The sequence below is a fragment of the Salvia hispanica genome, chromosome 1 (assembly GCF_029641045.1).
Source record: "Salvia hispanica isolate PSC_SH4W2 chromosome 1, Shi_PSC_v1, whole genome shotgun sequence".
NCBI classification, from domain to species: Eukaryota; Viridiplantae; Streptophyta; class Magnoliopsida; order Lamiales; family Lamiaceae; genus Salvia; species Salvia hispanica.
In genome coordinates, this window is record NC_142692.1 from 1,975,899 (window position 1) to 2,112,443 (window position 136,545).

Sequence of the window (136,545 nt, forward strand, 5' to 3'; positions counted from 1 at the left end):
AAACAAGTCTTAAAAAAAAAGGTAAAGCTAGGCGGCCATAATAGTAAATATATCAATTATGGATAATATTCATTTTATTATCTCAGCTCAAATATTTTTACATTATTAACCTTTCTTTTTCAAAGCAAACGCTTTATTGTTTCGGAAATATCTGATAAAGAAAACAAGTCTATAAAAAAAAGGGTAAAGCTATGCTGCTATAATGTGGCTGGCAAAAAAAAGGCATTTTAGTAAATATATCTAGATACTATTCATTTAATTATCTCATTTAATGCTCAAATATTTTTACATTACTTACCCTTTCTTTTTTCAAAGCAAACGCTTTTTTTTCGCATTATAATTTCAGTAACAATTTATATAATTAAAAGTGTGAGAATATAGATAAGAATGAAATATAATACTATTATCTTATTTTTTAAATAAACTGATTAAACATTCACTTTTCCGTACTTAATAAATACTACTCCCTCCGTCCCAGAAAGATTGTCCTAGTTTATTTTTTGCACTCATTTTGCAAAAATAATAATAAATAGTTAAAGTAGAGAGAAAGTAAAGTAAAAGAGAGAATAATGTAGAGAATAGTCTTACCTACATTATTCTCTCTCTTATTTTACTCTCTTTCAACTTTACCTATTTATTATTATTTTTATATAACGAGTGTAAAAAATGAACTGGGACAATCTTTCTGGGACGGAGGGAGTACTACTTTAGTTGAGATTGATCAAATTTCCGAGTCATCCATTGGATTCATATTTATTCCCTTATACAATTAATCGATTGAATTGAACATCAAATACTCTTTAATTAATCAAATGAACCTACATTTGATAATTAGGAATTCGATTCAATTAATCACGAGCAAATGCAAAATGAATAATAACGTAATAGAAATTTTGATAATTAAAAATATTTGCAAATGCAAAATGAATAATAACGTAATAGAAATTTTGATAATTAAAAATATTTAGTTTCTAAACTCTTTTGATTTGGAGTAAGTAGTAGGAGTATATATCTGATCGGGCAATAGTATCAATATCACGATTGCTTCTTTTTTTTGGGAAAATAGGAAAAAATTGATACTCATAGTCTAGGGATGTTAATCGGGTCAGTCCATCGGATTTCGGGCCAATCCTATTCGGGTTGCGGATCAATTGGGTGCGGGCTAATCGGATTGTGATTTTTTCGGGTTATAAAAGTTCAACCATAATCCTAAAAACTCGGGTTTAAGACTAGCCCAGCGGATTAATCGGGTTGCTACCGATAAAATTAACATGCGATCAATCCAATAAATAATGGAACTAAGGAAAATCCAAATTGCATCAGTTTTAGACTCATGGAGTATATATTTTGCAATTAGTACTATTAAATAAAAACAAAATTAGAAATAATTGTACTACTCTCTTAATAACTTATTACCCAAATTAATGGCTACCAATTCTCTATGTTAAGTCCTCTCCTTCCTAAAAAACACACACTATCTTCTGGAGATTCTCTTCCCTTGATTTCTTGCTACATCTCCAACGATAAACGAAATCTTAGAGAGAGAGAGAGAGAGTGAGAGAGAGTTGAGGCAGGTAAATCCCATTCAATTTCTTGCTTTTTTTTCATGTTGGTTTTAGTATACACTTTATCACATTCCTCGCTCTTAATTTTAGGTAAATGTGGGTTCTTTTTTCCCCCAATTAGACGAAGGAAAATCGTAGATAATTCCCGTGAGCTTGAAAAATATGTTTTTTTTAAAAAATTTCCCAGTTTCTTGGGGAATATAGGTTGTGGGGTGTTTGACTAGGTTAAAGCCACAATCTTTTGGCATATAACTGAGCATGAAGAGGATCTCTATTGACTGTGATCTGGGTTTGGTTATAATTTTTTATTGCACTTGATTTTCTCTGTTGTGAAAAAAGATGCTGTCATATCTGATTATTGAGTTTGTGTACTTGGCTGCTATACTTTTATCTCAGTACCAACATCAGGGATTTCTTATTTTTGTTGTTTGTGGTCCTTTTTGGGTGTACAGTATATTACAATGGCAAGGAAGATGCTTGTTGATGGGGAGTTGGAAAAAACCAATGACGCCGAGAGTCACTATGACTTCGATTTGTTTGTCATCGGGGCAGGCAGTGGTGGGGTTCGTGCATCGCGTTTTTCAGCCCAGAATGGAGCCAAGGTACAATTTCTGGAAGATGATTTGCTGAGCTAACTTGAAAAAAATGTGTGTTGTTTGGTTGTGAAGTTTCGTTTCTCTTTCGTAGTATCTGTTTGTCTTGATAAATTCATGATTATTGTACCCGAATACCTGAGTGTCTAACACTGATAATTTCTTATGTTATTAGTACTAGGAAGTAGTATTTGCGGTTCCTTATGAATTCGTTGCATAATGTTTGAGAATGGATGTCTGGCAGTGCTAGTAGCAATCTCGAACTTGGTCTTTCTAATTGAACGCTGAGACTTAGATAGGACATTCACCCCCTAGTTCATGATATACTTGTCAAATTTCATTTTCCTGTTTTGAACGATGTTGAGTTCACCTGGCTATAATGAAGCTCCTTTTTTCGTAATTAGTTGTATTCCTCAGATTATGGTAGGTTACTTTAATGATTTAACCGGATTTCATTTTGTTAACAGGTAGCTATCTGTGAGCTTCCGTTTCATCCTATCAGCTCTGAAGTTATTGGAGGAGTTGGTGGAACGTAAGTATATAAATTATTGGACACCTTTGCTTCATAGTTATGCTTCTCCTCTTTCAGTCATGTGACTTGTTTTCTGGATTTTTGTGACATCTGATGGATTTTTTACTAGTTTGTGCTACACATCCTTCATTATCTCTAGTCACCTTTTGTTTTTCCTCCCGGAGAACAACATATTATTGGTTAGACTTAATGAATTGATGTATTACGACTCTTACCTTACTGTGAACATGGTATCTGGTGGTTGGCTGGGATTCATGGCACTGGCTATGAGCCTATGACTCATGTTCTTTTAAAACCTCCTCATTTATATAAATTCCCAAGGAGTGAAACTTCATTTGAATGATAATCTATTTCAGCAAAATGATTGCTGTTAGCAGACTCTAAAACGGATGCAATTTGAATTTTTCCTTCATTCCAGCAGTGTAACTTTTCGTTGTATATCTTTTGAACTCGCGACAGATCTAGTTTTTTGTTACTACTTGAATTATGAGGTCACTATCCATTATCCAGTGTTCTTGTCGTCATGAGGAACCTGGATTAGATTGGCTTCTGCATATTACTTTCTGAATTTTTAGTTTTCCACTATTCACTTCGTAATTAGTACTGTAATAGCCAATACATTTTTTAATGAAGTAAACTTAAGCAGTAAATAATTGTTTCCTGTTAGTTTACTCTGTACTTTATAATGGTATGTTTGGAATAATGGGCTTGGAGTAAAGCTTAATAACCAACACTTTTATGTACGACAGGTGTGTGATTCGTGGTTGTGTTCCTAAAAAGATATTGGTGTATGGTGCTTCTTTTGGGCCTGAACTGGAGGTGAGATTTTCATTTAATGATATGATGAGATAATCAAAAGCTATACTGTGTTTCTGCAAATATTTGTTGGGCTGTTGCTTTTATTCTGTCTGTTAGCTTGGCTAGTTTTTCATGATCAGTAATTTAGCTGGTAGTCAATGCATACATTTGTGGTCTTCAATAGTTTTTCATATCACTCTGATTGTTTGGAAGTAGTATTGAAATGGATATCTTTGCTTCTTTTCTACCAAGTATTGCTTTGGATTTTGCAGGATGCTCGGAATTATGGATGGGATGTGAATGAGAAAATTGATTTCAACTGGAAAAAACTTTTACAAAAGAAGGTAAGTGAAGTATATGAAATATTTTCTTATAAGATATACTTCATAGTTCAATTAAGTGTTGCTAGGACTCGTACTATGAATTAAATAATTACTGGAGAAGAGCCTATGGTTAAAACATTTGCTAAGATTGTTTGTGGCTAAGATTAGGATTCTTATAGTTAGCTTTCATTTTATTCTCTTTCAGACTGATGAAATAAATAGACTAAATGGGATCTACAAGCGGTTACTTTCCGGTGCTGGAGTTAAGCTATTTGAAGGAGAGGGAAGAGTTATTGGCCCCAATGAGGTTGAAGTTATTCAATTGGACGGCACAAAAATCAGTTATTCAGCAAAACATATTCTGATTGCAACTGGAAGCCGGGCTCAGCGTCTACCTATACCAGGCCAGGTATGAGTTGCTGTGTTCAATATGATCTAATTATAATTATCTTTTGACTTTATTTGGGTGTATAGAATTGATCCTAATGTCTGCTGTATTTGGATTTCTCTCCATGTCAAAATCTTTCTCTTTCACTGTACCTAACTAATGTTTATCTCTGGTTCTGCTTTCCTTTTAGGAATTAGGCATCACATCAGATGAGGCATTGAGCTTGGAAGAGCTACCTAAGCATGCTGTCATACTTGGTGGAGGGTATTATTCTACCTCACTGTGCCTTTTAATCCATCTATATAGGATGCTTAGATATTTACGTCAATGCTCATTCTTTAATGTAGGTATATTGCAGTTGAGTTTGCCTCAATATGGCGAGGAATGGGCGCGAAAGTGGATTTGTTTTATAGAAAAGATCTTCCTTTAAGGTCATAAGATTTCTGTGACTTCCATCGTCTACCTTGGTTTTCAGCCGCCTGCTGTTGCTATCAAGCTTTCGTATTATTCACATGCTTATTTTGCTTCATCTGCATTTTGTCTCGTAAGCTAAGCTAACTGCTTTGCTTGCTGGTGTGGTATTTATATCTATATTGTCTCATCCCACGGTGTATGACGTTTTAGGTAGCACATTTTATACCACGTTCTTCATAGTTTCCAAGTGGACCTAGGACTCAATGGATGTGCCATGTCAATAAAGTGAAGTAACAAGGATAGCATATAGGATTCAAAGGATTAGAACCTTTTTCAGATGGATAGCACAAACTTTGATTGAAAAAATTGTGATGTAGTAATGCACAGGTGGTGTTGTATTTGTAATGTTTTAATTCATGCTAAATGCTAAAATTGCAACTCGAGGTAAACATTGTGTTGCTTTAACTAATCTACCCCTTTATAGACTTAGCTTTGCCTTCCCTTTTAGCCTGTTCCTGTTATGTTGTTGATTAAACTGGACCTCTAATTTTTCACATAAAATCTTACAACAGAGGGTTTGACGATGAGATGAGAGAAGTGGTTGCGAAAAATCTGGAAGGCAGGGGTATTAAGCTTCATCCCGGTACAAACTTAAAGGAGGTGCTTGCTGCTTTCTCTATCTTTTTTATTCTTTACTTTGTTTCCTGCTTGAAAACACAATAATTTACTGAACGGAGAAACAAGGCTGATAACAGAAACAAAGTTCTGCTGCGTTGTGTGTCAGTGCGCTAGATCTTTGGATCTTGTATTCTTTTAGGAATATCGTGTATCCATTTATGCAAATGTTAATTGTATTTACTTTATGATGCAGCTGTCTAAAACAGAAGGCGGTGTAAAAGTTCTCACTGACCATGGTGAAGAAATTGTTGCTGATGTTGTGCTGTTTGCCACTGGTAATTCTAGAGTCACTGCCATGAATACATTTAAGTTTTGTCTTGCAGGAAATGCTGTCTTTTCATATTCGGTTTATTAGGTTGATTGTAATTCGGTCATGACTCATAATTATTCAAATGCTGGCCTTGTGTTTATATTTAGCGCTGTAGTTCATCAGTACACGGTTCTCTGGAGCATGTTTCATATGCCAAAGTCGTAAAACCTGTACCTCATCTTGCAATGTTTAGATGTAATCCGATTATTCATTTCTAATGGCCAACCTGTTTTCTCCTCTAGTCAGAAACTGTAAATGATCGTCTCCTTGGTTACAGGTAGGACTCCCAACTCAAAAAGGCTGAATCTGGAAGCCGTAGGTGTTGAGGTCGATAAGGCTGGAGCTATAAAGGTGAGTTCTTATTTATGCAATTTTTTAGAATTTTGTCCCAAATTACTCCTTTTTCCTAGAATTCTTAGATCTGAGTGAAGAATCGGATGAACTTGGATAATTCCCTTTTAAGCATTCAATATTACTGACATGATTGATTGTCAAAATTTCACATCTTGCATTCTATGAAGTTCGCCTTCGAAGTCTGGTTTTTTCTCGGTGATCATAACTTATTTTATCTCTGGAATGTCAGGTTAATCAGTACTCTCAAACCAACGTGCCTAGCATATGGGCAATAGGTGATGTTACAAACCGAATGAATCTTACCCCGGTAGCTCTAATGGAAGGCACCTGCTTTGCAGTACGTTACCCTGAAATTCTCGCTCTTCATGTTTGTTTCAGTAATCATATCCGACTATGTATTTGGACATACTTCGATTCTCTCACGCTTCGATATTGTTTATTAAAACCTCTTTTATGTTGTCTGCAGAACACTGTATTTGGAGGAAAGCCAATGGCACCCGATTACAGTAACATTGCTTGTGCCGTGTTTTGGTATTACCACCCTTTTCCTTAGCAATCCTTATAATGTTTCAGCAATTTGTATAATCGTAGTTTCTTTTGCCAATATGAGCTTAATTTTTTTAGTGAATTCAGCAATTTCTTTAGACTAGTATACTTTTTCCAGAGCCTTAATTGAAACATGTATGATGTTTTACTCGGCAGCATTCCACCGCTCTCTGTTGTTGGTCTCAGCGAGCAAGAGGCTGTAGAGAAAGCAAAGGGCGACATTTTGATTTTCACATCTACGTTCAATCCCATGAAGAACACCATTTCCGGGTATGCTTTAATAGCTTAATATTCCGGTTCAATGCTCACAATATTCATGCATGATGGTTCATTTAATGTTTCGTCTCTGTTACATGATGATGATATAGGCGTCAAGAGAAAACTATGATGAAGCTTGTTGTTGACGCTGAGACGGATAAAGTACTCGGAGCATCCATGTGTGGGCCAGACGCAGCTGAGATCATGCAGGTCCGTATCAATTCTTCCCCGTTTTAGTTTGTTGTCTTGTCTATGTTCATACAAAGTAAAAAATTGAAATCTGTATCATCTGTGACAGGGCATTGCCATTGCTCTAAAATGTGGAGCTACCAAAGCACAATTTGATAGCACTGTGAGTTTCACAAACTCTGTTTTGTCTTCTCCCCTCTCTCCCTCTCATCAATTTTCATGTACTTGATGCTGTATGTTAGGTTGGGATTCACCCTTCTGCTGCTGAGGAATTTGTGACAATGCGGTCAGTGACGAGGCGAGTCTCGGCTGGCACTGCCAAGCCTAGGACCAATCTGTGAGACATGGATCATAGGATTGAATGATTGATCATAGTTTATCTATTTAGACACAATATTTGGTCATACAGCTGCAAATGTTGAATAAAGCTAGTTTGATAGCTAGTTAGTTGATAGAGTAAATTTCCCCTTTTTTAGGTTTTGTCATTATTTGTTTGCTATACTACTTTTATTGGGTATTCGAGCATCTCCAATCATTTGCACTAAACCTAAATTCATTTCAGTGTAAATGTCACATCAAATATGATTTTATTCCAATCATTTACACTAAACTCAAACTCAAAAGAATATTCTCTATATTATGCCTTTTTTATTCACAAAATTTGAAAAACTTTTAAGTTTTGGTTTAGTGTAAACCTAAAGATGGGTATTTTTTTTCTCAAAAATAAAAAATGAGATTGGTTTTTGAGTATTATTGAAGCTAAATACAAATCCTAATTTAGGTTTTGGTGTATCATTGGAGATGGCCTTACTGCGTTCAAAATTTTACAGAGTTTGGGCTTCGTTTTTGCCCTTTATTTATTTTTCATTTTAAAAGCGTCACCTACCTATAAATATTTTTAGTTGTTTTGATATAAAATATTTTTATTTAGTATTTTCTTAATTAAAGTTAAAATTGTTTTTTATGATTATGGTAATATTGTTTTAATTTTTTGTTTTAGTTATGCAATCTTAGTATTTTAATTCTGTAATTTTCAATTTTAAACATACAAATTATACAATCTTAATATTTTAACTATCAATTTTTTGTTTTATTGAAATCTGTATTATTTAGTATTAATTAATTTAATTACGATTGTATTTAATAGCTCATGTTAAATAAACGCTTGTGCAAAAGCTTTAACTGCATAATCTTTGTCGCAATTCTTCGAGAGTTGTGTTCCATCTATTCATAATTAATTGTTTTATTATTTCATTAAGATTGTTTATAAAAATTAATCACATTCTATTTTAAATAGCTTTTTAAATTAGGTAAGTTCTCATCTTTCCTAATCACTAATACTTATATTCTAAATACTCCCTCCGTCCGCGAATAAGAGTCTCGGTTCACTTTTGCCATAAATGGTAATAGGGTCTCACCTTCCTCTAACTCATTCCACTCACATTTCATTTAAAATTAATATATACAAGTGGGACCCCTATTCCACTAACTTTTTTCTACCCACTTTTCTTAGCATTTCTTAAAACCCGTGTCGCCCATGAATGAGACTCCAAATGGCGGACGGAGGGAGTATCACTTTTTTTCCCTTTTTTAGTTTTTCAATTTTTATATAAAAATTCAATTGCATAGAGAAAGTATAGTTTTTATCTTCTGACTAATTATAATTTAATTATAATTATTAATTGATTATTGATTTATTAATTCGCTTTAAACTGTTTCTCCTTTCTTCAAAGTTCAAACTCAATCACACCGAAGAAGATGAGCAGAAGAAGGGTTTCTGTTTCTGCATTCGATCTGATTCACAGAAGCGTTGCTGTTTCAGCTTCATGGTCGCATAAATTGGGTAATCATCTCACTCCTCTCTTCAATTTTTTCTCTTCCCATTTCCACAGTGATAGCCCCTTTCCACCTAAGCAGCAGCCCAGAATAGATCCTAGCTGTGTTAAACAATTAGGCGATGCAATTCACTTGCTCCACAAAATGCTGAGAATGCAGCCACAACCTTCAGCTTCAGACTTCACGAAATTGTTAAATACTGTTGCTAAGATGAGACAATACTCCGTTGCCCTCAACATGTTCGATGAAATGCGTCAAAGAGGCGCCCCTTTGAGTAATTACACGATTAATGCCGTGATCAATTGCTATTGCCTTATCAAACGAGTAGACTTCGGTATTGCTACATTAGGCATCTTCTTCAAGAGCGGCTACGAGCCAAACGTCGCGACGTTCAGCATTCTCATCAAATGGATGTTTTTAGATGATAGGGCCGTCGACGCCATGGAATTGTTCGAAAAGGTTTTGGGTTTGGAACTATGCGAGCCCGACGATGTCATGATTTTGACCGCGATAGATGGGCTTCGCAAAGCTGGCCAGATCGTTGCAGCTTATGATTTAGTTCGTAGATTGGAAAGAAGCGGGTGGAGACCGAGCGTTAAAGCTTATAGCGCGTTGCTTGATGGATTGTGCAAGGTTGGAATGGTGGATGATGCTTTCCGCCTACTATCCGGGATGGTTGACGAGGGTGTTCCACCGGATGTTTACACGTATAATTCGATGATTCAGGGCTTGTGCGATGTTGGGAGACTGAAGGATGTTAAAGACCTGTTGAGAAAAATGGCTAGTTCTTATATACCTTTCAATGTCGTTACTTTCAGTATATTCATTGATGCACTTTGCAAGGAAGGAAATGTGAGAGAGGCCGAGGATGTTTTGCGACTTATGAAGCAGCGAAACGTTTGTCCTGATGTTGTCACTTATAGTGCACTGATGGATGGGTATTGTTTGCGAGGAGAAATCAATAAAGCGAAACGAGTGCTTGATTCCTTCGCGGAGTTGGGGCTTAAGCCTAATATTAACATCTATGGCAGCTTAATGAATGGATACTGCAAGAAGGGACGAGTTGACGAAGCTTGGCTTCTTTTTTGCCAAGTTCCCCATAAAGGTTTGGTGCATAATACATGCACTTATACTACCATGATACATGGATTATTTAGTAAGAATAGATTTGCAGACGGGTGGAAGCTTTTCAAGGATATGGAAGCTCGACGAATAAACCCCGACTCTTATACTTATAGTACATTGTTGGATGGGCTGTGCAAGAATGGGGAGGCTGAAAAAGCTCTGTCGTTTCTGCGTTTGCTTGAACGAAAAGGAGTCAATCCTAATATAGTCATGTACAATACTCTCATCAACGGATTGTGCAAAAATGGAAAACTCAGTGTTGCTAGAGATCTTTTCGACCAACTTGCTTCTCGAGGTTTGGTGCCTCATGTTAGAACATATACAGTGATCATTGGTGCACTTTTCCGAGAAGGGTACGTGGATGAGGCAAAATGTTTACTTAATGAGATGGAGAAATGCGGATGTGCACCTAATAGCGTGACATACAACGTCATTGTGCAGAGTTTGCTAGTTAAAAATGAACTACGTGAGGCTATACCATTCTTGGAAGAAATGCCCCGAAGGGGATTCTCAGCAGATCAAGTTACCTTTTCCATGCTAATTGATCGACTGCAGGGACGGACTAAAGACGATTTTCTTATCAAATTGATGAAGAAAGTTTTGCCCAAGGAAATTGTGTCATAGGGTGGAAATGATAGTCTATTGATCAAGGACAAGGACATATGGATGAAGGATGATCTTTTTATCAAATTGATGAAGGATGTTTTGCCCAAGAAATTTCATCGTAGTGCATCTTGCTGTCTATTATCCCATAAAATTTTAAATCCCACAATTTTATTATTATTATTATTATTATTATTATTATTAACTTTGACTCATTCATAAAATATTTAGTTGACAATGTTAGCTTTGAATCGTTCATAAAATATTTAGTTAACTTTGAATCATTCGTAAAATATTTAGTTATCTTTGACAAAAATTCTCAATATTCAAGGGATGGACATAGTACAAACAACGATATATATAGATATTTTGATAACTATGACAAAAATTCTCAATATTCAAGGGATAGACGTAGTGTAAAACAAAGATATAGATAATATCCTAACTCTTTGACTCATTCATAAAATGTTTAGTTAACTTTGTTTTAATACTTCAATGCAGTCTTATTAAACCTAGTCAATTCCAATTTAGTAGGGGCGTGATTTTAAAAGAGCTGTATATGGAATTTGAGTTTTGGGGAGATGACTTTTAAGTACTCCCTCCGTCCCAAGGAAGATGACCTCTTTCTTGGGTGGCACAAGATTTTATGCATTTTTATTTTGTGTATAAAGTAGAGAGAGGAAAGTAGGAGAGAGGAAATAAAGTAGAGATAAATGTGTTTTCAATTTTAGTAATGGGTTATCTTGATTGAGACAAACCAAAAAGGAAAGTGAGTCATCTTTAGTGAGACGGAGGGAGTATAAATTAGGAACTATGAAATTTAAAATTTTTGATGGGGTTTTTAATTTGGTCAACTCGCTCAGCGTCAATCGACAAGGACAAGGTGACAAGTAATCTGATGTCATATCTCATATACTGAATAACTAAGGATTTGTTTGGTTTGTAGGTTAGTGTTTCTTAAGAAAATATGGTGAGTATGAAATGATAAACTTTATCTTAGGTTACACTAAAGGAAAATTCTCGGGCCAACTAGAAATCATGTGTGTCGGACCAAACATATGATTACTACAAATAGGGATGTCAATCGGGTTAACCCGTTTGGATACGGGCTATTTGGGTTATGGATTTTTGGGGTTATAAATTTTCAATCATAATTCTAACCATTCGAACCTAAAAACTTTTGAAAATAATCTCTTGTATCAAAATTTTCCTCTATAAAATAATTTTAAAATTTAAATTCTTTTTAGAATCGTATAAAATCTTCAAAGTTTCATTTTTTTTAATAATAGTTGGAGAGAAGCATTTCATCTCGATCAACTATAACATAAACAAAGATAAATCAAAACTAAATCAATCAATTTGAATTAAAACTTGTGTTCATGTTATAATTTTTTATGAAAACTAAAAATCATATCTTACATAAATCATTATTAAAATGATAAATATATTGAGATTTTGATGGGTTAGTTTTTAATTTTGTCTTGGTTGACTTTGGTGGTGGTAAAAGACCGTAGTGGCAGATGATGGGATGGGACGATGGAATAATGAGTCGAGGTGGAACTTGAAAGTTGATAGTGTGAAATCTAGTGGAAAAGTGTAGAATGAATATTGAAGTAGACTTAATAATTGTGCCACATATTCAGAAATACAAAAAACCCTAAAACTTAATACTCCCTCCGTGCCATTAGAAATGAAACATTTGCTTTTTGCCACTAGATATTATGTAGTACTCCATCCGTCCCACTTTAGCAGTCCCAGTTACTTTTGAGCATTAGTTTTGTAAAAATTACAATCTAACCCACTAATTTTATCGGACTATTCAAGTCAATCTAGCTACAGATGAGGATCGGAGACTTAAAAATGACATTCTAATATTTACACCAAATATGGTGTCACAAAATTGAATCAGCATGAGTTTTGTTTATGCCAAAAGTCAAAATGTGAAGGCGAAAATGCCGTCGAGAGTCATTTTCTTAACAACTCCAATGTTATAAATACCATACATTAATCAATAACAAATATATACTTAGCATACATAAAGAAGTAGAATAGTGTGTATCCAAACATGAAGATCAACATAGTAAGAAGAAATTTCATAAAACCAAGCACTCCAACTCCCCAAAACCTCAAAAACTACAAACTCTCATTCATAGACGAGCTCAGCCCGCCGTCAAACTTCGGCGTCGTCCTCTTCTACCAATCCAAGCCGACGACAAAACCAGCCAACGTGCTCCTCGAAGAGTCCTTGTCGGGGATCCTACCGCGGTTCTATCCTCTCGCGGGAAGATACATCGACGAGGACTTCAGCGTTGACTGCGTTGACCAGGGCGCCGAGTTTGTCGAAGCGGTAGCTGAGGGCGACGATGTGGAGGTGGACGATCTTCTTCCGCGACGAGGGGACCAGTTCACGGGCCCCACCGATCCGCTGCTGTCGGTTCAGGTCACTGAGTTAGTGAAATGTGGGACCTTGGCTGTTGGTGTTAGTGTTTCGCATAAGGTTTTCGATGCTTCTTCGATTGGGACGTTTATTGCGGCTTGGTCGAATGCTAGCAAGAATTTTGGGGGAGAAGAAGGGATCGGTGTTGTTCCCAACTTTGATCCTCATTTGTTGTTTCCTGGTAAGGAATTTTGTTCTTGTTTTAGCTAGGGTTAGGGTTCATGAAAAGTAATGTGTTGGAAGCAATTATGTGTTTATCTTTTTAATTACACTTTTGATCTTCTATCATAAAAATTTAATGATTCGGACATGTCCCTAGCTAATCATAAATTTTCTTGACTTTTAGTTTTTTTATTTGAATTTATTTAAAAATTACTCCCAGTCTCTTTTCCATAAATTTTCTTGACTTTTACTTTTTTTATTTGAATTTATTTAAAAATTACTCCCGGCCTCTTTTCCATTTTTGGTTGTCCAACAAAATTAGTCACCTTCTAATTTTGGTAAGTTTTTTCTACTAACAACACTTTAATCACTTTTTCTTGTTATCTATCTTATACTTTATAAATTTTTTATTAAAACTCGTGTCGTTCACAAAGTACTATGATTGACTGGACATATTGAAAAATAATGTGAATTGTTTTACAAATTACTCTATTTGTCAACGATTTAATAAAGATCTGTTTTGACTTGGTGTACTAGATTTAAAAAATTGTTTAATTTCATGCAAGAAAATACATATTAGTTGTGACAACCTAGTATTAATTTTATAATGATACATGCGTGACTGTAATAATTTAATAGAGTACATGGTTCACTTATTACAAAAATGTTTTGGAATCGCGGATGTCACAAAATGATAAAATAAGCCATTAATTTGTGTACAAACTATTTTTTTCTTTAATTTCAATGTTTGTGAGTCCTATATTTCAAATAATTTTGGCTTAATTTTTGTAATTAAGGTTAATAATTAGTAAAACTTATATAGGGGAGTGTTAGGGTGCCATCACCTCTCAAAATAACGCCACATCTAGCCAATCATTTGTACACGTGAACGAATAATAAGCTGCCACGTGGCAAAAAAAATCCAAAAAAAGACGGCCAGCAATATGGCATACACTATACAACAATTTTTCTTGGCCAGCAATCTATAGATTGCTGTGTAGCGTTTATAATATTGCTGTATATGTGGTGTCACGGTGTCACTTTAAGAGGTGCTGTCATTTTAACACAGACCAACTTATATATATTTACATTTATCCAGGTAAGAAACGAAGTTACTTTGGTGAAATGATGCCATCAGAAACCAATGGTGAAATGAAGCCATCGGAAACCAATCATCAAACCACCACCATCGTTTCAAAGCTTTTCTCATTCAAGAAGGAATCAATCACAAATCTGAGATCAAAACTAAACCCAAAACAAGCCTTCAACAACACCATCTTCTCGAAGGTTCGCCTCGTCTCCGCTGTCATAGCCAAAGCCATGATCCGCATCGACGGGCGGCCTTCCCTCATCCTTCAGGCCGTCAACGTGCGGCCGCGAACCGCCCCTCCTCTCCCCGTCCACTCATGCGGAAACCTCGCTTTGCATTCCGTCGCAAAGTGTCCGCACGGTGCGGACGGTTTGGGACTTGAGGAAATTGCGTGTGTGATGAGCGAAGCCATCGAGAAGACCGTCTCCGACTGCGTTAAATTGGAGTCGCGTGGATACGAGGAGGTGGTTATCGGGGCGGAGGCGGGTCTGATCGAGGGGATGATGAGCTCGGGGATGAGTTATTTGAGTTTTAGTGATTGGAGTAGGTTCGGGTTGTACGATGCGGACTTCGGGTGGGGGAAGCCGTCGTCGGTGGGGATAGCGCGGGTGCCGTATGAGAGGGCGACGGTGCTCGTGAATGATGGAGATGGGGGTGGGATTGAGGCGTGGGTTCATTTGAGCTTAGATGATATGGTTTGCTTTGAGGAAGATGATGAAATTAAATTGTATGCTAGTGGAAAAATGTAAGAGTGGTATATGGAATAGTATGTGTTATTGGTTTTTTTTTTTAATAAAATAATTGGTGGAAGTGTTTTAATTTGGTTAGAAAAAATAACTAAATAAATCTTTTTACATCTTCACAAGTATAATCGGTAAAATAAGTTGAGATGTATGGTATACATAAATAAATGTTTGCCATCATAAAATTTACAGATAATAAATTGTACTATATGAGAAATTATCCGAAAAATTAAAATTGCACACAAAATATATATGGCATGCCCACATCTATATTAAAAATTAGTGAAAATAAAATTATAAAAATGAAAAAAAAACTAGTATTTGCTTGATTCCACATATTATATCAAAATTGTATGTCCAATATATTTTTAACGAACCGAAATGAAATTAAAATACACCTGAATAACATGAAAATATACCAATGACGAACCCAGAAAATTGTAATCATGGGGTCGGATAAAGAATTAGTATGAGTAATATATATAATATTTAAATTATTATTATTTAATAAAATATATTTAAATTATTATTATAAAAAATATGCATTACAATTTAAAATTTACTTTTGTTTTAGTATTATTTAGGGTAGTAGTTGATTTCTATGAGAGTATTCATATCTTAAATATTTAATATTTCAATTTATTTTTAATTTGTGATGCTGTGTACTTATTTTATTGTTTTAGTGTTCTAATCATGCTTTTGTTTATGTTATTTTACAAATATTATTATTGATTTTAACTACAACTAAAAATTAAATTAATCTATTTACCATACTAATTAATACTAGTTTTTTAAAATAATTTACACGGAATCTACTAAAGCTAAATCAATTGCATATAAATTAAACTAGTTATTATACTTAAATATATTAATTAGTTAGTGTATAACATAAATTAAATAAAATAATAAATTGTAGTATTGAAATTCCATGGTTACTAACGCAAAACAACAGCTTCTCTCTTCTCCCACATTTCTCTTTTCTCTACGTCTGCAAATCTTTCCCATCAAGCTCAGTTCTTGAATTTAACTTTCTCCTCAAGTTAGATTCTTTTTCTTTATTTTTACAACAATATTTTCTCTTATTTCTCTCCTTTCCTTTCTATTTTTCTCTAAATTTTTAGTTACTGTCTTCCACATTTCTCTGAAATAGAAATGAAGCTGCCTTTCGTGGGGTCGGGGGGCGGAGTTGCCCTCAGTTGGCCGCCGATTATTGAGCTTCAAGCCAGCACTCATGGACCTGCGGTAGGGTCGGATGACCCTGCGCGACCCTGCCTAGGTCCGTCATTGATATATACTGAAATTTGGTTCGTTACTTTGTAGATCTATATTTATTTGGCATTATTATGCCAAATTCTTTTCACTTATAACAATTTAATTATTAATAATATAGTAATTCATAAACAGTGGAGGAGTATTCCATAGAGATGGAGAAATTGTGCACCTGATAGCGTTACGTACAACATTATCACCGAAGTTTGCTAGAGAAACATGAGCTTTATGAGGCTCTATACGCATCTTGCAATAAATGCGCCAAAAGGTATTGAATAAAAGCGAGAATAATATAGATAAGAGTTTCATGTGCATTATTTTCGCTTTTATTTTGTTATTTATTCACTCTAATTATTTATTATTTCCTCCGTTTTTGATTAATTATCACTCTTTGACCGGGCACGGGTATTAAGAAATGTAAAGAAAAGTTGGTTAAAAAAGTTAGTGAAATGTGAAACCCACTTTTTTATATTGGTTTTATAATAAAATGTGAGTGAAGTGAGTTAGTGGAATGTGGAACCTATTTATCATTTATGGTAAAATGAAGTGTTACAATTATTGAGGGACGGACCGAAATGAAAAATAGGGACAATTAATAGGGGATGGAGGGAGTACCATTTTTTCAAAACGAGTGCAAAAGAGAAGTGACTTAACTTTCTTGGAACAGGGAATACTGGAGTCCCATTTTATGGCAGCACGAGTTTTAAGAAATGTTAAGAAAAGTGAGTGGAAAAAAATTAGTGGAATAAGGATCCTACTTATATATGTTAGTTTTAAATAAATGTGAGTGGAATGAGTTAGTGGAATATGGGACCCTATAATCATTTATGGTAAAAGTGAACCGAGATTCTTATTCGCATGCGGATTATAATGGAAAAACATTAGCGGACGGAGGCAGTAATATTTAAGGCCCAAATTGGAATTTATTCGCACGTTTCGTCATTAGAATGTATTTAACTCTAGAAAAGTGATTATATATTCAATAATCTGCCACATTAAATTAATCAAACCCTGCTTTCATCATTATGAAACCCTATGGCAAGGCTGGCCACACATCGTATTGGGAAAAGCAATCACTTTACTCTCTATCGCTTCGAGACTAGATCTACTCATCATTGCACATAAATTAGTTCATTCAGCTACTAAAGAATCGTATTGGGAAAAGCAATCACTTTTCTCTCTAGCATTTGAGTTTGCCAATTCATCGTCTCATTATTTACTTATAAATTTAGTACTGTATTTATTTTTTTCTAATACAGTTTCATATTTATATAAATTATAATAATAATTATAATGTTTAAATAATTAATTAAAATAATTCACTTTTTCCATTTTGGCCTATCCCTAATATTAGTATGTATTCATTTTTTTGGTAAATTTTCATTTCTAATGACATACTAAGTCATATTCTCTTAAAACAAATACTCCCTCCATCCATAAAATATTGTCCAAGTTTGACTCAGCACGATTTTAAGAAATATGAACAAAATTAGTTGGAAAAGTTAGTGGAATGTGGTTCCTAGTACATCTTTATAGTATTAATTAGTTTTATAATAGAATGTGAGGTGTAGATAGTTGATCGAAAGTATGATCCATTTACCAAAAATAGAAAAAAGAAAAAAGAAAAAAACAAAGTTAGACAACTTTTCACGGACGGAGCAAAATAGTAAAACTGTACAATATTTCACGGACGAAGGGAGTACTTTAATTTTACTTTCTATCTTTTTCATACTTACAGAGTTTGCATTAAAACTTGTAGTACATGTCATTCGCAAATTCTCAATATATAAGGGATGGATGGAGCTGTATAACGAGGATATAGATATTTAATTTATAAAAAAAAAAGAACATATCCTAACTCTTTCGTTAAGCATGAGTTTCATTCATAAATATTTAGTTAACTTTGTTTTAACACTTAAATGGAGTGTTATTAAAGTTAGTGTAGATATTAGTTATATTAGTAAGTATAGTAGCTAGAGAGTCATTTCTTTAACAACTCCAATGCTATAAATACCATACATGAATCAATAAAAAAGATGTCATAACAACTTGAAGAATTAGCAAAAAAAATTTGTGTGTCCTAACATGAAGAAGATCAACATAGTAAGAAGAAAGTTGATAAAACCAAGCACTCCAACTCCCCAAAACCTCAAAAACTACAAACTCTCATTCAAAGACGAGCTCAGCCCTCCATCAAACGTCGGCGTCGTCCTCTTCTACCGGTCGAATCCGAAACAAGCCAACGTGCTCGAAGAATCCTTGTCGGGAATCTTGCCGCGATTCTACCCTCTCGCGGGAAGATACATCAAGGAGGACTTCAGCGTTGACTGCGTTGACCAGGGCGCCGAGTTTGTGGAAGCGGTAGCTGATGCGGACGATGTGGAGGCAGACGATCTTCTTCCGCGACAAGGGGACCGGTTCGCGGGCCCCACCGATGCGCTGCTGTCGGTTCAGATCACTGAGTTGGTGAAATGCGGGGGCTTGGCTGTGGGCGTTAGTGTTTCCCATAGGATTTTCGACGCTTCTTCGATTGGGACGTTTATTGCGGCTTGGTCGAATGCTAGCAAGATTCTAAGGGGAGAAGAGGGGATCATTGTTGTTCCCACCTTTGATCCTCATTTGTTGTTTCCTGGTAAGAAATTTCGTTCAAGTTTTAGGGTCATGAAAAGTAACTAATGTGTTGGAGAGATACGCTTTTGATCTTCTATCACTAACTAAAAATTTGATGGTTTGGACATATTGGCACTAGTGTCACATTTTTTTAAAAAATTGTGATTGATTAGGCACGTCGAATGACAATGTGTCTGGATCACCAATTTTTTACAAATTACTATACATTTTTGTCCACGATTTAAGGATTTGTTTTGATTCGGTGTAGTTAAAGAAATTGTTTAATTTTGTGAAAGAAAACAATTTGGAAATAATTAGTGGGATATGAACTCTTCTTTTATATACTCCATCCGTCCAACAAAAGATGTCATACTTTCCTTTTTAGTTTGTCCCACAAAAGATGTCACATTTCCCTTTTTGGAAAAAGTTCTCTCTCACATGAATATAAAAATTATATTTTCTCTCTCCATTTAACACACAAAATAAAACCTCATAAAATCTCGTGCCCTCCCACAAGTGTGACATCTTTTATGGGACGGAAGAAGTATTAGTTTTATAATCAAATGTGAGTTTGCTGATTTAATAGAGTATATGGTTCACTTATTAAAAAAATGGATCTTCAAAACATGGATGTCACGAAATGATAATAAGTCATTATTTTTTGGACAACACGCTTTACTTTACTCTCGGTCACATTATTGTTTTTTATTTCATTTCAATATGTTATACTCCCCACGTCCGTGAAATGTTGTCCAGTTTTGTCATTTCAGTCCGTCCATGAAATATTGTCCATTTTGTTTTTTCCTATTTTTGGTAAATGAACTCCACTTTCCATTAACTTATTATAAAACTAATATATTTATAAATATTGGATACACATTCTACTAACTTTTTCTATTCAATTTTTTTATATATTTCTTAAACCCCGTGGCAAGTCAAACTTAGACAACATTAATTTCACAGGCGGATGGAGTATACTTTAAGAGAGTTAAATACTCCTTTTAATTAATGTGTTTGTGAGCCCTTCTGTATTCTAATAGTACCTTTTTCAACGTACATTTTACAATTATTAACAAGATCTCATTACTCATTAGGGCTTAATTTTTGCAATAAAGGAAAATAATAAGGATTTATATTTCTATATTTCCAGGTAAGAAACGAAGTTACTTTTCTGAAACGAAGCCATCAGAAACCACCACCACCATCGTTTCAAAGCGTTTCTCATTCAAAAAGGAATCAATAAAAAACCTGAGATCAAAACTGAACCCAAAAGAAACCTTCTCGAAGGTTCGTCTCGTCTCCGCCGTCATCGCCAAGGCCTTAATCCGCATCGACGCAACGAAACACAGCCGCCCGAGGCCTTCCCTCATCATTCAGGCCGTAGACATGCGGCCGAGAACCGCCCCTCCTCTCCCCAAACACTCATGCGGAAACCTCGCTTTGCACGCCGTGGCAAAGTGTCCGCACGGTGCGGCCGGTTTGGGACTCGAAGAAATCGCATGCGTGATGAGCGACGCCATCGAAAAGACTGCTTCCGACTGCGATAAATTGGCGTCTCGTGGATACGAGGAGGTGGTTATCGAGGCGGAGGCGGGTCTGATCGAAGGGCTGAAGAGCTCGGAGGTGAATGATTTGTGGTTTAGTGATTGGAGTAGGTTCGGGTTGTACGATGCGGATTTCGGGTGGGGGAAGCCGGTGTCGGTGGGGATGGCGCGGGTGCCGTATGAGAGGGTGACGGTGCTCGTGAATGATAGAGATGGTGGTGGGATTGAGGCGTGGGTTCATTTGAGTTTAGATGATATGGTTTGCTTCGAGGAAGATGATGAAATTAAATTTTATAGTACTCCTAATATATAATATCTCATCTGTCCCAATTAAGTTGAGTCATAATCCTACTTGAAATGTCTCAACTAAGTTGAGTTATTTTCCTTTTTAACAAAAAAAACAAAACATCCATTGACTCTTATTTTATTCTATTATCTACTTTACAATATCTTTATCTTTCTTACTTTATTCTTCTCTCCTACTTTTCAATCCAATTTATTAATCTTCGTGCCCAAAATTTTGTCTCAACTTAATTGTGACAGAAGGAGTACGACGTTTGGATTTTAGTAGAATAGTTGGTGGAAGTGTTTTAGTTTGCTAGTTTATATGTAATGTTAGCCAGTACTCTCTCTGTCCCTCTGTAGCTGAGTCGTATTCTTTTTAGGTTGTCTTACTGTAGTTGAGTCATTTCCTATTTTGGTTAAAAGCACCAACTTTTCTTCTCTTTTACTTTACTTCTGTTGCTTTATTCTCTCTTCATCTCTCTACCTTTTTCTTTCCTACTTTATTCTTCCTTCACTCAATTCACTTTTAACACAATTTCTTAAATCTCGTGCTGAAAAGAAACGCTTCTACTACAGAGGGACGAAGGGACTAATAACCTTGTTTTATTAATGATTCTTATGAAAAATACAATCGAACTTGACAAGTGTGTGCAGTCACGTGCTCTGGTGATATCGGTTTGGTCTAAGTCCTTCTACATTAAAAGATATTCCCTCCGTTTCCAGCTAAGTTGAGGCAAAAAATTTAGGTGTGAGATTAAGAAACTATGTTGAATTGATTAAATGAAATAAATAAAATAGGAGATATGAATAAAGTGACGATGAAATAAAGTAAAAGTGATTCAATGTTTTATTTTTAATATAAATAAATAACTCAATTTTGTTAGGACATCTCAAAAATTGAATGTGACTCAATTTAGTTGGAACTAATTTATTAAAATAATTTTTTTTTCATCTCTTTGTAATTGAGGCATTCTTTAGAAATATATAGATTATTAAAATAAATTGAAAATCTGGAGTTATACCGATGGCTCAACAAGAATTTTCATTTGGGCCGTATTTTCTATAATTAATTGATTTTGGGATGAAACCTTAATACGATTTGGTTGATTTTTAAGGCCAAAATTGGAATTTATTCACACGTTTCGTTATTAGAATGTAGTGATTATATTCAATAATCTGCCACATAAATTAATCAAACCCTGCTTTCATGCTGACGGAAGAATCGCAATCACTTTAGTCAACTTTGACTCATTCATAAAATATTTTCGTTGGAGTGCTTGGGGTTGGCCCCACCAAGTTGAAATAATTTAACATCATTTGTTGTATTTAGGCTCACTTATTTGATGTGACGCCTATGGTTGACTTGGACAATAATGTCCCTACTTTTTCAATAAAATTCCTTAACACATGAGAAGAAAATATAATTTTTCAGGGAGATTTTGGTAATCTCACTAGCATATCTTGATCAACAGTAGCATACCATACATGAATCAATAACAAAGATGTAGCAAAACAATTCCCTCAAACTTAAAGAAGAAATAGTAGTAGCAGTTTTTTTTTTTTTTTTGTCCAAACATGAAGAAGATCAACATAGTAAGAAGAAAGTTGATAAAACCAAGCACTCCAACTCCCCAAAACCTCCACAACTACAAACTCTCATTCATAGACGAGCTCAACCCGCCGTCAAACAACGGCGTCGTCCTCTTCTACCACGCAAACCCGACAACGAAACCAGCCAACGTGCTCGAAGAGTCCTTGTCGAGGATCCTGCCGCGATTCTACCCTCTCGCGGGAAGATACATCGACGAGGACTTCAGCTTTGACTGCGTTGACCAGGGCGCCGAGTTTGTCGAAGCGGTAGCTGAGGGCGACGATGTGGAGGTGGACGATCTTCTTCCGCGACGAGGGGACCAGTTCACGGGCCCCACTGATCCGCTGCTATCGGTTCAGGTCACTGAGTTAGTGAAATGTGGGGCCTTGGCTGTCGGTGTTAGTGTTTCGCATAAGGTTTTCGATGCTTCTTCGATTGGGACGTTTATTGCGGCTTGGTCGAATGCTAGCAAGAATTTTTTGGGAGAAGAAGGGATCGGTGTTGTTCCCAACTTTGATTCTCATTTGTTGTTTCCTGGTAACAAATTTTATTCTTTTTAATTATACTTTTGACCTTCTATCATAAAAATTTGATGGTTCGGACGTAACTGTCACGTAGTTGTGTCTAGCTAATCACAAATTTTGTTTATTTTTCTATTTGAATTTATTTAAAAATTACTTCATCCATTCCTTAAAAATAGTTTTCCTTTTTTTATTTTGGGATGTCCATCAAAATTAATTACCTTCGGGTCTCAATATCTGCTAATAATACTCCACTTTTTTTTTTTATTTATTTCTTTCATATTTTACCAATTTTGTGGAGTATAAAACTAACTGTCCCCAAAGTACTATGATTGACTAGACATATTGAAAAATAATGTGAATTGTATTACAAATTACTCTATTTGTCCACGTTTTAAAGATCTATTTTGACTTAGTGTAAATTTAAGAAATTCTTTAATTTCATGAAAGAAAATAAATAGTAGTTGAGAAAAAGTATGAATTTCTTTTTTGTATATTAGTTTTATAATGATACGTGCATGAGTATGAGTGTAATGATTTAATAGAATACAAGGTTCACTTATTTAAAAAAAATGAATTTTTAAACAGTGGACGTCACAAAATGATAAGAATAAGTCATTATTTTGTCGACAAACTATTTTTTTCTTTAATTCCAATATGTTATTTAGCACACTCCTTACCATTAATCTAGAAGAATTAATGTGTTTGTGAGTCCTTCTGTATTTCAAATAGTTTTGGCTTAATTTTTGTAATTAAGGTTAATAATTAGTAAAACTTATATAGGGGAGTGTTAGGGTGCCATCACCTCTTAAAATAACATCATACCTAGCCAATCATTTGTACACGTGGACGAATAATAAGCTGCCACGTGGCAAAAAAAAATCTAAAAAAGACGGCCAACAATATGGTATACATTATACAACAATTTTTCTTGGTCAGCAATATTATAAACGCTACACAAGATTGCTGTGTAGCGTTTATAATATTGTTGTATATATGATGTCACGGTGTCACTTTAAGAGGTGTTGTCATTTTAATACAAACCGACTTATATATATTTACATTTATCCAGGTAGGAAACGAAGTTACTATGGTGAAATGAAGCCATCAGAAACCAATCATCAAACCACCACCATCGTTTCAAAGCGTTTCTCATTCAAGAAAGAATCAATAACAAATCTGAGATCAAAACTAAACCCAAAACAAGCCTTCAACAACACCATCTTCTCCAAGGTTCGTCTCGTCTCCGCGGTCATAGCCAAAGCCATGATCCGCATCGACACAACGAAACACGGCCGCCCGAGGCCTTCCGTCATCATTCAGGCCGTCAACATGCGGCCGAGAACCGCCCCTCCTCTCCCCATCCACTCATGCGGAAACCTCGCTTTGAACGCCGTGGCAAAGTGTTCGCACGGTGCGGACGGTTTGGGACTTGAGGAAATCGCGTGTGCGATGAGCGAAGCCATCGAGAAGACCGTCTCCGACTGCGCTAGGCTGCTGTCGGGTGGGTACGAGGACGTCGTTATCGGGGCGGAGGCGGGCCTGATCGAAGGGGCGATGAGCTCGGAGTCGGAGATGAGTTACTTGAGTTTTAGTGATTGGGGTAAGTTCGGGTTGTACGATGCGGACTTCGGGTGGGGGAAGCCGGCGTCGGTGGGGATAGCGCGGGTGCCGTATGAGAGGGCGACGGTGCTCGTGAATGATAAAGATGGTGGTGGGATTGAGGCGTGGGTTCATTTGAGTTTAGATGAGATGGTTTGCTTTGAAGAAGATGATGAAATTAAATTATATAGTACTACCATGTGAGAGTGGTATATGTAATATGTGTCATTGGGTTTGTTTTTTAATAAAATAATTGGTGGAAGTGTTTTACTAATTTGCTAGTAGGTTTGTTTTATGACTTTATGTCGAACAATTTCTTAAAATTCATGTCGATCGATTATGAAACATTTAATCATGGATGGAGAGAGTACAATTGAATTTGACAAGTGTGTGTGCGCAGTGTGCTCTAGTAAAATCAGCTCGTTCTAAGTCCTTTTACATTAAAAGGTATTCTTTTGGTCCAATTAGGTTGAGGCAAAAATTTTCAATACGGGATAAGAAACTTAGTTGGGATATTATACGACTCAACTTAGTTGGGACCGAGGAAATAATACTTTTTATTTTTTAAAATATTATTTTTTAGATAGTATTATCTCTTTATAATTGAGGTATTTTTTTGAAAATCTGAAAATTAATAAAAATAAATTGAAAATCTGGATTTTTACCGAAGGCCCAACAAGAATTTTCAGTTGGGCCGTATTTCTATTTATACTCAAAGGCGGCCCTGTTTGGGAAATTATCCATCGTTACTTAGTTTAAAATGGTAACACTCTTGAATTTGGGCCATTACAACATATTGATATGTTATGATTTATTACTCGACGAAAAAATTATAGTCAAATATTACTCCTACAGTCCTAAATCATGCAGGATATACTTCGTTGTAAATAAGTAAATAACAATAAATTTTATTTAGCTAGTGAGAGACGATCACGGTTCAAATAATATAAATATAATGAACATAGAAAAAGTTTACATAATATAAGCTCATACGTATATAAATATAAGTAGAGTATCAATAAACCTTATTCAAAGTCTTTGCGATACATAAACAAAGATTATTGTGCACGCTTTCATGGTGCATGTTTATATGATTATATTGGTTTTGAAACATATAATAAAAAGAAATAATCTTTTTTATTTCTTCATCATCTCCTCCTCTTCATCTTCATCCTCATCCTCGTCCTCCTCCTCTTCAAAAAACGGAGGGTTGGATGTGTTCATCCTTAGAGCAGTGTATCGTCCTTTACCCTTACTGCGACCTCTTGGGGGCGTGATGATTGCCCCCTTCGTTCTACGATGACCTCGTGATGGAGCCTCTCTGGGCGCGAACGAACCAAATCTCTTATTTTTGCTGAAGTTTATGCATCAAACATTATGTTAATTATATAAAGAGCTTAATTAATGATGTGATTAATATCAAATCAAAATTATTTCCTACCTATCTTCACCATCAAAGATAGTTCGAGTGGTGTTATCCCATTCGACAAGGTTTTCATTTACGATTTTCTTAATCTGTGGAGGATGAAAAAGCTAATTAGTCGATAATCTTTAGAATAAAGATAATTTTATCTCTACATAAACATAATATCTCTAGAAATAAATTGATGTGAAAAATTTATGACAACGTTACACATTATTCGAACTTGATTTGAAGTTATTATACAATAATCAATAAAATAATAAGTTTTTTTTAATGTATAGATATTTATTTTAAAATTAATATTCTCTGAATTGTTGCAAAAATGATTAATAATTTATTTTAAACTAATTAATGTTTAATCAATTTTTAATATAAAATACTTAAAAAATTCAATCATACATGTACAATTTATGCACTGACAATTTATTTATAAATAATGTAAGCCATGTATTACCTCATTGTCATAGTCAGTTTGATTCTTCTGTGGTGTACCTGTGACATTATATATGCCAGCAATATAACAAACATACATGCACACATAATAGAAAAGAAAATAGTTGTGCAAATAATCGTTTTCTTTTCATTCTATTTTTATCATTTTCTTATTAATAAATATTTTATAGACATGATAATAATTTATCACAAGTCTATACCAAAAAAATTATTGAAAGACGATTATTATCTTACCAAATGAAAATGATGTGCTCTATTATTCATTACCTTTCTTTCTGTCGCTCATGTTCAAACTGCAAATTCGAAATAAACACCAAATTAATAACAATATAGATTTAAAAAAATCAATAGCACTATTGTTATAATAAATCGATGATTTACTCCATCATAAGTATAATGCAAACCATATATATACTTAGCTGAAACCTACCAAGATTGATCAGTCTCTCTTTCTTAATTTCTTCTATTTTGTGTTTTTTGGGGAAGTTGAGTTAGTCTATTTATGCATATACATTTATACATATTTATTTCATATTGGATTTTGTGTATATTAGCAATTCTTGTTATTATCAACAAAAAACATTAAATGATAGTTTCCACTTCACAAAATGAGGTATAGTCATCCGTTAAAGTTTGGATACATAATGAAATCTCAAATGATGGATGGAATTTCATGGGTCTTTATAATTTTAAAAAGATCTAAAAGTAAGATGTTTTTGCTACAAAATATAAACCAGCCTATACAATTATATCGACTTTATCTATGGAAATATCAACCCATTAAAAAACTACAGTAGCTAGTTAAAGAAAATTAAAATAATACACTTCATCTATCCCTCTTCTTTATTACTCCTACAAGAAAAGAGTATGATTTATATAAATTTAAACAATGGAACATAGCTTCAGTAGGTATAACATTAATGTTAATTAAATGAGAGTATGATTTACATGTATAATGAATCATCAAGTGGAGGTTTTCCCCTGACAAAGCTCACAGACTGTGTATCCAAGTCCTTCACAATATGGACACTTTGCCTCTCCTTCATCAACCCATTCTATAAACTGCACCACACAGCTCCCCATCATGTTATATTCATTCAAATCCAAAATATGAACATTAATTACTTATAATTACTAAATCAATCTCATCTAACCTGTGGCTCAATATTTGGCTCCCCAGTTCCATCACATTCTGCAACAAAACCCCTTATATATTAGCACAAAAAATGTTATGCATACTAAAACTATAATCTCTGTTTACTTGATTATAGGCGACTTAGCACGAACGTGTTGCTTACACGAAGGGCTATTCTGTGTAGTCAATCCGTTGAGGCCTACTTGGTCCGCCAGTTTTATTCTTTTTTGGCCTTTGTAAATTATGTGGTTTGTTGTAGCAAACTTTTACAAATGTAAAGAAAATATTCCAAGACAGATTAAAGATATATAGAGAGAGAGATTGAGTAAAATTTTACCCATGCACAATAAACGGCCTTCTCCTCGACAGGTAAGACAATTGGTAGTTGAGTTTACTTTCGTATTTTTTACTATTCGTTTGCTTCCTCCAGAGAGCCTTGAAGAGTCTTCCCACCGATTCTCTCCAAGAAGAAAAACTCTAGCTCGAGGCACCCCAGCTTCTGTTGTACTTTCGTCTGTTTCAACTTCATTTATATCTGTCGAAGCAACTGGGGCTCCATTAGCTCCCTATGAGAAAAAAGTTGCAGAAACTGGTTCAGACTTTGTATCAATATTTCATTTCATTGCAGAAAAGAAAGTTTAAACATCGAGTATTATCTAAGTTTAAGCATCCATTTCCCTACATTGAACTAAAATTTAGATGAACGAAGCAGTAATTATCACAGAAAGAAATGCAAATCGGACGACAAAAATCTTTGCAATCAAGAAAGGAAGTGGAATGGCATAGTATTATGGAATAGTAATTTTCTCAGACTAGCTGCCTAGAAGTGGCGAACAAAAAGGTTCAATGAGAGAAGTACTTTCTCTGGATCAGTTGATTCAGGTTCTTCATTTTTGGTGACTCCCGACTCAGAACCTCCAAATAACCGGTGCAGAAGCTCTGCAGTCATAATGCCATCTTCACGCAATCCTAACGTGGCCTGCCAAAAACAGAGAAAAGTCATCAATTTTACGTCAGTGCTTTACTTCTTACTTGTATGATGTATCCAATGAATTCAGTTAAAGAGTCTTAATATGTTACATACTTGCCAGGTTTTTACAGCACGCTCCGTTCCACTTGAGAAGCTAGAAAATTCCATGTCCTCTTCCCCAGAGTAGAACCCGAGTTTCTGCAAGGCTTCCTATCAAAGACAACATGAATAGGAATAAACAGTGGTGAGTATAACCAGAAACTTTAGATCAACGATCAACAAGATATTTCAGTCACACAACACAAGTTATAACAAACAACAGAGCCTCGAGCCTATTCTTGTATCTTAGCCATTAAATAAGTTGTAGTAGTGCTCCAGGTAAATCTCAAAACTAATGTTGGAGAATAAGTAATGCAGCGTACTTTTGATTCTACAAAGTTCCAGTGGAAAGTTTCCCGGAGGGGAAAGGTGGGGATTAAACGAGCCATCTCTCCCACAAGAGAGTTTCTCAAAGGAAAAGTTCCAGTCATCCTACCAAAGCCATGTTTTACTATTCCCTTCTCCGAAAACAGTAAATCAAGATACTTCAAAATTGAACAATTTAAGTTTCCTATAAAAGTGTAGCTTAAGGTGATACCGGTGTAACATTAACAGAAGGATCAGAATATCAAACTGTAACCAGAGCTCCTCACCCCAAATTTAGCAATACGTAAGGGGGGCTGCCGGCTGGGGATACGAATCATACAACTAGTTTCCAATCATAGCTACAAAACAACCATACCTGCATTGCCCCGACTTCATCTCCTTCTGATCCTATTCTCAATGTTGCACTTCTTAACACCTTTTCCTTCTTTTCAGGAACACTGATCACTTCCTTTACGACAATTTCTTCCTCCGCCTCCTCCTTGATCACTTCCTTTACGACAATTTCTTCCTCCGCCTCCTCCTTTTTCGCTGCCTCAACCACTAACCGCACAGCGCTAGTTCCGGCCTCAGCAATTCGGTTCACACTCTTCGTTACATCTCCCTCCTTGAGAGCCTAAAATGAAAACTGGACATCTATAATCATCAAAGTTACTCTTTGGAACAAAACTTATAGGATTGATGGGTACAGAAACATCACACCTACTGACCTACATGAACTGTCACAAATCTAACAAAAAACCCCCAAAATTCAATTTCCAGCCACGAAGGGGAAAAAGGCAAAAAAATTAAACTTGAAATCCACCAATTAACCCAATCAAAATCACTGACAGCAAAATCAAGATGTTGAATTATGATTAGAAATTAGGAACATCCTCTTGCCATTATATACCTGCAACAATTTGGCGATATTTCCGACGGTTTCGGAAACGGAGGCGCCCTGGATAGAATTGAGGCGCTCAAGGTCTTGAATTCTGAGCTTAAGGCTGTTTATCTCTTGCAGCAGAGCTTGGCGCTCGGCGTTCCACCGGGATTCTTCTCTCAGCCAGCGGCGCTCCTCCCTCAGCCAGCGCTGCTCCTCTCTCTGCCAGCGGGCCTCCTCGTCGACGGGGTCGTGATTGGGGGGGAATGCGAAGCACGCGTGGGATTTGGATGGGGATTTGAAGTAAAGTGCATTGGAATTGGGTTTGGGAATGAGGGAAAGGGTGGGGTTTGGAGTTAGGAGGAGTGTGGAGGGAAACATTTGTTATGATGGGTGGGAATTTGGGGAGACTGGAGATTTTTGTGGGAAATATGGTTGAGGTAGATGATGCTGACGTGGCGGTGGTGGATATTTGTGAAGCTGTTATTTTGAATAATCAGTTTATTTTTAATTTATCTAATCATATATATTATTCACTCATACTCTTCAACTAATTCAAGCTTCTACTTTATCTAAAAACTTTATTATGTACTCCTTCCGTCCGCAAATAGGAGTCCCATTTTTCTATTTTAGTTTGTTCGCAAATAAGAGTCCCGATTCACTTTTACTATAAATGGTAACAAGGTCTCACCTTCCACTAACTCATTCCACTCACATTTCATTTAAAACTAATATATACAAGTGGGACTCCTATTTCACTAACTTTTTTCTTCCCACTTTTCTTAACATTTCTTAAAATCCGTGTCGCTCATGAATGAGACTCCTAATTACGGAAGGAAGGAGTAATTGACTGAGACTATGTATACCTATTTATACAATTGTCAATAGATTGATTTTAATTTATTATGCATAAGTAAATGATGTATAAGTTCTCGTGCTTATTTTACCCATTATCATTTAACACATACAATAATGCATCTTTAATATTTCCTAGCTTTATCACGATCTATAAATTTCTTCTCCTATTTTTGAAGTAATTGTTATGAACGAATGCTAAAGGTATTTGTATCGATATTGTTGTAATTGTTTTTGGAAGTCCAATATAGAAAAATATGGGAAAAATTAGAAAAAAGGTATAGGGAAATTTAGAAGATAAATTGAAAAAAAAGAAAGAATTCGATGAATTTGAGGATTGAATAAAGTTAAGGCAAAAGTGAGAAATTCAATTTCACAAAGAATATATTTAGCCAAACGACAGCTTCCCTGCCACGCGTGACCCTGCCACGCGTGACCGAGAGTCCAGCTTGCGTTGCATGCACGCGCGTTAACCATGGTCGGGCATCAAGCTGCGTTCGCAGTAGTACTACAAATGTAGAAATCTCCATTTCCAGAATAGGTTTTCTTTTAAATTGAAAAATCAAACATAGAAGGGGAGCACACAAGAATATCCAAGTAGAGCATGAGATTCATGCCTTTATTGGCTACAGGCACAATACAAATATAATTACAAAACCAAAACATAATAAATAGACTTCCTCTCCGATTTCTCAATAACTCCCAAGGACAGATACATTTATGAGCTACCCACTAAATAATCAATCAAAAAAGAAGCTTCTGAAGCTGCATAACAACAAAATAAATCACAAGCAAAACGACTGATCCGCACAGACAGCATCGTGTTTCATAGCAGACAGCGAGCGCCTCCCAGATTTCAGTGATAAATGTAAATCATTACTTTGCTGATATTAGTCGAGCTTGACATTCGAATATAAAAGGGTGTCCTTGGTGATTGACATGTTGAGAAGAAAGTAGATCTGCAACCGACAAAAAGACATTATCGGCTAAGAGGTCGAACTCTCTGTTATTTATATAGTGGATAAAATCCCAGTTTCTTATCCTTGATGCAAGTAGAGTGGATTAATTGAACAAAACACATAGTGCATGCATTTAAAAAGAAATCTTACCCCCAAAATAGTGGCAATAAGAAGAATGATCCCTGTTATCCAGGCCAAGGTAAGTCTAACAAACGCTATTTCTGCAATTATGATCTTCCCAGGTGAGAGTTTTGTTTGCTGCAGCGAACGTGCAGATGATCGAGTATTTACTGTGAAATGGAACATATTCTCTTGCTCTGCATCAACCCAGCCCCTGTGGGCAATGACTCCAACAATTTTCCCTGCCAAAGGGCTAATATCAGTTTCTAAGATCAACACCAAAAAGAAGACACGAACATATATAATCAGGCAATATTCATTTTCAGACGGCTGAATAACAAGCCCAACATTCAACTTTATTCAAGAATAATATAGCTATACAGGCAGATAAAAAAATTGTAAAAACTGATTATGCTCTTCAAGATGACAAGATCATCAGAGATATTAGTAACACAACAAAAACTTAGGTTAGCTAGTAGTTCGTGCCAATAATTCAAAAATGGGGATACCTTGGTATGCTTCCTGCAAAGAGTCAAGCATCTTCGATATGGAATTGACAAATACTTCCATTCCATTTTGAGCAATTTCGTCCCTTCCATAGCGATCTTGTAAAGCCTGCCAAAATAAAGCATCGAACAAGACTTGGAATCATGAACTGCCACAAGATGTTTATGTTTGGCCACTCAAAGATATCTCAATCAGCACTTTAAATCAGACGAAATAAGTAGTTTCTAGAAAAGCTTCATTGTTTTGCAATCAAAAAGATGCAATTAGCTATATCTGGAGATCTTACTAATCTTGTCCATTACATAACATCTGCCTAAGCAGAATACTAAGCACTCCCTCCGTCTACCATTAGGAGTCCCGGTTCACTTTTACTGTAAATGGTAGGTAGACCTCACATTCCACTAACTCATTCCACTCTCACATTCCACTATCTTTTCCACCCACTTTCTTTAATGTTTCTCAAATCCCGTCCCGAACTCAAATGAGATGTCCTAATGGCGGAATATTTGAAACAAGACATTTCAGGTTATAGTTTTCTGCATATTATACTCATTCTACTCAAGAAAATAAAAGAGATGGAGTCATCAGACTAAACCAACCCCTATGCAGCACAAAATGGTGTCAAAGTTCCAGGAGTTTATTGTTTGGGCCAACTTATACATAATGTGGCAGTATTAAACCAATCAGAAGAAACAAATGGTTTCAGTAAATTATGGATGACCTTGATTCCATCAAATCTGCCTGTCATAAGCTCTGCAGGATTGCGTTCACTTTTTGTCAATACTCGATGCAACTCCATAGCCTTCTTCATATTACTAATAAGCATTACGAGACTTGTTGCGAATTCTCTGTCAGCTCTCTGCCGAATTCAAAACAGATTATTTGAGCTATTTGCAGAAAGAAAGTAACTAGTAACCACCGGAAAACCTAAAATCAATAACCTCTGACATATCAAGTCTCATAAAGGCACCATTAGAAATGGGAATGAGTAGCTCCCCGCTCAGTGATTGGGATGCATCTTCAACATATGATCCACCCAACCAGGATGCCTGATTACAAGAAAACCAAAAATCCTCATATATTAAGTTCACAAAAAGTGTAGGATTTGGTGGGTGGGAAAAGAGAGAACTAACATAATCACTCAGTTCTTTGTCTGAACATTCAGCATTGCTTGAGACTTCGTTCAGGGACACCATTGAAAATTCATCTTCACCTGCTCAAAAAATACAGTACATCCATAAAATATTCAAAGAAGATAACTGTTGAGGTATGTGAAATCACAAAGACCCATTACCTGGAAGCTGAATGTCCACTCTTTCTGTACCTTCAACCTTGATCTTCAGGGTGCTACTAGATGGAGATTTATCTGAGCGGCCAACAAGCTGGGAATCTGTATGCATTACAACATGGGGCGTGCTTTACCACACGGCAAAAAAATAGGACAGCTGAACATAGAAACCAACTTTGAGAAGCATACCTTCAGCTCCTGTAACCTCAACCATCAACAAGGCGCCGGGCCTATCAAATGGGTTGGGCGCAAGAACCTCATTCAGCTACAAAATAAAAGTAGGTAAACATTGACAGCATAGACACAGCTAGTATATGCACAAGATTAAGTATAAATCATACTAGAATGTACCTTGGATGAGCTATCAGCAGAGAGTGTAGAAGGGGGTGCAAAACCAAGCAACACTGATGCAGTAGCACCAATTTCGGATGGAGAAAGAGAAACAGTCTGCAAAGAATCAAAGATTTTATTTCTCATAGTGATTCAGTGAAGCATGAAATTTAAATAGGCTGTCAAATTATTTACATTCAGTGTCAGAGATACAAGACGAGAGTTTAAACTATATAAAATATAAATATGATAGCATATTTTATTGAGAGCTAAACTCTCTATGAAAGACTAGGAAATACTATTTGACTTAAATTTCAACAGAGGAATTCAAGATATTAACAGATCCACTAACAAAATCAATTTGGTTCGTGCAGCATTGCAAAACCATAAAGCAGATAAGCATTGGAAGTCTTGAAGAATCAAGTATTCAAACTAATGATTTAGAACATGATACACCTAACTGCAGTGTACATGAAGCTGCGGGTATTGTATATCACCCTACAAGGTTTGGCATGGTTACAGCCTTTAAATGCTACTCAAGAAACTTCAAAATACTTCAATTCCTTTCAACCAAAGAGATTAGCATAATACTGTAATGGTAACCTGACCTCTCAAGTGGTATCATTTTTTCTAATCAGACCTCCTAGATGAGATAAACAAGAGACTGAGACACTGTAGAGTAAACTGAGGGAATACAAGTCTCACAAGATGTGATCCAGGTGTTCAGGGAGGTTCTTGAGGGAACAGAGACATGTGACATCCATCTCCGTAATCCACCACACAAGTGAGCTAGTCAGCCAGTATCACCAACCACAAAAGTCAAAAAGAGATGGAACTTTCTAGGCATAGGAACCATCAAACTGGATTTGAAAAGGATTTGGGGTAGGTGGATTTAAGGAGAATATAAACCATGGGGAAAGAAAGACTTGAGAAAATAATTTCAGAAGTTTATGCATCAATCCAAATCCGCCTTCTGACAAACGCCTACAAGCCTAATACCTTCTAATTGCATCAATAGATAACACAGCTCTTGCACTTCATCCCCTCAAAGGAATGTAAGATAAGGTCCTAAGGGTCTTATTGAGAAAGCAGCAGAATACCCCGAACTTCACATTTCTACCTCTGGCTTTCTTATACTACTTTGTTTGTCCATCAAAACTATGTTCCTTTCAATAAGCTTGTAGCAATTCAATAACCCTTGGACATGCAAACATCTAAAACAATTCCCCTATACTTTTCAGATCCCGGTTTTCTTTATAAACACATTATTATTTCAATCTAAAACAAGGTCACGAAAAAAGTACTTTTCCTAAGCCGTGTTAGGAATTTCTCACAAACTGCATTCATAGTACAGCAAGTACAGTCATTCTCTTCTGCAGTAATGCATCAGAATGAAACCTAAGCGTGGCCTGAGATTTAGTAGTATCACTTTTCATCTTAATGATTCACATACTAATCCAGAAAGATAAAAGGTAAATACTATTAAAGGGGGAAACTTATCCAGATCCATTATTTTAACAATAAAGCCACAATTTGGGACCCTTTCCACGGTCAATGACTCAACTTAACATCACAGCAGAACTGAATTCATCCATCAAACAATCGCCAGGAAAGTAAAACATTCCAGATTCAAATACATATATTCACAAACTTGGTAACGATCATCACATTGGAACTCTAAAAATTCTCGCCAGACTTCGAACGCCACATCAGATACTTAGCATACAGACTCAATAACGCACTCAAACATTATGCGCAAAAGGAAATCAAGAGTTCACTCCATAATCAGAAAACCTACCTGATCTGATGAAAGGCGAAGATATTGGCGAGTAGGACTATCGAGGAAAAGAACCGAGGAATCACCATAAATCACCTGAAATAAATCAAAGCAATTCAAATTCGACTTCAATACATAGACATTCAGCATTTACGATCCAGAAATTGATTAAACACGCGTGAGTGCGTGCATATTGTAGCGAGAAAGGATGAGACGGCAGACCTTGGAGTGTAGAGAGAGAAGAGAGAGGATGAACAGGAAGGAAAGAGAGTAAGCTCTCTGAGGATCCATGATCGAGAGAGAGAGAGAGAGAGATGCGCAATTGATCTGTGTGGTGTGCAAACACGAAGATCTGAAAGATGAAGACGAATACAGCTGAAACGACTGCGTTTCGTTGAATTCCTTCGATTTTTTTATCTATTTTTTCACGTCCATATCTGTTTAACATTAATAATTTGGTATAATACTTTTTTATTTGATAAATTAGATCGCAGATATTTAATATAAAGGGGCCCAAGCCCATGTAGATGACTAGAACAATAAGTATTAAATACTTAGGGAAGCCAAGCCCAAGCCAAATTAGATCATTTTGATCCATTAGGAAACTTGGATATTTTTAAAGGATTAATAAAAAAAATTCATTATTAAAATAAAATTGCATGTACCAACGGGTTGCAGCGCAGTTAGTAACGCGGAGTTGTGGTGACCATGAGGTCACGGGTTCAAACCCCGCCGCCCGCTGGAAAACTTTCGGCCTTAATCTGCAAGCCCGGTCGAGCAGGATTAGTCGGATTCCGCTAAAAATGCGGGTTCGGTACACCTGTGGTTAAACCAAAATAATAATAATAATAATAAAATAAAATAAAATTGTATGTGCTAATGTGGATAAGTGCATGATCTTTGTAGCAGCTGATCAAAATAGTTAGGAGCGTCGATAGAAGACAGAAGCAATGTGGTGACCGTCACTAACAATGAATGACGCATGCACGAAATGCAAGTGAACCTTGACGAACAAAAAATCAAAGTGAACCAGAATAAATGATAAAAATCACATTCAAATTTAATTTTTACATGAAAAAAGCGCATTCAAATTAATTTCAAGTGCATGCATGGTGATTGGCCAAGTGAAAGAGCACAAATTTTTAGCAGTATCAAATTGAATATTAGTAAGAATTAAAGATGAAAATCACAACAGAAAAAGATACCAATCAGCTAGCTTTGTCACTTTATTAATTGCTTACTTTACTTTCTATCTTCTTTTATCAAGTTGACCATTTAGTTATGCATAACGAGGCTAACACTACATTATATGCATGGCAGAATTCTATGATAATTATTTTTTCCTCAAAGAAAACATATTGATAACAAATTAATGCAATAAGAGCATTCATATCATATTTTCAAGAAAATATATCGCACAAATAAATAGAGAAAAGGGCAGAAAAAGTAGGATTCACTCTCCACTAACTTTTTCAATTCACTTTTCATTACATTTCTTAAAACCCGTGTCCAGTCAAAATTTGAGGGACGGAGGGAGTTTCAAATTTTCAATTATGGTATATCTATGTAGTCAATAGTTATGTTTAATGTAAGGTCTCAATCCTTCACCAATTAGCAAACGTGCTCCTAAAACCAAACCAAAATTACATGGTCCACCATACAAGTACCAAATGAAAAATTAATCAAAAGCTGAGTAGAAAATAAATCTAATTGCTCCAAACAATGACTTTATACACGTACATATTACTCAAAATAACTTTAAGGGTGTGAATATGCAATTATTAAATACTCCAAGGACAACCATGATAAAAGCTGAAAAGCACTGGTCACACATGATGCTCATATATTTATCCTAATTAATACTCCCTCCCTCTGTCCCACTCAAGATGACCACATTCTTGAAGGGCACGGGTTTTTTGAAAGTATTATTAGGTAGAATACAGTAGAGAAAAAAAAGGTTGTTAAATATTTTAATGAGGAGAGATGAGAGAGGAGGTTATTTCCAAAATTGGAAAGTGGTCATCTTAATTGGGACAAACAAAAAATGAAATGTGGTCATCTTGAATGGGTCGGAGGGAGTAAATCATTTAAAACCCTTACACACCATGTGGTTTTAAAAAACCCCCATTTCTTCCTCCCTACCTTTTCTTCAATACCCTAAAAACAAGTAAAAGTTTATCTTGTATTTTCCACACACACTGAGGTCCACTTGGTGGTTCATGGATATTGAATTCTTGAGTACTAATATTGGGGGGTGTTGGTGGGATTTCTCTTGCTCATATCTTCATGGCAAAAATCAGCACAAGTTTCCATTCTTTCTCACTCATCCTCTTCCTATTCTTGACCATTAATTTCCCAAATTCATCAAAAGGGAGAATGTTATTGCAACAACCATCTTCTTACAAGATGAGGCAAAATGAAACTAGTACCGGTTTCAAGAATAGGGCATCTCATCACCACGCTTCCGTTGCTACCACTAGAAAACCGTTTCGCGCAGCTGCTCATGAAGTTCCTAGCGGTCCGAATCCGGAATCCAATTGAATATATGTTCGAGTTTGCATCGATTTCTTGGCATATATTTTGAGAAGAATTAGGGTTTTGAAGAAGTTGCTGATTTCTAAGGTATTGCTAGTTAATTAATTAAGTGTTTTTTTAGTATTTTTTTTCCTTTCTCAAAACATAAATCTATGTAAAGTGCAGCATTATAATCAATTTTTTTTTATTTGGTCAAGGGTGGTTCATTCTTAATTACACAAGAATTTGTTCTTTATTTCCCTTGCTATGTTGGTGCATAATTTTAATATTCCACATTGATAAACAAATCTTCTTAGTTCAAAGAATAGGTGCAATTTTTTTTTTTTTTGTGTGTGTAATATTTTTTACCGTTTAATGCCAAACAATGCTATAAATTACTACTTTATAATACCCTTTTCACATTTGGTGAATTTCATGTGATCAAACTATGAGAAGGCTATTTCAAGAATCTTTGGTGGCAGTGATTCAGAGATGTAAAAAGATGAGAAGTCAATAGTGAAGTGTTGTCTTCATGCAAACTCATTTTGTGTTTGATAAAATCTTCTGAGTTTTTCTTTTGGCATTGTTGAAAATTATTATGAGTATGGTGCTATGAGCTATGGAATTTTGTGTTTGTCCTGTAAAAAGGTGGCCCAGGAGCCTATGGGGGCTCCAGACAAAAAAGAAAGTGATTTGATATGATGATTTGCATAAATATAACAGTCCAAGATTCGAATTATTGATGCTTTTTATGTCACGTAAGCTAATTCCTAGGTGTTTCAACTATATCTGCAATGATGACTTTGCCTTTTGTTAATTTTAATACCCACTTTAAAAATCACAAAAAATCAATGTGTAATTTTAATTGGATCCTAGTTTGTTACTTAATTTGTTATGTTTTGGGAATTTTTGTGTTAATAATTAACTTAGAGCATCTCCGGTGGCGTCTTTTCCACTAGGACTTTCACTAGAACTTCCCACACAAAATTCATGCCACGTCATTACTAGGACTTCTCATTGCACTAGGACTTCCCACTAGAACTTCCCGCAATAAAATTAATAAATTCACAATTAAAATTAAAATTTAAGGAATTAAAATTTACGGAATTAAAATTTCGACACGAGCCATATTTATAGAGTTTTTTTTATAAAAAAAAAATTAATTTTCGGTCAGACGTCTGAGTGGGACGTCCTACCCACGCCACAGTGGCGGACATCAGGTAGGACGTGGGGCGGACGGGCGAGCCCATCCGGCGGGCATATGGGACGGGCGTGGGCGCCCTTCCCCTTCACAGCGGCGGACGTCCGGTCGGACGTCGGCGACGTCCTACCGCGACGTCCGCCGTAGGAGACGCTCTTAACTATTACTCTATTACTCCCTCCGTCCCGCTTAAGATGGCACATTTTCCTTTTTAGTTTATCCCAACTAAGATGACACATTTCCTTTTTTGGAAACAATATCTCTCCAATTAATACACTCAACCACTTTTTCTCACTCCTATTAAAATATCCATCTTTCTTTATCTCTCTACTTTAATACTTACACCCACCTTCTCTCTCCAATTAAACACTTTAACCAATAACTCCTAAAACCCCGTGCCGGCTAAGCAATGTGTCATCTTAGCCGGGACCGGGACGGAGGGAGTAGTACATTATTCCTTCTGTTTTTGTTTTTGCTTATTTTTTTATATACACGTTCTTTCCTTTTGTTACGTAAATGGCTTACATAATTACTATACTCCATGAAACATCAAATATATTCTCTATATGACTCGTGCTAGTAAGCTATAATAGTATAAATTAAAACAAAAAGGTCTAATGAAATATGACTCGAACATGATAATTTGAACGCCAGCTCTCTTTGCATAAATCACTCAAGAAAAACAATACACCAACCATTCATTTGAAGTTTAATTGTTAAATCACAGAAAAGTACCATTATCTCCTGAATTTTATGTAATTACTCTGTTTAAGGAGTAGGTAGATATGTAGATCATCTAATTAGACCCAAGTGACTATGTCTTTGTATCATTTTGACATTATTGTTAAAATTATGGGAGCTCTCTAGCCAACCTACCTTCCTCCCTAGCTATATGAAAGGATGACCTTATCTACAATGCCCCATACACATAGCCAATTCCTTTAAGTATTTAATAAATTTAATGTGTCCCAAAATTAAATCAAGAGGCATGTCAACTTTAACGTATTAATGTCTGGTCCCTTACACATTAATTTCATTGCTTTTTTGCTGTTTTTTAAAAATAGATTATGTACTACTACTACTACTTTGGTATTCACTCTCTTTTACTACGCGTTTCGTAATACATTAATATAGGTTGTGCGAATTTATTCGCGCATATATATTATTGTTTGGAAGGAAATTAATCAAACTTGAAACAAATTAAGTACTCCACCGTCCGTGAAATGTGTCTAGTTTTTTGGTCAGTCCACAAAATGTTATCCACTTCGCTTTTTTTCCATTTCTTATATATGGTCCTCAATTTGCACTAACTCATTACACTCACATTCTATTATAAAACCAATATATAAATGTAGAACCTACAATCCATTAACTTTTTCCGGTCACTTTTCTTCACATTTCTTAAAACCCATACCGAACTAAACATGGACAACATTTTGCGGACGAAAGAAGTAGTATTCGTGATTACAAGAAAAAAACATGAAAAGAAAAAATTATACAACGAAAATATTAAATTTATTACAAACAAACATCACATATCTCATGGAAACACAAACACTTCCATCACCAATCACTACAACAAATAAATAAAAACACCACAAACACAATTACCTACCAATATTCAACACTCCCAACTACTTCAACATAAATGAAAATTATGAAATATAACAAAGAGTTAAAGACCAATTCAATTGCCACCACCACCACCTCCACCACCACCAAAGCCACCACCTCCACCACCACCAAGACCACCCCCACCTCCAAGCCCACCACCCCCTCCGAAGCCGCTTCCACCGCCGCCTCCAAGCCCTCCACCATTCCCAAGACCACCCCCACCTCCTAGCCCTCCTCCACCACCCCCTCCGCCACCAAATCCTCCCCCACCTCCGCCTCCCAAACCACCACCACCGCCACTCCCTCCCCCCAATCCACCACCACCCCCTAACCCTCCACCACCACTACCTATCCCCCCACCCAACCCCCCACCACCACCAAGCCCACCTCCTCCACCCAAACCCCCACCGCCGCCAAACCCTCCTCCACCACCAATCCCACCGCCGCCAAATCTACGCTTGAACCCCTTCCTGTGGCCGCGCCCTACGCCTCCACCGAAGCCGAAGCCCTTCCGCAGAAACGGCTTCGGCTTCCTCAGAAACGGCTTCCCCAACAGCTTCTTCTCATCATCCACAACATGATCATCTGCACAAACCAAACAATCCACAAACAAAATCACCAAAACTAAACCAACAAGAAATCGAGAAGCTGAGCCCATCTTCATCACACGGCATGCAAGAATTGCGTGACTATACACTATATTTATACTACAAAAAAGTTACTTATCTCTAAAATTAATAGTATAAAGCACATTGTATAGTTGGTCCCCTACAACCCAACTGCCAACTTATTTTGGAGTAAATGTGTGTCCAATTTAATAACTAGATTGGTAGTCATTTAAATTTCACCTCTCCATAATATTTGAAAACTTGTACTATAAAACTAAGAAATTCTAATTTTTTTCAGTTATCTCATCCGTGTATCAAACGATTGTACATGGATATTTCAAATGATTTAATATTTCAAATTTGAATCTTGTGAGATTTGAACAAGATTTAACCAAATTTTGTTAGTTAAAGTTGCTATTATCATTTACGTAAGTAATTTTGTAGCCCAACTAGTGGAAATAAAACGATTTTTTCCCTCTCTTTCCCTCTTCAACTGTAATCCAACACTTTAAATTCAAGTACTTATCCAGATTGGGCAGAAATAGTTGTGATTTTGAGTGGTTGGATTTTACTTTTTAGTGAGTAGAGTGTACACATGCACAATACTCATATTCGAGTTCAATTTCTGATCTACTCCTACTAAATTTAATGCAGTCAGGTGTTCATTTATTCATTTAAGTACTACTAGTATTATTTAATGTACTACTCCCTCCGTTCTAAAAAAATATGCAATTTGAGTTGAGTACGAGTTTTAATGTTAAATTGGTAAAGTAAAAGAGAGGTAGAGAGAAAAAATAATTTAAGTATTGTTAGTGGGAAATGGATCTCACCTTATTAGAGAGAAAAGGGTTTCCGAAATTGGAAAGTCTATATTCTTGTGGGTCGGAGGAAGTAGTATATATACTCTCTCCATCCATGTCCCATTTTTGACATGCTCGAATTTAAAATATTGTTAGACTTTATAAAATGAAGTGGTAAAAGAAGTTAATGGAATGTGAGTCTTACTTTTATATATTAATTTTATTATAAAATGTAAGTGGAGTGATAAGTTAGTGAAACGTGGATTCTCCTTGCCAACTATAGTAAAAGTAAAATGAGATATTTATTGGTGGAAAAAAAGAAAAGAAATATGAGATATTTAATGACAAAAATGACTAGAATATTATTGAATAGAGCTCGTATTATAAAACCATAGCACGGCGTTTTAATGAAAGAGTGAGATTAAGAATAAACCATAGAACTTAATTGCACTAGAAAAAGTGAGAGCATAGAGTTAATTAAACGGTTGAGCATAAAGCTGCCATTACTTCCATTTAAGATAATTTAGAATAACTTAATTAAATATGGCAAAAACTTTTTAAATTTTACTAGTTTGCACAAAAAAGGTATCATTTTGACATTTTTCATAATAATCATCATAAATACGTAAATTAATAATCACCATATACTTAAAATATACATGAATAAATTTATTTTTGAAATAAAAAACAAAATACCACGTGATTCGCATCCATTAGCTTCTTGCATGCTTTTGCGCACATCCACGTATAAGTCATCGTGCTTAGTGGCCACGTGCTTATCCGGGTACGTGTTTTGGGCGGTCACTAAGGTCATCTCCAACCATTTACACCAAATTTAAATTCATTTTTGAGTATATGTCTTATCGAAAATTAATTTTATTCCAAGCATTTACACCATATTTAATTGGTGTATGATTGAAAATAATCTTAGATACTAACCTTCAAAACCGCATAACCACCAATAATAAACCAACAACACAACGAGAAGACGAAACCCATCATATCGTCCACACATAATCATCCACACTATCTTCTCCAACTGCCTTAAAACTACATACATGCATTTCATCAATTAAATCCACACAACTGCCGATATTACTTTAGGCCTTATTAATGAGTCCTCTTCGTTTAATTATGACATGTTTGGTAGGGATGATAACTCACATTTTTTTTCATAAAATTTCATCCCTAGATAGTTATCATTCCTACCAAACATGCGTCATTTTTATTTATAAAATTTCATCTCAAGATGAGTTATTACCCCTACCAAACATGCCATAAATGTTTATAAGATGACTCATAAGTTCGGCGTGACTATTAATAAAAAAAAGTTGATGCATTAGAAATAAGATTATTGTGTGTGATTTTTTTCTTATATGTAATGTACAAGATGTGCTTTTCATAAATTGTGATATATACTTCGTGACTCGTGTTCATCCATTATCAATGCCTTACTAATCGATATAATGACATGAATTTTATTGTAAAACTGATAATTAAAATATGAGAGATGTGGAGAAAAACATAGTTGTTGATTTGTTATTAGTGGAGGGGAATAATAAGACCAAACTTATTAAATAGATAAAATTATCAAAATAGAAAGTGACAACTTTTATGGATGACTGAAAATGAAAATACATGACTATTAATTGGAGACGAATGAAGTGTATTATGTTCGTTGAAGAATGGTATATCACTTTTCAATTTAAAGTGCATCTTCATCCATTAGAAATGGTCTTACTTTTTATCATTTTTGTCCGTATATAAAATTTAATCTCTTTCTATTTTTAGCAATACGGCTAATTAACCACTTTTTTTCCTTCCTCTCTTCGCTTTAATCATCTTTTCACTCTCCAATTAAACACTTTAACCAATAACTCCTAAAATCCTGTGCCGGCTATGCAATGTGTCATCTTAGCCGGGACGGAGGGAGTATCATTTTTCTTGTCTGTCAACTATCAGAATTATTGAAAAGTGGAGGGACCGATTAATAAATAAATAAGTAAAGAGGAAAATTTGAAATTATAAAAAACAATTTAAAAGGCGGGGAAAAGCTCAACTGCTTCACTATTCATTCAGGTGGAAACTTTGCCCCTTTTTCCAAGAAAAGAAACCGCCAACACTTCAACAGAATTTCTCGTAATCAGCTTCAATTTTGCGATCATCTTCAAGCCCTAGCCCCAATCTGTCTACAATGGATGCAGAGCACCCGGCGCTGAGGGCGAGTTCTGCCGGTGGACTTCTGGCTATGCTGAAGGAAACTCACCCGAAGCTGAAATTGCACGCTCTCACCCATCTCAACACCTTTGTCGACTACTTCTGGCCGGAGATCGCTGATTCCATCCCGCTTATGTAAGAACTTAACGTTAATTTGAATTATGAACGGGAATTTTGTGCATTGTTGGGTTATTGTTATCAAGTTATGGTTTCTTGTTGATTTGGATTTTGATGGAATGAATGGTTGATTTTGTGGCGCGTTTGGATTGAATTAGGGTAATATTGTGGTTATATACGAAAAACTTGAGGAATTTAGCATTTAGGTATTTTCTGTAGTGTTAATACCATTAAGTGGCGGGAAATGTAGGTTGTTCTTTTAGGGTGGTTATTGTTATTGAACACTGAATCATGCGAACAGAGCTAAGATTTGGTGTTGAATGGACTATGGCATTCAGTTTTAGATTATTGAATGTTTGCATTATACATTTGCCTGTTTCTTGTATAGGCTTAGTCTCTCATGATAATTATTGTGCATATCGTTGGTTGGGTTATAGCTTGCCTGTTCTGACTTGCTAATGTTTTGATTTTTCTTTCCAGTTCTTTTTGGCTATATGTGTCCTGTGAAATATTAACTCGCCATCCTGAGATCTTCTGTGATATATCTCTTGATTTTGATGACTGCAAGTCCGCTACATGGTGATGAGGTTTTTATAAATTTTACCAAGCATTCTATGGGCCATTACTCTCATATTCAGTCAATCGAAACTGTTTTTTCATGAGAGAAGAATCTTCTCCTTTTGCTTTTGGTTGCAGAAAAAGTTTGTATGAAGAAGAAGAGTATGGCCAAAAGGAGCTAGCTGCCTTGTTGCTATCAAAGGTGAAATATCTCCTTCTTAAAAAAAATTCAGTTTCTGTTTTTATATATTCAGCCCATCAGAAATTATATACGTGTGTCATTTTATTTGTCAGGTGTTGTTATGCAGACAAGCCATGAAATGTTTCTCGGATTTTTATTCGTCAGAAACTATAAGTAACTTGCTTAAAATGACTTCAAATTGGCTGCACATGACTTACTTTATTTTTGTTATATGTTAGTATTTGTTTTTAATCTAGTTCTATTTGACTGTGCAAAAAAAAGTGTGAGTGGTATACATATTTGTTTACTTTGTTTCTTTGTAAAATTGTCTTTTTAGTTCTACTGTGTCTATGTTTCAGTTCTTGAAAATAATGTCAGAGCTTAGAGTGTCAAACTTAGTTATGGGGATTGCTTTATTATGTAATTTTAGCGTGTATATATGTACTAGACATATGTAAGTCCAATCTTAAGCTTTCCAATGCTGGAACATGTTTGATATTTAACTTCATTATCCCATGTTGAGTATAAAAGCCGCCAATGTTACCTGGGGGTAAAAAATCATACAAGGACAAAAACACCAGTGCTGCCAGTAGGAACATTGTGAACACAAAGATAGTTGAGGATCATTAAAAATACACAAGATATGCTGAGAGCATGATCCAAACTGTTGTGGCTTTGGATGGCAGAAGTGCTGCTATTGTTGAATAAGGTTGTTTTGGTATAACTTGTAAGTTTCTGTTTATTATAAATGAGCATGTATAGGTTATTTAGCGGATACAAGGCAGCTAATATTATCATACATGTGTTGGTATCTGGATAAGTGCATCACAATCATCATAAACAATACTGCAACTAGGTCCTGAAGAAGTTTCACACTTGCATGAAAGAAGCATACAATCTGAATTTGAATAGGAGCTATTTTTAGTTAGGAATATATTTAGTAGTATCAACTATGTAAAAAGAATAGCTTCAAACAATTCAGACATATGTTAAGTTATTTTCTCTAAAAAATTATTGTGTATTCTATCATTAGGTTTTCCTTTATTTGGATGAGCTGAATGATTCATTGTCCTATGCTCTGGAAGCTGGCCCTCTTTTTGATGTATCTGAGGACTCAGACTACGTCCGTGCTCTACTTGGTGAGAAATTTTTGGTTACCACCCCTTTGAAAATTTTTCACTAATATTCCACTCTCTTTTTCATTGAGATGACATTGGCCACTTTATAGTTTTTGTATCCGTGCTGATGTCCTACTCCTACGGATGTGCTTCATGCTTTACTGTTTTTAATAGTTTATGTTGTATTCTTGTCTCACACAGCTAAAGCAATAGACAAATATGCAAAGCTTAAGACCAAAGCAGCTGACACGAACGATAAATCAACGGTGATTGACCCTAGGATGGAAGCGATTGTTGAGAGAATGCTGGATAAGTATGTCTAGTAAGCTTGCTGTTACAAAACATAATTATGTGGTTTCCTGACATGTGTATTCCCTCTGGCTGTTCTCCATTTTTTACAGATGTACAACAGATGGAGAATATCGACAAATGATAGGGATGGCAATTGAATGTAGAAGATTGGATAAGCTTGAGGAAGCAGTTGTAAGAAGTGACAATGTTCATTCGACAATTGACTATTGCATAGATGTCTGCCATTCCTTTGTCAAACAGAGGGAGTATCGACGTGAGGTAACCTACTTTATAGTATATTATTTCTGTGCTAGTTGTGTTGTAGACATTCATATCCGAGGTTTCTAAATTAAGTCTGCATTAGGTCTGTCGGACTCTAATTACAACCAGACGATGATTAGTTTCAGATTGGAATGATTGAATTGCATTTTGATCCATAGTTCCGAGTGATTTAAGATTTTTTTTGCTAAATGCATGCATTTCTGACATGTGGTTCTACAGATACTCTGCCTTATGGTCAAAATATATCAGCAGCTGCCATCTCCTGATTATTTGAGCATGTGTCAGCACCTAATGTTCCTAGATGAGCCCAATGGCGTTGCTACCATATTGCGAGAACTCTTAATAACAGAAAATGTCGTGGATGCACTATTGGCATTTCAGATTGCATTTGATCTTGTGGAAAATGAGAATCCAGCTTTCCTTTTGAAGGTAAGTGATCTGCTTCCCAGTCCCAAGTCACAGCCTTCAGAGCCTGCTCAGGTGTTGGAGTCAGCTCAGCCAGATTCTGCAGTAACTGAAAATGCTCTGACAATGGAGGATGCTCAAATAACAGATGTACTTGACAACAGAGGATGCTCATATCAAGCAAACACAATAGTATATACTGATCCAGTTGAAGCAGTTTATGCCCAAGGGTTGCCGATAATCAGAGGAATTCTGGATGGAGAAACTTCCATACGGTTGGCGCTGCAATTCTTACACAGCCATAACAAGTAAGGCTATATTATTTTTGTCTTGAATCTCTATTGGACTAAATTAAAACCATAATGCATTTCTTTCCCGTCTGCTTACAGATCAGATCTCCTTATTCTTAAGACAATAAAGCGGTGTGTTTTGATGAGAGATAAAGTCTGCCATACTGCAATTGTATATGCTAATGCTATTATGCATGCTGGAACATCTGTTGATACATATCTGAGGGAAAATATGGTAAGCACATATTTCTTTGTTAACATCATTTTTTTCATCAGATTCTGTTCCATCCGTTTTTTAGTGTTATTTCAGCCAATACTTCAATTAAATGTCAGGACTGGGTGACGAGGGCCACACATTGGGCGAAATTCAGTACAATCGCAGGACTTGGCGTCATCCATCGTGGTCAACTATATCAAGGAAGGTCCTTCATGGCACCTTACTTGACGAAGGATGGGGGAGTTGGTGGCTGTCCGTACTCGGAAAGTGGAGCATTATATGCTCTTGGTTTAATTCATGCAAATCATGGAAAAGGCATAACACGCTTTTTGCTGGAAAACCTAAGGAGCACTAAAACAGAGGTCCGGCCATTCTTTAAACCTGTTTTTCTTTCCTCCTTTTCCCCCAAGCAGTGATTGATAACATATTGCTATGATAAAATGCTACAGATCATTCAGCATGGTGCCTGCCTGGGCCTTGGTTTGGCAGCATTAGGCACTGCTGATGAAAAGGTCTTTGAGGAATTAAATAATGTGTTGTATACTGACAGTGCTGTTGCTAGTCAGGCTGCTGGTATTAGTTTGGGTTTAGTGATGGTTGGAACTGCTACTGAGCAGGCTGGGTCTATGCTTGCATACGCAAAAGAAACACAACATGAAAAGATTATTAGGTGATTAGTCATGAATCTGAGGTTGAGAGACTTTTTAACCACTTTTTATATCACTTTATATTTTACTGTGACATGATAACAGGGGTTTGGCCTTCGGAGTAGCACTTACAGTCTATGGAAGAGAGGAAGAAGCTGATACACTCATTGAGCAAATGACTAGTGATCAAGACCCTGTATTGCGTTATGGAGGCATGTATGCACTAGCCTTGGCATACAGAGGAACATCAAACAATAAGGCCATTCGTAAGTTGCTGCATTTTGCTGTATCAGATTCAAGTGATGATGTCAAACGAACTGCTGTTCTTGCCCTTGGATTTGTAATGTACTCTGATCCTGAACAGGTTGTGTATTTGGTTTTCCATTTTGATTCCTACTTTGTTGCTGTCTGTCTATTGATGGACTCTGAGACTTTTAAGAAGTCAACTTGCATTTATTTGATGTAGTATTAACTTCTTTAATATGTAGTGCACTAAAACTGTCTCCCTGTTATCGACGTCCTACAATTCACACATGCGTTATGGTGCTGCACTGGCGCTTGGGATTGCTTGTGCGGGTACCGGGCTTCCTGAGGCCATATCGTTGCTAGAGCCACTAACCTCGGACATTGACGACTTTGTCTGTCAAGGCGCTCTTATTGCAATGGCAATGGTGATGGTTCAGATCAGTGAAGCTAGTGACGCTCGTGCTGGTGCTTTCAGGTATTGTATCTGCTTTTCATGTTCACCTTATCTATGCTATATCTTTTCTCATTCCACCCTTTTGCTAAATACTTAGGAGAAAACTGCAAAAGATAATCACGGATAAGCTTGAAGATAACACCAATGTGATGGGTGCTATATTAGCTTCAGGGATTATAGATGCTGGTGGACGGAATGTGACCATCAAGTTACTTTCAAAGACAAAACATGATAAAAGGACTGACGTTGTAGGTCTTGCTGTTTTCACTCAGTACTGGTACTGGCACCCATTCATCTATTTCATCAGTTTGGCATTCTCTCCGACTGCCTTAATTGGTCTGAACTATGACCTGAATATACCCAAGTTTAATTTCCTATCGCAAGCCAAGCCGTCATTGTTTGAATACCCTAAGCCTACTACTGTCCCCATGACTGATATAACTTTTGAGCCCACTGCAATCTTATCAACATCATTAAGAGACAAAATCAGGGCTCTTAGGATAGAGGGTGATAGGCAGGCCGAGGAAATGGTTTCTACGAAGACTGATATAACTTTTGAGCCCACTGCAATCTCATCAACATCATTAAGAGACGTAATCAGGGCTCTTGGGATAGAGGATGATAGGCAGTCCGAGGAAATGGAACCTACAAAGAGGCAGATCATGAAGCTGGTTGAGATGCTGGTCGACGCAATCAGGGATCGTAATAAAGAGGATGAGAAGCAGGCCGAGAGAAACAGGGCTAGGAAGAGTCTGGCCGAGGCCGAGAAGGCAGAAACAAGTCCTAGAAAGGGTAAATCAATCAACAAGGATGGGGATTCTGTGCAGGTAAATATTTGTATGATGCCACTGTTTATAATATTGACACTTCTCTCTATCCCTCCACTTTGTTTATGATTCATTTGCTTTCCTTTTCTGGGTTCTCATTCATGAAGCATTTCCTAGAGGTTTGATTGATTACATTGCTTCTCTTTGCTTCCTTTGTCAGGTCGATAGCAATGCGGAGGAGAAAACAGAACCTGAGCCATCGTTCGAAATTTTAACTAATCCTGCAAGGGTAGTTCCTTCTCAAGAGAAATATATCGAATTTTACGATGGCAGCAGATACAAGCCAGTTAAGAAAGCCTCTTCAGGATTTGTGGTATTCCTAGATCTACGACCAGATGAGCCCGCAGAATTTTCTATCTTTGATCCTCCCTTTTTATCGCCATTGTCATTGTTATTGCCTTCAGCCCCTGTGCAGCAGGAACCGGCCACAGCAATGCCACCCCAACCACCCTTTGACTTCAGCTCGTAATCCATTAGCGTTGTTGGTAACTTTCTGTGGCTCGTTCTGCATATTTCGATGGAGAATGTTGATATGTTGTAGCTGGTCAGGAGGTGTTCAGTAGTCAAGTGCCATTCTTCTGCTCTAGCTGGAGTTCCCCTCAATATAGAAAAATGTACAGAGGCATAGGTGTAAAAACGCACCTTATATTTCTTAGTTTCACAAATATTCTTTGAAGTATGTTTTGGTACAATAAAATGATGCAATTTCACCAGTTAGTAAATAAATATCCACAATTTACTCATTTTTTAGGTTATTTTTAGCGAGTTTAACGCATAATCATTTTTTATGTTAAAAGATAAACCACACTTTGAAAAACTAAGTGTGACAGGCTTGGCCTAAAAAGAATATGGTGCGATTCAAACTTGATTTTAAAAAATACTCATTCCATCCCTGAAAAGTATGAACATTTGATTTGACACGAGTTTTAATGTATAATTGATAAAGTAAAAAGATAGATAGAAAAAGTTTATAAAGTATTTTAAGAGGAAAATGGATCTCACCTCGTTATAGAAAAAAAGTTTCTAAAATTAGAATGTTCATACATTTCAAGGACGGACTAAGAATGAAAGAGCTACCAATTTAGAATATTTTTATAAGTTTTTCTTCCCCGTGCATTTTACACGAGGCAAATCAAATAGTTAATTTTGAATATTTTTGTTTAGAAATTTCAATACTACTATTATAATTACAATCTTAACTAATTTCTAACTAATTTAACATTAGTTAAGGATGTCTGCGGCAAAGATTTTTGTACTACTCATTTACCCATTTTATACACTTAAATTCTCTGAATTCTATAATTCATCATAATTACAAAATAAAATTTGAAATATATGCTGTGGTACTGGTAACAATATTTACTACCCCTCCGTCCACGAAAAATAGGCCATATTTTGAATGACACAAGTTTTTAAATATGGAATTGGTAAAATAAGTATAAAAGAGAAAAAAGTAAGAGAGAAGTGGAATATGAGATCTATGTTATTAGTAGTGTTTAATTGATTTAATTGTGTTAGATAGCAAAAGAAATCCTAAAATGAAAAATGCATGTCAAATAAACTCATGAGCATAGTCACATAATCATCCACATTATCTTTAATGAGTACTTTTAATAAGTACTTAATCGCTTACATGTTTATAAGATGACAGAGTTCTTTAATGAAATGTTGGTGCATTAGAAATAAGATTATTATGTGTGATTTTTTTCTTATATGTAATGTACAAGATGTGCTTTTCAAAATGTGTGATCCATATTTCGTGTTCGTCCATTATCAATATCTTACGATGATATAAATTTTATTGTAAAACTGATAAAATATGAGATGCGGAGAAAAAACATAGTTTGTTGATTTATCATAAGTGGAGGAGAATAAGACCAAACGTATTAAATAGATAAAATACCAGAAATAGAAGTATATTATGTTTATCGACGAATGTGAAAATATATGACTATTAATTGCATATGAATGAAGTATATTATGTTTATCGACGAATGTGAAAATATATGACTATTAATTGCATATGAATTGAAGTATATTATGTTTGTCGACAAATGGTATATCACTTTTCATTTTAAAGTACTATCTTCAATTCTTCCTCTATTAGAAATTGTCGACTTTTTATATTTTATCTGTACACAAAAATTATTCTCTTTCTATTTTTAGCAATACGACTAGCCACTTTTTTTTGGTTTTCTCTTCTACTTCCTCTCTTTAGTATTTATTCACATTAAACTAATAATACGACTAGTAGTAGTGGAGTATATTTTTCTTCTCACATTTGATCAATTTTTTAGTTAAAATATTTCTATCAATTATCAGAATTATTGAAAAGTAGAGGGACCTATTAATAAATAAAGTAAGTTAAAGAGGAAATTTGAAATAATAAAAAAACCATTTAAAAGGCGGGGAAAAGCTTAACTGCTTCACTATTCATTCAGGTGGAAAAGAAATCGCGAACACTTCAACAGAATTTCTCGTAATCAGCTTCAATTTTCCGATCATCTTCAAGCCCTAGCCCAAATCTGTCTACAATGGATGCAGAGCACCCGGCGCTGAGGGCGAGTTCTGCCGGTGGACTTCTGGCTATGCTGAAGGAAACTCACCCGACGCTGAAGTTGCACGCTCTCACCCATCTCAACGCCTTTGTCGACTACTTCTGGCATGAGATCGCCGATTCCATCCCGCTTATGTGAGAATTTAACGTTAATTTGAATTTTGAACTGGAATTTTGTGCATAGTCGTGATTGATGGAATGGATGGTTTATTTTGTGGCTCGTTTGGATTGAATTAGGGTAATATTGTGGTTATATACGCAAAACTTGAGCAATTTAGCATTTAGGTGTTTTCTGCAGTGTTAATGCCATTAAGTGGCAGGAAATTTAGGTTGTTCCTTTACGGTAGATATTGTTATTGAACACTGAATCAAGCGAACAGAGGTATGATTTGGTGTTGATTGGACTATGGCATTCAGTTTTAGATTATTGAATGTTTGTATTATACATTTGCCTTTTTGTTGTTTAGGCTTAGTCTCTCATGATAATTATTACTCTGTAACATTTCTGTTGGTGTACTTTTGACTATATGCTTCGTGTATTGTGCATATCGTTGGATGAGTTATACGGCTGTTCTGACTTGTTAATGTTTTGATTTTGCTTTCCAGTTCTTTTTGGCTGTATGTGTTCTGTGAAATATTAACTCGCCATCCTGAGATCTTCTGTGATACGTATATCTCTTGATTTTGATGACTGCAAGTCCGCTACATGGTGATGAGGTTTTTATAAATTTTACCAAGCATTCTATGGGCCATTACTCTCATATTCAGTCAATCGAAACTGTTTTTTCATGAGAGAAGAATCTTCTCCATTTGCTTTTGGTTGCAGAAAAAGTTTGTATGAAGATGAAGAGTATGGCCAAAAGGAGCTAGCTGCCTTGTTGCTATCAAAGGTGAAATATCTCCTTCTTTGAAAAAATTCAGTTTTTGTTTTTATATATTTGATTTGGTTGGCCCATCAGAAATTATATACGTGTGTCATTTTATTTGTCAGGTGTTGTTATGCAGACGAGCCATGAAATATTTCTCGGATTTTAATTTGTCAGAAACTATAAGTAACTTGCTTAAAATGACTTCAAATTGACTGCACATGACTTATTTTATTTTTGTTTTATGTTAGTACTTGTTTTTAATCTAGTATTTGACTGTGCAAAAAAAAAAAAGTGGTATATATATTTATTTACTTTGTTTCTACGTAAAATTGTCTTTTTAGTAAGTTATACTCCTATTCTACCGAGTCTATGTTTCAGTTCATGAAAATAATATCAGAGCTTAGTGTGTCAAACTTAGTTATGGGGAATGCTTTGTTATGTAATTTTAGCGTGTATATATGTACTATACATATGTAAGTCCAATCTTAAGCTTTCCAATGTTGGAATATGTTTGATATTTAACTTCAATATGTAATTTTAGCATGTATATATGTTTAATATTTAGCGTGTATATATGTACTAGACATATGTAGTTCAGTATAAAAACTGCCAATGTTACCTGGGGGTGAAAAAATCATATAAGAACATAAACACCAATGCTGCCAGTAGGAACATTGTGAACACAAAGATAGTTGAGGAACATTAGTCAATATCCACATTAAAAATGCACAGGATATTCTGTATTAGATTCACATAATGTTTGTTATGGTATAAGTAGTTGTGATATAGAATCTTGGGTCAATTATGTTTGTGAGAGATAAACTGAGAGCACGACTCCAAACTGTTGTGGCTATTGTTAAATAAGGTTGTTTAGTATAACTTGTAAGTTTCTGTTTATTTTAGAAGAGCATGTATAGGTTGTTTAGCGGATACAAGGCAGATAATATTATCATTCCAATCATAAATAATACTACAACTGCTGCTGGTAGGTCCTGAAGAAGTTTCACACTTGCATGAAAGGGTATCATCTTGCATGTGCTAACTTGTATATTTCATTATTTTGTGAAGAAGCATACGATCTGAATATGAATAGGAGCTATTTTAAGTAAGCATGTATTTAGTAGTATCAACTATGTAAAAAGAATAGCTTCAACTCAGACATATTATTTTCTCTAAAAAATTATTGTGCATTCCATAATTAGGTTTTCCTTTATTTGGGTGAGCTGAATTATTCATTGTCCTATGCTCTGGGAGCTGGCCCTCTTTTTGATGTATCTGAGGACTCAGACTACGTCCGTGCTCTACTTGGTGAGAAATTTTTGGCTACCACCCCTTTTGAAAAATTTTCTCCTATATTCTACTCTCTTTTTCTTTAAGATGACAGTGGCCACTTGATAGTTTTTGTATCCGTTGTTAGTGGTGCTGATGTCCTACTCCTACGGATGTGCTTTAATGCTTTATTGTTTTTGATAGTTTATGTTGTATTCATGTCTCACTCAGCTAAAGCAATAGACAAATATGCAAAGCTTAAGACCAAAGCAGCTGAGACGAACGATAAATCAACGGTGATTGACCCTAGGATGGAAGCGATTGTTGAGAGAATGCTGGATAAGTATGTCTAGTAAGCTTGCTGTTACAAAACATAATTATGTGGTTTCCTGACATGTGTATTCCTTCTGGATGTTCTCCATTTTTTACAGATCCACAGCAGATGGAGAATATCGACAAACGATAGGGATGGCAATTGAATGTAGAAGATTGGATAAGCTTGAGGAAGCAGTTGTAAGAAGTGACAATGTTCATTCGACAGTTAACTATTGCATAGATGTCTGCCATTCCTTTGTCAAACAGAGGGAGTATCGACTTAAGGTAACCTACTTTAGCATATATTATTTCTGTGCTAGTTGTGTTGTATACAGAGACTGGAGTAGACCTTCATATCCGAGGTTTCTAAATTAAGTCTGTATTAGGTCTTTTGGCCTCTAAATTACAACCAGACGATGATTGATTTCAGATTGGAATGATTGAATTGCATTTTGATCCATAGTTTCGAGTGATTTAAGATTTTTTTTGCTAAATGCATGCATTTCTGACATGTGGTTGTACAGATACTCTGCCTTATGGTCAAAATACATCACCAGCTGCCATCTCATGATTATTTGAGCATGTGCCAGCAACTAATGTTCCTAGATGCGCCCATTTGCGTTGCAATCATATTGCGAGTACTCTTAACAACAAAAAATTTCGAGGATGCACTATTGGCATTTCAGATTGCATTTGATCTTGTGGAAAATGAGAATCCAGCTTTCCTTTCGAATGTGAGTGATCTGCTTCCCAGTCCCAAGTCACAGCCTTCAGAGCCTGCTCAGATGTTGGAGTCAGCTCAGCCAGATTCTGCAGTAACTGAAAATGCTCTGACAATGGAGGATGCTCAAATAACAGATGTACTTGACAATGGAGGATGCTCATATCAAGCAAACACAGTATATACTGATCCAGTTGAAGCAGTTTATGCCCAAGATTTGCCAACAATCAGAGGAATTCTGGATGGAGAAACTTCCACACGGTTGGCGCTGCAATTCTTACACAGCCATAACAAGTAAGGCTATATTATTTTTGTCTTGAATCTCTATAATCTATTATCAAGTCTGAAAAAATTCAGTCCACATATTGGACTAAATTAGAACCATGATGCATTTCTTTACCGTCTGCTTACAGATCAGATCTCCTTATTCTTAAGACAATAAAGCGGTGTGTTTTGATGAGAGATAAAGTCTGCCATACTGCAATTGTATATGCTAATGCTATTATGCATGCGGGAACATCTGTTGATACATATCTGAGGGAAAATATGGTAAGCACGTATTTCTTTGTTAACATCATATTTTTCAGCAGATGCTGTTCCATCGTTTTTTGGTGTTATTTCTGCCAATACTTCAATTAAATGTCAGGACTGTGTGACGAGGGCCACACATTGGGCGAAATTCAGTACAATCGCAGGACTTGGCGTCATTCATCGTGGTCAACTACAGCAAGGAAGGTCCTTCATGGCACCTTACTTGCCGCAGGATGGGGGTGATGGTGGCTGTCCATACTCGGGAAGTGGAGCATTGTATGCTCTTGGTTTAATTCATGCAAATCATGGAAAAGGCATAACACCCTTTTTGCTGGAAAACCTAAGGCGCACTAAAACAGAGGTCCGGCCATTCTTTAAACCTGTTTTTCTTTCCTCCTTTTCCCCCAAGCAGTGATTGGTAACATATTGCTATGATAAAATGCTACAGATCATTCAGCATGGTGCCTGCCTGGGCCTTGGTTTGGCAGCATTAGGAACTGCTGATGAAGAGGTCTTTAAGGAAGTAAATAATGTGTTGTATACTGACAGTGCTGTTGCTAGTCAGGCTGCTGGTATTAGTTTGGGTTTAGTGATGGTTGGAACTGCTACTGAGCAGGCTGGGTCTATGCTTGCATATGCACAAGAAACCCAACATGAAAAGATTATTAGGTGACTAGTCATGAATATGAGGTTGAGAGAGTTTTTAACCAATTTTTTATATCACTTTATATTTGACTGTGACATGATAACAGGGGTTTGGCCTTCGGAGTAGCACTTACAGTCTACGGAAGAGAGGAAGAGGCTGATACACTCATTGAGCAAATGATTAGTGATCAAGACCCTGTATTGCGTTATGGAGGCATGTATGCACTAGCCTTGGCATACAGAGGAACATCAAACAATAAGGCCATTCGTAAGTTGCTGCATTTTGCTGTATCAGATGCAAGCGATGATGTCAGACGAACTGCTGTTCTTGCCCTTGGATTTGTAATGTACTCTGATCCTGAACAGGTTGTGTATTTGGTTTTCCATTTTGATTCCTACTTTCAGTCTATTGATGGACTCTGAGACTTTTAAGAAGTCAACTTGCATTTATTTGATGTAGTATTTTCTTTAATATGTAGTGCACTGAAACTGTCTCCCTGTTATCGACGTCCTATAATCCACACACGCGTTATGGTGCTGCACTGGCGGTTGGGATTGCTTGTGCAGGTACCGGGCTTTCTGAGGCCATATCGTTGCTAGAGCCACTAACCTCGGATGTTGTCGGCTTTGTCCGTCAAGGCGCTCTAATTGCAATGGCAATGGTGATGGTTCAGATCAGTGAAGCTAGTGACGCTCGTGCTGGTGCTTTCAGGTATTGTATCTGAATTTCATGTTCACCTTATCTATGCTTTATCTTTTCTCATTCCACCCTTTTGCCTAAATACTTAGGAGAAAACTGCAAAAGATCATCATGGATAAGCATGAAGATAACATGAGCGTGATGGGTGCTATATTAGCTTCAGGGATTATAGATGCTGGCGGACGGAATGTGACCATCAAGTTACTTTCAAAGGCAAAACATGATAGAATGACTGCCGTTGTTGGTCTTGCTGTTTTCAGTCAATACTGGTTCTGGCACCCATTCATCTATTGCATCAGTTTGGCTTTCTCACCGACTGCCTTAATTGGTGTGAACTATGACCTGACTATACCCAAGTTTACTTTCCTATCCCAAGCTAAGCCGTCATTGTTTGCATACCCTAAGCCTACTACTGTCCCCATGATTAGTATAACTTCTAATAAGCTCAGTGTGATCTTATCAACATTAGTAAGAGACAAAATCAGGGCTCTTAAGAAAGAGTCCGAGAGGCAGGCCGAGGAAATGAAAGCTAAGAAGAAGCAGTCCAAGAAGCTGGCCGATAAGCTGGCAGAGGCAATCAGGGATCCTAATAAAGAGGCCGAGAGAAGCAGGGCTAGGAAGAGTCTGGTCGAGAACATCATGGCCGAGAAGGCAGAAACAAGTCCTGTAAAGGGTAAATCAATCAACCAGGATGGGGATTCTATGCAGGTAAATATTTGTACGATGCCATTGTTTATAATATTGACACTTTGTTTATGATTCATATGCTTTCCTTTTCTGGGTTCTCATTCATGAAGCATTTCTTAGAGGGTGAATTGACTACATTGCCTTTGCTGTTCAGCAAGTGTTAACTGAATATTTGCTTAACCCGGGCTTCTCTTTGCTTCCCATGTCAGGTCGATAGCAATGCGGAGGAGAATACAGAACCTGAGCCATCGTTTGAAATTTTAACTAATCCTGCAAGGGTAGTTCCTTCTCAAGAGAAATATATCGAATTTTACGATGACAGCAGATACATGCCAGTTAAGAAAGCCTCTTCAGGATTTGTGGTACTCCTAGATCTAGACCCAGATGATCCCGCAGAATATTCTATATCTGATCCTCCCTTGTTATCACCATTGCCATTGTTATTCACTGACATGTCTGGTGGATCAGCCCCTGGGCAGCAGGAACCGGCCTCAGGCACAGCAATGCCACCCCCACCACCCTTTGACTTCAGCTCGTAATCCATTAGCATTGTCGGTAACTTTCTGTGGCTCGTTCTGCATATTTCGGTGGAGAATGTTGATATGTTGTAGCTGGTCAGGAGGTGTTCAGTAGTCAAGTGCCATTCATCTCAATATAGATAAATGTACAGAGGCAAAGGTGTAAAACCGCACCTTATAATTCTTAGTTTCACCAATATTCTTTTAGGTATATTTTGGTACAAAAAGATGATGCAATTTCACCGGTTAGTAAATATCCACAATTTACTCATTTTAGGTTATTTTCTGGCGAGTTGAACGCATTGTCATTTTTTATGCTCTGAGTAATTAACTTGCAATTGCCTAGACAAGAAATATAAGACTATAAAAAAATGAACAAGAGATCAACCATACTTTGAAAAACTAAGTGTGAGAGGCTTAGCCTAAAAAAATATGGTGTGATTCAAACTTGTTTAAAAAAAATACTTCCTCCATCCTTGATATGTATAAACATTAGGTTTAGCAGAAGTTTTAATACATAATTGGTAAAATAAGAAAGAGATAAACAAAAACTTTTTTAAAAGTATTGTTAGTAGAGAACTAGTTTGACTAGACCTAGAGATATGTACAATTCCGTCGATAATCAACCATTATCAACATCTTATAATCGATATGATGATATAAATTTTATTGTAAAACTGATAAAATATTAGAGATGTAGGGAAAAAAACATAATTGTTGATTTATAAGTAGTGGAGGAGAATAAGATCAAACTTATTAGATAGATAAAATTATCAGAAATAGAAGATTGCAACTTATGGATGACCGAAAATGACAATTAATTACATACGAATGAAGTATATTATGTTTGTCGACGAATGATATATCATTTTTCAATTTAAAGTACTATCTTCATTCATTAGAAACGGTCAACTTATTTTATTTTGTCTGTGCACAAAAATTAATCTCTTTCTATTTTTAGCAACACGACCAACCACTTTTTTCAGTTCTAGCTTCTACTTTTTCTCTTTAGTATTTATTCACATTAAGAGCATCCGCAATGGTGCATAGGCCAGCCATTCTCTCCTCTGCCACGTCAGCAACACTAAAAAAACACCTGCCATGTCAGATTTAGGCCAGCCATAGGCCAGCCGCAATAAAAACAATTCAAAATATACTACATTTACGGAATTAAAATTACGATTAAAATACGGAATTAAATTTAGACACGTGTACGGGAAAATTCATTAATTGCATTTAAAAAAGTTACATAGATAAAAAAAAAGTACATGCATAATAAAGAAAAAAAACTATCGTCGTGCAGTCCTTCGTGCCCACAACTCTTCAATTATATCCTTTTGGAGTTGAATATGAGCATCCACTTGGCGCATGCTAGCAAATTCCTTGAGTCGGCCGGCTTCATCGAGGGGTACCCCCTGTCGTACATTAGGGGTGGCCGTTCCGTGGCTTGGACCGGCTTCATCGTCACTGACCCAACTAGTCAGTTGTACGCCTTCGTCTTCGACGATCATGTTGTGCAGGATAATGCAGGCGTACATTATCTCGGAAATGCATCCGACATCCCACAAACGCGTTGGGCCCTTGATTGCCGCCCATCGAGACTGGAGCACACCAAATGCGCGCTCCACGTCCTTGCGCGCCGACTCCTGTCGTTGCGCAAAGTAGGCCTTCTTTTCATCACTTGTTTGTCGGATCGTCTTCACAAAGACCGGCCACCGAGGGTATATCCCATCCGCCAAGTAGTAGCCCATATTATGCCGGTTGCCGTTGGCCATGAATGAGACGGCTGGACCGACGCCCTGGCACTTCTCGTTGAAGAGGGGAGACCAGTTCAGGACGTTGAGGTCGTTGTTCGACCCGGCTACCCCAAAATACGCATGCCAGATCCACAGCCGGTAATCAGCTACGGCCTCGAGGATTATCGTGGGGTTCTTTGACTTGTAGCCGGTCGTGTAGGCCCCCTTCCAGGCAGTCGGACAGTTCTTCCACTCCCAATGCATACAGTCTATGCTGCCTAACATCCCGGGGAACCCATGCTTCTCCCCGTGCATCTGCATCAAATTCTGACAATCTTCGGGAGTAGGGCTTCGAAGGTACTGCTCACCGAAAATGCTGATCACGCCCCCACAGAACTCCTTCAGACATTTCAGGGCTGACGACTCACCGATGTGGAGGTACTCATCCCACATGTCTGCCGCGCCTCCGTAGGCCAACTGCCTGATTGCCGCCGTGCACTTTTGGATAGGGGTGTGGCCGGGTCTGCCAGCCGCATCGTGCCTGAAGCGGAAACACATATATTGACGCTCCAATGCCCTAACGATGCGCATAAATAACTCCCTGCGCATTCTGAAACGCCGCCGGAACATGTTGGCGGGAAACCGCGGGTACTCTGCAAAGTAGTCCTCGTACAGCCGCTGATGTGCAGCTACGTGATCCCGATCAATCACTGCTCGGTGGTGGACAACTCGTGGAGGGCGAGGTATCGCCTGCTGTTCCACCATACGCATGTACCGCTCCATCCCGCGGTTCATGTAGGCCTCCATAGCCTCGTTCATCCTCCGTTCGTACTCCTCAGGATCCCCACCACTACCGCTACCGCTACCACCCGCGTGATCCATCGCTCGATGATGCTCTTGAACAGAAAGTTAGAGAGAGAGAAAACTCGTTAAAACAAGTGGTGCAAATGAAAATGAAACGAAAATCGCGTTTATATATGATTTAAAAAAAAAAAAAAAAAAAATCTGAAAATCGGCGCTGGCCGATCGGGCCTCCACAATGGCGGCTAGCCGTTCGGCGAGCCCACGCCGATCCGCTCGCCGATTTTGCGCTGGCCGACTGCAATGGTTCGGCTAGCCGATCGGCCAGCGCGACGAATCGGCTAGCCGCTCGCTCGCCGACCATTGCGGATGCTCTAAACTAATAATACTACTAGTATCAATTTTATTCTATCACATTTGATCAATTTTTGAATTAAAAAATTGTCTGTCAAGTATCAGAATTATTGAAAAGCAGAGGGACCTATTAATAAATAAAGTAAGACGAAATTTGAAATAATAAAAAAAAAACCATTTAAAAGGCGGGAAAAGCTTAACTGCTTCACTATTCATTTCAGGTGGAAACTTTGCCCCTTTTTCCAAGAAAAGAAATCGCCAACACTTCAACAGAATTTCTCGTAATCAGCTTCAATTTTGCGATCATCTTCAAGCCCTAGCCCCAATCTGTCTACAATGGATGCAGAGCACCCGGCGCTGAGGGCGAGTTCTGCCGGTGGACTTCTGGCAATGCTGAAGGAAACTCACCCGAAGCTGAAATTGCACGCTCTCACCCATCTCAACGCCTTTGTCGACTACTTCTGGCCTGAGATCGCCGATTCCATCCCGCTTATGTGAGAATTAAGTTAATTTGAATTTTGAACTGGAATTTTGTGCATTGTCGTGATTGCGGGGTTATTGCTATCAAGTTATTGCTTCTCTGCGATGTGGATTTTGATGGAATGAATTGGATGAATTTGTGCCGAATTTGGATTGAATTAGGGTTACATTGTGGTTATATACGCAAAACTTGAGGAATTTAGCATTTAGGTGTTTTGTGTAGTGTTAATGCCATTAAATGGCGGGATATTTAGGTTGTTCTTTTAGGGTAGTTATTGTCATGGAACACTGAATCACACGAACAGAGCTAAGATTTGGTGTTGATTGGGCTATGGCATTCAGTTTTAGATCATTGAATGTTTGTATCTATACATTTGCCTGTTTCTTATATTGGCTTAGTCTCTCATGATAATTATTAGTACCCTGTAACATTTCTGTTGGCGTTCTTTTAAATAGATGCTTCTTGCATTGTGCATAAATTTTGGCAAATTTTATATCATTGGTTGAGTTATAGCTTGCCCATTCTGAGTTGTTAATGTTTTGATTTTGCTTTCCAGTTCTTTTTGGCGATTTGTGCTCTGTGAGATATTAACTAGCCATCCTGAGATCTTCTATGATATATCTCTTGATTTTGATGACCGCAAGTCCGCTACATGGTGATAAGCTTTTTATAAATGTTATCAAACATTCTATGAGCCATTTCTCTCATATTTAGTCAATCTGAAGCTTTTTTTCATGAGAGAAGAATCGTCTCCTTTTGCTTTTGGTTGCAGAAAAAGTTTGTATGAAGATGAAGAGTATGGCCAAAAGGAGCTAGCTGCCTTGTTGCTATCGAAGGTGAACTATATCATTCTTTAAAAAAATTCAGTTTCTGTTTTGATATATGATTTGGTTGGTCCATCAGAAAATTACATACGTGTGTCATTTTATTTGTCAGGTATTGTTATGCAGACGAGTCATGAAATATTTCTCTGATTTTAATTCTTCAGAATCTATAACTTATTTTATTTTTGTTTTATTCTAGTACTATTTGACTGTGCAGAAGAAAGTGTGACTGGTATATATATTTATTTACTTTTATTTCTTTTAAACGGTCTTTTTAGTAAGTTATAATTCTATTCTACTGAGTCTATGTTTCAATTAATGAAAATAATGTCAGAGCTTAGCGTGTCAAACTTAGTTATGCAATGCTCTACTATGTAACTTTAGCGTGTATTTATGTACTAGACATATGTAAGTCCAATCTTAAGCTTTCCAATGCTGGAACATGTTTGATGTTTAACTTCATTATCCCATGTTGAGTATATAATCTGCCAATGTTACCTGGGGGTAAAAAAATCATATAAGAACATAAACACCAGTGCTGCCAGTAGGAACATTGTCAACACAAAGATAGTTGAGGAACATTAGTCAATATCCACATTAGAAATACACATGATATGCTGTATTAGATTCACATAAAGTTTATTATGGTATAAGTAGCTGTAAATAGAATCTTAAGTCAATTATGTTTGTGAGAGAGAAACTAAGAGCATGAGTCCAAACTGTTGTGGCTTTGGAGACGGAAGTGCTGCTATTGTTAAATAAGTTTGTTTAGTATTACTTGTAAATTTTATTTTATTTTGGAAGAGCATGTATAGGTTATTTTGCGCATACAAGGCAGATAATATTATCATACATGTCTAGCTATCTGGATAAGTGCATTCCAATCATCATAAAAATACTACAACTGCTGCTGATAGGTCCTGAAGAAGTTGCACAGTTGCATGAAAAGGTATCATCTTGCCTGTGCTAACTTGTATATTTCATCATTTTGTGAAGAAGCATACGATATGAATTTGAATAGGAGCTATTTTAAGTTAGGAATATATTTAGTAGTATCAACTATGCGAGAAGAATTTAGCTTCAATTCAGACATATGTTAAGTTATTTTCTCTTAAAATTATTGTGCATTCTATCATTAGGTTTTCCTTTATATGGGTAAGCTGAATGATTCATTGTCCTATGCTCTGGGAGCTGGCCCTCTTTTTGATATATCTGAGGACTCAGACTATGTCCGTGCTCTACTCGGTGAGAAATTTTTGGTTACCACCCCTTTGCAATTTTTTCACTAAAATTCTACTCTCTTTTTCAATAAGATGACAGTGGCCACTTGATAGTTTTTGTAGGAGTATTTAGTGGTGCTGATGTCCTACCCCTATGGATGTGCTTTAATGCTTTACTGTTTTTAATAGTATATGTTGTATTCTTGTCTCACTCAGCTAAAGCAATAGACAAATATGCAAAGCTGAAGACCAAAGCAGCTGAGATGAATGATAAATCACCGGTGATTGACCCTAGGATGGAAGCGATTGTTGAGAGAATGCTGGATACGTATGTCTAGTAAGCTTGCTGTTACAAAACATAATTATGTGGTTTCCTGACATGTGTATTCCCGCCGGCTGTTCTCCATTTTTTACAGATGTACAACAGATGGAGAATATCGACAAACGATAGGGATGGCAATTGAATGTAGAAGATTGGATAAGCTTGAGGAAGCAGTTGTAAGAAGTGACAATGTTCATTCAACAATTAACTATTGCATAGATGTCTGCCATTCCTTTGTCAAACAGCTGGAGTATCGACGTGAGGTAACCTACTTTAGCATATATATTTCTGTGCTAGTTGAGTTGTATACAGAGACTGGAGTAGACCTTCATCTCTGAGGTTTCAAAACTAAGTCTGTATTATGTCAGTCGGCCTCTAAATTATAACCAGACGATGATTAATTTGATTTTGGAATGATTGAATTGCATTTTGATCCATAGTTTCGAGTGATTTTTTTTTTTGCTATATGCATGCATTCTGACATGTGGTTCTACAGATACTCCTCCTTATGGTCAAAATACATCAGCAGCTGCCATCTCCTGATTATTTGAGCATGTGTCAGCACCTAATGTTTCTAGATGAGCCCGATGGTGTTGCAACCATATTGTATGAACTCTTAAGATCAGACAATGTCGATGATGCACTATTGGCATTTCAGATTGCATTTGATCTTGTGGAAAATGAGAATCCAGATTTCCTTTTGAAGGTGAGAGATCTACTTCCCAGTCCCAAGTCACAGCCTGCAGAGTCTGCTCAGGTGTCGGAGTCAGCTCAGCCAGATTCTGCTGAAACTGAAATTGCTCTGACAACGGAGGATGCTCAAATAACAGGTGTAAATCAAGCAGGCACAGTATATACTGATCCAGTTGAAGCAGTTTATGCCAAAGGGTTGCCAAAAATCATAGGAATTCTGGATGGAGAAACTTCCATACAGTTGATGCTGTATTTCTTGCAGAGCCATAACAAGTAAGGCTATATTATTTTTTGTCTTTAATATCTATAATTCATGATGCATTTATTTCCCGTCTGCTTACAGATCAGATCTCCTTATTCTTAAGACAATAAAGCAGTCTGTTGTGACGAGAAATAGAGTCTGCCGTACTGCAATTGTATATGCTAATGCTATTATGCATGCTGGAACATCTGTTGTGACATTTCTGAGTGAAAATATGGTAAGCACCTATTTCTTTGTTAACATCATTTTTTTGTCAGATTCTGTTCCATCCGTTTTTTGGTGTTATTTCAGCCAATACTTCAATTAAATGTCAGGACTGGGTGGCGAGGGCCACACATTGGGCAAAATTCAGTACAACCGCAGGTCTTGGCGTCATCTATCGTGGTCAACTACAACAAGGAAGGTCCCTCTTGGCACCTTACTTGCCGCAGGATGGGGGTGATGGTGGCTGTCCATACTCGCAAAGTGGAGCATTGTATGCTCTTGGTTTAATTCATGCAAATCATGGGAAAGGCGTAACACCCTTTTTGCTGGAAACCCTAAGGCGCACTAAAACAGAGGTCCAGCCATTCTTTAAAACTTGTTTTTCTTTCCTCCTTTTCCCCCAAGCAATAATTAGTAACATATTGCGATGATAAAATGCTACAGGTCATTCAGCTTGGTGCCTGCCTGGCTCTTGGTTTGGTAGCATTAGGAACTACTGATGAAGATGTCTATGAGGAAGTAAATGAAGTGTTCTATACTGACAGTGCTGTTGCTAGTCAGGCTGCTGCTATTAGTTTGGGTTTAGTGATGGCTGGAACTGCTACTGTTTTGGCTTTGTTTATGCTTAGAGAAACACGTGAAACCCAACATGAGAAGATTATTAGGTGGCTATTCGTGAATCTGAGGGTGAAAGACTTTTTAACCACTTTTTATATCACTTTATATTTGACTGTGACATGATAACAGGGGTTTGGCCTTCGGAATGGCACTTACAGTCTATGGAAGAGAGGAAGAAGCTGATACACTCATTGAGAAAATGACTAGTGATCAAGACCCTGTATTGCGTTATGGAGGCATGTATGCATTAGCCTTGGCATACAGAGGAACATCAAACAATAAGGCCATTCGTAAGTTGCTGCGTTTTTCCGTATCAGATGCAAGCGATGATGTCAAACGAACTGCTGTTCTTGCCCTTGGATTTGTATTGTACTCTGATCCTGAACAGGTTGTGTATTTGGGTTTCCATTTTATATTCCTACTTTGGTGCTGTCTATTGATGGTCTCTGAGACTTTTGAGAAATCAACTTGCATTTATATTGATGCTGTATTAACTTCTTTAATATGTAGTGCCTTCGAACTGTCTCCCTGTCATCGACGTCCTACAATCCACACATACGTTATGGTGCTGCACTGGCGGTTGGGATTGCTTGTGCAGGTACCGGGCTTTCTGAGGCCATATCGTTGCTAGAACCACTAACATCGGACGTTGTCGACTTTGTCCGTCAAGGCTCTCTAATTGCAATGGCAATGGTGATGGTTCAGATCAGTGAATCTAGTGACGCTCGTGCTGGTGCTTTCAGGTATTGTATCTGAATTTCATGTTCACCTTATCTATGCTTTATCTTTTCTCATTTCACCCTTTTTGCTAAATATTTAGGCGACAATTGAGAGAGATAATCATGAATGAGCACGAAGATAACATGAGCGTGATGGGTGCTATATTAGCTTCAGGGATTATAGATGCTGGCGGACGGAATGTGACCATCAAGTTACTTTCAAAGACAAAACATGATAGAATGACTGCCGTTGTTGGTCTTGCTATTTTCAGTCAATACTGGTTCTGGCACCCATTCATCTATTGCATCAGTCTGGCTTTCTCACCAACTGCCTTAATTGGTGTGAACTATGACTTGAATATACCCAAGTTTAATTTCCTATCGCAAGCTAAGCCGTCATTGTTTGCATACCCTAAGCCTACTACTGTCCCCATGGTTGGTATAACTTCTAGTATGCACATTGCAAACTTTTTAACATCATTAAGAGTTAAAATCAGGGCTCTTAAGAAAGAGTCCGAGAGGCGGGCCGAGGCAATGAAATCTAAGAAGAAGCAGTCCGAGAAGTTGGCAGAGGCATGCAGGGATTGTAAAAAAGAGGCCTTGAGAAGCAGGGCTAGGAAGAGTCTGTTCGAGAAGGCAGAAATAAGTCCTGTAAAGGGTAAATCAATCAACCAGGATGGGGATTCAATGCAGGTAAATATTTGTACGATGCCATTGTTTATAATATTGACACTTCGTTTATGATTCATATGCTTTCCCTTTCTGGGTTCTCATTCATGAAGCATTTCTTAGAGGGTGAATTGATTCTAACATGCTTATTTGCAATGACATTTCATTGCCTTTGCTGTTCAGTAAGTGTGAACTTAATATTTGCTTAACCCGGGGTTCTCTTCGCTTCTCTTGCCAGGCTGATAGCAACGCGGAGGAGAAAACAGAACCTGAGCCATCGTATGAAGTTTTAACCAACCCTGCAAGGGTAGTGCTTTCTCAAGAGAAATTCATCAAATTTTTGGATAATAGCAGATACATGCCAGTTAAGAAAGCATCTTCAGGAATCGTGGTATTCAAAGATCTACGACCAGATGAGCCCGATGAATTTTCTATCACTGGTACTCCCTCGTCAGTGTTTGATGTGTTTGGTAGATCAGCCCCTGGGCAGCAGGGACCGGCCACAACAATGCCTGTCGATGAAGGGCCTGCACCCCCACCACCCTTTGAATTCAGCTCGTAATCCATTATCGTTGTAGATAACATTTTGTGGTTCGTTCTGCGTGTTTCCATGGTCTGTTCTAGCTGGTCAGGAGTTGTTCAGTAGTCAAGTGCCATTCATCTGCAGTATCTCAGTCAATCAAGAGGAGCTAACAAATTTGGGTTTCTCTCCATGTAGATATCTTAGTTTCACAAATTATTTGAAGTATGTTTCGGTACAAAAACAATATACACGATGTTAAAAAAATGATGCAATTTCACTGGCTAGTAAATATCCACAATTTACTCATTTTAGTTTATTTTTTGTTGAGTTTAACGCATTGTCATTTTTCATGTTCTGAGTTACTTGCAATAACAGACATACAAGAGAGATAAGACTACTATACTTGAAAAAATAAACGAGATATAAACTACACTTTGAAAAAATAAACGAGATATAAACTACACTTTGAAAAAATAAACGAGATGTAACAATACTTTCAAATTAATACCAATTTAGAATATTTTTATAAGTTATTCTTCCCCGTGCATTTTACACGAGGCTTATCATGTAAGTTAATTTTGAACATTCTTTTATTACAAATTTCAGTATTATAATTATAATCCTAACTAATTCCTAACTAATTTAATGTTAGTTACGGATGTCTGCGCCAAAGGTTTCGGTACTCATTTGAAACACTTCAATTCTCTGCATGCTACTCCATCCGTCCCCGATTAAAAGTCACATTTTTTCATTTTAGTCCGTCCCCAATTAAAAGTCACATTTCATTTTTACCATAAATAATAAGTAGGTCTCACATTTTACTAACTCAATTCACTCACATTTTATTATAAAACCAATATAAAAAAATGAGTCTTTTTTCAACCAACTTTTCTTTACATTTCTTAAAACTCGTGTCCGGTCAAAGTGTAACTCTTAATCGGGGATGAAGGGAGTACATAATTGATCATCATAATTACAAAATAAAAATTGAAATATATACGGTGGTAACATTTACTAGTTTGGCTACTTTAACAAAGATGATATGTGTTTGGCTAATTTAATAACTTTTTTAGTGTTAGAAGTAAAGATAAGATCAAAACTCATCTATCAATTTTCAAGATTCAAAGTTCAAAAAAGGTTTAGATCTCTCGAGCGTTGGTCAATTACAGCAGTCATGAAAAAGAAGGTGGTGGTGCTAACCTGTGATATGCATTAATTAAAGAGGGTGAAAAAAGTGTAGCATGATAATTAATTTTTTGTGTGAGGTGGAAATTAATCCACAGGCTCCTCTCCAACCTCATGAATCACACACACACACACACATATATATATGTGCATATTATAAAGTAAAAATACAGATATCAGCTCCCTTTTCTTCCAAATCACAAGTATGTATCTTCATTCATCACATACACAATATTTTCAGTACAAAATCCCACTCTTGAATTTTCCACTCTGTTAATTTCTCAAGGATGCTAGTGTTGTTTCATCACGTTGTGTCTTTATTTCGTTTGTATGATTAATCATTTTTGTCATCATATGATATGTCAAACCCAATCATTTATTTGTTTATGTATCTCTTGATATTTGACAAGATATATCTTCATAATTGCTGTAACTTGAACAGGTTTTTGGTGGACCCTTTTCATCAATAAAAAAAAACACACAAGGGTTTTATCACTTGATCAGTGGAGCCCACCTAGGGTTTGTCTAATCACACACATATATGGAGAAAGAAGGAAATTACATGGTATGGCATAAATCTACATAGGTCCAAGAATCTTTTTTCTCATATTAAAGTTACAAAATTGATGTATCATTTCATGAAAATGTTGTCTTACATAGAGCCTTCTCTTTGGCAGGAAAATTTCCCTGGACTTGACTATGAGCAACAACAAGATTCAATCAATCAAGAAATGGGAGCAATACCACTTCTATCATCATCCAACTTCTGCGGGTCGAATTCTTTCGACAAGCTGAGCTTCGCGGATGTGATGCAGTTTGCCGACTTCGGCCCCAAACTAGGGCTGAATCAAGGCAAGGCGCCCGAGGAAGAAGACGGATTCTTCCTCAAGCTGCAGCAAGATGATGACGAGAGCCACCACCGCATCTCGTTGATGGCCTCTCAGGAGAGGGAAGAGCAAGGAGGTGGGGAAAAGAGCACTCAAGGGGAAGGGAAGAGCAAGAGGAAAAGGCCAAGAACTTCGAAGACCGTGGAAGAAGTTGAGAGCCAAAGAATGACTCATATTGCTGTGGAGAGGAATAGAAGGAAGCAAATGAATGAGCATCTTCGTGTCTTGAGGTCTCTCATGCCTAGCTCCTATGTTCAAAGGGTAAACCAAATTTTTTTTACATTTTTATTTAATTAGGGTTATTCATCGAACCGTATATTGGCCGTGCCAACGTCTGTCGGTAAATTTACCAACGGATTATCTGTCGATTATTTCATGGCCTTTTTGTTTAGGTAAATTTTGATGTGACTTTTCATTTAGCTTTTTTTTAAAAATTTTCATACCGTCTAGGTTTTCTAGCTAGACCATTGCCGGAGCTACGTGGTAAAGTAAGGGTAATAAATAAATTTTTTTAATATTATCATTGAATACATTTTGAGAATTTTTGTACTATGTTATAACTTAAAACACATGGCTAATTTTTCTCTCTTTTTATCTTCCATCTTTCCTCAAAGACTAATATTTGAAAATTGTAACAAAATTAGGACTTTTCCAAGGTTTGTTAATTATGATAAATTTGAGTTTAATCTATATTTAGATGAAACCTTATTAAGGAGAATGTGAAATATCTTCTTAGCTCCACAACGTCAAATGTCTGGCTCTGTCACTGATCATATCTTAGCTTTTTATCTAACTTCCACTTTCTGAAACCTCAAGTCCTAATAAAAGTAACACAAAATGATGTTCCTATGATATTAATTGATACATGTATTATATATATAGGGTGATCAAGCATCTATAATTGGTGGAGCGATTGAGTTTGTGAGGGAGCTAGAGCAGCTCCTCCAATGCCTCGAGTCGCAGAAGAGGAGGAGGCTGTACGGAGATGGGGCAAGGCCAGCTGGAGATCCATCCACGGCCGTGCAGCAGCAGCAGCAGCCTCAGATGTTAGCCATTCCAAGTGATGAAGAAACTGCAGGTCTTCGAGAAGAAACCGCGGAGAGCAAGTCATTCTTAGCAGATGTGGAGGTGAAGCTGTTAGGGTTTGATGCTTTGATCAAGATTCTGTCGAGGAGAAGACATGGACAGCTCATCCAAACCATTGCTGCACTTGAAGATTTGCAGCTCACTATTCTGCATACTAATATCACTACTATTGAACAAACTGTTCTTTATTCTTTCAATATCAAGGTATGATCTATCTCAATATATATAAACATTTGTTTGTTTATGAGAGTATTGATTAAAATTGTGTTAAATGTTTGTGTGTTGTAGATTAATGGGGAGGCAAGGTTCACGGCTGAAGATCTGGCAAACTCAGTTCAACAAATTTTCAGTTTTATCCATGCAAACAATGGCATATGAAGTGATAGATATAGAAACATAATGTTTGTATGAATTTGTATTGTGCACCAAGATAATCATAAATCTATGTAGTAATTTTGTTCACATTTTTGTTGACATATTCACATGTGAGATGTCCTGAATCGAAAATGTGAAGTAAAGCGAGATCAACTTGAATACTTAGGTAAAAGTCACTCCTTTTGTCACAATTGGTTTTGAGATGGAACTTGACCAGGGTTTCGATCGATGGTTTCCCTTCACGTATCATGTACGCTTCAATAAATGAAATTATTGTTGGCAATTGAAACAGAAAATGAATGTAATAATATCCCACATCGGTGTACACAAAGAGCTTAATCCACTATATAAGTCTCATGAGCCCTTCCTCCTATTACCAATTGGTTTTAGGATAGAACTCATGGATTTCTATCATGGTATCAGAGTGGGTCATCGACTGTGGGTCAAATTTAACTGATCCAGCAGTATATCTGGGCTGAAATCGGAAAAAATGACTGACCAGCAGTATATCTGGGCTTAAAATTGGGCCAGTGGTCCAACCGATCGGAAAAAAATTGGGCCAGTTGTCCAACCGATTATAAAAACAAGTCCAATCCCTCCAAGGTTCACCTTGAAGGGTTTGAGGGAGGGTGTTGGCAATTGAAACATAAAAATGAATGTAATAATATCCCACATCTTTGTACACAAAGAGCTTAATCTACTATATAAGTCTCATTGGCCTCTCCTCCTATCAACCCATGGATTTCTATGGATTATACCTCAGCTTCATAAAATTTAACATTGGAAGTGACAGATATGAAAGATATTACTAAGATATTACTACATATATATGTGAGTTAACCAGTAAATGTGTTGAGATATTTACATGTGATCGATGTTATTTAGTGATGCATTTGTAACTAGTTTTTTGTGTGGACCCTTTGATTCGATGGCTCAACACCCATGTTACGTCTACCATGCATCTATAATACAAGCTGGCCTTTTATTGTTTTATGTATATATAAGCCAAGGAAAATAAGTAGCAAGACAAAATGTGCATAAGGCATCTAGTAATAGTTTACAACGTTTTAATTTAAGGTCAACGCTTTCTCCCCCACACGTCTATAGTTTTGCTCGGATATGGGTTGACTTGTCAGAAATGGGCCAGAATTGATTGTGCTAGCATCTAGCATTAAGGTCAAGGAGTGATAAAACTCGTAGGATCAGACACAATAGAGATTAATGAAGATTGATGTCGGCATCGGAAGGCAATGGTGATGTGTCAACTGTCGCTGAGAGTAGTGAAAGGAGAGCATAAGAACCGTTACATCGAAGGATTGAGCAGAGTCGGAGATAGCATAGATCGACTCCGATCCCACCTGAATCTGTCATTGCTTGTTAGTAGAGATTTGCATTATGTTGATTCTACCTATTACGTTTAAAAAATAATTCCTAATCAAAATTACCATTATATGCATGACATGAATTCTAACAAATTAATTGATAGTGTGGTAGGTGTGTGAATGTAATAGTCTCACTTTAAACATAAAATGTTTCACTTTAAATTTATTTTGAATATGGTGCACAGTGTACCCTCCATATTGGAAAGCCCAAATTATTTTTTATTAGGATGTAGTGGAAGGCCCCAATACATTTTACATTAAGTTGGGCTCGGGCCTAGCCCAATCTTTGAAATTTTAAAAATCTACAATCTTTAAATAAAATACTACTACCACTTGAGGAGTACTCATTTTCGGCAATAAAATATCTCACTTTTGCTAGTATTTCATTTCATTTCAGTATATTTGCAATCAATCATAGTTAGTTAGTTACTTTTTTTTCAAAATTAATCTTACCCATATAATATGAAGTATTTGATTTGCAGTATGAGATTTTATGAAAAAAGAGAATGTAACAAGAGGTGAAAAAATAAAGATGATATTATTTCTTTTCAAAAAAATAAAGAAGTTACGTTTTTAGTCGTATAAATTAGATCTGTCCAAGGTTTACCGAAACAACGGTTAAAACCGAAACTGTAACTGAAACCGTGAGAATTTATCCAAATCGAAGCTGTCGATTTTTGAACTGTGGTTCGGTTCAGGTTCAAATTCTTTTGAACCGAAACCGTGCCGGAACCACGAAAAACCGCCGGAAAACTGTGAAACCAAGCTAGAACCGCAAAAAAGGGCAGTTTGGAACCGTGAAGAATCGTAAAAAACCGCCGAAAAACCGTCGGTTCGAAATCAAAACCGGCAGTTTTGGAATCGGAACCGTAACCGCGAAACAGCCTCGCGGTTCGGTTCCGGTTCGGCAATTTCCAAAACCAGAACCGGCGGTTCCGAACCGTAATCACCGGTTCTGGAACCGTGGGCACCTCTAATACAGATAAAGTATATTCTATTGAATCATTATATTCAATGCATTTTATTTTCTCCTCATTTTTCTTCATACTTCAAATACTCCCTCCGTCCCTCATTAAGAGTCACATTTTTCCATTTTGATCCGTCCCCAATTAAGAGTCACACTTCATTTTTACCATAAATAGTAAGTAGGTCTCACTTTCCATAACTCAATTCACTCACATTTTATTATAAAACCAATATAAAAAAATGGGTCCCACATTTCACTAACTTTTTCAACCAACTTTTCTTTACATTTCTTAAAATCCGTGCTCAGTCAAAGAGTGACTCCTAATAGGGGACGGAGGGAGTAACATCAAATCATTCGTACTAAATATTTTGTGATTAAATTTTTTTGAAAAACTAAAACAATGAAAGGTACACAAAACAACCAAAACAATCCCACAATAAATAAGAGTATGTTTCCACAACGCCTCTAGATTCCCAAATTCCACCAATATCCACCTCCCCCCAAGTAGACAACCACCACCATCTCCGCCGCAGAAACATGGCCGCACCCCCCCACATCGTGGCCCTCCCGTACCCCGGCCGAGGCCACATCAACCCCATGCTCAACCTCTGCCGCCTCATCCTCGCCTCCCGCCCCGACGCCACCGTCTCCTTCCTCGTCACCCAAGAGTGGCTCACCCTCCTCGCCGCCACCCCCACCACCACCACTCTCCCTCCCAACTTCGCCTTCCACACGTTCCCCAACGTGATCCCCTCCGAGATAGGCCGCGGCAAGGACTTCCCGGCCTTCTACCGCGCCGTCCTCGCCAACCTGGAGGCGCCCGTGGAGGACCTCCTCGGCCGCCTCCCCCCGCCGAGGCCCGCCGTCATCGTCTACGACACGTACATGACGTGGGTGGTGGGCCTCGGCGCCCGGAGGAATATTCCGGTGGCGTCGTTCTACACCATGTCGGCCACCGTCTTCTCCATTTTTCACCACTCTCATCTCATCTTCCAACGCTCCCAAATTGGAGGTCGATTTTCTTTTCATTTATATTTTCATGTTTTGCTATTTTCATCACATATGTTTTGTTTTTCTTATCTCTTTACAAGATGATATGTCACTATCACTTTAAATGAGAAAGAAAGTATTTATGAAGACTAGCCATTTTCTAAGTGTGAAGATAATTTATAGTCATGTGCATTTCCATAATTTTGTAAATGTGTGGGAAAAAAATCTTGAAGTTTTGATTTTTTCACAATTGTTCTATGGCGAACATCGAGTCGCTTACTTGTAATATATTGTTTGTAATATATTGTTGATGTTGTTTTCTTTATGAATAGACGGCATCGTTTACTCAATAGTGATGACATCCACGAATGATTTCATGGCTATTATCTTAGATACAATTTCATAAAAATATTTCGTTGTGGAATATTGTGAACAAATTCAAAATTTCATGAATTTTTGCACTTGATTTTAAAATTACAGGATGATCCATAATTTAATTAAATTTTATGATTTTTTTTTACAATTTTCTCATGAAATCTTTATTTTCAAAGTGGCATCAAAAGGTTATAGAGTTGGGAGTCTTGAGACACAATGTGCAACCCTAGCCATGATAACATATTAACATCTACATTACATATAAATTGTAAAATTGACAATTTTCTACATACATACTCTATGGACATGCTCCCTTCGTTCCTTTGTAGCTGAGTCGTATTCTTTTTTAGCTTGTCCACTGTAGCTGAGTCATTTCCTTTTTCGACAAAAAGTACTTTATTCTCTCTTACTTTACCCTCTCTTCATCCTTCTACCTTTTATCTTTCTACTTTATTCTCATTTTACTTAACTCATTTAAAATATTTTTTCTTAAATCGTGTGCCGAAAAGAAATGCCTCTACTACATAGGGACGGAGGGAATACTATATATTACCATAGCTACATAATCTATAGATAATGTCATAAAAGGTTATGAAATGTGCCTAATCAAATATTAACATTGCATTTTCAGATAAAGAAGAAGAGGAAAACTTGGTAGACTACATCCCAGGAGTCCCTCCACTAAGAGTCACAGATCTCCCAACTCCAATCCATGGCAAAGGCAATGAAGTTCTACCTCATGCCTTAGAAGCAATTCAATTAGTACCAAAAGCTCAATATCTCCTCTTCACCTCTGTCTATGAGCTAGAATCCCAAGTCATTGACACTTTAAGACAAACCATTCCCACCAAAATCTACTCCCTAGGCCTTGCAATACCATCCCTCAATCCCACACTTGATGATGACAAGCCACACTACCTCCAATGGCTGGATGCTCAGCCTCAGCACTCTGTTCTCTACATCTCACAAGGCAGCTTCCTCTCCGTCTCGAAAGCCCAGTTTGATCAGATTGTTGGTGGCGTGAGCCGTGCTGGCGTCCGCTTCTTGTGGGTCGGGCGTGGAGAGGAGGATCGCCTTCAGGAGAGGTGCGGGGGCAGAGGGATAGTGGTGCCGTGGTGTGATCAGCTGAAGGTGTTGTCGCACCCTTCTGTAGGGGCCTTCTGGTCGCACTGTGGGTGGAATTCGACTAAAGAGTGCGCGTTTGCTGGGCTTCCCATGCTGACATTCCCTATATTTTGGGATCAAGTTACTAATAGTAAGATGGTTGTGGAGGATTGGGGGTTTGGGGTGAGAGTGAAGAAGGGGGATGATAGTTTGGTGGGAGAGGATGAGATTGCTGAGGTTGTGTTGAGGGTTATGGATTCCGGGAGCCCCGAGGCGAAGGAGAGGAGAAGAAGGGCCAAGGAGGTGCAAGAGATTTGTAAGAGTGCAAGTGGTGTTGGGGGATCTTCTCATGGAGATGTTATGGCTTTTATTAGAGATATTTGTGAATGTTGAAGTCAAGTGTGTTGAGGTCTTGCAAAAACTTGAGTATGCTTTTGTTTTTTTTAAGGTATGTATTGGCAATTGAAATAATCTTGTTTTGTTGCATTTCAGTTTGGTGAAGTGCATTTATCTAGGATATGAACAAAACATCTATTAATATATGTTTAAGAAATGTATGAGAAACTCTATATATCTAAATATACTTGAGTGAGTAAAATAGTAATGAAGAGATTTGAATCCTAGAAATTTATGTTACAAATATAAGAATAATTGATGCTCTGAGTGCATTGATATAATGAAGTACTAAAAGTAACAATGACGTGTGTGAGTTGGCCTAGCGATAGAAAGATTAATAATACTTGAGTCCAAAGAATTTAGGTTCGAGTCCTTTGTGGCGCGACCTTTAAATTTATGTTAATTTAAGTGTACACATTTAAGAATTTTTATAAATCCAACCATCATTTTGAAGTATTACAAAAATAAAACAATTACATCAAATTGCCAAATCTAGAATAATCATGTTACATTTGAAAAACATTTGACATAAAGGCCTATTTGACGTGAGAATATTTTTAACCACTCCAGTCTATTCACAATCAATAATTGAAAGCTAATTCAAATACTTACGTGTATAACTTGTAAGATCCCAAAGTTAAGTAATGAAAATTAGAAAATATCGTATATAAAACCTAAAATCAAAATCCAAAAAAAAAAAAACAAATTGAATACTGTATTAAAAAAAAAACTCTAGGCCCAATTCAACTGGACCAGGCCCAATGCCCAACACTCAAAAAGCCCAATTTCCAGCCCTAATTTATCACTAATACATACAAATAGATACAGCGGCACCCCAAAACCCTAATCTCCCCCACAGCCCTCATTTCATCCGAGAGCAGATCAGAGAGAGAAAAATGGTGTCTGGTTCAGGTATCTGTGCTAAGAGAGTGGTGGTGGACGCCAGGAACCACATGCTCGGCCGTCTCGCCTCTATTCTGGCGAAGGAGCTTTTGAACGGCCAGAGAGTCGTCGTCGTCCGCTGCGAGGAAATCTGCCTCTCCGGCGGCCTCGTTCGCCAGAAAATGAAGTACCTGCGGTTCCTCCGCAAGCGTATGAACACCAAGCCGTCTCATGGCCCCATCCACTTCCGTGCTCCTTCGAAGATTCTCTGGAGGACTATCCGTGGGTATGATTTTTCATATTTGATTGCAGTCTACGTGTTTGATGATTGATTCAGCTCCGATTTGGATTTGTTAATGCCGTTTGGACTTCGCGTGAATGTTTAATTCAATTTTTCCCTTCAATTGAAGATAATTTTTCGGTATAGTGTTGCTTAAAATGCAATTTTAGCTTTGGTTTGACATGCGAAGTTTACAATATGATCTATTAGTTAGTCTATTCAGCTTCCTGAGTGTTTCTAGTCATATGTGTTGATTTAAACTCCGATTTAGCTCTAATTTGGATTTGTTAATGCTGTTTGGACTTCGCGTGGATGTTTGATTCAGTTTTTCCTTTCAATTGAAGATATTGTTTTCGGCATAGTGTCATATGCTATGCAATTTCAGCTTTGGTTTGACATGTGAAGTTTATATTATGATCTATTAGTTAGTCTATTCAACTTCCTGAGTGTTTTTAGTCATATGTGTTGATTTAGACTCCGATTCAGCTCCGATTTGGATTTGTTAATGCTGTTTGGACTAAGCATGAATGTTTAATTCAGTTTTTCCTTTCAATTGAAGATATTTTTTTCGGTATAGTGTCATATGCTATGCAATTTTAGCTTTGGTTTGATATGTGAAGTTTACAGTGTGATCTAATGGTTAGTCTATTCAGCTTCAATTTGGATTTGTTAATTTTAATTCAGTTTTTCCTTTGAATTGAAGATAATTTTTCAGTATAGTGTCACATGGAATGCAATTTTAGCTTTGGTTTGACATGTGAAGTTTACAATATGATCTATTGGTTAGTCTATTCAGCTTCCTGAGTGTTTTTAGTCATGTGTTGATCCCTAAACTCCGATTATGTATCGAGTCTATGCTTTATAGTATATGTGTGTGAGTGCTTGTTAGCAATTTTATGGAATTTGTAAATTTTATCCCATTCACAAATTTTTTACATTTTGATTGTTTTGGATGGTAATCATGAGGTTGTGCTAACTTGGTAATGTTTATCACAGAATGATTCCTCACAAGACTAAGAGAGGAGAAGCTGCTCTTGCTCGCCTTAAGGTGTACGAGGGTGTGCCTCCGCCATATGATAAGATCAAAAGGATGGTGATTCCAGATGCTCTCAAGGTCTTGAGGCTCCAAGCTGGGCACAAGTATTGCTTATTGGGAAGACTGTCATCTGAAGTTGGATGGAACCATTATGATACCATCAGGGTAAGTTCCATCATCATTTTGATTGCTTTTCGAGGGAATATGATATATTTAAAAAATACTATGATTTAAGTATTTCCTACTTGCTTTTTGGGTGATTTCATAGTATATGTAACGTGTTCTCCTTTTGATACTAATGTGTATGTAGTGCGCACATCTGACATTTTTTGAAATCCCATTACATTCGAAATTGTGGTGTCATGTCAATCCTCTGTTCTGATCATGAAATAGATGAAAAAATTGTAATCTTGTTGAAGAATGAAATCTTATTGGCACTGTACATATCTGGCCTATTTTTCACAACCCAAATACATCAGACTTGATTTTGTCTTGATGTTTCCAGTTACACCGGCCTTTACACTGTGCTTACTAAGTGATTACTCTGTTTCCAGCTATATCATATTTTGTTTGCTGGTATATGCTATTCTTACATTCATTGTGCTCCTATGTTTTATAGGAGTTGGAGAAGAAGAGGAAGGACAGAGCTCAGGTTACTTATGAGAGGAAGAAGCAGTTGACTAAATTGAGGGTTAAAGCTGAGAAGATCGCCCAAGAGAAGCTTGGTTCCCAACTCGATGTCATTGCTCCGATCAAATATTGAAGTTAGTGTCGCAGCTCTTCTCCTCGACAATTTTGATGTTTCTTGGATTTGATTCGACTAGCAGTTCTTTTCCTCTGAGCTTCTTGTTTTTCTCATGTCAAGTTAAATTGGAATTTTCTTTATCAGACTTTGTTGCATTCAGCAACCACTTTCTTTATCAGTTCTTTTCCTTTGAAATGTTTCTTCAAATTTCATTTATATATTCCCTCATACATGCTTAATTGTTGGGTTTGCTTGTGTTTGTAAATTGTCCAATCAACTAAATAATTCCCTTTTGTTATGAATAAACTTATACTACATTTAGATTTCATTCCATCACTATATCACCTAAGAAATGAGTGTATTTGAGTAAAAGAGAACAACCACTTATCCAACTATTTATGTTCTGCAAGAAATCAATAACAGGCTAAAAGTATATGATCAGTGAATTTATTATGGAGCTTGAGGTTTCAATGTTTTTCCAATTGATTGCCAGTGATCATGTAGGCGTAAGCCATCCATCTCTATTAATGTAGTTGATGTTAATTAAGTCTTGCAACCCTTGACCACGCAGCTTGCTTCTTGCCCATGCCGCTCTGCCCAAAGTCTTGGCGCCGGGTCCGATACAATTGATCTCTGCGATCGTCAATAGGCTCCTATAATAAAACGTCCAAAATCAAGGTTAATTCATTTCGTTGTAGTATGAGGGTATTCTACTTACCTTAATCGATTTTTGCGACCGTCAACACACTAATATCAACTAGTACTATTAATTTTGCATTAAAACTCGTGTCATGTAATACTAAGACCGTTGTTTGTGGACGGAGATAGTTCTATTTTATACTCCCTCTATCCTAAGTTACTCGAGTCTTAGGTTGTCCCAGGTTACTTAAACCATTTCTCTTTTTGGCTAAAAACAAAACATCTAATTTCATATCCTTTATTCTTTCTTTTACTTTACTCTCTCATCTTTTTCTTACTTTATTCTCTCATCTACTTTATTTAACCTATTGAACACAACTTTCTTAAATTTCGTACTGAAAAGAAACGCTTCAAGTATCGTTAGACGGAGGGAGTATGTGGTTAAGATGAAAATGATGGATTAAAATTAAACGTACTCTAGGCCGCCGGAGTTGAAATAAGGATCCCATCCTTGAGGAACGATGACGTCCGACATGAATGTCTTGTAGAATATAACTCTGGCATATTTTCTCCACGGTCTTCCTAGATATGCTTTACCTCTTCCAATTATATAGCAATATTTGAATACAAATCCATTTGTTTCATTTGGATTGTCTCTTCCTTGTGCGGTTATGTATCCTATGCCTTCTTCTCCTAGATTTTGACCTAAAACATATATCACACAATTCTGGAGAGAGAGAGATTTGTTACTAATTGAGTGCACCAATTGATGAATTGTAGCAATAGAAATTAAAGAATGCTAAGATACCATTATACCCCACAATCTTTTTTTCACAAACAATATATAGTACTTCAATCATACACCATTAATGATCACATTTCATCATTTCTAAAATGTCATGTCAATCTCAGATGGATAATTTGTGGCGAACGGAGTGAAACATAAAACAATGATCTCTAGCTACAATTTTCTGTAATACTCCATCCGTCCCAGCTAAGATGACACATTCCTTAGCCGGCACGGGATTTTAGGAGTTATTGGTTAATGCGTTTAATTGGAGAGAGAGAAGGTGGATGGAAGTATTAAAATAGAGAGAGAAAGAAAGATGAATATTTTAATAGGGGTGAGAAAAAGTGATTGGATGTATTAATTAAATAGAGAAAGTTTCTAAAAAAGAAAATGTGTCATCTTAGTTGGGACAAACTAAAAAGGAAAACGTGTCATCTTAAGTGAGACGGAGAGAGTAATAAATTACTACCTCATAAATGGATTGGCCTGAGCCAAAGATAAAATCAACAGCTCCTACAATAGTGCAGTGTTTGAAGTAATGCCTTCCGGACACATCCCACAGCGTATCTTGCAATCCATAGAATCCGCATCCATAAAACCCCGTTTTGTCTCCTTCGACCTTTGCTGCTAGTGCCGGTTTCATCGGATTTTGCGGTCCGATCCGCGGATAGTTGTAAGAATTCTGTTTTGAAAACAACCCATGTAATAACAATCTAGCAATATTGAACAAGAAAAGACTACTAATTTTGAATAAAGACAGATCCAAGTGATGTTTAATTAGATTTTACTTCTGGCCTACTATGTCAGATTTTACGAGGACTAGGTAAAATCTCATTCATTGAAGCGTACCTGATACGTAAAGGAGATCAACCAAATCCTCATAAGATTCCATCTCAAAATTAATTAATTATAGGAGTGACTCACTAAATATAAGGTGATCTATTTTTACTTCTCATTTCCATTATAGGACAACTCACGTGTGAATATCTCAACAAGCGGAATCAATGCCAGCTAGGATCATGCCTCCGTATAGCAACACACACACTGACACGAACAAATGTTTTATGATTACTAGGGTTCTTACAATGAAGCTTATGCCCTTAAAAATAATGTTGTCTCCTTGAGTAATTAAAGTAGCACTTTCATCCATCGGCCCATGAGCGTCTGCTACGACGTAGGTTATTCCCATTCCCTCTCCGGCCATGTATATGAACGACTTTCTATAAGGAATGTACACTCTTTCCCTACATAAAAGATATCACAAGGAAAAAACTCAATATACATAGACCAAATCTATCAATACACCAACTTTGAGGATGTAGTCAATTTTTCATAAAATCAAATTTTGCCGAAATTGAATCCTACGTGGCAGAACAAAATATCTATGTGGCCTAACACGTGGTTGATAGGTCGGAATGTATATCTATGTGCCCAAATATGAAGGGGATTGGTCGATTGAATATGAGTTGGACATACCACTTCATCTTAGTGTCAATTGAAATTGACACTAGACATGTTACACATGATTTAATTTGGCCAAAATAGTTGACCGTGGGAAATTGACTTTACGTTCAAAATTGATGCAATTTTTTTACCACATTATTCAAAGTTGATGGAAAAGACCAAAATTGGACTATAGTTCGTGATAAATATACACACCTGTATACTCCTGCCTTGATGAGTATGCAGGTCCAATTCAGATTGTTTTCAGGGATAGAATCAACTGCTGGTTGAATGCTTTTGAAGCCTCTACCCGATTTTTCGACGACCATGGTTGTCGAACAGTTCACTTTGATTTCCCCATTATTGGAATCTAGTGCCACCTTCGCCATGCTTGCTTCCATTGCTAACAAAAAAGAAATCAAACTGAATATGAATATTGCCATTTTGGAGTGATTAATGTATATTTTCTTTTCATATGATTAATCTAAGCAGATAATGTAGTTTTTGGTGTCACTGTCTTAAGTTTTATAGTGCAGTTTGAAGATTCAAATTATTACATCAATCTTGATTAAGTGAACCAGTTGATAGGAGCGGCTAAATTGAACACCAGATTTGATCAGATATTTGGTTAATCAATAATCCTACAATCAAAGGGATCAGTGAATTGGTTTTTACTTTATACTATTGTTTATATTTATTAAGATTTTTCCTTAAATTTTGGGAGTGGAAAAATCCTGCAATTCATATTTTAAATATATGTAATAGAAAATAGTAGCATTTGAAAAATATTGCCTATATTTAATTTTGAGGGAATATGATATATTTAAAAAGAATAGTGATTTAGGACATAATGTCTCCATGACATAATACCCTTATGTCTATGCTATAATTATATTTTATATGTGGACAAATATAACCAAACGCTATTTTTGGATAAAATTAATTAGTATGATCATTAGGGGGTGATCTAATTTCTATAATAAAGAATAATAAAGCTAACGGTGAAATTAATTCAATAGAATATATTATATATTTTACATAGAAATAACATAAAAATAAATACTCAAAAATCAAACTAGAGTACTAATATTATAAAATACTTAAAATTAAAACAATAAATTCAATTAGTATTATATTTATTTTGACTAAGGTTCGACAATAATTTTCCAAAAATTAAAAATTTGAATAAATTAAATTTTCAAAATTGAATAATTTAGAATAGTAAGTATGATATAAAAAAACCTACACCCAATTAGTATTAATATATTATATATATTTTCTTAATTTTGTTTCATGATATAGTGAATTGAGCTAATAACTCAATTATTTATAATGTAAAAGAGTAAATACCTTGTAATTATTTATTTGATCGAAGTTCGATTGCAATATTCTAAAAATAAAAAATTTAAATAAATTAAAATTTTGGAAAGGAAAGAAGTAGTATAACAAAAATTACATAATTCGTAAAATAAAAACTATAAAGTCAATTATTATTATTATTATTATTATTATGATTATTATTATTATTATTATTATTATTATTATTATTATTATTTTTATTTTTATTTTTATTTTTATTTTTATTTTTTTTATTATTTTTATTAATTTTTAATTTATTTAATGATATACTGAATGGAGCTTAAAACTCTAATATTTTATATAAGAAAAAAGAAGAAAATAATATAGATATTAAATAGATTAGTTAGAAACATAAAGCATGATTTTGTTACCAAGGTTCAACTATAACATTCGAAACAATAAGAACTTAAAGAAATTGAATTATGGAAGTAACGAATTAAAATAAAAATTATTAATTTTTTGCAATCCAAATTGTTACTTAACTAGTACTGATATATCAAATTTTAATTTGTTTCATAATATAGTTAATTTGCTAAGAACTCTACTATATATTGCTTTTAGAGTAAAGGTAAAAAGTGGTCATAAACATATGACCGAAATATGAATTTACTAAAACATTCACTTTTTGAAAATCAGGTCCTAAACAGACGAAATTGTCGTCGGATTGATCCTTTTTTTACGGTTCCGTAAAAAAACTGACGATCAACGCCCAATTAGTGATATTTTGACTAAATAATAAATATAAAATTATAATTATAAATTTATTTTGAAAGTGAAAATTTAAAATAAAAAATATGCAATTCATAAAAATATTAAATATAAAATTTATAATTATAAATTTAACTATCAAAATGGCTTGTAACTAATTTTATTTTTGATCGAGGTTCAATTATTTTGTTAATGTTAAAAATTATAAATTTAATTGTCAAATGACTTGTAACTAAAAGGAGATAATTAATGATAAAACAAATATGTTGAATCTTAATCATAAAAAACAATTATATAAAATTACTAAAGAACATAAAATTATAACAAGAGATATACTTAACAAACAAACCCAATATAGAAAATAATTGAGTTTAATAATCTTGATGTATAAAGACATTAAATCTTGAAAGAAATTAAAATGTTTAGTATGCAGCATTCAAATCTCTAGAGATTAGTGTGGTAATAATGGATTGAATTTGTTTTCCAAAAATATAAACATAATGGATAAAGGGTAAGAACGTCTAGTACAAAATGTATATTTAAAATAATATATAGAAATAATAGAAATTGACATAATAGTTCCCCTATTATGGCTTAGACATTATGTCTCCAAAACATTTTTCATTGATTTTAGTATTTCCTACTTGCTGTGGAGGTGATTACATAGTATATGCAAATATGGGAAGCGTTTTCCTTTTGATACTATTGTTTATGTAGTGCATACATCTGACATTTTTTGAAATCCCGTTTCATTCAAAATTGTGGTGTCGTGTCTATCCTCTTTTCTGATGACGGAATAGATGAAAAATTTATAATCTTGTTGAAGAATGAAAAATCGTATTGGCACTATATCACCTAAGAAATGAGTGTATTTGAATAAAAGAGATCAACCACTTATCCAACTATTTATGTTTTGCAAGAAATCAATAACAGGCTAATAGTACATGATCAGTGAATTTAATTATGAAGCTTGAGGTGTCAATGTTTTTCCAATTGATCATATTGGCGTAATCCATCCATCGCTATTAATGTAGTTGATGTTGATCAAGTCTTGCAACCCTTGACCACTCAGCTTACTTTTTGCCCATGCCGCTCTTCCCAAAGTCTTAGCGCCGGGTCCGATACAATCGATCTCTGCGACCGTCAATAGGCTCCTACAATCGAACCAAGAAAATTGTTTGTGGACGGAGATAGTACTATTTTACGTGTGGTTAAGATGAAAATGATGGATGAAAATTAAACGTACTCTAGGCCGCCGGAGTTGAAATAAGGATCCCATCCTTGAGGAACGACGACGTCCGACATGAATGTCTTGTAGAATATAACTCTGGCATATTTTCTCCATGGTCTTCCTAGATATGCTTTACCTCTTCCAATTATATTGCAATATTTGAATACAAATCCATTTGTTTCATTTGGATTTTCTCTTCCTTGTGCGGTGATGTATCCCATGCCTTGTTCTCCTAGATCTTGACCTAAAACTGATATCACACAATTCTGGAGAGAGAGAGAAGAAATTTGTTACAAATTGAGTGCACCAATTGATGAATTGTAGTACTTCATTCATACACCATTAATTGTCACATTTCATCATTTCTAAAATATCATGTCAATCTCAAATGGATAATTTATGGCGAACGGAGTGAACATAATACAATGATCTCTAGCTACAATTTTCTGTAATAATAAATTACCTCATAAATGGATTGACCTGCCCCAAAGATGAAATCAACAGCTCCTACAATAGTGCAGTGTTTGAAGTAATGCCTTCCTGACACATCCCACAGTGTATCTTGCAATCCATAGAATCCGCATCCATAAAACGCCGTTTTGTCTCCTTCGACCTTTGCTGCTAGTGCCGGTTTCATCGGATTTTGAGGTCCGACCCGCGGATAGTTGTAAGAATTCTGTTTTGAAAACAACCCATTTTAATAACAATCTAGCAGTATTGAACAAGAAAAGACTACTAATTTTGAATAAACATAGATCCAATTAGTGACGTTTAATTCTGTTGCTAGATGACAGATTTTACTTGTTGCCTACTATGTCAGATATTACAAGGACTAGGTAAAATCTCATTCATTGAAGCGTATATACCCGATACGTGAAGGAGATCAACCAAATCCTAATAAGGTTCCATCTAAAATAGAATTAATTATATGAGTGACTCACTAAATATAAGGTGATCTATTTTTACTTCTCATTTCAATTATAGGACAACTCACGTGTGAATATCCCAACAAACAGAGTCAATGCTAACTTGAATCATGCCTTGTATAGCAACACACACACACACATGTTTTATGATTACTAGGGTTTCTTACAGTGAAGCTTATGCCCTTAAAAATAATGTTATCTCCTTGAGTAATTAAAGTAGCACTTTCATCCATCGGCCCCTGAGCGTCCGCTACGACGTAGGTTCTTTCCATCCCCTCTCCGGCCATGTATATGAACGACTTTCTATAAGGAATGTACACTCTTTCCCTACACAAAAGAAAATATCACAAGGAAAAAACTCAATTTACATAGACCAAATTTATCAATTCACCAAGTTTGAGGATGTAGTCAATTTTTCATAAAATCAAATTTTGCCTTGATAGGTCGGAATGTATATCTATGTGCCCTAAAATGAAGGGGATGGGTCGAATGGCGAATTAACAATTGTTTTTCTTTTAATTCTGAAAATGAGTTGGACATACCACTTCATCTTAGTGTCAATTGAATTTGACAAAAGACATGTTACACATGATTTAATTTGGCCAAAATAGTTGACCATGGGAAATTGACTTTACGTTCAAAATTGATGTTTTTTTTACCAAATTATTTGAAGTTGATGGAAAAGACATGAATTGGACTATAGTTGATGATAAATTTACACACCTGTATACTCCTGCCTTGATGAGTATGCAAGTCCAATTCAGATTGTTTTGAGGGATAGAATCAATTGCTGCTTGAATGCTTTTGAAGCCTCTACCAGATTTTTCGACGACCATGGTTGTCGAACAGTTCACTTTGATTTCCCCATTATTGGAATCTAGTGCCACCTTCGCCATGCTTGCTTCCATTGCTAACAAAAAAGAAATCAAACTGAATATGAATATTGCCATTTTGGAGTGATTAATGTACATTTTCTTTTCATATGATTAATCTAAGCTGATAATGTAGTTTTTGGTGTCGCTGTCATAAGTTTTATAGTGCAGTTTGAAGATTCAAATTATTACATCAATCTAGATTAAGTGAACCAGTTGATTGGAGCGACTAAATTGAACACCAGATTTGATCAGATATTTGGTTAATCAGTAATCCTACAATCAAAAGGATAAGTGAATTGGTTTATACTTTATACTATTGTCTATATTTATTAAGATTTTTCCTTAAATTTCGGGAGTGGAAAAATCCTGCAATTCATATTTTAAATATATGTAATAGAAAATAGTAGCATTTGAAAAATATTACCTATATTTAATTTTAATACATAATACCAAATAGAGTAAGTATACATTATCTTGACCAAGATCGATTGGGCAATTTAGGCCTAATCTGGTGTTGGGCCGAATTGGGCCAGAAATTGTAGCGCAAATAGAATTTGGCCCAGCCTGCCCGATGGTTTTTTGGCCCGGCCTAGCCTTTTACCTACTTTGTTGTTATACAAAACATGATATTGATATGTTAATAAAACACATTATATTATGTACTAGTAAATACACCCGATACATGTACGAGGTATGACCAATTGCTATTTTTTCTGAATTTGCTAACTCATCAATATATTAAAAAAAATGTTATCACGATGACATTTGAGCGTCTACACAAATTTAGTTAATATTCATATACTTATATCAAGTTAACAATTTAAGAATATTATAATGCACCTCATACATGCATATTGCGTTAATACTAAATCGAATCAAATTTTATATGTCTTGCAATTGCAAATGTGCTTATAAATATTTTAATTGTATAATAATTCTCTCAATTAAACTTGTGATCTTGTTAATTACATGTTGCATTATATGTGACTACAACAATGGATAGGATCGGATAATAGGGTTTGTAGTATTATATAGAGGCTTAATTAATCAAATAATTAAATGCGTGTTTTGTATCTTATATAGTTATTTAGAAGCAATGACTTGATATATTTTAAGATAAAGTTTTTTCTAGAAATAGATAGTTTTTATGGAGCAATAATCTTGCTAATTATCGATTAATTTACATCACAGATCATAGATTGTGGCAGAAAGTTATGTAGAATTTTCATTTTTTCATATTTCTTAATTTGCCCATACCAAATTGTTGCACTAGTAGTTAATTTGTCATATTTATATTTCACCGACCGTATATGGAAAAGGTTCAAAATTAATGTTAACTTTACATTTTTTAATTTATGTTAGCTTTATGGGTACTCTACATATCGCCGCATTGTAACAAATAAACTTAACTTTTATTAAATTATTATATCGTACATATATCCACTTTCTATGGGAAAAAAAATTAAACGGACAAAGACACAAAAATAACAGAGAAAAAAAAAATAAGAATAGATATTAAGGGTTAAAAATACGAAACTGGCATCACTGAAATTAACTGAAAACTAACGTTAGAAAAAGTAACAAAAGTGAAATTAAGTAGATACATAATAAATAAAATTAATGTAACTTTAATTAGAATTAACTAAGTCGTACTAACTTCCACGGAACCCCTTCGAAATCCAATCTCCATATTTATTCCCCGAAAGCATCAACTTTTCATTTTCTCTCTTAATAAAAATCTATTTTGAAATGTCCAGATTTATGGTGTGTGCAGTATTCATTTGTACACTTCTTTTTATCACAAATGGCATAGAGTTAGTGGATATTCCCACAATCAATGTGGGTAAGTCACAAAATTCGAGCTTTTCGAGTATTCAAGCTGCCATTAATTCTGTTCCTTCGAATAACAAGAAATGGATTTCCATCTCTGTCTCAGCTGGAGTTTACAAGTACTATTCTTTTTCTCTCTTTTCTTAGCCTTCTCCATGCTACTACTCCCTCCGTTCCATAGTAATAGAGTTATTTTGTCATTTTAGATCGTTCCATCGTAATAAAATTATTTCATTTTTAGTAAAAGTCAACCACATTTTTCCACGCCTACTTTACTTTCTCTTACTTTTTTCTCTCTTTATCTCTCCACTTTTTTCATTTTTCACTTTATTCTCCCTTTACTTAACTCACCTAACACAATATTTCTTAATCTCCGTGCCGAAAAGAAACGCCTCCATTACCATAGAACGGAGGCAATACAATTTTTTATTTAATTTTTTTTATAGGCAAATGAATAGAAATTTAAAAGACTGCACACGCTAGACTCTAGACTCTAACCTTTGACATTTGGGCTCAAGCATTAACCACTCTATCACTTACTAACTGGCACACAATTTTTCTAATGCTAGTTTATGTTTGGTGACTATAGGACTTATTTGTGTATGTGGAAGGTTGAGAGCATAGGAGCATAGGAGTAATTTTTTTATTATAATTTATAAGGGTTTTTTTCATTTGTTTTGTTTTTCTTGGGTATGTGTGTGTGATGTGTTTGTAATGACAGGGAAAAGGTGGAAATTCCTTCAGACAAGCCATTTATTTATGTAAAAGGAGAAGGGATGGGTAGAACTAGAGTTGTATGGAATGGGCATGGCTCAATCTTGACTTCTGCAACTTTTACCTCCTTAGCTGACAATATTCTTGTCTCGGGAATCACTTTTATGGTAAGAAATAATCAGAATTAATGCTCATTTTCAACTTATTTCATTAATTTTTATTAATCAATTTTTGGTTGATAGCACCACTTTTTAATCTTGGCAACAAAATACAATTTTTGTGGTTTACACTTCTGATCGAAATTAAAGGTCACATGTTTGTTGGAAAAGTACATGTGGACTAGCCTAGAATTCTTTGCGCAACATGTATGGTTAGTTCACATGTACTTTCCCAATAGCTAAATGGACCCATGTTATCTAAAAATATTCGAATTTTTGGCAGAATGCTTACAATTATCCGCCAAGCAAGAACGTGAATCCGGTGATGCCGGCAGTGGCAGCGAGGATCTCCGGCGACCAATCGGCCTTCCGCGAGTGTGGTTTCTTGGGGTACCAAGACACATTGTTGGATGATAAGGGAGAACACTATTTCATTCTTTGCACCATTGAAGGAGCCGTGGATTTCATTTTTGGGAATGGTCAATCCATTTACGAGGTAAAATCAAAGTCAAATTTGCATAAATTTTGTCTATATTACGCTACAATCAGCTTTATTTATTTTGATTTGTGTTATGTACACGATTCAGTTAAGTTTTAGCCAAAAGTAGAAAAAAAGACAAGAATGATATTGATCACAATCATAATTAACAATAATTCACTAGTCAAGACTCTAGAACCAAATCCACTATTATAGAGTTAATCGGGCCCGGCCGACCGGCCATCACTCAACCAAATTTAGTCGTACGTGTTACATTTTATAGGCATCTGATCAAGTGTTATTCATTGAAGTGTATCCGATACATGAAATGCAAACTCTGCTTATTTAAGTTGATACAATTAAATTAGTATTTTATAGATAAATGAATATAAATTTAAAATTAGTTATAGCTGTATTACTAATACTGGAACTAATTTATTGATGATAGAAATGCAACATAGTATTAAACGTGGGGGTACCAAACCCTAATTCAACCGGTTACATAGCTGCACAGGCAAGACATACCCCCGACGAAACTAGTGGCTTCGTGTTCAAACACTGCAGTGTCGGCGGAAAGGGCCACGCCCTCCTCGGTAGAGCATGGAAGGCTTACTCCCGAGTCATTTACTACGCTTCCTCTCTCTCAAACATCGTTGTTCCACAAGGATGGGATGCTTGGAATTTCGTCGGCCATGAGTAACCATATTTTCAACCTTTAGTTTTCTTCTTTTTTTGCTGTGTGCCTATTGTTGGTGTTGTGTTGATCAGACGGGGGCGGACGTAGAAAAATTAGGCTATGCTTTTTAAATTTAATTTGAAATTTTTATTTTGGGCGATTTAGCTCGGACTTTTATATAATAATTTTATATAAAGTTTAATCGTTCGATAGAGAAAAAAATTAAAGAAATATGTTAAGTGGGCATAATGTGATCAGGAGCAGGATAACTTTTGTAGAAGAAGAATGTGAGGGAGCAGGATCGAACAAGTCGAAGCGTGTGGCGTGGGAGAAAACCTTAACGAGGCAGCAGCTTAAGTCGTTTACAAGTATCTCTTACATCGACAGTGGGGGGTGGATTCGAAGGCTGCCTATCCACATTGATGTCTAATCTCATTCACCTCTGTTTATATTTAGGCGTTGGGGAGTAAGGAGACTCAATTTGTGAATATTGAGGACTTATAGTATAATGTATGTTTTCACACATCTTTTCATGTGTTGAATTACTGTATACATGTGTGTATATTAATTTTACATGAAATGCAATACTATATGATGAGAAGCAATTTATGGTTTAGGGAGAAGATGATTATTATTTCTGATAATGATCATTGACAACATAAAGGAGGTAAAAAGAACTAATGTGAATGAGCTTATAACACGCTCGACTCACTTACAACGACAACTTTAAAGAAAGAAACTCAAAGACGCCCCAAACGACATGTTGGACGAATAGTTCCTCTCTTTGATTATTCGTGAACATGAAACAAAAATAATCAAATGAGTATTGGTTCGATAAAGAGAGCAAGGACATTTGACTTGGCCATTTGAGGGTCGGTATACGCGTCTCCATTGCTGTTGTTGTAACTGGCTTCACACATTCGAGCATTGTTGAGAAATTGAAGGGCTATTTCTGTTGACACGAACGTTGTCTCGACCCATTCCTTGTTCACATCCATCCATGCTTCCTCAACTCGTTGTGCAAACTCTAATAGCGTCTCTTGTTTTGTTACGCCATGTTGTTTCATGTAGCAGTCGATTGCAGTCAACACTTGCCCTCCTTTGCTCTCGCGCTTCAAATTGATTAAATTCACCAAGATTAATTGAATGCTAACAAATTAATAAATATATATGGAGTAGAATTAATTTAATCTTAGGTAACTTACATCATGAGAGCCAATGTCGTCCCAATATCTACCGATCATACCCGTTGATATTGCGATTTTGGGCTCACTCTTCATCCAGTCAATAGTTTCTTGGGTAAGAGATTTAAAACCAGGCATAATAGCAGCAAACAGTATATAAATGCAGCTTGTTATCTCAGAGTTTTTAACATAGTCTTCAAATGGAGGCAATTGTCTTTCCATCACCCACTTTAGCTCTTGATTGTAAGCCCTTCCAAGTTGTTGCACCTGAATCAATTAATTCATTCATCATAATACAAATACTATATTTTTTCAGAATCAATTACTAACATTTGAAAAATTATATTTTTTGGACTTACATAAATATATAGTACTACTAACCGTTTCTATGAAATAAGGAGTTGCGAAGGCTTTCCCGAGTTTGAGTGCGTCGCGTTCATAATCTTCGCAAGTACTCAGGATAAAACGATAAACAGTTCTCATGTATTCAGGGAGTTGATCAGCTTCATCCATATTCCACCTACATTAATCCAATTTAATTAATTATGATTAAACCAATTAAACATATATATAGATATACATATACTATTTTCATAATTTCATATATATATATGAAGACTTACTTGTCTAAGACTTGAGTAAAAAGTTGAGCTTCATTGATTGTAGCATAATTATCATATGTATCATCCATAACTCCAATGATTTGAATGCCTTTAGCAAGTCCAATTCGAACATGAGAGTATTGAGGTTCATAATGGTATCCCACACACCACATATACGCCTCCACCAATCGATCTCTTGCATATGGTAATTTCGATTTCAAATCAAATTCATTCCACCACCTTTTTCAAAAAAATAAATAAATAAAGATTTTAATTAATAAATTAATCACTATACACTTAGTATACTAATATTTACCTTGAGAGTTGGGAGAGTTCTTTCCTGTATAGCTTCTGCAAAAAGTTGAAGTTAAGTTTAGCTAGTTTGAGAAGAAGTTCATTTCTTGAGGGATCCTTTTCATATATAGAGATGAAAATCCGTGCGTAGACAATGGGAACATCTCTATGAAGCGGGCGCTCCAAAGCCCGCTTCACTCTATCTTTAAGGTGAGACTCTAATTCCGCTGCGCGACTACTCAAGTAACGCCTTGTAAAATCGGCAGCCTCTTGTAGTATGTTCTCGTCGTTAAATCGAACATGGGCTGCTTCATACAAGCTTAACATTCCCTCAACGTCGCCTTCTTCGAGCATACCATCCTTGTCAACAAACTTGTTGAAAACATCTGTTAAATTCATTCAATTCATGTAGTTAAATTCAATAATCAAATAGTAATATATAATTAATGAGATTAATTGCATGTATATATAATATTATACCGCAAGAAATGTGATGGCGGTGTTGCCTGAGCAAGCGAAATCCAAGTGCTATAGTGAATAAATCGGAACGGTGAAGAAGGTTATCGTCGTCATGTTTGATTTGTTTGAGTTTGTGTTCGATTTCGTTCTCGAAAAGATAGGCCAATCCCAACCGCTCAACAGTGTCGATTAATATCAATTGGTTGAGAGGAGTTGTTTTTGCCATTAACATGTCTCTTGCTTCTTCCTTCAATGCTTCAATTGCTTCTTCGTACTTTTCTTGTTCCTTCATATTATATGTATAATTACACAAATTAATTATACATATCTAGAAATTAATTAATCAAGTAATAATAAAGATATGTACCTGGTTTTCAAAAGAAGAGTAATTAGAGAAAATGTCACCCCAAATGCTTGGCTCATGATTGGTCACAGGTGGCCTTACATCCCCCACACAGCTTGAAGCCTCAGCCATAATGCTATATGTTGCCATTCTAATGTAGTACTAACAAAATTATATAAGCTCTCTGTGTGTTATGAATTATATGATGATATGAATTGTAGTGTGTTTGCTCACCAATTTATACTCTCAAATCATATGAGTGTTGGTCAACCAAAAGGGTCTATATTAATGTTATTTTGTCGCATAATAATTGTAAAAATTATATTCAATCCGCTTGATAGGATTTATTTCAAAAATAATAATAATAAATGTTTAATTTCTTCCCTTCTTAGAAAAAAATAATTAATCAATTAAAAAAACGAATTATTTTAAATAAAGAAACTAATAAGATGATAGGAATAATAATTTTGATTCATTTTCCCATCGTGGCAGGCTATGTGTCATAAAACACTCACCATACCGCCACATGCCACCCACTACGGGAAGGCCATTTTATAAATCAATTGATTTTCACACATTTTTCATCTGATAGATACACTAATTCACATGGGAATGATTTAATATATTTTATTTCATAATTCAATTAAAATAATAGCAGTCAATAGTTATATTATGGAGAACAAAATTATACACGTCATAATCTCTATTTATAGTATTAAAGGGGTAGGTATGTATTTAATCATTAATCATGTGCACTGTTCAAGTTTTCCCAATATGGCAACTCTCGTCTGCTCAGTCAAAGCTTCTGATTAAGATTCAGAATCTCCACTTTTAGGATTAAGACCCAACCAGCTGGTTGATTTATTAGTAGAATCTCAATCCGGTCTCTTGTTTTCATTAATTGTCCAATTTCTAAACGGTTTGAAATTTAAGAAATTATTTAATTTTACAAAGAAAAAAAGTGAGTAAAAAAGTTTACCGAATATGAAACATACTTTTATAATAATTGTGAGTGGGATAGAATAATATAATATGACCTCTATTTATGGCATCACGTGGCCCATTACTAAGTTCCTTCAGTAAATATTTATTTAATAATTTGGAAAAAGGTTTTGAGCAATATTTGGATAAAGGGAAGAGCGCACGAAAAAGTTGAAGAAAAACCCAATATATCTATTTGACGACTAACCAAAATTAAGGTTACAAATTCAAAATAACTTAAATTTGGATGGGACTAATTGCCAAACATGATGAGAAATTTGATAATCTGCCACCTCCATAACAAATTCTTGTGGAAAATAACAAAATATATTTAATTTTTATAATTCAATAGAGCAATTATCCTTCACTACGTACGCTATTCAACGTTTCCCAACAATATATGAACTCTCAACGGCCTATTATATGATGTAATAATAGTTAATAAATCATACTCAATCCGTCCCATAAAATATGAATATTTTTTTATTTATAAAAAATTATCCCAATCTATTATTTTTATATATCAATTTATTTACAATTTATACTACCATTGACACACCAATAATAATGGGATCCCGCTATCCACTAACGTTATTATACATGGAACCCGCAAAATTATGCAGGGGTGACTAAAGATGCAAATATGGGATAGCTTGTGCAGGCTCGTGTTGATGGAAGGAAGGATTGGAGCATGTTCATAATTGAGGCTTGTTTTTGGAATGAATTCAACAAATATTAAAGAGGTTGATCGTGGCTAGACTTAGTTGTAGATTCGCAAATATTTACTATGTTTAGTTGGTTTATATCTTAATAAATCCAAATTTTCTGTTATTGCCGGTTTTCTCGAATTATTTAATATTCATTTTTTAAAATAAAAGTAGAGTTGTTGGAATTTACATTTTCTTTAATATGATACGCAATGTTTGAAAATCTGAGACATTTTTAGTAGCGTCTCTAAGTTGCATTTAGAGACGCTTTTTCATTGTGTCTCTAAGTTGCACTTAGAGACATTTTTTAATTATGTCTCGAAGTTGCATTTTGAGACGCTTTACGTTGTGTCTCTGAATTGCACTTCGAGACGCATTCCAATAGTGTCTAAGTTAGATTATAGGGACGCTTTTTAAAATATGTCTCAACATTCTTAGGGATGCTTTTAAAAAGCGTCTCAAGATTAAATCACCGACGCTCTCTCATTGCGTCCTTATTCTAATTTGGCACGCCACGGATTAAGACGCTTTTTAAAGCGTAGGTGATATATTTAGCAACGCAAAATAGCGTTCTTGATTGAAGTGTCTTTATTTGTAAATTTTTTTGTAGCGTGTGAACTTGGTTAGCATTTTGGAAGATTGGAATCCTCAATATATTTGCAAAAGTAAAGAAAAAAATACATAAAGAAACAATATATTATGATTGGATCTTTGAAAGATCTCTTTACAAATAACCTGATATTTTAGACATGCAAAAGACAATTAGTGTATGTCAAAAGAAAAAAACAATGGCGCAAACAATTTTTTTTTTTTTGTCATGGATGGAGCATTTTCTGATTTGCATATTGTGACCATAGTATCATCCTTGTGTAATCACGTTTTATTTGACTCTTACACTCTTACACACAATAATAAATTGAACTTATACTGTTACACACACTAATGATGTGACTGGATGGAGCATATACACGTTTGTGAGTTTGTAACCATGTATAAAGACAAAGTTTGAGATACTTTTAGTAATTAGAATCAATTTGAATCCCACGTGTCACATACTAGCAAAAGTCTAAAACAATGTTTAGGTATTTTAGTATTCACAAAACAAAGGAAATTTAATCACAGCCAAATAGGTTAATAATTTTTTTGTTGACCTACTATTCGGAATTGCAGAATCATATGAGTATAAATTGGTGAACAATTTTCCTCAATTTCATAGCATCATAATTGATATCATAATTAATGGCAACATATAGCATTATGGCTGAGACTTCAAGCTGTGTGAGGGAATTAAGGCCACCTGTAACTACTCATGTGCCAAGCATTTGGGGAGATACTTTCTCTAATTACTCTTCTTTAGAAGACCAGGTATATGTAATTTCAATATATTATACTACTCCCCCCGTCTCCGATTAGGAGTCACACTTTGACCGATCACGGGTTTTAAGAAATGTAAATAAAAGTTGTTTAAAAAGTTAGTGGAATGTGGGACCCATTTTTTAATATTGATTTTATAATAAAATGTAAGTGAATTGAGTTAATGGAATGTGGGACCTATTTACTATTTATGGTAAAAATGAAGTGTGACTCTTGATTGTGGACAAATCGAAATGGAAAAGTGTGACTCTTAATCGGGGACGGAGGGAGTAGTACTTATATATAGTATAAACATGATGGAGGAAATTGATCTATTTTTACCAACATGCAGGAACAAGAAAAGTACAAAGAAGCAATTGAAGAATTGAAGAAAGAAGCAAGAGACATGCTAATGGAAAAAACAACTCCTCTCAACCAATTGATATTAATCGACACGATTGAGCGTTTGGGATTGGCCTATCTTTTCGAGACCGAAATCGAACACAAACTCCAACAAATCAAACACAACAACAACAACCTTCTTCACCAATCCGATTTATTCACTACAACACTTGGATTTCGCTTGCTCAGGCAACACCGCCACCACATTTCTTGTGGTATATATACTCTTTCTGTCTCATTGGATTATTGTTCCACTCTTTATGTTAAAACTCAACACGTTTGATCTTTCTGACTTTATTTTTTCTCCAACTTTACTCGTTTCAATTAACTCACTAAAACTTTCTGAAGTCCCATGCCTAAAAGAAACGCCACAATTATCTTCGTCTGAATTTAACTTTATTAATTACATAAGCAGATGTTTTCAACAAGTTTGTTAACACGGACGGCATGTTTGAAGAAGGCGACGTTGAGGGAATGTTAAGCTTGTATGAAGCAGCTCATGTTCGTTTTCGCGACGAGAAGATACTACAAGAGGCTGCAGATTTTACAAGGCGTTACTTGAGTAGTCGCGTAGCGGAATTAGAGTCTCACCTTAAAGATAGAGTGAAGCGGGCTTTGGAGCGCCCGCTTCATAGAGATAGTTCCATCTTCTACGCACGAATTTTCATCCCTATCTATGAAACGGATCCCTCAAGAAATGAACTTCTTCTCAAACTAGCAAAATTCAATTTCAATTTTTTGCAGAAATTATACAGGAAAGAACTCTCCCAGCTCTCCAGGTATGAGTACATATGTAATGATTAATATGAGACGTGCCTATTTATCAATTAAGATATTTCTTTGTTTTTTGAAAAATAAAGGTGGTGGAAAGAATTAGATCTGAAATCGAAATTACCATATGCAAGAGATCGAGTGGTGGAGGCGTATGTTTGGGGTGTGGGATTTCATTATGAACCTGAGTATTCTTATGTTCGAATTGGACTGGCGAAATCCGTACTAGTCGTTGGAGTTATGGATGATACATATGATAATTATGCTACAATCAATGAAGCTCAACTTCTAACTCAAATCTTAGAGAGGTAAGTCATGATACTCATGATTTTAAGATCCAACCATTCCATGTTTTTTTAGAGTGAATCTGTATACCTTGTAAAAACAAGAATATGCATTGTTAATTAACGTTAAAAATAAATCTGTATTCGTTGAATTGGGTTGCAGGTGGAATATGGATGAAGTTGATCGTCTCCCTGAATACATGAAAACTGTTTACCATTTCATGTTGAGTACATGCGAAGATTATGAACGCGACGCACTCAAACTTGGTCAAGCCTTTGCAACTCCTTATTTCAAAGAAACGGTTAGTACTAGTACTATATACTCCCTCCGTCCCATGTTACTTGCACTGTTGCTTTTCGGCTCGTCACAAACTCCTTACACTATTTATAGTTTAGGTTAGAATTAATGCATTTAATTAATATGTTAGATTAAGTTAAGAGGTCCTTTATTACGTGATATCTCATTGCACTTAAAATTCTAATTTAATTACATTAAAAAATCAATCCAAAATTTACGGCCTAAAATGAAAAGTGCGAGTAACATGGGACTGTGAGAGAGTATATGTGTGTGTGTCTGTGTGACTGATCCCCATCAAAAATCTAGTTTGTTAATTATTTCTTGAACAATCTATTATGTCAATTAACTCCCTGCAAGAATGAATGACCGAACCAGATGAAAATTCACAGAAACCCTAGCTTTTCGAATACTTAGTTCAAAACAAGAAAACGCATTGTATTGCTAGTTTCGTGCAAATTTTAAGTCATCGGCTAAAATTGCATGAATATATTTGCATTATGATGATTGTATCAGGTGCAACAACTTGGAAGAGCTTACAGTGAAGAGCTAAAGTGGGTTATGGGAAGACAAATGCCTCCATTCAAAGACTATGTCAAAAACTCCGAGATAACCAGCGCCATTTATATCATGTTTGCTTTCACTATTCCTGGTTTGAAATCTGTGAGTCAAGAGACAATCGATTGGTTGAAGCGTGAGCCCAAAATCGCGATATCAAGTGGTCTTGCCGGCAGATATTTGGACGATATTGGCTCTCATGAGGTTAGTTATAACTTCATAGTATTAATTTGTTATAACGTTTGATTAATCTTGCATGGTGCATTTGATTTCGAAGCGCGAGAGTAAAGGAGGCCAGATGTTGACTGCGGTGGATTGCTACATGAAACAACAAGGGGTAACAAAGCAAGAGGCGCTATCAAAGTTTGCACAACTGTACGACGAAGAATGGATGGATCTAAACAAGGAATGGGTCGAGACAGCGTTCGTGTCTACAGAAATCGCAGTTGAGTTTCTCAACTACGCTAGAATGATCGATGCGACTTACAGCAGCAATAATGGAGACGCGTACACGGATCCTCAAAAGGGCAAGTCGACCGTTGTTGCTCTCTTTATCGATCCGATACTCATTTGAGTTAATAAGTTTGTTATTAGGAGACGTCCTAAATCTATTGTGTAATGTATCATACTCGTCCTAAATCTATGGGTAATGTATCATACTCATTTGAGTTAATAAGTTTGTTCGGAGATGTCCTAAATTTTTTATTATTATCACTACAAAAAACACGCTAATTACCAACGGAAATATCCGTGGGTAAAATCAATTTATCCGTTGGAAAACAGCATTACCAAGGGATTACCAAGGGATAGTAGCCATAAGTAAAAGCGACGACGCTAATTTTTTTTACCAAGGGATATTATCCCTTGGTAAAATTTCCAACGGCAAATCCCTCGGTAAATCTAGCTCAGGGTTTAGGGAATTTCCAACGGCAGTTGTCCGTTGGTAATTGCTGATTATGGTTTAGAGAATTACCAACGGCAAGTGACCGTTGGTAATCTGCAGAAATTTTTTCAGCACCATTTGACATTTCATCATGCCTGTACAATATCGTTTTTCTAGCTATATAATTAAATCAATAACCAATAAATAATGACCACCAAAATGAGAATTAGGATAGATAAACCTCAGAATTATTCGTCAAAACATAACCAATATTGTACGAATCAAAAAGAAGCATAGAGTATAAAGTTTAGAAGGTAGTTTGTGAGACACCAATTCTAAGTAGTAGCAGCAGCATCATCATCATCAACAACAACAGGAGTTTGACTTGATTGTTGGAGTTCCTTTAGTTAGTTTGTGAGACATCAATTCTAACTAGTAGCATCATCATCATCATCATCATCTGCAGCAGGAGTGTGACTTGATTGTTGGGGTTCCTTAAACATGAACTGCTTCATCATCTCTTTCAGCTCCAGCCCTTGCTTAAGAAATTCTTGCTGCATTTTGGCCATCACTTCTTGTTGCATTTGATCTCGTATCTGGTCTAGAATGGAAGGATCCAAGCCAACTGAGGGGTTTAGTGTCGAGTTGTTACATATGAGGCGTTTTGCAAAGTTCCCTGCCCCTATCATCCTCTTTTTCTTGTCTAGCTTGCCTCCAAGAACATCATCTATGGAAATCTTGCTCAAATTTGGATTGTCACCCTTTGTTGCAGCAATAGCTTTCACTTTCGCCTAAATAATAACAAATTTATACATGTAAAATTAGCATTCGAGGAATATCAAACTTACACTTGATATAAGTTTAAGAACAAAACTATACGTGTAAATCTCATGACTTGAACATCGGCCCTTCGCTAATAATCAGATGTTTAAACTAACACAACGTCAACCATAAGAGGAGTATTCACTTAACCTCACCAAAATAATTCATCTGTTTACAATCTGCCAATTCTACACTCAACTTTTCATTTGATTTCAAATCTTGACATGCAAATTTAGTTTTTGATATCTTTGCATGTTCATATCTCCTTGCTCATGAAGAAGCCCCTCTCTGTCTAATTATTATGATTGTGAGTAAAAAATTAGGCTTAATTGTGGATTTTGTAAATTAAATTGTTGCATTCATCTCTGTTATTGGACAGCTGATACCACCAGATTTTTGCATTAGTCCACCACTAATCCCATTACTAATTGCAACTTTATATTATCCTTTCCTTTTATGTTTGCAGATAAGAAAATCGCAAAACAAAAGAGGCAAATAGCAGAATGTCATGAAGCTCAATTTCAGCAATTCAATGAAAGAAAAGGCTAAACTTTTGTCAAGAAAATTGCTAAATATAGGAAAAGATAAATCAGATGGCAGCAAAAAGAAAAACCTATTGATAGTAAATTGAATCTACCACATATCTCAGTTACAACAGAATATAGCAAGTTCTGGCTGTAGAACTTACATCAATATCAGCAGCCCTTTTATATGTGTAACTCCCGTCCTCGTAAGTGTGTAGTGAGTGGAACGATTCATACATACAATCCCTCACTGAGACACCTCTCTCGGCTGCCTATTAAAGAAGAATTAAATAAAACATGAGTTAATTTAAGGTATATATGTATATATTTATATGTATATAACACTTACCATCTTCAAAGCTTTCTCTTCAACAGACACAGACCCTCCACGCTGCTTACTTATTCCAGTCCCAGGTCCATCAGGTTCGGACATTCGGGCTTTCCTTGCAGCATCTGATTTCTTAATAACAGCAGGAATCTTCCAATAAGCAATCAATCCACTCCACAACTCATTAGGTACGTAAATTGGCTTAGGTCGACCACTGAAGTACATGGTCTTCAAGTCATTAATATATCCAGAATATCTTTCACGGGCTTTCGTAGACCATACATTCTTTACCTCACTCTCCCAATCAGAAGGACAATAGAATGTTTTCTATAGAAATGTGAAACGTTAGACTGTTAATGCAAATCAAAATAATCTTCTACATAATAACAATAACTTACTTCAAATTCTCCAAAGTATAGTGCCTTGACTGTGTCAGGTGTTAATGCCCAGGTAAAACCAGTAATGTTAGGAACGAGATGGAATGAACTAGTGATCACCCTTGCTATCTTGCTGAATACGATGATCTTCCTATAAAAGTCCGAAAAATGAATGAAAATACAGAATCAACTATGAAAAGAAAGATAGAAATGGAGAATTTTTACCCTGTATAGGGGTTCCTCTGAAGTTGAATCCTGCCATTAACCATAACAGAAGGTTCTTCATTGACTCCCTCATCCATATCATCGCCCCAAACATCGCTCCTGTCATCACCCCTGCCATCGCTTCTGTCATGGCTCCTGTCATCACCCCTGCCATCGCTCTTGTCATGGCTCCTATCATCACCCCTGCCATCGCTCTTGTCATGGCTCCTATCATCACCCCTGCCATCGCCCCTATCATTAGAAGATATCTCCTGTTGTGCCTGCATTTGACGCGATCCAGTGCGAGATGAACTGACAGAAGTTTGTCCACCATCGTGATCTATAGCACGTCGCACTCGTTGATTCATATCTAAAATATGTAATGAAAAGTTAGTACGATTCAAGTATATTGCACCATATCATGTCTTGTTGAAAGGACCAGCTTATAATAAGTAACTGAATTTCTAATATGCATCCTTTAATTTTCTAACATAACATGTGCATAGTATTATGAGTTCTACTATCCATCTGAACCACATCTTACATAATATTACTACTATGTTTTCAAAGAAAAATTTATGGGAGTTATAAACCATGACTTGCTGATTCCAGAAACCAAAAAAGCATATTTGCTGAAATCAGAAAAACATATAAAACCAGAGGAGTCATCAGATATGTTAAAGGCTATAAAATCAGACTACATTTAATAAATTCACTTAGTATTGGAACAACAAAAGAAACTGAGAGGCAATGATTGTTGTGTACCATATCATGTGTCAACATCATCATCTTCATTATCATTTTCGATGTATTCATCATCCGAAATTATAAAATTTTCATCGGAAGGGTATCCATCACCATCATCAATGTCTACTGTTCCACCATTAGGAACAGAGTTACATAGGTGAACCTGTAACAAATTACTCAGAGATTCAACTAGATTCAATGCTGTAACAAATTGCTCAGATTCAACTAGATTCAATGCACCTAAATTTTACACAAACGTACAAATGTTGGTGTGTGTGTGATTGATACTCCAAATTTCCATCTCCACAAATGAATCCAACAAAGTCCAATTATAAGTCATGAATAATCCTCAAATACATTTATTCAAAAAAGAAAAACATGTGACCAAATGATCAATAGACACCAGTCCTAATCATACAAGACAGGGAAAACAAAACTACAGCAATGCCAATCAGTTTGCATCCAACATTCATCTTAATCTTTAATCTACGAGCAAAAGCAATGCAAACAAGGGCATTCTGCCGAACATGCATTCTACTGCCAACTGAGAAATGTTTGTGAACAACACAAGCTTCTAATGCAATGTATACTTGATAGTTCATAACTTGGTTCTCATGTATCATGTAGTTTGGATTAAATTTGCACTTTTTGGCAGATTTTAAACCCCAATCGAACTAAGAGAAAGCCTTCAGAATTACACTATAAAGTTAATAGTGCTAAGATCAGCCATGATTACAGTGAGCTCAGTATAAACAGTGAAGGCATAAGACATAAGAAGGTTGAGCTAAATTGCCACATTCCCTTTCCTCAATATGTAACCGATACATCAAATTAAATGCCCTAGTTTCTACACTAAACTGTAAAACAAGATTTAATTAGCATATTGTGGCTACAAAATGTGGAAAATTCCTAAAACAAACCACACAAAAGAAGAGAGAAATCACCGCTACAGAATCAGTGTGGGGGAAAAATGACAACTCCCTCTCCGGATAAATTTTCCCACGGATGTTGGCCCTCGGAAATTAATTCATAATCGCAACTTTAAGTTTCCAACGGATATTGGCCCTCGGTAAATGATTTATAAAATAATTATTTTTAAAAAATAATAGCTTTACCCACGGACAATTCCGTTGGTAAAATAAACTGACATAGTCCGTGACGAAAACGTTGGAAATAACGTCGGGAAAATAACCAACGGTAAATCCCTTGGTAATCCATTGGTAAATTCCGATGGAAATTGTGTGGTTGGTAAATCCCTTGGTAATTAGCGTTTTTTTTTTAGTGTATTATTATTAATAATAATAATAATAATAATAATAATAATAATAATATCATCATCATCATCATCATCATCATCATCATCATCATCATCATCATCATCATCATCATCATCATCATCATCATCATCATCATCATCATCATCATCATCATCATCATCTCAAATTAGACATAACTGTTTTAATGTTCCTATTTTCAGGAAATCTCCATTTCTCAAATTAGACAACCGTTTTAACTTCATATTCATATGCCATTTCTTTTGAGGTATCACCTGCCCATCACTAAATTCATTAAATAAACATTTCATAAATACTTGAGAAAAATGGGTTTGGGTAATATTCTAATTTGACATGTGTTTTATTATGTGTCGGCAATATTTTGCTTATAATGATATATGGGACAATTTAAGGAAAGGTCACAAAAATTTTACTCGTAAATTATTATTGGACCACGCAATTCGAAGTAATATTTCTGGCTATCATAATATTCATATTTATGTGGTGGGCACCAATAAATTAAGTCGTTTTCAAGAAACGTAATTCTCATATCTTTTGGTTAGTGGACCTTGTTAGTTTATAGTACTAGGATTATTTTAAAACACAACATAGGTGGACCTTATTAGTTGTGAAAAACTATATGCTCTCTTATCTCTCCGTCCCATCGCTTGAAAACTAAATACTCTCCTCTTTCACAAGTAGTCAATTTTTTATTTTAGATTGTTCCACCATTAATAATAAATTTCATTTTTTTCTAAAAAGCAACACATTTATCTCTCCTCTATACTGGAAAAAAGTTAATCACTTGCAGCAGGACGATGGAGTCGTATTTTAAAACACAACATATACTATATGAGACACCAATAACATATCGATATTGAAAATTGGTCATGTCAAAAATTTGATATATACCGAACTTCAGTGTATCAAAATTTTTGATTAGGTAAAGATATGAATTTTACTAGTATCATATCAAATTTTCAGTATAGTATTAGTAAACAAGCATGTGACAGTTTCACTGCAGTATTGTATACCATGTGGACCTACCAATTAATAATGCAATAACATTAATATAGTTATATATATAGATCCTTTTGGTTGAGCAAGTCTACCATTTCACACAGAGAGATTAATTTGTCAGAACAGAATGACAACATATAGCATTATAGCTGAGACTTCAAGCTGTGTGAGGGATGCAAGGCCACCTATGACCAATCATGTGCCAAGCATTTGGGGTGATACTTTCTCTAATTACTCTTCTTTTGATGACCAGGTATACATATACTAAATCTTTGTTAATTAATTTCCATATATATAGCTATAGTAAATCAATTTGTGTTCAATAATTAACATTCAGGAACGAGAAAAGTACAAAGAAGCAATTGAAGAATTAAAGGAAGAAGCAAGAAACATGCTAATGGCAAAAGCAACTCCTCTCAACCAATTGATATTAATCGACACGATTGAGCGGTTGGGATTGGCCTATCTTTTCGAGACCGAAATTGAACTCAAACTCAAACAAATCAAACATGATGACGACCTTCTTCACCATTCCGATTTATTCACTACAGCACTTGGATTTCGCTTGCTGAGGCAACACCGTCACCACATTTCTTGTGGTATAATCTATATATATATATATATATATATATATATATATATACATACAATTAATCTCATTAATTATATATATGATGAACGAATTTAACTTTATTTATGAATTTAACAGATGTTTTCAACAAGTTTGTTGACAAGGATGGTATGTTCGAAGAAGGCGACGTTGAGGGAATGTTAAGCCTGTACGAAGCAGCTCATGTTCGATTTAACGACGAGAAGATACTACAAGAGGCTGCCGATTTCACAAGGCATTACTTGAGTAGTCGCAAAGTGGAGTTGGATTCTCACCTTAAAGATAGAGTGAAGCGGGCTTTGGAGCGCCCGCTTCATAGAGATGTTCCCATCGTCTACGCACGAATTTTCATCTCTATATATGAAAAAGATCCCTCAAGAAATGAACTTCTTCTCAAACTAGCTAAACTTAACTTCAACTTTTTGCAGATGTTATACAAGAAAGAACTCTCCCAACTCTCTAGGTAAATATTACTATTATTTCAAGATTAAGGGCGTGCATATTTATTAATTAATATATTCTTTATTTGTTCTTGAAAAAAGGTGGTGGAATGAATTTGATCTGAAATCGAAATTACCATATATAAGAGATCGATTGGTGGAGGCCTATTTTTGGGGTGTTGGATACCATTATGAACCTCAGTACTCTCATGTTCGAATGGGACTAACCAAATGCATACAAATTATTGGAATGATGGATGATACATATGATAATTATGCTACACTCAATGAAGCTCAACTTTTTACTGAAATCTTAGACAAGTAAGTCATCAAATAGGTACATAATATATTCTCTATCTTTTTATGTACAATATGTATGATTTGATCTTAATTAAATTGGATTGTAGGTGGAATATGGATGAAGTTGATCGACTCCCGGAATACATGAGAACTGTTTATCGTTTTATCATGAGTACATTCGAAGATTATGAACGCGACGCACCCAAACTTGGGAAAGCCTTTGCAATTCCTTATTTCATAGAAACCGTTAGTACTATATAGATATAGTATTATATTATTTCAAAAAAAATATAATATTTGTAATATGATGAGTGGATTTCATTCAGGTGCAACAACTTGGAAGGGCTTACAATCAAGAGCTAAAGTGGGTTATGGAGAGAAAACTGCCTCCTTTTGAAGACTATGTTAAAAACTCAGAGATAACCAGCTGCATTTTTATCTTGTTTGCTGCTATTATTCCTGGTTTCGAATCTCTAAATCAAGAAACAATTGATTGGATGAAGAGTGAGCCCAAAATCGCGATATCAACGGGTTTGGTCGGTAGATATTGGGACGACATAGGCTCTCATCATGTAAGTTACTTAAGATTAGTTCTACTTCATATTTAGTTGCTATTTACATTTAATTAACCTTGTTGCATAAAATCAATTTGAAGCGCGAGAGCAAAGGAGGGCAAATGTTGACTGCGATCGATTGCTACATGAAACAACATAGTGTAACGAAGCAAGAGACGCTATCAGAGTTTGCGCAACGAGTTGAGGAAGCATGGATGGATGTGAACAAGGAATGGGTCGAGACAGCATTCGTGCCTCGAGAAATCGCCCTTCAATTTCTCAACTATGCTCGACTGTGCGATGCTAGTTACAATCACAATAATGGAGACGCACATACAAATCCTCAAATGGGCAAGGCAACTTCTATTGCTCTCTTTATTAATCCAATACTCATTTGATTACTAAATGTTTACCATGTAGCTTTTATATTTGAGTGAATAAATTTGTTCTTAAAAGTTCTAAATGTGTATATTGTGTACGTTCAAAATATTCAAGTTAACTCGTGTATGTGAATGAAAAAATCTCATTTTGATATGTGGTTACAATCTTATATATCATTTTCTCTCATTTAATATAGGCAATTTTGTAACATACATTCATGTTAAATGGTTCAATATATGATATTATATGCTCGGATCTATGAAAAATCTATGTACAAATTACTTGATATTTTAGAAATGCAAAAGATAATCACAACATGTTTTTTTTTAAAAAAAAAACAATGGCACCGTCACGAGAGAAAAATAAAAATTAAAAATGGCAAAACAAAATCTAGTGTATTTTTTTTAATACCAATTCTTTTGTCATGCTAATATGTGACGGATGGAGCATATACATGTTGTGACTATATTTCCATCCTCGTATAATGCTATCCTATAAATATATGGCAAGCATATTTGTTCATAATCATAGTTTTTTATTTGAATTTTGTAAAAGAAATACTAAGAATAATAAATTGAATTTATATTTGAATTTACACTGTTACACATACTAATAATATACACGTATGTAAGTTTGTAACCATGCATATATAAAAACAAAGTTTGAGGTTAGCATTCACATTCACAAAACAAAGAAAATTTGCATCCACATGTCAAATACAGCCAAAACAAATTTTAAGGTATTTTTAGTATTCACAAAACGAAGAAATTTAATCCCACGTGACGAATACAGGCCCAAAGAGGCATGTCTTTGTGGTGGAAAAGAAATGCGACATGTATAAATTATGAAATGTAATTTATGAATTCGTATTATATACTTCATTTATCCATATAAAATGTTGCCACGTGTATAATTTATGAAATATAACTTCTTTTCCTTTTTTTGGTATAGATATTTGCAATGTTACATTTAATAACATTCCCTTTTTACAAGTAATTAATTTCTTTTCTATATTTGAGGTTTAATATATTTGTGTTCTTCTCCTTTGAATAATGTTTCATCTCATATTCCATGATTTATACTAGTTTTAATTAAATGTGTTACAAAAATATAATTATGTCCATCTAAAAATATGTCTCGCGCTGAAAACAAAATAGTTACAATCCTAGTTCCATGTAGAAATTTGTTTCTCGTAGGGCCTACATATTCTGAATTTTGAGTTTAAAGTTTTGAGATAAAAACTTTCATATGATATTTTTTTTTTGTGATGATTTGTGCAACAATTCACACAAAATACTGAAAATTTGCCAATGTTAAACTAGTAAAATAAAATTTTGAGATTGATAGGGGCTTAAGTCCCTCGATATCACCATGTGTGTCTGCCAATGCATGTGTATATCAAAAAAAAATCTAAGTAAATTCATCGTATCATCAGTAAAACGTAGAATATCGAGCGGGATTTACCAAGCACTTAGTGAGCACTTGCTAAGCCCTAAATTGACCCGAAACCGAAACGCATTTCTATATTCTTCAATAGACAAACTATTTTATTCATCTAAAAGGAGAATTTGGGAAAACTTCAATTGTTTGGGGTGCAATAATCGACTATATATTCTATTCTGCAACTTTTGATTCCTTGGCTGATAATATTCTTGTCACGGGAATCAATTTTGTGGTAATTAAGAACGATTTATTTCATAGTTTCTACGAATTTAATTTATTTTAAATTTGGTTATAGTGAATGAGCATTCTATATTCAACAGAACTCTTGCAATTATCCACTGAGAAAGGGCGGAAATCCGGCCGGCGATAAACCGGCTTTGTATGATTGTAGTTTTTCGGGGTTTCAAGACACGTTGTACGATTACGATGGCCGACAATATTCCTAGCGATGCAATATCACCGGTGGTGTTGATTTTACATTTGGGAATGGACGATCTTTATATAAGGTACCAAATCAAATTCTAAATTTTCATTTTATTTTTTATTTGATTGATTTTTTTATTTTTTTTATTTATTATTATTATTATTATTATTATTATTATTATTATTATTATTATTATTATTATTATTATTATGTGTATACCTGCATGATGATTTACTTTTCTCAATCGTACTAGACTGAACCTACTAAACACCAAATTGTTAGAGATCATATCTATTATATACTGCCTAATTGTGTGCTTGTTTGGGTTATATGAGTTTATTTGGAGTGTTTGACAGTAGTAGATAATATGGTTTATTTATGTGACACAAGGTTGGCGCTTAGGCCCATCCCATTTCGGCCCACCAAAGCCCATAATGAATTACTTCATTTCTCTAGTTAATTTATGGGTTGAATTGCTTTATATATGTGTGTCAGTGTGTGTATATTTTACATGAAATGCAATACTATATGAGAAGCAATTTATAGATTAGGGAGAAGATGATTATTATTTCTGATAATGATCATTGACATCACAAGATACATCACCTCATAAAGGAGGTGAAAAGAACCATACAAAGCAAAAACACATGAATGAGCTTATAACACGCTCGACTCACTTACAACGACAACTTTAAAGAAAGAAACTCAAAGACGCCCCAAACGACTTGGTGGACGAATAGTTCCTCTCTTTGATTATTCGTGAACGTGTAACAAAAATAATCAAATGAGTATTGGATTGATAAAGAGAGCAAAGACATTTGACTTGGCCATTTGAGGATCTGTATACCCGTCTCCGTTGCTGTTGTTGTAACTGGCATCGCACATTCGAGCATAGTTGAGAAATTGAAGGGCGATTTCTCGAGGAACGAACGCTGTCTTGACCCATTCCTTGTTCACATCCATCCATGCTTCCTCAACTAATTCACCAAACTTTGATAGCGTCTCTTGCTTCGTTACGCCATGTTGTTTCATGTAGCAGTCGATTGCAGTGAACATTTGCCCTCCTTTGCTCTCACGCTTCAAATTCATCAAATATAGTTACACCAAGATTAATTGAATGCTAACAAATAAATATATATACTATGAAGTAGAATTAATCTTAAGTAACTTACATCATGAGAGCCAATGTCATCCCAATATCTACCGATCATACCCGTTGATATCGCGATTTTGGGCTCACTCTTCATCCAGTCAATAGTTTCTTGGGTGATAGATTTGAAACCAGGAATAATAGCAGCAAACATGATAAAAATGCAGCTGGTTATCTCTGAGTTTTTAACATAGTCTTCAAAAGGAGGCAGTTTTTTTTCCATAACCCACTTTAGCTCTTGATTATAAGCCCTTCCAAGTTGTTGCACCTGAATATTGGTCAAGAAACAATTAACATATTAATTGTATTTTTGAAGCTGAATAAGCCATATAGTACTACAAACCGTTTCTATGAAATAAGGAGTTGCAAAGGCTTTCCCGAGTTTGAGTGCGTTGCGTTCATAATCTTCACATGTACTCATTATAAAGCGATAAACAGTTCTCATGTATTCCGGGAGTCGTTCGACTTCATCCATATTCCACCTACAATCCAATTTAATTAATTTAGATTGATCCAACCAAACATATATATTGAAAGAGAGAATATATTATGTACAAATATGATGACTTACTTGTCTAAGACTTGAGTAAAAAGCTGAGCTTCATTGAGTGTAGCATAATTATCATATGTATCATCCATAACTCCAATGATTTGAATGCCTTTAGCAAGTCCAATTCGAACATAAGAGTAGTGAGGTTCATAATGGTATCCCACACACCACATATACGCCTCCACCAATCGATCTCTTGCATATGGTAATTTCGATTTCAAATCAAATTCATTCCACCACCTTTTTCAAGAAATAAATAAAGATTTTAATTAATAAATTAATCACTATACAATTAGTATACTAATATTTACCTTGAGAGTTGGGAGAGTTCTTTCCTGTATAGCTTCTGCAAAAAGTTGAAGTTAAGTTAAGCTAGTTTGAGAAGAAGTTCATTTCTCGAGGGATCCTTTTCATATATAGAGATGAAAATCCGTGCGTAGACGATGGGGATATCTCTATGAAGCGGGCGCTCCAAAGCCCGCTTCACTCTATCTCTAAGGTGAGACTCTAACTCTGCTTCGCGACTACTCAAGTAATGCCTTGTAAAATCGGCAGCCTCTTGTAGTATGTTCTCATCGTTAAATCGAACATGAGCTGCTTCATACAAGCTTAACATTCCTTCAATGTCGCCTTCTTCGAACATGCCATCCTTGTCAACAAACTTGTTGAAAACATCTGTTAAATTCATTCATATATTTAGATTCAATAACCAAATATACATATAATGAGATTAATTTAGTGCATGTGTATATATATAGATTATACCGCAAGAAATGTGATGGCGGTGTTGCCTGAGCACGCGAAATCCAAGTGATGTAGTGAATAAATCGGAACAGTGAAGAAGGTCGTCGTCATCATGTTTGATTTGTTGAAGTTTGTGTTCGATTTCGGTCTCGAAAAGATACGCCAATCCCAACCGCTCGAGCGTGTCAATTAGTATCAATTGGTTTAGGAGTTGTTTTTGCCATTAACATGTCTCTTACTTCTTCCTTCAATTCATCAATTGCTTCTTTGCACTTTTCTCGTTCCTGAATATTAATTGTTGAACACAAATTAAATTTATATAAACGTAATCAAATGGAAACTCTAAATATTATACAAACTCCAAACTATAATTAATCTGAACCGTTAGAAAATGTCAACAGATGACAAAATAGTAGCAATAGAAAATGTCAACACAGTGTCAGCATCAACCGTTGACACTGTGTTGACATTTTCTGTTGCTACTATTTTGTCATCTGTTGATATTTTTTAACGGTCCAGATCATAGTTTAGAGTTTGTACAATATATGAGTTTGCATTTTATCACTACCCTAAATTTATATATATGGAAATTAATTAATTAACAAAGATATGTAGTATATGTATATATACCTGGTCATCAAAAGAAGTGTAATTAGAGAAAGTATCACCCCAAATGCTTGGCACATGAATGGTCACAGGTGGCCTTAATTCCCCCACACAGCTAGAAGCCTCAGCATTAATGCTATATGTTGCCATTCTAATGTATCAAATTATATAATCACTCTCTCTATTTCTCTCTGTGTGTTATATGAATTATGATGCTATGAAATGGTAGAGACTTGGTCACTAATTTATACTCTCATATGAGTCTAAATAGTAGCTCACCAAAAGGGTCTATATTCATGTAATTGCATACAGTAATAATATTTAGTTACGTAGTTGAATTTATATACGTGTTTTGCTTATAATAAAGTTATATTTTTTTAATCTGTTGTACAATTCAACTTTCCAAAATATATGAACTCTCAGCTGATTAGTCGAAGTTTTTGATTAACCTTGAAAATCTGCTTAAACCGGTTTGATTTAATTATAAAATCATAAATGTTTGATTTCTTCCATTCTTAAAAAACATAATTGATCAATTAAAATTGTCAAGAAGATTAAATAAACGAATGAATATTCTTAATTTTATATTATCCGTTGCATGCATGTTTTTGGTTATAATACTACTATCATTCTTCCATATATCGCAATTTGCCACCCATGACAGGAAGGCCCATTTTTTTAAAAATCAATTGATTTTCACACAATTTTTATATCTGGTAGATATACAGAATAATTCACGTACATGGAAATTATTTAAATATTTAATCTCAAAATTAATACTACTAAATAGTCATATTATGGGTTGCCCATACACCTCTCAAAAATAAAATATAAATGAGAAAAACTGAATAGAATTTATTTTAATTTTGTAACTAATATTTAAGATGTTAAATAGGAGTATAAATTATATAGATGAACCAATTTCGCATTAAAATATGTGTCATCAACCCTTAGGTTTGCCGACAACCTGACAACGAGCTAATTCGACCAAAAACAAAACACAAAATTATGAACTTTACACGAAAGACGTTAACAACTGATTAAACCTTGCTCAAAAGCTACTTCCTTTCGTCTAAAATCGAATACTACTACTACTCAAGAATATATTAGATAGGGCTTCGAAAATGAAAAGAATTCCAATAACACGAATATAATCAGGGGCAGATATAAGATTTCACTTGAATATTTTCATAGTTATAATTGAGAAGTTTTTAATTTGAAGAAATCCACTTAAATATAATTTAAAGTTGTACACCTTATTACTTAACTTCTAATAAAAATTGTTTGCTTTATCATAGTGGTATTAAGTTCCCTGCTTATTGTAATAATTTAGTAGTTTTTACTTTTTGGTACGAAGAAAATGTATCCACTTAAATATAATTTAAAGTTACTCTCCTTATTACGTATTAATAAAAAATGGTTTGCTAGTTTACTGCTTATTGAAAACCACTTCTCCTACACCTCTAGAAGGAGGCCAAATGAAGAATTTTATAATCTCATTTCCAAACGTGGTCAAATGTAGAATTTTAAAATTTTATTTCAACACGTGGCTAATTGTAGAATTTTAAAATCTCATTTCCACACACGTTATTTTGTAATAATACTATCTATGTCCTTAAAAAGTAAAAACTTTGAAACGTTACGCATTTTAACATACAAATAATAAAATAAAAGAGAAAAGAAAAAAGAAAAATGAGGAAAGTAAGAGAAAGAGAGATAAAATATTGTGAGGTCTATTTCATAAAATAAAAAATTTAAAAATTTTTTACTTTTAAGGAACCGGGCCATAATAGAATTACTCCAAGTAGTATCCATTTCTAAAGAATAGAGATTTTAATATTTTATCGTTTAATATTGTTGGATTCTTTTTCCTCACGAGAAGCAGCCATTAGTGTTTTTAAAATTTCAAAACTTCAGATTCAGCTCCTCTTTATTACTTCGTCCATCTTTGAAAATTTATCACTTATTTTCATTTTTATTCGTTCCTAAAAGTTTTTAATTCATTTTTACTATTTTTGGTAATGGACCTCACATTCTTTTAACCATTTTCACTCACATTTTTATTCTAAAACTAATATATAAAAGTATAATTCATATTCCACTAACTATTTATTAGTACAATTTTCTCGAAATGTGCGTGAAAAAGAAATGTGTCACTTATGATAGGATGAAGGGAGTACCTATTATATACTCCATCCGTCCCATGTTACTCGCACTTTTCATTTTAGGCCGTAAATTTGGAATTGATTTTTTGGTGTAATTAAATTAGAATTTTAAGTGTAATGAGACATCACTTAATAAAGGGGCTCTTAACTTAATCTAACATATTAATTAAATGCATTAATTCTAACTTAAACTATAAATAGTGTAAGGAGTTTGTGACGAGCCGAGAAGCAACCATGCAAGTAACATGGGACGGAGGGAGTACTTCATCTCATAAAAATAGGGGTGGGAATACGGGTATCCATGGATACCCGACCCGAAAAAACCGGGTATCCAAACCTGAAAATCACTAAAATGTTTATCCAAAACCCGCCCCGATATATTTTTGGGTACTCCAATATCCGTATCGGGTACCCAAATACCTGACTCTTTACATATGTTAATAACTAATACTCTAATAAAATTGAATATTATATATTAATGAAAATATAGAAATATCTAAATTGACTAATGTTTTTTTTATTTATTTTGTAGTATAAAACAAAAAAAAATGGATCACTTTTATTTTAAAGTATAAGATTATTTAATGCAAAATGACTAAACCTAATTTAAAATATGCTTAAAATAATAAATTGGATATTCAGGTAATATCCAATATCCATTCGGGTTATCCAATACCCGATTTATCTTATATTTCAATACCCAATCTCAAACTCAATCCCATAAAATTGGATATTGGGTATCCAAAATTCGGCGGATATCGGGTCGGGTACGAGTAAATCCAATACCCGATATCCGTATTCCCACCCCTACATAAAAATATGTGCACTTTCGATTTTTGTCATTCTCGTAAAAATATGAGTATATGGAAAGTATCTTAATTTATTACTGGTGTATTAACGGATTCTTTTTCTTAAAAATATAATTTGAAAGGAACCATATTTTCATATGGATCAGTGCAAACAGAACAAAGAACAAGGATATTTTCGGAGAAAAAGAATTTGGTAACATTTGTGGCATGCTTTGGCCCATCACTTGGCCCATTACTAAGTTCCTTCAGTAAATATTTATGTATTAAATATTGGGTATTATGGAATGAATTTTATGTTGTTGTCGGTCTTGATTTAACACATGGACAAAGGGGAAGAGTCCACCAAAAAGTTGAAGCAAAACCCACAATATCTATTTGACGATAACCTAAAATTAAGGCTACAAATTCAGAATATCTTAAATTTGGATGGGACTTGCCAAACTTGAGGAGAAATTACTGATTGAGAAGGTTATGGTCGTGGTTTAGATTTGTTGGAGTATGTGGTCGATAATTTGACACCTCCACAATGAGTTCTTGTGGAAATTAACATAATATATTACAAATTCAAAATAATTTAAATTTGGATGGGACTTGCCAAAGATGATGAGAAATTACTGATTGAGAAGTTTGTGGTCGTTGTCGTGGTCGTGGTTTTGATTCGTTGGAGTATGTGTTCGATAATTTGTCACTTCACTAACAATAATTCATTATTTTTTCTCGTTCATCTCTTTAACTTGATTCATTTTTTTCGTATTTTACTAATTTTATATTAAAGCTCATATCTCAAATTCCTATTTTTATGAAACGGATGGAGTATATAGATGAGTATGGGCAGTTATGTCACCGACAATCTGCCATTTCCAAATTAGACATACCGTTTATAACTTTATATTCGTATGACATTTCTTTTGTGGGATCACTTGGCCCATCACTAAATTCATTGAATAAATAATTCATTTTCATAAATATTTGAGAAAAAAGGGTTTGGGTAATATTTGCATGTGTTTTATTATGTGACGGAAATATTTTGCTTATAATTATAGATGGGACCATTTAAGGAAAGGTCACAAAAATTTTACTTGTAAATATTATTTGAACACGCAATTCGAAGTAATATTTCTGGCTATCATAAAATTCATATTTATGAGGTGGGCACAAATAAAGTCGTTTTCAAGAAACGTGATTCTCATTTCCGAACATAGAGAATGCTAGTACATCTTTTGGTTAGTGGACCTTGTTAGTTTGAAAAATTATACTAGGATTTTTTAAAACACAACATATATTATGTGAGGTGGACCTTATTAGTTTTGAAAAACTATATAGTCTCTCTGTCGCTCAATTTTCTATTTTAAAATATTCCATCATAAATGATTATTGTTAAAAAAAGAAAAAGAAAACAACACATTCATCTCTCCTTAATATCAAAAGGAAGTCAATCACTCGCAGCAGGACGGGGGAGTAGTATTTTAAAACACAACATATACTATATGAGACACCAATAACATATCGGTATTGAAATTGGTCATATAAAAAATTTAATAAATACTAAATTTTTGGTATATAAAACATTTTGTTTAGGTAAAGATATGAATTTTACTCGCATGAGATTATTAATTAGTACAGTTAAAAATGCAGTGTTGTTAGCATGTCCGACCTACCAATGATGCAATAACATTAATATAGACCCTTTTGGTTGAGACTTTTAGGGTATAAATTGGTGAGCAAGTCTACCATTTCACAAGAGAGAATAATTTGTTACAACAGAATGGCAACATATAGCACTATAGCTGAGACTTCAAGCTGTGTGAGGGATGCAAGGCCACCTATGACCAATCATGTGCCAAGCATTTGGGGTGATACTTTCTCTAATTACTCTTCTTTTGATGACCAGGTATACATATACTACACATCTTTGTTATTTAATTTCCATATATATAAATTATATGTGTTCAAAAATTGATATTAAGGAACGAGAAAAGTGCAAAGAAGCAATTGAAGAATTGAAGGAAGAAGCAAGAGACATGCTAATGGCAAAAACAACTCCTCTCAACCAATTGATACTAATCGACACGATTGAGCGGTTGGGATTGGCCTATCTTTTCGAGACCGAAATCGAACACAAACTCAAACAAATCAAACGTGACGACGATGACCTTCTTCACCGTTCCGATCTATTCACTACATCACTTGGATTTCGCTTGCTCAGGCAACACCGCCACCACATTTCTTGCGGTATAGGCATCTATTAGTACTATATACTACTATATGGTGATAGAATTTAATTGAATGAATTAATTTAACAGATGTGTTCAACAAGTTTGTTAATAAGGATGGCATGTTCGAAGAAGGCGACGTTGAAGAAACGTTAAGCCTGTACGAAGCAGCTCATGTTCGATTTAACGACGAGAAGATACTACAAGAGGCTGCCGATTTTACAAGGCGTTACTTGAGTAGTCACGAAGTGGAGTTAGATTCTCACCTTAAAGATAGAGTGAAGCGGGCTTTGGAGCGCCCGCTTCATAGAGATCCCATCGTCTATGCACGAATTTTCATCTCTATATATGAAAAAGACCCCTCAAGAAATGAACTTCTTCTCAAACTAGCTAAACAAAACTTCAACTTTTTGCAGAAGTTATACAAGAAAGAACTCTCCCAACTCTCTAGGTATATAATACTACTATTATTTCAATATTAAGGCGTGCCTATTTATTAATTAATAGTATCTTCTTTATTTGTTTCTTGAAAAAAGGTGGTGGAATGAATTTGATCTGAAATCGAAATTACCATATGTAAGAGATCGATTGGTGGAGGCCTATATGTGGGGTGTGGGATACCATTATGAACCTGAGTAATCTTATGTTCGAATTGGACTTGCCAAATGCAATAAAATTATTGGAATGATGGATGATACATATGATAATTATGCTACACTCAATGAAGCCCAACTTTTTACTGATATCTTAGACAATTAAGTCATGTTATATGTACATAATATATTTATATTTATAATATGTATGGTTTGATCTTAATTAAATTGGATTGTAGGTGGAATATGGATGAGGTTGATCGACTCCCTGAATACATGAGAACTGTTTATCGTTTTATTATGAGTACATGCCAAGATTATGAACGCAACGCTCTCAAACTTGGGAAAGCCTTCGCAACTCCTTATTTTAAAGAAACGGTTAGTAGTACTATATATATGTATCTCTAAAAAAATTTAAGTTGTTAAATATTAGTAATTGATTATGAAAAATATATTTGTATTATGATGAATGAATTAGGTGCAACAACTTGGAAGGGCTTACAATCAAGAGCTAAAGTGGGTTATGGAAAGAAAGCTGCCTCCTTTTGAAGACTATGTTAAAAACTCAGAGATAACCAGCTGCATTTTTATCATGTTTGCTGCTATTATTCTTGGTTTCAAGTCTCTCACCAAACAAACTATTGATTGGATGAAGAGTGAGCCCAAAATCGCGATATCGACTGGTATGATCGGAAGATATTGGGACGACATAGGCTCTCATCATGTAAGTTACTTATTGATTCAAATTGACATATAGTATTAATTTGTGAAGATTCAATTAATATTGGTACGATATTTGATGAATTTGAAGCGCGAGAGTAAAGGAGGGCAAGTGCTGACTGCGATCGATTGCTACATGAAACAACATGGCGTAACGAAGCAAGAGACGCTATCAGAGTTTGCACAACGACTTGAGGAAGCATGGATGGATGTGAACAAGGAATGGGTCCAGACAGCGTTTGTGCCTCGAGAAATCGCCCTTCAATTTCTCAACTATGCTCGAATGTGCGATGCGAGTTACAATCACAATAATGGAGACGCTTATACAGATCCTCAAATGGGCAAGACAACTGCTATTGCTCTATTTATTGATCCAATAATTATTTGATTACTTCTACCATACCATATTGATTACTTAATATGTATATTGTGTATGAATGAAAAAATCTCATTATGAAGAAGTCTCTCCATATATGAATTTGGTTAGCATGTTATTAAGCAACATGGAATCCTCAATATATTTGCAAAAGTAAAGAAAAAAAAACATAAAGAAACAATGTGTAATTTTTGTGAAGGCTAGGGGACTTGGGCTTTGTGGGATGTATGGACATGTTAATTGTTTCAAGATTTGACATTTTATGGTTGAATCTTTGAAAGATCTCTTTGCAAATAACCTGATATTTTAGACATACACAAGAAAATTAATGTATATCAAAAGGAAAAAAAACAATGGCGCAGACAAATTTTGTAAAACAAAATCTAGCGCATCTTTTTTTCTTGTCATGGATGGAGAATTTTCTGATTTGCATATTGTGACCATACTATCATCCTTGTGTAATCACGTTTTATTTGACTTTTATAAATGAAATAAGAATAATAAATTGAACTTACACTGTTACACACACTAATGATGTTACTGGATGGAGCATATACACGTTTGTGAGTTTGTAACCATATATAAAGACAAAGTTTGAGATACTTTTAGTAATTAGAATCAATTTGAATCCCACGTGTCAAATACTGCCAAAAGTCCAAATCAATGTTTAGGTATTTTTAGTATTTACAAAACAGAGAATATTTAATCACAGCCAAATAGGTTTATAATTTTTTTGTTGACCTACTATTTAGAATTTCAGACTCATGTGAGTATAAATTGGTGAACAATTTTCTTCAATTTCATAGCATCATAATTGATATCATAATTAATGGCAACATATAGCATTATGGCTGAGACTTCAAGCTGTGTGAGGGAATTAAGGCCACCTGTGACTACTCATGTGCCAAGCATTTGGGGAGATACTTTCTCTAATTACTCTTCTTTAGAAAACCAGGTATATGTATATAAAATATACTCCCCCCTTTCCTTGTTAATAGATGCGTTTCTTTTCGTCACGGAGTTTAAGAATAGTCTGTTAAGTGAATGATGAATAAAGTAAGAGAGATGGAGAGAGAATAAAGGAAGAGAGATAATTACTTTTGTCAAAAATAAAAATGACTCAATTAACTTGGAACTTCTCGAAATAGTAAAACAACTCTATTAACATGGAACGGAGGGAGTACATATCTTTATTCGTTAATTTCAATATATTTTACATATGTATAAACATGATAGAGGAAATTAATCTATTTTTACAAACATGCAGGAACTAGAAAAGTACAAAGAAGCAATTGAAGAATTGAAGAAAGAAGCAAGAGACATGCTAACGGAAAAAACAACTCCTATCAACCAATTGATATTAATCGACACGATTGAGCGGTTGGGATTAGCCTATCTTTTTGAGACCGAAATCGAACACAAACTCCAACAAATCAAACACAACAATAACGACCTTTTTCACCAATCCGATTTATTCACTACATCACTTGGATTTCGCTTGCTCAGGCAACACCGCCACCATATTTCTTGTGGTATATATACTCCTTCTGTCTCATTCGTATTTCATTAAAATTATGGACTATTGCTCCACTCTCTATGTTAAAACTTAACACGTTAAATCTTTCTTACTTTATCTTTTCTCAAACTTTACTCTTTGTTGAATTAACTCACTAACTTTGCTCTTTGTTGAATTAACTCACTAAAACTTTCTTAAGTCCCATATCTTAAAGAAACGCCTCAATTATCAAGTTTAACTTAATGAACTACTTAAGCAGATGTTTTCAACAAGTTTGTTAACAAGGACGGTATGTTTGAAGAAGGCGACGTTGAGGGAATGTTAAGCTTGTATGAAGCAGCTCATGTTCGTTTTCGCAACGAGAAGATACTACAAGAGGCTGCAGATTTTACCAGGCGTTACTTGAAACGCAACGAAGCAGAGCTGGAGTCTGGCCTTAAAGATAGAGTGAAACGGGCTTTGGAGCGCCCGCTTCATAGAGATAGATCCATCTTCTACGCGCGGATTTACATCTCTATTTACGAAACGGATCCCTCAAGAAATGAACTTGTTCTCAAACTAGCAAAATTTAATTTCAATTATTTGCAGAAAATACACAGGAAAGAACTCTCCCAGCTCTCCAGGTATGAGTATGCAATGATCAATCTGAGGCGTGCCTATTTAGTACTACTATTAATCAAGATATTTCTTTGTTTTTTGAAAAATAAAGGTGGTGGAACGAATTAGATCTGAAATCAAAATTACCATATGCAAGAGATCGATTGGTGGAGGCCTATGTTTGGGGTGTTGGATATCATCATGAACCTCAGTACTCTTTTGTTCGAATTGGAATCGCCAAAGCCGTTCTAATCGCTGGAGTTATGGATGATATGTATGATAATTATTCTACAATCAATGAAGCTCAACTTTTTACTCAAATCTTAGACAGGTAAGTCATATCTATCCATATACTCTATCCGTCCAAAAAAAATAGACCAATTTGTGTATGACATGAGTTTTAATGTAGAATTGGTAAAGTAAGAGAGAAAGGGAAAAAAGTAAGAGAGAATGGAGAAAAAGTAAGTAAGAAGTAGTGTAATATATGATATGTACGAGGTTTATGATCAATTGCTAACTAATTAATAATCTAAAACTAAGACCAATTCTTAGCCATTAGATTAAGAGATCAAATAGTAAAAATAATGTCAATTAGATTATATTTCTCCTTAAATAGTAAGTAAATAAATTTAAAGGTTATTAATGTCAATTCTCTCTCGTCAAAATCATTTCAAAACTTTAAATTTATGTAACTCTCTCGATTTAAATTATTTTTTTTTTCAAAAAATATATTAAATTAAATATAATTTTATAAAGATTCCGAGGAGATCTCAATTGCATATGTTTCGACGATGTTCGGGTAGTGAAATTTGATTATATTTCAATTTTCGTACACGTTGATAAGCAGAATTTTATCAACAAATGCAAAAAAAGCTCATTATAGTGTATGTAAAATATTTATAAAACTGTGTTGATATTTTCTTGTACTTGTGTTGAAATCCTTGTGTCACATTGTTGATATAAAAAAAATCCACGAAAATTATCATATGATAACATAATGACGATATTACCCTTTAGTTGATATTTTCTCTATTATTTATTGAAATTTGTGAGTTTTAATCTCATCCACTCATTTTAAAATCTAAAAATGTAGATTTAGTCTTAGTTTTAGATCACGACGGTATAAGTATATAAGAGGACCCGTGCAGGGATTATGATTATAGGGATGCATTCAAATAATTCTAATAACTAACCCTAATATGAAACTCATGATTTTAAGATCCAACGCCTACAAAATGGACACGTGGCATTCCCTATTTTTTTAGAGTGAATCTGCATACCTTGTAAAGACAAGAATTTGCATTGTTCAAAGTGGATCTGTATAATTAATGTTCAAAATAAAATCTGTATTCGTTGAATTATTGGGTTGCAGGTGGAATATGGATGAAGTTGATCGTCTCCCTGAACACATGAAAACTGTTTACCATTTCATTTTGAGTACATGCGAAGATTATGAACGCGACGCACTCAAATTTGGGCAAGCCTTTGCAACTCCTTATTTGAAAGAAACGGTTAGTAGTAGTACTATATACTATATGTGTGTAACTAACTGATCCCCTACAAATATATAATCTTGTTAATTACTACCTCCGTTCCCAAAAATTTGTCCCTATCTCTTTTTAAAATATACTCCCGCCGTCCCCCATTAGGAGTCACACTTTGACCGGGCACGAGTTTTAAGAAATGTAAAGAAAAGTTGGTTGAAAAAGTTAGTGAATGTGGGACCCATTTTTTTATATTGGTTTTATAATAAAATGTGAGTGAATTGAGTTAGTGGAATGTGAGACCTACTTACCATTTATGGTAAAAATGAAGTGTGACTCTTAATTGGGGATGGACCGAAATGGAAAAGTGTGACTCTTAATAGGGGACGGAGGGAGTATTTTTTACTCCCTCCGTCCCGCTTTAGCAGTCCCATTGACTTTTCTGCCTTGTTTTTGTAAAAATGATAAAAAATAGTTAAAGTGGTGAAATGGTAAATTAAGAGAGAAAATAATATAGAGAAGAGTCTTATCTACATTATTGTGTCTCTTACTTTACCATTTCTCCACTTTAACTATTTTTTATTATTTTTATAAAAAGATGGCAGAAAAGTCAATGGGACTGCTAAAGCGGGACGGAGGGAGTAACATATTCCCTCTGTCCTTTTTTAAAATATAAATGGAGTTGAAAAAGTTAGTGGCACGTGGGTCATACGTTTATATATTAGTTTTATAAAAACATATGAAGAGAAGAAATTAGTGAAATGTGAGGTCGTGCAAGGTGACAAATTTTCAGGGGCGGATGGAAATGGAAATAAGTGACAAATTTCCAGGGACGGGGGAGTATATTATGCTAACGCCCGGCAAGAATGAATGACCGAACCACAAGAAAATTCATAGAATCCTCCAAGTTTCCCATCACTTGTATGAGGCCCAGAAACCTAAATAACTAAACCAGAAAATTTTGAAAACTAAAAGAAAATCCAGAAAAACAAGAAAATGACATTTTCGCCCTCAAACGATATCGTCATCAGTCTTGTTGCAAGTCATCAGCTGAACTGCATGAATATATTTGCATTATATATGATGAATGGATCAGGTGCAACAACTTGGAAGGGCTTACAATCAAGAGCTAAATTGGTTTATGGAAAGACAAATGCCTCCATTTGAAGACTATGTTAAAAACTCCGAGATAACCAGCGCCATTTATATGATGTTTGCTTTCACTATTCCTGGTTTGAAATCTCTGAGTCAAGAAACAATTGATTGGGTGAAGAGTGAGCCCGAAATCGCAATATCAAGTGGTCTTACCGGAAGATATTTGAACGATATCGGCTCTCATGAGGTAGGTTATAGTAACTTCAAATTAATTAATCATACCTCTTCATAGTATTAATTTGTTAATCTTGCATGATTTCAAAGCGCGAGAGTAAAGGAGGCCAAATGTTGACTGTAGTGGATTGCTACATGAAACAACACGGCGTAACAAAGCAAGAGGCGCTATCAAAGTTTGCACAACTGTATGAGGAAGAATGGATGGATCTAAACAAGGAATGGGTCGAGACATCGTTCGTGTCTACAGAAATCGCAATTCAGTTTCTCAACCACGCTAGAATGATCGATGCGAATTACAGCAACAATAATGGAGACGGGTACACGGATCCTCAAAAGGGCAAGTCGAATGTTGTTGCTCTCCTTATCAATCCAATACTCATCTGAAATAGTATAAGTTTGTTAGGAGACGTCCTAAATCTATTGTGTAATATATCATAATCGTTTGAGTTAATAAGTTTGCTAGGAGACGTCCTAGCTAAATGTATTGTGTAATGTATTGTGTAATATATCATACTCATTTGAGTTAATAAGTCAGATAGGAGATGTCCTAAATCTATTGTGTAATGTATCATACTCATTTGAGTTAATAATAATAATAATAATAATAATAATAATAATAATAATAATAATAATAATAATAATAATAATAATAATAATAATAATAATAATAATAATAATAATTAATAATAATAATAATATATTATTATTATTATTATTGATGTTAATTTTATGCTATAATAATTTGCTTAAACAAAGTAAAATTTTTAAGGTCCTTAAAGTAATTAAACCAACCTAATATTAAACTATTGATTGGATGAAGAATGGGCCCAAAATTGCGATATCGACTGGTATGATCGGAAGATATTGGGACGACATAGGCTCTCATCATGTAAGTTACTTATTGATTCAAATTGACATATAGTATTAATTTGTGAAGATTCAATTAATATTGGTACGATATTTGATGAATTTGAAGCGCGAGAGTAAAGGAGGGCAAGTGCTGACTGCGATCGATTGCTACATGAAACAACATGGCGTAACGAAGCAAGAGACGCCAACAGGGTTTGCACAACGACTTGAGGAAGCATGGATGGATGTGAACAAGGAATGGGTCCAGACAGCGTTTGTGCCTCGAGAAATCGCCCTTCAATTTCTCAACTATGCTCGAATGTGCGATGCGAGTTACAATCACAATAATGGAGACGCTTATACAGATCCTCAAATGGGCAAGACAACTGCTATTGCTCTCTTTATCGATCCAATAATTATTTGATTACCTTATATAGTATTGAGTTATAAGTTTGTTTGAAGAAGTTCTATATGTACATTGTGTATGAATGAAAAAAATCTCATTTTATATGTGAACTTGGTTAGCATTTTATTAAGCAGCATTTTATTAAGCAACTTGGTGAACTTGGTTAGCATTTTATTAAGCAGCATTTTATTAAGCAACTTGGTGAACTTGGTTAGCATTTTATATGTGTATGAATGAAAAAATCTCATTTTGCAAAGTAAATAAAAATATATATAAAGAAACAAAATATGGAATTGGGCTTGTGGGATGTATGCATGTTGTTTCAAGAGATGTTATTTTATGATTTGATCTTTGAAAGATCTCTTTACAAATAATTAAACTGAAATTTCAGACATGCAAAATACAATCAATGTATGTCAAAAGAATAAAAATGGTGCAGACAAATTTGTCAAACAAAATCTAGCGCATCTTTTATTTTTTATTTTTTTTTATCATGGATGGAGCATTTGCATATTGTGATCATACTGTCATCCTCGTATAATCACGTTTTGTTTTATTTTTATAAATGAAATAAGAATAATAAATTGTACTTACACCGTTACACACAAAAATGATGTGATTGGATGGAGCATATACACGTTTGTGAGTTTGTAACCATATATAAAGACAAAGTTTGTCATATTTTTAGAATCTAATTGAATCCAACATGTCACATACTGCCAATACAATCAATGTTTAGGTATTTTATCAAAGTGGCACACACACGATGAATTCAATAGCAGAGATAGCAAAATCAAAACTATTTTTTTGATCGATTCTTTTAGGCTTTTTGTTTAATAATATTTCGGATATGAAAGTACATGAACTTGCTAAAACAAATAAATCTTACAAATACTATCTCTAAGAGTTAATTGTACATGGTTACTTGTTCCTCTACCTGCTGGTGCTTCAGTTGTTGATTGCAGATGGTTATTCAAATTGAAAAATGAGGTAGATGGCTTAAGGTACAAGGCCAAACTTGTGGCCAAATGGTTTATTCAACAAGAGGGGTAGATTATAATGAAATATTTACTCATGTTGTGAAATTTACTACTGTTAGACTTATGCTTGCTCTATGTGCTCACTTTGATTGGGAGTTGAAACAAATGGATGTCAAAACTAAGTTCTTGCATGGTGATTTAGATAAACCTATCTATATGAAGCAATCTGAGGGTTTTGTTGATCCTAAGTACCACAATCATGTTTGCTTGCTGAAAAAGGCTTTGTATGGTTTAAAGCAGTCTCCTAGACAATGGAATATCAAGTTTAATTCTTGTATGCAGAAGCTTGGGTTTGTCAGAAGTACCTTTGATGCTTGCTTATATGTGAAAAATATTGATAAAAATCTTGTGTTCTTGTTGCTATATGTTGATGATATGCTGATTATGGGACCCTGCCTTAAGTCTATTAAGCATGTACAAGCTGCTCTGTGTGATAACTTTGAAATGAAGGATCATGGTGATGCTCAAAAGATTTTGGGTATCAATATCTTTAGGAACAGAAAGGAGTCTGTCCTTGTGCTTCACCAAGAACCATGTGTGCATAAGATCTTGCAAAAGTTTAACATGACTGTTGCTAAAATTGCTATTGTGCCTTTAGCTGCTAATTTTTTTTGAGTAAAGATTTGTGTCCTAAGTCTGATGCTGATATTGCTTCCATGAAAAAGGTGTCTTATGCCAATGCTATAGGTTCTGTGATGTACTTGATGGTTAGTACTAGGCCTGATATTACTTATGTTGTGTCTTGCTTGAGTAGATATATGTCTAATCCTGGACCTGTGCACTAGGAGGCTTTGAAATGGCTCCTTAGATATCTGAAACATACTTCTAAGTATGGTCTGTGCTTCTCTAAGTGTGATGATGGTGTTGAGCTATGTGGCTTTGTTGATTCTAACTATGCTAATGACAAGGATAAGAGAAAGTCCACTACTTCTTATGTGTTTAATGTGTGTAGGTCTTGTGTTAGTTGGAAATCTCAATTGCAACACATAGTTGCCCTCTCCACTACTGAATCAGAATATATAGCCATCACAGAGGCTATGGAGGAGGCTATTTGGCTAAAGGGAGTTCTCTCTGAACTTAATTTTTAAATGATACTCCTGCTGTGTATTCTGATAGTCAGACTGCTATACAATTATGCAAAAAACCCCGTGTTTCATGATAGGGCCAAGCATATAGATGTTAGGTTTCATTTCATTAGAGATGTTGTTGAAAAAGTTGAGGTTTTGTTGCATAAGGTGCATACTGATAAGAATCCTGCTGACATGGGCACTAAGTGTTTACCTATTGAAAAATTGCTTTCTTGCATTAAAAGGCTGCATTTTTATTGTGGTTAGCATGTGCATCTGCATGTCCCGGGGGAAGACCTTGATGATTCATTTAGGCCTTGGCTTAATTTGAAATCATAAGGCAGTAAAGTCCTATAAGACTAATTGGTTTGCCATCTGGTGTCTTATTAGGGAACCTGGCCTTATCTCTTGACTAATGAGCTAAAAAACTCTTTGGTGTCTTGAGAGGGCCTTGTAGCTGTGATGAAAGCAACACATGACCGTGGCTCTCCTCTATTTACCCAATTTAGTCCAAGGTGGAGTATGTGAAGTACTATGGACTCTAATTGTGTTGCGCTTTTGATATTATTCAGATGGGCTGATTTAATTCGTGTAGCCCATACCATTATTGGTGACCCAGTTTGGTTTGGCCCAATAACTTATCTGGGATGCTCCGATGGCTGCCACGTGGCTACCTCACAAGGATCGTGGTCTGGGACAGTTGGATTAATGTGTGTGTTTGTTATGAGTCTTGTGACCCATTGTTGGATTCTTGTGTGATTGGAGGCTTCTTCGAGGGTTCTTGTGTTGCGAAGCAGTGTTCTGAGAGATCGGTGTTAGATCCTTGTGAACTGAGGTGGTCTCAGTGTTGTAGCAATTGGAGTATCCCTAGGGGTTAGGGTTGGTTTGAGACTTGTTGGTGAAGATTGAGGAGGTCCTTGGCTCTGTGAAGTCGTGTGTGTGCGACCTGAGCCATATCCTAAATCTTATGACCTTTAGATTGTTCTGTTCTGGTTAGATCCGAAAGGATCCTTTGCCTTGTGATTACTAACTTGTGTATCTAGTGTGCAGGTATCCCAATCAGTAGCAGCTTGGATTCCAGATCTGGTCAAGGATCTGAAGTGAGCTAGGGTTTCTGATTAGGGTTCTGACTCTGTAATAGATACTTAGTTGTTATCTTAGTTCTTTTGTAATCTTGTTATCGATTGATTGTACTTGGCTTGTAACTTCTGAGATTAGCCATCTCAGAGCTCAATCAATAAAAGAGGTTCCGGTAATTAGTGAATCCCGAGTGATCTGATCCCTACAGAAATGTTTAAATCTCATCAAGAAGATTAATATGAGGCACTGGCAGGACATACCCCAGATGAACCACGGGCTTCGTGTTCAAACGCTGCAGTGTCGGCGGAAAGGGCAACGCCCTCCTTGGTAGAGCGTGGAAGGCTTACTCCCGAGTCATTTACTACGCTTCCTGATAAGGCTAATTTCATGCATTGGTTATGTAGTGAAAAACATCACATTTCTGCTGGATCTAACAAGTTTTGTTAAGCCAGGTGTGTGTGTAGCGCTAGATCCAGGAGATGCTGGAGGAGGATATCTAGCGAGGAGCAGGAACGGAATCACGAGGAAAAGCTAGAGGAAGGAAGCCAAAAGCTGAGGGCAATCAAGTCAATCAATACCTCGCTGGGCCCCACCTCGAAGCTTATAAATAAAGGAGTGCGCAACAAGAATGGCAGATCGGTTACACTCCACACACAGTCACGCTCTTAGCACACACACTAGGGAAATGGGAAATTTGGGGTGGTTTTCGTTTTCGTGAATTACGTATCAGTGCACCACCGTCCCTTGAGGGCGAAGAAACAATTGTTCTCTTAATTTCTGTTTACTACTCTGTTCCGTCTCGAACTTCACGTTTGGAAGTCGAGCTTGTTGTTTTGTTGCTGAATCAGTTTATCCGTTCTGTTTACGTTTGATTTGCCTTGATGAAGTTGGATTTCGTGTTGATTATTATGACGCTTGCTATTTTGGTTTGTTTATTTGAGATGTTCTCTTGAATTTGTTGCTGAATATTTTAGGAGATTCGAGAATCGTGGTATTGAAGTTGTGTTCGGTTGGATTTTTGTTCGGATGCTTGGATCCGGAGTGGATTTAGCATCCGAAGTGTGGATCTGAACAGGGGAGGTGAAATTTGTGCATGAGATTATGGGGATTTTGTTCTGCTTGGTTTGCTTCGTCTAGTAGTGTGATTTCCGTCGTTGTTTCGTTTACCGTTAAAATTATGTTTCCAATCTACATCTGAGTTTGTTTTTCTCGATCTCTGCATTTATTTGTGTTCGTTGAAGAAGATGAAGTCATTTTCAGTTGATGCTTTAGTTAGTTAGGCTGCAGATTCGATTCTGTCCGTACTTACCTTTTTCAGAGTTTGGTCCCCACTTGTTTTAATCTCCTTGGTCTAGAGATGTTCGTAGAAGTCCCAGATCTAGTAGTTGATTTGATTTAGTTCTTATACATAATTCATTTTTTGCCTAGATCTAGCAGTTAGCATAGCATACTTTATTTCCAAATTCACTTAGTTAAATTCCTCAACCCAAAATATGCGTGGCAGCAGCCAACCCAAAAATAGTTTCCAAATCTCTATGCATGTACTATACGAGTCCATCTCTGTGGGATCGATCCCTACTTCCCTGTGCTAGTTTAGTATCTGTGGTTGAGGGTTTTGAAGGTTTGCTTGCGTACCAACGACCAGACTTCCAGTCTTGTGAGTCTCTAGACCTTGTGATCTAGTTGATTTACTGGATCTAGGAAGTGTGTAATTAGAAATTGATAGGATACAGCAAGCAGAAAATCAACTCTTCAAATGGCGCCGTTGCCGGGGATGGATGGCGTAGTTTGTTTATGTGTTTAGAGATTTGGTGTAAATAGTTTTAATCTTTTGAATTTCGCTTTTGGCAGTTTATGAGCAAGGGCTCAAGGTCAGGAATCTGGAGCAACCCATCTTGGTCAAGGAACGTGCAGTTGAAGTGGCAAGTTAAGGAATCAACATCCGCCATAACTACCAGATCGGGGTTGTCAACTGTAGATCCATTTCCGTTTGAATCAGGGAGTGAAGAAGAGTGGAATTCATCGGGGAAAGAGGATTCACGGTCGTCGTCAGAAACTGAGCATTCGGAAAGGGAGGAAGAGGAGTCTGTAATGGCAAACTTAGTGGACCTAGACCCAGAGATTGGTTCGCTAACTGCACATCTCGACGGAGAGCCAGCTCATGCCATAGTGTCAAATCAACGTCAGCGGTCTATTGAGATCAAGACGAATGTGCTGGGCGTTTTACCTACATTCTCTGGACGGAGGAATGAGTGTCCTTATGAGTTTTTGAACGAGTTTAGTAAGCTATGTAGCATCCAGAAAAGGCCTAACGAAACTACCGAGGAGGACTATCGCCTGCGAGCGATTCCATTTGCATTGAAAGGAGAGGCAAACACTTGGTTGCTGAGGCTTCCACCTGACTCGATCACCACATGGAGGGATTTCAAATTGGAGTTCCTGGACTATTTCTTTCCGTCCAATAAGACAAACGCTTTGAAAAAAGAAATTCAAGAGTGTAAGCAGGACTACGATGAATCTTTAAGCCAATATTGGTCTCGGTTTAAAGGCCTGCTTGACGCTTGCCCAAATCACAGGATGACGGAGGCTGAAACATTTTATCTATTCTACGAAGGGGCAAATCCTGAGTCCAAGGACTTAATGAATTCCTCGAGCGGGGGGAATTTCACCAAGAATAAGGCAAGCGAGGCACGCGAGATTCTGGGAAGATTAATCGACGCGAAGAAGGCGTATGACTGCCCGCGTGCTATCATGAGGAGAAGCTCCGCGAACACAGTTAAGGAACGAGAAGGAGAAGAGGTTAGAGACAGAATAGATCGACTGGAGAAGGCACTGCTAAATGCCATTGAAAAGAAAAATACCCCTGGGTCGACTGATAAGGAAAAAAACCCAGGTCAAGAGGAACATCAGCTTCAATTTTACAATAATCCCTCACTCGATGGAGATTTCCAAGCTCAAGTGAATGCAATGGGGAATTGGAATCAAAGTAATCAAAATACCAACTGGAACCAGTGGAAGATTAAGGAGGCACCATGGAGGGACAATCCTTGTTTCAGATGGGCTGAAGGGAACCAACAACCACAGTCACAACACCCAGGTCCAGCGGAGAACCAGCAGACATGGCCCAGCCGGAATCAGGAAGGACCACAGCATAATTCTAACTGGGCAGGGAAGCAGCAAGAGGGGCTGAACAACTGGAATTTCCGTAACCAAGGGGATCAGCATAACTGGAACAACAGGAACCAGAGCAACCAAGGGAATTCTTATGTGCCACCGCATCAGAGGAACAATTCAGGAAACAATCAAAATTTCCAACAGAGTCACCCAGGTCCAGCAACCCAGTACAACAATAATCAAGGAGGTCAGGGAAATTTTCGCCAGAACCAGGTGGTTGGAACCAATCAAAATCAAGGATTTAATCCCAGTTCAATTCAAGGTTTCCGACCACAGCGGAATCTTGATGACATGGTGCATGACCTGGTAAATTTCCAACAACACATGCAGAATAACATGCAGGCTAACAATGACGTGGTGCACAAAATTCAAGATGCCCAGCAGGAGCAGAAGTCTGCCATGGACATGTTGGCAAAGCAGATGTCCCAGTTGGCCACGTCGCTGAACGAAATGCGGGGAAATGAAGGGAAATTGCCTGCCACTGTCAAACCACCAGACCGAGCAAATATTAGTCAAATTACCTTGAGATCGGGGAAAGGCTATGAAGGACCGAAGCAAGTGATAAACGAGGAGACACCCTCACAGATGAACGGAGAAAAGGGGAATCAGAAGTCTCGAGGAGATGATCCTGGACTCAGAGAAATTCCTATACAGGATGACCTCCAGGAGGGAGATTTAAGGGGATCTATGCCTCGACTAAGTGACCCATTTTTCCTTGATCCAGAACCTGAGTTGGAACTTAAAGAGGGAAGCAGGGAGACAGGTGCAGCCCCAGCAGGGAGTTCCACGAATGCAGTAAAGCGACCCAAACCATTCCCATATCGAGGAGAAGCCAAGAAAAAGAAAGATGATACTGAGGACCTTGTGGAAATATTTAGTAAGCTGGAGATTAACCTACCCTTTTTGCAGGCTCTGAAAATACCCACCTTCAGCAAGTTCATCAAGGAATTCATAGCAGGAAAAACCAAACCTGATGGGAAGATTGTTATAGGAGAAAATGTATCCGCCGTGATACAAAAGAGGAGGATGCCGTCAAAGTGTACAGATCCAGGTATGTTCACTCTTCCTATTTCTATAGGTGATATTAAAATTGAGCATGCCATGTGTGATCTAGGTGCTTCGATAAATGTCCTACCGCTGTCAATATATAAAAAATTGGTGGGAGTCAGTTTGGTCGATACTAAAGTAGTGATTCAGTTGGCCGATAGAACATGCATATCGCCTGAGGGAGTATTGGAAAATGTCATAGTCAGAGTGCATGATTTCCTATACCCAGCTGATTTTCATGTGATAAAAATGAGGGGTAATGAATCTGCTGAGTCTAGTGGGGTGTTACTGGGGAGACCTTTCCTTCGCACCGCGAAGACTGTTATTGATGTGTTTGATGGAACCATATGCCTGGACTATCATGGGGAGAAATACACCTTCAACATTGAAGAAGCTATGAAAAAACCGCTTGATGTTGAAAACTTGCATGTTGTAGATGTAATTAACCCCCTAGTCCAAGAATATCTTGAGACTGAACTAATGCAGGAACAGTTTGACAATTCGGAGCTGAGCCAGACTGTAGAAAAGGAGGTGACAGGATGGTGTGAAACTTTTTTCACACAGGACTTGACAGATGATCAGATCAATGAAGCGATCATGGCATTCTGCCACCAGCCACTATCATTCCAATCAGCCAGATCTGTTCAGGAGAAGAGCCCAGACGAGGGAGCGAATCTAGAGGAAATGGCGCCAAGAAGTAAGGCGGAGAACCCTTTACCTCAGGAAGCCATCACACCGAAGAAGGAGTTGAAAACTTTGCCTGAAAATTTAAAGTATGCATACCTGGAGGAAGGAGAAACTTGTCCAGTGATAATTAACAGCCGCTTGACTGAAGACCAAGAGAGTGCGCTGCTGGAAGTAATAAGGAGGAACAAGAAGGCCATAGGGTGGACACTTTCTGACCTAGTTGGAATTAGCCCTGATCTTTGCATGCACCACATCAGACTAGAGGAAGGGGCAAAGGCTCGGCGTGATCCACAAAGGAAACTGAATCCAAACATGAGGGAGGAAGTGCTCAAGGAAGTTCTGAAACTACTGTCCCTTGGAATCATATACTCTATTCCAGATAGCGAGTGGGTCAGTCCGGTTCACATGGTACCGAAGAAATCTGGAATACAAGTGGTGAAGAATGACAAGAACGAGTTGGTGCCTACTCGACTGGTCACTGGATGGAGGATGTGCATCGACTATAGGAAACTAAATGAAGCCACCAAAAAGGATCATTTTCCTTTACCATTCATTGACCAGATGCTAGAGAGGCTGGCTGGCAAACAGTATTTCTGTTTCCTCGACGGATATAGCGGTTATTTCCAGATTTTCGTGAACCCAGAGGACCAGGAAAAGACCACATTTACATGCCCTTTTGGAACTTATGCCTACCGAAGGATGCCATTTGGTCTATGTAATGCACCAGGTACATTCCAACGTTGTATGATGAGTATTTTTTCGGATCTACTAGAGGTATGCATCGAGATATTCATGGATGATTTCACTGTATATGGAGGCTCATTTGATACTTGTTTAGCCAGCCTTGACCTAGTGCTGCAAAGATGTCAAGAGAAACATCTAGTCCTGAATTTTGAAAAATGTCACTTCATGGTAACTGAGGGGATTGTTTTAGGTCATGTGGTCTCTGAAAGAGGAATACAAGTGGACAAGGCAAAGGTGGAAGTGATTGCAAAGCTACCTTACCCTACAAATCAAAAGGAAGTTAGAGGATTCCTCGGTCACGCAGGGTTTTATCGAAGGTTTATCAAGGACTTTGCAAAAATTGCGCAACCACTCACTCATTTGCTGCACAACGATGTGGAGTTCGAGTTTGATGAGGGATGCAAGAGGGCATTTCAATTGCTCAAGGAGAGACTAGTGTCCGCACCAATTATCAGGGCACCGGACTGGAATCACCCTTTTGAGATAATGTGCGACGCGAGCGATTTCGCTGTGGGAGCCGTCCTAGGGCAGAAGATAGATGGGAAAAACTACGTAATTTTCTATGCGTCCAAGACACTAAATCAAGCTCAGAAGAATTACGATACTACGGAGAAGGAAATGTTGGCTGTCGTCTACTCGTTCGAAAAATTCCGCCCTTATCTTCTTGGGTCAAAGGTTATTGTTTTCACTGATCATGCAGCAATAAAGTACTTGCTAGCTAAGAAAGAATCAAAGCCAAGGCTAATTCGATGGGTCCTACTTCTACAGGAGTTTGATTGGGAAGTAAGAGACAAAAGAGGAACAGAGAATCGAGTGGCTGACCACTTGAGTAGAATTCATCAAGGAGATACGGACGAGGCTATTCCCGATGTTTTTCCCGAAGAGCATTTGTACTATATGGACGAACCACCTAGACCGATAAGCTGGGAATCTGTCTTAGTTTTAACCGGTCCAGGAGAATCTGATCGAGGAAAGCGCGTACGTAACGCAGAACCATGGTACGCAGACCTGGCAAATTACTTGGTCACGGGAGAGGTGCCAAGTTCAGAGGAAGCCTCCCGGGCCCAGAAGATGAAGCTTAAAAGCGAAGCCAAATATTACTTCTGGGATGATCCTTATCTTTGGAAGATGTGTGCAGATCAGATAATTCGACGTTGCATTCCTGAATGGGAACAAAGAGATGTACTCCATCATTGTCACTCCTTGGCGTGTGGAGGGCATT

General features: G+C 35.9%; 24 protein-coding genes and 1 pseudogene across 31 annotated transcripts; 16 read left to right on the forward strand and 9 right to left on the reverse strand.

The window, feature by feature from the left end:
• The first annotated feature begins 1,409 nt into the window (after positions 1–1,409).
• Positions 1,410–7,494, forward strand: LOC125185152 (glutathione reductase, cytosolic-like). The gene is made up of 17 exons (XM_048081642.2): positions 1,410–1,574; positions 2,018–2,167; positions 2,626–2,690; positions 3,440–3,509; positions 3,761–3,832; positions 4,017–4,220; positions 4,390–4,463; positions 4,547–4,630; positions 5,186–5,273; positions 5,485–5,566; positions 5,879–5,952; positions 6,185–6,292; positions 6,422–6,486; positions 6,658–6,771; positions 6,870–6,969; positions 7,058–7,111; positions 7,191–7,494. Exons 2-17 carry the CDS (start codon positions 2,027–2,029, stop codon positions 7,287–7,289), a joined length of 1,494 nt encoding a protein of 497 aa, XP_047937599.1. The 5' UTR covers positions 1,410–1,574; positions 2,018–2,026; the 3' UTR covers positions 7,290–7,494.
• Positions 7,495–8,678: 1,184 nt separating this feature from the next.
• On the forward strand, positions 8,679–10,725 carry LOC125223968 (uncharacterized). The gene has a single exon (XM_089062520.1). The coding sequence runs from the start codon at positions 8,707–8,709 to the stop codon at positions 10,531–10,533; it is 1,827 nt and encodes a 608-aa protein (XP_088918646.1). The 5' UTR covers positions 8,679–8,706; the 3' UTR covers positions 10,534–10,725.
• Positions 10,726–12,556: 1,831 nt separating this feature from the next.
• LOC125185285 (pelargonidin 3-O-(6-caffeoylglucoside) 5-O-(6-O-malonylglucoside) 4'''-malonyltransferase-like) lies at positions 12,557–15,029 on the forward strand. The gene is made up of 2 exons (XM_048081800.2): positions 12,557–13,130; positions 14,211–15,029. Exons 1-2 carry the CDS (start codon positions 12,578–12,580, stop codon positions 14,948–14,950), a joined length of 1,293 nt encoding a protein of 430 aa, XP_047937757.1. The 5' UTR covers positions 12,557–12,577; the 3' UTR covers positions 14,951–15,029.
• Positions 15,030–18,275: 3,246 nt separating this feature from the next.
• On the forward strand, positions 18,276–20,772 carry LOC125218095 (pelargonidin 3-O-(6-caffeoylglucoside) 5-O-(6-O-malonylglucoside) 4'''-malonyltransferase-like). The gene is made up of 2 exons (XM_048119691.2): positions 18,276–18,845; positions 19,974–20,772. Exons 1-2 carry the CDS (start codon positions 18,299–18,301, stop codon positions 20,678–20,680), a joined length of 1,254 nt encoding a protein of 417 aa, XP_047975648.1. The 5' UTR covers positions 18,276–18,298; the 3' UTR covers positions 20,681–20,772.
• Positions 20,773–22,206: 1,434 nt separating this feature from the next.
• On the forward strand, positions 22,207–24,650 carry LOC125221475 (pelargonidin 3-O-(6-caffeoylglucoside) 5-O-(6-O-malonylglucoside) 4'''-malonyltransferase-like). Its single transcript, XM_048123595.2, has 2 exons — positions 22,207–22,780; positions 23,837–24,650. Exons 1-2 carry the CDS (start codon positions 22,228–22,230, stop codon positions 24,568–24,570), a joined length of 1,287 nt encoding a protein of 428 aa, XP_047979552.2. The 5' UTR covers positions 22,207–22,227; the 3' UTR covers positions 24,571–24,650.
• Positions 24,651–25,356: 706 nt separating this feature from the next.
• On the reverse strand, positions 25,357–27,300 carry LOC125218934 (uncharacterized). The gene is made up of 4 exons (XM_048120744.2): positions 27,191–27,300; positions 26,244–26,535; positions 25,808–25,881; positions 25,357–25,720 (listed from the first exon to the last, which is right to left on the reverse strand). The coding sequence occupies exons 2-4, from the start codon at positions 26,319–26,321 to the stop codon at positions 25,504–25,506; spliced, it is 369 nt and encodes a 122-aa protein (XP_047976701.2). The 5' UTR covers positions 26,322–26,535; positions 27,191–27,300; the 3' UTR covers positions 25,357–25,503.
• LOC125218933 (protein disulfide isomerase pTAC5, chloroplastic) lies at positions 27,096–30,036 on the reverse strand. Its single transcript, XM_048120742.2, has 7 exons — positions 29,663–30,036; positions 29,129–29,386; positions 28,462–28,557; positions 28,237–28,356; positions 27,715–27,943; positions 27,397–27,434; positions 27,096–27,304 (listed from the first exon to the last, which is right to left on the reverse strand). The coding sequence occupies exons 1-7, from the start codon at positions 30,011–30,013 to the stop codon at positions 27,206–27,208; spliced, it is 1,191 nt and encodes a 396-aa protein (XP_047976699.1). The 5' UTR covers positions 30,014–30,036; the 3' UTR covers positions 27,096–27,205.
• Positions 30,037–31,077: 1,041 nt separating this feature from the next.
• Positions 31,078–35,845, reverse strand: PMP (putative type 1 membrane protein). Its single transcript, XM_048081775.2, has 11 exons — positions 35,691–35,845; positions 35,490–35,564; positions 33,713–33,808; positions 33,551–33,626; positions 33,368–33,463; positions 33,207–33,286; positions 33,015–33,122; positions 32,795–32,932; positions 32,076–32,181; positions 31,597–31,808; positions 31,078–31,446 (listed from the first exon to the last, which is right to left on the reverse strand). The coding sequence occupies exons 1-11, from the start codon at positions 35,757–35,759 to the stop codon at positions 31,378–31,380; spliced, it is 1,125 nt and encodes a 374-aa protein (XP_047937732.1). The 5' UTR covers positions 35,760–35,845; the 3' UTR covers positions 31,078–31,377.
• A 4,831-nt stretch (positions 35,846–40,676) lies between these two features.
• Positions 40,677–41,510, reverse strand: LOC125224550 (uncharacterized). The gene has a single exon (XM_048127969.2). It carries the CDS (start codon positions 41,459–41,461, stop codon positions 40,871–40,873), a length of 591 nt encoding a protein of 196 aa, XP_047983926.1. The 5' UTR covers positions 41,462–41,510; the 3' UTR covers positions 40,677–40,870.
• Positions 41,511–44,292: 2,782 nt separating this feature from the next.
• LOC148933055 (26S proteasome non-ATPase regulatory subunit 1 homolog A-like) lies at positions 44,293–50,762 on the forward strand. Of its 3 annotated transcripts, XM_089068984.1 has the most exons (15): positions 44,430–44,557; positions 45,020–45,126; positions 45,236–45,299; positions 45,392–45,987; positions 46,312–46,417; positions 46,598–46,709; positions 46,798–46,966; positions 47,189–47,682; positions 47,764–47,899; positions 47,998–48,243; positions 48,331–48,551; positions 48,634–48,892; positions 49,017–49,249; positions 49,326–50,055; positions 50,216–50,762. In XM_089068984.1, the coding sequence occupies exons 4-15, from the start codon at positions 45,958–45,960 to the stop codon at positions 50,522–50,524; spliced, it is 3,045 nt and encodes a 1,014-aa protein (XP_088925110.1). In that variant the 5' UTR covers positions 44,430–44,557; positions 45,020–45,126; positions 45,236–45,299; positions 45,392–45,957; the 3' UTR covers positions 50,525–50,762. The 3 variants fall into 3 exon arrangements, with proteins under 3 accessions (XP_088925105.1, XP_088925110.1, XP_088925108.1); XM_089068982.1 differs by lacking the exon at positions 45,392–45,987; XM_089068979.1 differs by lacking the exons at positions 45,020–45,126; positions 45,392–45,987 and having other exon boundaries at positions 44,293–44,557.
• A 1,761-nt stretch (positions 50,763–52,523) lies between these two features.
• LOC148933056 (26S proteasome non-ATPase regulatory subunit 1 homolog A-like) lies at positions 52,524–59,078 on the forward strand. Its single transcript, XM_089063115.1, has 13 exons — positions 52,524–52,747; positions 53,439–53,502; positions 54,684–54,789; positions 54,982–55,093; positions 55,182–55,350; positions 55,590–56,080; positions 56,200–56,335; positions 56,433–56,678; positions 56,766–56,986; positions 57,070–57,328; positions 57,442–57,674; positions 57,752–58,370; positions 58,559–59,078. The coding sequence occupies exons 1-13, from the start codon at positions 52,590–52,592 to the stop codon at positions 58,886–58,888; spliced, it is 3,144 nt and encodes a 1,047-aa protein (XP_088919241.1). The 5' UTR covers positions 52,524–52,589; the 3' UTR covers positions 58,889–59,078.
• Positions 59,079–62,001: 2,923 nt separating this feature from the next.
• Positions 62,002–68,582, forward strand: LOC125221474 (26S proteasome non-ATPase regulatory subunit 1 homolog A-like). Its single transcript, XM_089058075.1, has 13 exons — positions 62,002–62,252; positions 63,012–63,075; positions 64,203–64,308; positions 64,500–64,611; positions 64,700–64,868; positions 65,102–65,571; positions 65,642–65,777; positions 65,875–66,120; positions 66,209–66,429; positions 66,512–66,770; positions 66,893–67,125; positions 67,203–67,794; positions 68,009–68,582. Exons 1-13 carry the CDS (start codon positions 62,095–62,097, stop codon positions 68,330–68,332), a joined length of 3,090 nt encoding a protein of 1,029 aa, XP_088914201.1. The 5' UTR covers positions 62,002–62,094; the 3' UTR covers positions 68,333–68,582.
• A 1,080-nt stretch (positions 68,583–69,662) lies between these two features.
• LOC125219838 (transcription factor FAMA) lies at positions 69,663–71,913 on the forward strand. 4 transcript variants are annotated; one of them, XM_089068598.1, is made up of 5 exons: positions 69,663–69,681; positions 69,921–70,043; positions 70,156–70,626; positions 71,248–71,655; positions 71,740–71,913. In XM_089068598.1, the coding sequence occupies exons 2-5, from the start codon at positions 70,020–70,022 to the stop codon at positions 71,827–71,829; spliced, it is 993 nt and encodes a 330-aa protein (XP_088924724.1). In that variant the 5' UTR covers positions 69,663–69,681; positions 69,921–70,019; the 3' UTR covers positions 71,830–71,913. The 4 variants fall into 4 exon arrangements, with proteins under 4 accessions (XP_088924724.1, XP_047977871.1, XP_047977872.1 ...); XM_048121915.2 differs by lacking the exon at positions 69,663–69,681 and adding an exon at positions 69,693–69,806; XM_048121914.2 differs by lacking the exon at positions 69,663–69,681 and having other exon boundaries at positions 69,688–70,043.
• Positions 71,914–74,638: 2,725 nt separating this feature from the next.
• On the forward strand, positions 74,639–77,135 carry LOC125219837 (UDP-glycosyltransferase 87A2-like). The gene is made up of 2 exons (XM_048121912.2): positions 74,639–75,187; positions 76,172–77,135. Exons 1-2 carry the CDS (start codon positions 74,713–74,715, stop codon positions 77,035–77,037), a joined length of 1,341 nt encoding a protein of 446 aa, XP_047977869.1. The 5' UTR covers positions 74,639–74,712; the 3' UTR covers positions 77,038–77,135.
• Positions 77,136–77,877: 742 nt separating this feature from the next.
• On the forward strand, positions 77,878–80,222 carry LOC125219840 (large ribosomal subunit protein uL13w). Its single transcript, XM_048121916.1, has 3 exons — positions 77,878–78,208; positions 79,199–79,403; positions 79,858–80,222. Exons 1-3 carry the CDS (start codon positions 77,937–77,939, stop codon positions 79,999–80,001), a joined length of 621 nt encoding a protein of 206 aa, XP_047977873.1. The 5' UTR covers positions 77,878–77,936; the 3' UTR covers positions 80,002–80,222.
• An 866-nt stretch (positions 80,223–81,088) lies between these two features.
• LOC125221473 (putative pectinesterase 29) lies at positions 81,089–83,256 on the reverse strand. Its single transcript, XM_048123593.1, has 4 exons — positions 83,072–83,256; positions 82,497–82,656; positions 81,882–82,094; positions 81,089–81,349 (listed from the first exon to the last, which is right to left on the reverse strand). Exons 1-4 carry the CDS (start codon positions 83,254–83,256, stop codon positions 81,089–81,091), a joined length of 819 nt encoding a protein of 272 aa, XP_047979550.1.
• A 2,663-nt stretch (positions 83,257–85,919) lies between these two features.
• Positions 85,920–87,987, reverse strand: LOC125221472 (putative pectinesterase 29). Its single transcript, XM_089063257.1, has 5 exons — positions 87,803–87,987; positions 87,247–87,406; positions 86,617–86,829; positions 86,169–86,419; positions 85,920–86,073 (listed from the first exon to the last, which is right to left on the reverse strand). Exons 1-5 carry the CDS (start codon positions 87,985–87,987, stop codon positions 85,920–85,922), a joined length of 963 nt encoding a protein of 320 aa, XP_088919383.1.
• Positions 87,988–89,698: 1,711 nt separating this feature from the next.
• On the forward strand, positions 89,699–92,403 carry LOC148933057 (putative pectinesterase 29). Its single transcript, XM_089063288.1, has 5 exons — positions 89,699–89,903; positions 90,506–90,665; positions 90,940–91,152; positions 91,583–91,830; positions 92,069–92,403. The coding sequence occupies exons 1-5, from the start codon at positions 89,704–89,706 to the stop codon at positions 92,238–92,240; spliced, it is 993 nt and encodes a 330-aa protein (XP_088919414.1). The 5' UTR covers positions 89,699–89,703; the 3' UTR covers positions 92,241–92,403.
• A 70-nt stretch (positions 92,404–92,473) lies between these two features.
• Positions 92,474–94,842, reverse strand: LOC125218277 (cis-muuroladiene synthase-like). Its single transcript, XM_089063243.1, has 7 exons — positions 94,717–94,842; positions 94,371–94,635; positions 93,913–94,276; positions 93,618–93,836; positions 93,376–93,514; positions 93,016–93,261; positions 92,474–92,922 (listed from the first exon to the last, which is right to left on the reverse strand). The coding sequence occupies exons 1-7, from the start codon at positions 94,840–94,842 to the stop codon at positions 92,626–92,628; spliced, it is 1,656 nt and encodes a 551-aa protein (XP_088919369.1). The 3' UTR covers positions 92,474–92,625.
• A 2,767-nt stretch (positions 94,843–97,609) lies between these two features.
• Positions 97,610–100,693, forward strand: LOC148933058 (cis-muuroladiene synthase-like). The gene is made up of 7 exons (XM_089063261.1): positions 97,610–97,745; positions 98,086–98,350; positions 98,551–98,914; positions 98,996–99,214; positions 99,354–99,492; positions 100,002–100,247; positions 100,321–100,693. The coding sequence occupies exons 1-7, from the start codon at positions 97,620–97,622 to the stop codon at positions 100,615–100,617; spliced, it is 1,656 nt and encodes a 551-aa protein (XP_088919387.1). The 5' UTR covers positions 97,610–97,619; the 3' UTR covers positions 100,618–100,693.
• A 441-nt stretch (positions 100,694–101,134) lies between these two features.
• On the reverse strand, positions 101,135–104,981 carry LOC148933059 (uncharacterized). The gene is made up of 7 exons (XM_089062385.1): positions 104,873–104,981; positions 103,947–104,091; positions 103,203–103,551; positions 102,999–103,128; positions 102,622–102,927; positions 102,437–102,544; positions 101,135–101,717 (listed from the first exon to the last, which is right to left on the reverse strand). Exons 3-7 carry the CDS (start codon positions 103,547–103,549, stop codon positions 101,355–101,357), a joined length of 1,254 nt encoding a protein of 417 aa, XP_088918511.1. The 5' UTR covers positions 103,550–103,551; positions 103,947–104,091; positions 104,873–104,981; the 3' UTR covers positions 101,135–101,354.
• A 1,340-nt stretch (positions 104,982–106,321) lies between these two features.
• Positions 106,322–108,661, forward strand: LOC125221466 (gamma-cadinene synthase-like). The gene is made up of 7 exons (XM_089063254.1): positions 106,322–106,475; positions 106,560–106,821; positions 106,932–107,295; positions 107,375–107,593; positions 107,680–107,818; positions 107,899–108,144; positions 108,228–108,661. The coding sequence occupies exons 1-7, from the start codon at positions 106,350–106,352 to the stop codon at positions 108,522–108,524; spliced, it is 1,653 nt and encodes a 550-aa protein (XP_088919380.1). The 5' UTR covers positions 106,322–106,349; the 3' UTR covers positions 108,525–108,661.
• A 2,493-nt stretch (positions 108,662–111,154) lies between these two features.
• LOC148933060 (cis-muuroladiene synthase-like) lies at positions 111,155–113,574 on the reverse strand (annotated as a pseudogene).
• A 4,563-nt stretch (positions 113,575–118,137) lies between these two features.
• Positions 118,138–120,385, forward strand: LOC148933061 (cis-muuroladiene synthase-like). The gene is made up of 6 exons (XM_089059346.1): positions 118,138–118,289; positions 118,366–118,630; positions 118,702–119,062; positions 119,444–119,582; positions 119,683–119,928; positions 120,016–120,385. The coding sequence occupies exons 1-6, from the start codon at positions 118,164–118,166 to the stop codon at positions 120,310–120,312; spliced, it is 1,434 nt and encodes a 477-aa protein (XP_088915472.1). The 5' UTR covers positions 118,138–118,163; the 3' UTR covers positions 120,313–120,385.
• Positions 120,386–121,117: 732 nt separating this feature from the next.
• Positions 121,118–126,502, forward strand: LOC125218276 (gamma-cadinene synthase-like). 3 transcript variants are annotated; one of them, XM_089063253.1, is made up of 8 exons: positions 121,118–121,255; positions 121,568–121,832; positions 122,076–122,439; positions 122,526–122,744; positions 123,786–123,924; positions 124,994–125,175; positions 126,055–126,118; positions 126,206–126,502. In XM_089063253.1, the coding sequence occupies exons 1-8, from the start codon at positions 121,130–121,132 to the stop codon at positions 126,500–126,502; spliced, it is 1,656 nt and encodes a 551-aa protein (XP_088919379.1). In that variant the 5' UTR covers positions 121,118–121,129. The 3 variants fall into 3 exon arrangements, with proteins under 3 accessions (XP_088919379.1, XP_088919378.1, XP_047975871.2); XM_089063252.1 differs by lacking the exon at positions 126,055–126,118 and having other exon boundaries at positions 124,994–125,239; XM_048119914.2 differs by lacking the exons at positions 126,055–126,118; positions 126,206–126,502 and adding an exon at positions 125,317–125,756 and having other exon boundaries at positions 124,994–125,239.
• Positions 126,503–136,545: the final 10,043 nt, after the last annotated feature.

Bases quoted from the DNA above. Each gene is read 5' to 3' on its own strand.
- LOC125185152 (XM_048081642.2), top strand. From the start codon at position 2,027: ATGGCAAGGAAGATGCTTGTTGATGGGGAGTTGGAAAAAACCAATGAC. The intron at 3,833-4,016 runs GTAAGTGAAGTA...ATTCTCTTTCAG, and splicing joins AAAAACTTTTACAAAAGAAG to ACTGATGAAATAAATAGACT. The intron at 5,274-5,484 runs GTGCTTGCTGCT...TTTATGATGCAG, and splicing joins CCGGTACAAACTTAAAGGAG to CTGTCTAAAACAGAAGGCGG.
- LOC125223968 (XM_089062520.1), top strand. From the start codon at position 8,707: ATGAGCAGAAGAAGGGTTTCTGTTTCTGCATTCGATCTGATTCACAGA.
- LOC125185285 (XM_048081800.2), top strand. From the start codon at position 12,578: ATGAAGATCAACATAGTAAGAAGAAATTTCATAAAACCAAGCACTCCA. The intron at 13,131-14,210 runs GTAAGGAATTTT...ACATTTATCCAG, and splicing joins TCCTCATTTGTTGTTTCCTG to GTAAGAAACGAAGTTACTTT.
- LOC125218095 (XM_048119691.2), top strand. From the start codon at position 18,299: ATGAAGAAGATCAACATAGTAAGAAGAAAGTTGATAAAACCAAGCACT. The intron at 18,846-19,973 runs GTAAGAAATTTC...CTATATTTCCAG, and splicing joins TCCTCATTTGTTGTTTCCTG to GTAAGAAACGAAGTTACTTT.
- LOC125221475 (XM_048123595.2), top strand. From the start codon at position 22,228: ATGAAGAAGATCAACATAGTAAGAAGAAAGTTGATAAAACCAAGCACT. The intron at 22,781-23,836 runs GTAACAAATTTT...ACATTTATCCAG, and splicing joins TTCTCATTTGTTGTTTCCTG to GTAGGAAACGAAGTTACTAT.
- LOC125218934 (XM_048120744.2), bottom strand. From the start codon at position 26,321: ATGTATGTTTGTTATATTGCTGGCATATATAATGTCACAGGTACACCA. The intron at 25,882-26,243 runs GTAATACATGGC...CATCCTCCACAG, and splicing joins AAACTGACTATGACAATGAG to ATTAAGAAAATCGTAAATGA. The intron at 25,721-25,807 runs GTAGGAAATAAT...CATAAACTTCAG, and splicing joins ATCTTTGATGGTGAAGATAG to CAAAAATAAGAGATTTGGTT.
- LOC125218933 (XM_048120742.2), bottom strand. From the start codon at position 30,013: ATGTTTCCCTCCACACTCCTCCTAACTCCAAACCCCACCCTTTCCCTC. The intron at 29,387-29,662 runs GTATATAATGGC...TTTTCATTTTAG, and splicing joins ATATCGCCAAATTGTTGCAG to GCTCTCAAGGAGGGAGATGT. The intron at 27,944-28,236 runs GTACTTCTCTCA...TTTTTCTCATAG, and splicing joins AATCAACTGATCCAGAGAAA to GGAGCTAATGGAGCCCCAGT.
- PMP (XM_048081775.2), bottom strand. From the start codon at position 35,759: ATGGATCCTCAGAGAGCTTACTCTCTTTCCTTCCTGTTCATCCTCTCT. The intron at 33,627-33,712 runs GTACATTCTAGT...TTTATTTTGTAG, and splicing joins CTGCTGATAGCTCATCCAAG to CTGAATGAGGTTCTTGCGCC. The intron at 33,287-33,367 runs GTAATGGGTCTT...TTTTTTGAGCAG, and splicing joins AGTGGACATTCAGCTTCCAG to GTGAAGATGAATTTTCAATG.
- LOC125224550 (XM_048127969.2), bottom strand. From the start codon at position 41,461: ATGAAGATGGGCTCAGCTTCTCGATTTCTTGTTGGTTTAGTTTTGGTG.
- LOC148933055 (XM_089068979.1), top strand. From the start codon at position 44,400: ATGGATGCAGAGCACCCGGCGCTGAGGGCGAGTTCTGCCGGTGGACTT. The intron at 48,244-48,330 runs GTCCGGCCATTC...AAAATGCTACAG, and splicing joins TAAGGAGCACTAAAACAGAG to ATCATTCAGCATGGTGCCTG. The intron at 50,056-50,215 runs GTAAATATTTGT...TTCCTTTGTCAG, and splicing joins AGGATGGGGATTCTGTGCAG to GTCGATAGCAATGCGGAGGA.
- LOC148933056 (XM_089063115.1), top strand. From the start codon at position 52,590: ATGGATGCAGAGCACCCGGCGCTGAGGGCGAGTTCTGCCGGTGGACTT. The intron at 57,329-57,441 runs GTTGTGTATTTG...TTTAATATGTAG, and splicing joins TGTACTCTGATCCTGAACAG to TGCACTGAAACTGTCTCCCT. The intron at 57,675-57,751 runs GTATTGTATCTG...CTAAATACTTAG, and splicing joins GCTCGTGCTGGTGCTTTCAG to GAGAAAACTGCAAAAGATCA.
- LOC125221474 (XM_089058075.1), top strand. From the start codon at position 62,095: ATGGATGCAGAGCACCCGGCGCTGAGGGCGAGTTCTGCCGGTGGACTT. The intron at 63,076-64,202 runs GTGAACTATATC...TTCTATCATTAG, and splicing joins CTGCCTTGTTGCTATCGAAG to GTTTTCCTTTATATGGGTAA. The intron at 64,612-64,699 runs GTATGTCTAGTA...CATTTTTTACAG, and splicing joins GTTGAGAGAATGCTGGATAC to ATGTACAACAGATGGAGAAT.
- LOC125219838 (XM_048121913.2), top strand. From the start codon at position 70,117: ATGAAAATGTTGTCTTACATAGAGCCTTCTCTTTGGCAGGAAAATTTC. The intron at 70,627-71,247 runs GTAAACCAAATT...TTATATATATAG, and splicing joins CTAGCTCCTATGTTCAAAGG to GGTGATCAAGCATCTATAAT. The intron at 71,656-71,739 runs GTATGATCTATC...TGTGTGTTGTAG, and splicing joins TTTATTCTTTCAATATCAAG to ATTAATGGGGAGGCAAGGTT.
- LOC125219837 (XM_048121912.2), top strand. From the start codon at position 74,713: ATGGCCGCACCCCCCCACATCGTGGCCCTCCCGTACCCCGGCCGAGGC. The intron at 75,188-76,171 runs GTCGATTTTCTT...TTGCATTTTCAG, and splicing joins CCAACGCTCCCAAATTGGAG to ATAAAGAAGAAGAGGAAAAC.
- LOC125219840 (XM_048121916.1), top strand. From the start codon at position 77,937: ATGGTGTCTGGTTCAGGTATCTGTGCTAAGAGAGTGGTGGTGGACGCC. The intron at 78,209-79,198 runs GTATGATTTTTC...TGTTTATCACAG, and splicing joins CTCTGGAGGACTATCCGTGG to AATGATTCCTCACAAGACTA. The intron at 79,404-79,857 runs GTAAGTTCCATC...TATGTTTTATAG, and splicing joins ACCATTATGATACCATCAGG to GAGTTGGAGAAGAAGAGGAA.
- LOC125221473 (XM_048123593.1), bottom strand. From the start codon at position 83,256: ATGGAAGCAAGCATGGCGAAGGTGGCACTAGATTCCAATAATGGGGAA. The intron at 82,095-82,496 runs GTAAGAACCCTA...TTTTCAAAACAG, and splicing joins TTAAGGGCATAAGCTTCATT to AATTCTTACAACTATCCGCG. The intron at 81,350-81,881 runs GTAGTAATTTAT...CTCTCTCTCCAG, and splicing joins CAGGCCAATCCATTTATGAG to AATTGTGTGATATATGTTTT.
- LOC125221472 (XM_089063257.1), bottom strand. From the start codon at position 87,987: ATGGAAGCAAGCATGGCGAAGGTGGCACTAGATTCCAATAATGGGGAA. The intron at 87,407-87,802 runs GTGTGTAAATTT...TCTTTTGTGTAG, and splicing joins ATCAAGGCAGGAGTATACAG to GGAAAGAGTGTACATTCCTT. The intron at 86,420-86,616 runs GTAATTTATTAT...CTCTCTCTCCAG, and splicing joins CAGGTCAATCCATTTATGAG to AATTGTGTGATATCAGTTTT.
- LOC148933057 (XM_089063288.1), top strand. From the start codon at position 89,704: ATGTCCAGATTTATGGTGTGTGCAGTATTCATTTGTACACTTCTTTTT. The intron at 89,904-90,505 runs GTACTATTCTTT...TTGTAATGACAG, and splicing joins GTCTCAGCTGGAGTTTACAA to GGAAAAGGTGGAAATTCCTT. The intron at 90,666-90,939 runs GTAAGAAATAAT...AATTTTTGGCAG, and splicing joins TCTCGGGAATCACTTTTATG to AATGCTTACAATTATCCGCC.
- LOC125218277 (XM_089063243.1), bottom strand. From the start codon at position 94,842: ATGGCAACATATAGCATTATGGCTGAGGCTTCAAGCTGTGTGGGGGAT. The intron at 93,515-93,617 runs GTAAGTCTTCAT...GGATTAATGTAG, and splicing joins TTTACTCAAGTCTTAGACAA to GTGGAATATGGATGAAGCTG. The intron at 93,262-93,375 runs GTTAGTAGTACT...TAATTGATTCAG, and splicing joins CTCCTTATTTCATAGAAACG to GTGCAACAACTTGGAAGGGC.
- LOC148933058 (XM_089063261.1), top strand. From the start codon at position 97,620: ATGGCAACATATAGCATTATGGCTGAGACTTCAAGCTGTGTGAGGGAA. The intron at 97,746-98,085 runs GTATATGTAATT...ACCAACATGCAG, and splicing joins ACTCTTCTTTAGAAGACCAG to GAACAAGAAAAGTACAAAGA. The intron at 99,493-100,001 runs GTTAGTACTAGT...TGATTGTATCAG, and splicing joins CTCCTTATTTCAAAGAAACG to GTGCAACAACTTGGAAGAGC.
- LOC148933059 (XM_089062385.1), bottom strand. From the start codon at position 103,549: ATGAATCAACGAGTGCGACGTGCTATAGATCACGATGGTGGACAAACT. The intron at 103,129-103,202 runs GTAAAAATTCTC...GGACTTTTATAG, and splicing joins CAGAGGAACCCCTATACAGG to GAAGATCATCGTATTCAGCA. The intron at 102,545-102,621 runs GTAAGTGTTATA...CTTCTTTAATAG, and splicing joins AAGAGAAAGCTTTGAAGATG to GCAGCCGAGAGAGGTGTCTC.
- LOC125221466 (XM_089063254.1), top strand. From the start codon at position 106,350: ATGACAACATATAGCATTATAGCTGAGACTTCAAGCTGTGTGAGGGAT. The intron at 106,822-106,931 runs GTATAATCTATA...TGAATTTAACAG, and splicing joins CCGTCACCACATTTCTTGTG to ATGTTTTCAACAAGTTTGTT. The intron at 108,145-108,227 runs GTAAGTTACTTA...ATCAATTTGAAG, and splicing joins ACGACATAGGCTCTCATCAT to CGCGAGAGCAAAGGAGGGCA.
- LOC148933061 (XM_089059346.1), top strand. From the start codon at position 118,164: ATGGCAACATATAGCACTATAGCTGAGACTTCAAGCTGTGTGAGGGAT. The intron at 118,290-118,365 runs GTATACATATAC...ATTGATATTAAG, and splicing joins ACTCTTCTTTTGATGACCAG to GAACGAGAAAAGTGCAAAGA. The intron at 119,929-120,015 runs GTAAGTTACTTA...ATGAATTTGAAG, and splicing joins ACGACATAGGCTCTCATCAT to CGCGAGAGTAAAGGAGGGCA.
- LOC125218276 (XM_089063252.1), top strand. From the start codon at position 121,130: ATGGCAACATATAGCATTATGGCTGAGACTTCAAGCTGTGTGAGGGAA. The intron at 121,256-121,567 runs GTATATGTATAT...ACAAACATGCAG, and splicing joins ACTCTTCTTTAGAAAACCAG to GAACTAGAAAAGTACAAAGA. The intron at 122,440-122,525 runs GTATGAGTATGC...TGAAAAATAAAG, and splicing joins GAACTCTCCCAGCTCTCCAG to GTGGTGGAACGAATTAGATC.